This window comes from Anolis sagrei, chromosome X (assembly GCF_037176765.1).
Source record: "Anolis sagrei isolate rAnoSag1 chromosome X, rAnoSag1.mat, whole genome shotgun sequence".
In the NCBI taxonomy this organism is placed as follows: Eukaryota; Metazoa; Chordata; class Lepidosauria; order Squamata; family Dactyloidae; genus Anolis; species Anolis sagrei.
The window spans coordinates 68,076,629-68,220,807 of NC_090034.1; the positions used below are offsets into that span (position 1 = coordinate 68,076,629).

At 44.1% G+C, this 144,179-nt stretch overlaps 1 protein-coding gene across 1 annotated transcript; it reads left to right on the plus strand.

The window, feature by feature from the left end:
• The first annotated feature begins 21,781 nt into the window (after positions 1 to 21,781).
• On the plus strand, positions 21,782 to 87,854 carry CXH1orf94 (chromosome X C1orf94 homolog). The gene is made up of 6 exons (XM_060784596.2): positions 21,782 to 22,059; positions 47,503 to 48,170; positions 52,686 to 52,855; positions 60,888 to 60,962; positions 86,135 to 86,319; positions 87,797 to 87,854. The coding sequence occupies exons 1-6, from the start codon at positions 21,782 to 21,784 to the stop codon at positions 87,852 to 87,854; spliced, it is 1,434 nt and encodes a 477-aa protein (XP_060640579.2).
• Positions 87,855 to 144,179: the final 56,325 nt, after the last annotated feature.

Below are 144,179 nucleotides of genomic sequence, written 5' to 3' on the forward strand. Positions count from 1 at the left end.
CAGTTAACAACCTGGCTGCCGCCCGTTGGACCAGTTGGAATTTCTGAGCCGTTTTCAAGGGCAGCCCCACGTAGAGCACATTACAGTAGTCGAATCTGGAGGTGACCAAGGCATGGACCACCCCGGCCAGATCAGCCTTTATGAGGTACTGTTGCAGTTGGCGCACAAGTCTCAATTGTGCAAAAGCCCTCCCGGCCACCGCCGACGCCTGAGCCTCAAGCATAAGTAGGTTCCACTGGTTGGAATGGACTCAAGGCCCACAACAATGACAACAACAAATATATTCTACATAGCGTGCATGCGTGATATATGAATATGTTTACATGATAAATTATGGGTGCAATATATCAATTTACCGGTGCGGAATGGATCTGTTTTCAATTATAATGATCAATTATGGATATAATATATCAGTCATGTCCACCTGATACATCAATGCTCAATTGTTATGATAAATTATGGATGCAATGTATCAATCCTATGTAATATACCAATTATGAATAATAATTATGGATGCAATATATCAATTATATTCAGGTGTCCTTTTTTTCTCTCTTCCTGTCTTTTCCCCTCTTTTGCTTCTACTTTCCTGTTCTCCCCCCCCCCCCCCTTCTTGGTTAAAAGGTAGGAGGGGGGAAAGGAAATGCCTGTGTTTGTAAGCCATTTGCCAGGACTGACCTCGCAAAGTATTCCAAATTGGGTTGCTGTGAGTTTTCTGGGCTGTCTGGCCATGTTTCAGAAGGCCACCATGATTAGCTTTGAGTAGCCTTGCAGCTTCAATGCCTGGCTGCTTCCTGCCTGGGGGAATACACATTTACACAGATATATAAACCCCATTTGCCCAGTTTCCAACAGACCTCACAACCTCTGAGGATGCCTGCCATAGATGTGGGTGAAATATCAGGAGAGAATGCTTCTGGAGCATGGCCATACAGTCCAGAAAACTTGTAGCAACCCAATGATTCCAGCCATGACAGCCTTTGACAGTGCATCTTCCAAATTGGTATGTCAAATCTTGAAGTTGGGCGGGGGGAGAGAAACCAATAGAGCATTCTTATTGATTCATTGACTTTGATTGCTTTGGATTCTTTGCCTGTCTGGGATTTATAGTTCCGCAGCCCTGATCCACTGCCCAGTTAACTGTGTCTCCCCAGTAGATTACTGGCCAACAACCAATTGAGCAGATTTGTTTATATTCATTGCTTTGGGTGGGGGCTCTTCATATATGGGATTTATAGTTTTCCAGTCCTATTCCATTGCTCCACAGACCTCATGTCCCCAGGAGGGTGCTGTCTTGATTTTGTCAAGTAGTTGCTGCCATTTATAGTTAACCTATAATCAAAGAGCATTCTGAACCCCACCAACAATGGAATTGAACCAAAATTGGCACACAGATCTCCCATTACCAACAGAAAATACTGGAAGGGTTTGGTAGGCATTGACCTTGAGTTTTGGAGTTGTAGTTCATCTATATCCAGAGAGCACTGTGGACTCAAACAATGATAGATCTAGACCAAACTTGGCACGAATACCCAATATGCCCAAATGTGAACATTGGTGTAGTTTGGGGAAAATAGACCTTGACATTTGGGAGATGTAGTTGCTGGGATTTATAGTTCACCTACCATTAAAGAGCATTCTGAACTCAGTCCGCAATGGATCTGCACCAAACTTGGCACACTACATGGCCAACATTGCAAACTGTTGGGGTGGGGGGAGCTATTTTTGAATTCTGGAAGTTGTAGTTCACCAACATTCAGAGAGCACTCTGTACTAAACTGATGATGGAAGTAGTAAATTGTCCACATAGAACTTGTCTCAGAAACAGCCCTCCTCTCGGCTGAGAGGTCAACTGAGAGACCAGCCAATCACAGTGGAAGAGGGCTTTTGGTGGGAGGATTCACAGTGTGTTTCCAAAAAGGAAGAGAAGGTCAGGCGGAGAGGTCTTCAGCCTTCTTTGCCAAATACCTTTTCTGGTGGTCTTTGGCGATCTCTCTGAACCCTCTCCCCTTGCAAACCCCTCTGAGGTCCCCACTCACAGGTTGAGAAATGCTGCTCTAACATCCCTTGCCCTTTTCCAGGCTGCAACCCTGCCTTAAATAAAAGATGCTCAAGACCCCCTCCTTTGAGTTGACCCTTCCCCTCTTATTTTCCCTATATATTTTTTAACTCGAAAACAAAATTTGTCTATCGATTAATTAAGGGGGTTGCTTTGGCATGAAATCGGAGGGTAAATAAATAACCAGGCGAAGAAAGAGGGTGAGAAAGGAATGAATGAGAAAGAGAAGAAAGGAGGGTGGAGAGGCGAAGTACGTCGTCTGCTTATGAATGAGAAGAGGGAAAAGCAGAATGCAATGAAGAGGAAGGGAGGTTGGGGTATTCCGGGAGTGGCAGCCCAAAGAAGGAGATCAAAACAGGCCTGTAGTGAGGGGGTGGTTTTAGGGGTTCAACCCCCCCCCCCGAAATGTTTCAGATTTTTTTTTAAAACCTGGTTTACTCATGAATTTTAACTGGTTAACCCAATCCCCATGCTAAGTCTATGAGATGCAAAAAATCAAGAGTCCCTCCAGAACTGCAAGCACTATCTCAGGCAAATATTGACAATTTATTCACACTGTCATTACTTGCAGCAATAACTGATGTAGTGAAACAACCAAGTTGGGGGGGGGGGGGGTGTTGAATTCTCTTATTAAGGAGGCCAGACTTGGTGGAGGTGGTTGACAGGGGCGGAGCTGCAGGCTATTGAAGGCTGCTCTGCCCCCTGCTGTGCTCTTTGCTTCAGCGTGAGCTAGGAGGCAGGTTTCAACACCTCCCCCCAAAATTTCAACCCCCCCCCCCCCGAAAATTTCAACCCCTCCCGAAATTTTTTTCTGGCTACGGCCCTGGATCAAAATGTTATCCAGCCAAACTCCATCACTATCTGAAGGCATTTAACGTTTTTGAAAACACCCATACCCTTAATTCACCATTCTTATTTTTCTCCAGTAAATGGCAAGTGTGCACAGGATATGTTGTTGTTGTTCATTCGTTCAGTCGTTTCCAACTTCGTGGCCTCATGGACCAGCCCACACCAGAGCTTCCTGTCGGCCATCACCACCCCCAGCTCCTTCAAGGTCAATTCAGTCACTTCAAGGATTCCATCCATCCATCTTGCCCTTGGTCGGCCCCTCTTCCTTTTTCCTTCCATTCTCCCCAGCATAATTGTCTTCTCTAAGCTTTCCTTTCTTCTCATGATGTGGCCAAAGTACTTCACCTTGGCCTCTACTATTCTTCCCTCCAATGAGCAGTCGGGCTTTATTTCCTGAAGTATGGACTGGTTGGATCTTCTCGCTGTCCAAGGGGAAGTAATGCTACCCCTCTATTCTGCTTTGGTTAGACCACACCTGGAATATTTTGTCCAGTTCTGGGCACCACAATTCAAGAGAGATATTGACAAGCTGGGATGTGTCCAGAGGAGGGCGACTAAAAGGGTCTGGAGAACAAGCCCTATGAGGAGCGGCTTAAGGAGCTGGGCATGTTTAGCCTGAAGAAGAGAAGGCTGACAGGAGATATGATAGCCATGTATAAATATGTGAGAGGAAGCCACAGGGAGGAGGGAGCAAGCTTGTTTTCTGCTTCCTTGGAGACTAGGACGCGGAACAATGGCTTCAAACTACAAGAAAGGAGATTCCATCTGAACATTAGGAAGAACTTCCTGACTGTGAGAGCCGTTCAGCAGTGGAACTCTCTGCCCCAGAGTGTGATGGAGGCTCCTTCTTTGGTAGCTTTTAAACAGATGCTGGATGGCCATCTGTCAGGGGTGATTTGAATGCAATATTCCTGCTTCTTGGCAGGGGGTTGGACTGGATGGCCCATGAGGTCTCTTCCAACTCTTTGATTCTATGATTCTGTGATTCTAAGGCACTCTCAGAACTTTCCTCCAACACCACAGTTCAGCACAGGATATTGTCAGTATTTATTTATCATTTCAGAAGCGAACCGAAGGTACAGTTGTAATGTATTTTTTAATAACACAAAGTTTATAAAACTTGGCATTACACTAAATGTCTTTTGACATTGGAGTGCCTCTGGTGTTGCTATAAGAAGGTCCTCTATTGTGCATGTGGCAGGCCTCAGTCTGTATTGTAATAGGTGGTCTGAGGTTTGCTCTTCCCCAAATTCGCGTATCGTGGACTCCACTTTGTGACCCCGTTTCTTAAGGTTGGCTCTGCACCTCATGGTGCCAGAGCACAGTCTGTTCAGCATCTTCCAAGTCACCTAGTATTCTGTGTGCCCAGGAGGTAGTCTCTCATTCGAAATCAGCCATGGATTGAGGTTCCAGGTTTTAGCCTGCCACTTTTGGACTCTCGCTTGCTGATGCATTTCTGCAAGTATCTCTGTAGATCTTAGAAAGCTATTTCTTGATTTAAGGCATTGGCGTGCTGGTTGATATCCAAACAGGGGATGGGCCAGAGATGTCAATGTTGTGGTCCTTCATTATTGGCTGCTACTTTCCAGTGGATGTCAAGTGGTGCAGTATGAAAATATAATAATGATTTCACACACTCAAAATAGGCACATTGTTTTATTTTCAATATATGTTTTGTCTCCTCTTATGATTTCATAAAAGAAGAAGGCCTTTGAGAATGTATGGAGGCTGAAATGCACTGAGTTGTTTATTAATAAATCATTCATTCATTGAACACCTTGAGATGTGTTTCTAGTTTTCTTGTTGATTTTATTGAGTGCTCCCCTGTTTTCGTTCCTTTCTGAGCTTTTCTAAGCCAACTTTGAACTATGGAAAAAAAAGCTGGGATATACAATATGACCCCTGTATTTCACGGTACATGCAGTACATGCGTTGTTGTTGTTGTTATACAAAGCAGCCCATGCACATACACACACTGTCACTCTCACACAGCATATTCTAGGTCCTCTCAATTTCAGCAAATTTCATATGAGTTATTCATTCCAGTCAGGTTAGCTATTATCTTGGTTTGTGTTTCCACAATAAATCCAGGAATATATCTCCCCCATGGATATGGGAGTTATTTAGTATATATGAAAGAATAACAATAGCAACAAAACCGTAAGCCTTATACCTTCTACTCCAGCATTTCTCAAGCTGGGGGTTGGGATCTCGGGGACTGCCCTTGAAGACAGCCCAGAAACTGCAGTGTCAAAGGGGTTGCAAAAGACCATCAGGAAACACAGTACTTTTTGTCGGCCATGGGGGTTCTGTGTGGGAAGTTTGACGCAATTCCATTGTTGGTGAAGTTCAGAATGCTCTTTGATTGTAGGTGAACTATAAATCCCAGAAACGACAACTCCCAAATGTAAAAGTTTATTTGCACAAACTCCACATTTGGACGTATTGAGTGTCCGTGCCAAGTTTAGTCCAGATCCATCATTGTTTGAGTCCACAGTGCTCTCTGGATGTAGGTGAACTACAACTCCAAAACTCAAGATCAATGCCCACCAAGCCCTTCCAGTATTTTCGGTTGGCCATGGGAGTTCTGTGTGCCAAGTTTGGTTCAGTTCCATCATTGGTGAAGTTCAGAATGCTCTTTCATTGTAGGTAAGGTATAAATCCCAGTAACTACAACTCCCAAATGACAAACTCAATGCTCCCCACCCTACCAGTATTCAAATTTGGGTTTATTAAATACAACCCCCCTGTTGCGCCAACTCCACTGGCTACCGATCTGCTACCGGGCTCAATTCAAAGTGCTGGCGTTGGCCTTTAAAGCCCTAAACGGTTCCAGCCCAAGCTACATATCCGACCGCATCTCTGCCTATGAACCCACCAGGACTTTGAGATGTTCCTGGGAGGCCCTGCTCTCAATCCCGCCTGCTTCTCAAGCACAGCTGGCGGGGACGAGAGATAGGGCCTTCTCGGTGGTGGCTCCTTGGCTGTGGAATGCCCTTCCTACGGACATTAGGCTAGCACCATCTCTAATGGTATTCTGCAAAAAAGTGAAGACCTGGCTGTTTGAGCAGGTGTTCGAATAATTAGTGCAATGATTGGTTAATGAACACTGGAATGGAACAATGGATGACGAATCTGGAACATGTTTTTGATGATGAGACGACAGTGAATTGGTATTGTAGTAACTGTTTATTAATTGTGTAATGTGTTAGGTTGTTAACTGTTTTTATACTGTAGCACTGAATTTTTGCTGTTCGTATTTGTTGTGAACCGCTGTGAGTTGTCTTCGGGCTGAGAACAGCGGTATATAAGTAAGGTAAATAAATAAATAAATAAATAAATAAATAAATTTGTGCCAAATTTGGTCCAGTGAATGAAGATACATCCTGCATATCAGATATTTACATTACAATTCATAACAGTAGCAAAATTACAGTTATGAAATAGCAACAAAATATTTTTATGGTTGGGCATCACCACAACATGAGGAGCTGTGTTAAGGGGTCATGGCATTAGGAAGGTTGAGAAACAAACCTAGTGTGCTTTGCTGACCCTGAAGCCTTCTCTCTCTCTCTCTCTCTCTCTCTCTCGCCTCGTTTCCTTCCTAAAAAAGCTCTCTTTCACTCTCAGTGGGCATACCTCCCACTCCGAACCCAGCTCTGAAACCTTCATTTCGCAGTGTCTGTCACATCTCGGGAAGTGACAAAAGTAGAACAAATGTCTTGCAGGAAGCTGTTGTTTCCTGCGCGTGTTTCTGTTTAAGAGAAAAGCAATACAGTGCGATGAAGCCTATACCTTCAAACACCTTGAAGGGTTGTCATGCAGAAGATAGGGCAGAAGTGCTTTCTTGTCATTCAAGAAACCCAGGCTCAAATCAAAAGTGGACGTTGTAAGGAAAGAGATATTAGTAGCAGTGTCCGAACAGCGGAAGCCATTTGTCAGCGGACAAATATATCAGTAGGTGGTGGTTTGCCTTAAGTGGAGTTATTGAAGCAAGAACTTGGCAGCTGCCTATTAAAGATGGTACCGTTCGAGGCAGAGAGCCAGCATGGTGTTCAGCCATGGAAACCCAATGGCTGACCTTGGAGAAGTCTCTCATTCTCTGAGACTCAGGGGAAGGCAATAACAAACCTCCCTGAACAATTCTTACCAATAAACCCCCAAAATAGGTTTGCTTTAGGTTGCTGAAAATAACTTGAAGGCACACAAGATAATAGTGAGAGGGAAGTCCATCTACATCCTTGGGTGTGATTGCTGGCAGCCGGTGAGGGTCTTTCCCCAACTTTTGCCAAGGAATCCCCTAAGTAGGTTTGCTTAGGATTGCCATTAGTTAGAAAGGACTTGAAGGCACACAGCACAAGAATCCATCTTCACACAAAGAATTAGTTGATGGTAACTGGTGATTTTTATTTTCACAATACACTCCACACTTGAGAACAGTGTTTCTCAATTTGGAGGTCGGGACTCCAAGGGGGTTTCAGAGGGGTCACTAAAGACCATCAGAAATCATATTTCTGATGGTCTGAGGAACCCCTTTGGCAGAGAATACTGAAGATCGCCTGTCCTTCTCTTTCATTTTGGAAAGAGACAGTGATTCTTCCTACCAAAAGCCCTCCTCCACCGTGATTGGCTGGCCTCTCAGCCAAGGGAAGGGCTGTTTCTGAAACTCCAGGTAGGGAGAGGAGAGCAGTCATGGCACACATGTGGGCAGGGGCGGCTCAACCCCTGTAAGCATTTGCAGTATAGTTGATTTTGCCCAGGGGTGCTCTTGAGGCGCTTTTGGGGGAAAATAGACTTTGACATATGTGAGTTGTAGTTACTGGGATGTTTAGTTCACCTACAATCAAAGAGCATTCTGAACTCCACCAATGATGGAACTGAACCAAATATGACAGACAGAACTCCCATGACGAACAGAAAATATATATCAGTGATTGGTTGGGGGGGGGGGGGGGATAAAATACTGTTTGCTTACTGTTGAAAATTACCTAGGGCTGCCTCTGCATGTGGGCGAGAGAAAACGTGTAAGGCTGGAGGGAAACTTGCGCCAGAGAGTTCCTTCAAGGCAAGAAAGTTCAGTGTAGGAAGTTTGGCCCAATTCTGTCATTGGTGGAGTTAAGAATGATTGTAGGTGAACTATAAATACCAGTAACTACAACTCGCAAATGTCAAGGCTCACATTTGGGCATATTGAATATTTGTGCCAAGTTTGGTTCAGATCTACCATTGTTTGCATCCACAGTGATCTCTGGATGTAGGTGAACTACAACACCAAAACTCAAGGTCAATGCCCACCAAGCCCTTCCAGTATTTTCCGTTGGTCATCGGAGTTCTGTGTGCCAAGTTTGATTCAATTCCATCATTGGTGGAGTTCAAAATGCTCTTTGATTGTAGGTGAACTATAAATCCCAGCAGCTACTACTCCCAAATGACAAAATCAAGCCCCTCCCCCAACCCCACCAGTATTCAAATTTGGGTATATTGGGTATTTGTTTAATTAATTGTTATGCTACTGTTTTTAAATGTTCAGTGAGTTTGTACTGTGTATATTGGAACTGTTGTTGTCAACCGCTCTGAGTTGCCTAAGGGCTGAGAAGAGCGGTATACAAATGAAGTAAATAAATAAAATAAATAAATTTGTGCCCAATTTGGTCCAGTGAGTGAAAATACATTCTGCATATTATATATTTACATTACGATTCATAACAGTAGCAAAATTACAGTTATGGAGTAGCAATGAAAATAATGTTATGTTTGGGGGTCACCACAACATGAGGAACTGCATTAAGGGGTCGCAGCATTAGGGAGGTGGAGAAACACTGATTTAGTATCTATCTATCTAATCCATTTACCAATCCATCTCAATTCCCCCCTCTCTCTCATCTGTCTACGAGGGATATTTTTTAAGTAAGGTCCATTGGAACATAAGTACACAATGATTTATTTTCAGAAAGTACATATTTCACTCTATTTTTCGACATAGTTGCCAAGTTTGTTCAAACACTTATCATACCTCTGAACCAATTTTAAAATACCCTCTTCATAAATTCTTGCTTCAACTGAAGCCACCAAATCGTCTGTAATCATAGAATCATAGAATCATAGAATCAAAGAGTTGGAAGAGACCTCATGGGCCATCCAGGCCAACCCCCTGCCAAGAAGCAGGAATATTGCATTCAAATCACCCCTGACAGATGGCCATCCAGCCTCTGTTTAAAAGCTTTCAAAGAAGGGCGACCGGAGCCGTCCTCATCATGGACGTTGTCACAGCCATCTTTGAATTGTCGTACCCACTTACGGACTTTGCTTTCACTCATAACAGTATCACCGTACACTTCACAAATCTGTCGATGAATTTCTGTAGCAGGCAGGTTCCTTGCTGACAAAAACCGTATCACTGAGCGAACCTCACATGCGGCAGGTGAGTTGATAGTCTTAAACATTTTTAAAGCACTGAACAGAACCGTACAGGTTAGCTACAGAGTGGAAACTGAGCACAGTTGTTCCCGAGGCGTGCCGGTGCACGACGCACGCGCTAGTTGCGGTATGTGCGCGAACTACTAGTGTCTACAACAAAACGGACCTTACTTAAAAAATACCCCTCGTATTTGTTTGGATCCATCTAGTCTGAAAACTTTCCCCAGCTCTCCTGAACAAGACCATTGATTGCAGTAAACATGTGCTGTAGTCGCAAGTTAGAATGATATAAAAAGATATTTGCCAGGTCTCAGGCTTACAGGTCATAAAGAGGACTGCAACCATTTTACTGGCTCTTGTTCCTTTGAGTTTAACAGCAGCTCGATTCACAGACATTAGGACTTGGTCATGTTTATCTCCAGGTTGTAAAGAGTTTTCCCTACTGCTGCCTGACACCAAGTTGGTATTACAGACTGAAACTAAATGGGTTCCCGACATTCATTCAGTTGGCATCGCTAACTGGAAATAAAGTTGCCACTCCATGCCACCCTGTACCTCCTTTCTCTTGGCTCAAAATTAAAGTTAAATCTTTATAGATAAAGCTGTCATTCAAGTTATGACTGCAGAGGAAAAAAAATAAAGGTACTAACATTTCACAATTCCAGCGGCTGGTTGCTATTATTATTTAATGAGGGAATGTCACTCTGCACATGGGCCAAATCCAAATCCAAATCCACCTAACTATTATAATTGACTGTTTCACTGGCTCTTCAGCTGAGCCCCTGCTATGAAAAAGTAGTGCTTGGTTCTAACTGAAATGAGCCCAGAGTTGCTTCATTTCAATGTCTTTATGAAGTCTAACAATGCGTTCCCATGAAAGTGTTGGTTTCAATCCAAAATAATTCCATTTGGCAAGGAAAAAATTGTTAGCTCACTTTTATTAGATTTTTTTCTAGCTTACATGCTTTATTGATAGATGTATCACCCTATCTGCCCATTGTATGTCTATTTATTTATTCTGAGATTTAAAAATCTGGATATAGATACATTATGGAATCTTTAGGGAACTGGGCATGTTTAGCCTGAAGAAGAGAAGGCTAAGAGGAGATATGATAGCCATGTATAAATATGTGAGAGGAAGCCACAGGGAGGAGGGAGCAAGCTTGTTTTCTGCTTCCTTGGAGACTAGGACGCGGAACAATGGCTTCAAACTACAAGAGAGGAGATTCCATCTGAACATGAGGAAGAACTTCCTGACTGTGAGAGCTGTTCAGCAGTGGAACTCTCTGCCCCGGAGTGTGGTGGAGGCTCCTTCTTTGGAAGCTTTTAAGCAGAGGCTGGATGGCCATTTGTCAGGGGTGATTTGAATGCAATATTCCTGCTTCTTGGCAGGGGGTTGGACTGGATGGCCCATGAGGTCTCTTCCAACTCTTTGATTCTATGATTCTATGATTCTTTTGTTGTTTTATGGATGCACTAGTATATATACCTGGTGTTGCCCGAGTGTTGGAAGGGCCATTGGCCCCTTGCTTACATTACTTTTTCTCTTTTGTTCCTTCCTTCCCTCCATATCTTTTCCCCTTCTTTTCTCTTCCTTCCTTCCTTCCTTCCTTCCTTCCTTCCTTCCTTCCTTCCTTCCTTTTTTTCTTCTCCCTTCCTATCTTCCTTCCAGGAGCCCCCGGTGGCGCAGTGGGTTAAACCCCTTTGCTGGCAGGACTGAAGACCGACAGGTCGCAGGTTTGAATCTGGGGAGAGGCTGATGAGCTTCCTCTATCAGCTCCAGCTCCTCATGCGGGTACATGAGAGAAGCCTCCCACAAGGATGATAAAAACATCACATCATCCAGGCGTCCCCTGGGCAACGTCCTTGCAGACGGCCAATTCTCTCACACCAGAAGTGACTTGCAGTTTCTCAAGTCGCTCCTGACACGAAAAAAAAAATATTCCTTCCATTTTCCTTTCTTTTCCTAGCTCTCTTCCTCCCTCCCTTCCTCATTTAGACATGTCACCTTTCTTTTTCAGTGACGTCATAGAGGGCCACTTCACCTAGCAACAGCCTATGTGGTACAAATGGACACACACACACACACTGACTTTTACATATATATAACATAAATTCACTTAGAGAAGCAGTCTGTTGTACACCAGTTGCAGGAACATCTCTGCTCTTAAACACCACACCAACATGGTAAAATCAGTAAGCAGTTTATTGAAGAACATATGTAGGGAAAGCAGTAAAAATAGCAAAAACAGTAACGGTCCAATATAGAAAATAATACATAAGCTTCAAGGGAAAACAAGATCCATAGGTACATAAAATCCATGAAACTAGGCACTTGAATCCATGAAACAAGACAACAGGAAAAATCCCAAACACAAATCTGGGGCTTGGCAAAAACTTGGTACATGAAACTAGGAGCACTTGAAAGCAAGACCGTGATGAAATTCTAACATTGACCTGACTGAGGCAACTCTTTCTCATGAATCAATATAAGGCTTTTCCAGATCCCAAAACTGAAAAGAAAACATTTCTCTTGGCCTTACCACCAGATAAAGGTTTGTTATCTCTCTTTTCTTGTAAATGAACTGACTGTCTTAACCTCTGAAGACTCTGCCTCTGTTTACAAAAGCTTTGCTTTATATCTAAGCCAGTGGTTCCCCAGATGTTTTTGACTTACAACTCCCAGAAGTCCCATCCAGTTTACCAGCTGTTAGGATTTCTGGGAGTCGAAGGCCAAAAACATCTGGGGACCCCAGATTGAGAACCACTGATCTAAGCTCTCATTATCTTCTCTCTCAATAACTTGTGCACCTGGAAAATCATCTTCAGACAATCGCTCTAGGAAAAGCTTTGAAGGGCTTCTTCCAAGAATGTGGCCTTGTGAATCTTCCTGAGACAGCTTGGGCCTCTCATCTGAGCTTAACTTGGTCCCAAGCAAACCCTCATCTCCAATGCCAACAGACCCAGGGCCACCATCAGGAACATCATCTCCATTCCCAACATGTACATCAGCATCACATCAGATGCAATCACAGACTGAACATGCTGACATACAACACAGTTGGAGATTTTTGTACAATGTACAATGTTTGCATTTAGTTTTAGATATCAGAGGTGGCTCTGTGTATGGAGTATCATGCTGCATGCATATACCTGTAAACATGTCTGTTTGCCTATTTATTTACAGTATTTATATTCTACCCTTCTCACCTTGCAGGGGACATAGGGTGGATTACATTGCACATATACATGGCAAACATTCAATGCCATAGACACACAACATATATAGACAAACACAGAAACAATTTAAACTTAGAATCATAGAATCAAAGAGTTGGAAGAGACCTCATGGGCCATCCAGTCCAACCCCCTGCCAAGAAGCAGGAATATTGCATTCAAATCACCCCTGACAGATTGCCATCCAGCCTCTGTTTAAAAGCTTCCAAAGAAGGAGCCTCCACCACGCTCCGGGGCAGAGAGTTCCACTGCTGAACGGCTCTCACAGTCAGGAAGTTCTTCCATGTGTTCAGATGGAATCTCCTCTCTTGTAGTTTGAAGCCATTGTTCCGCGTCCTAGTCTCCGAGGAAGCAGAAAACAAGCTCGCTCCCTCCTCCCTGTGGCTTCCTCTCACATATTTATACATGGCTATCATATCCCCTCTCAGCCTTCTCTTCTTCAGGCTAAACATGCCCAGCTCCTTAAGCCTCATAGGGCTTGTTCTCCAGACCCTTGATCATTTTAGTCGCCCTCCTCTGGACACATTCCAGCTTGTCAATATCTCTCTTGAATTGTGGTGCCCAGAATTGGACACAATATTCCAGGTGTGGTCTAAACAGAGCGGAATAGAGGGGTAGCATTACTTCCCTAGATCTAGACACTATGCTCCTATTGATGCAGGCCAAAATCCCATTGGCTTTTTTTGCTGCCACATCACATTGTTGGCTCATGTTTAACTTGTTGTCCACGAGGACTCCAAGATGTTTTTCACAGGTACTGCTCTCGAGCCAGGCATCCCCCATTCTGTATCTTTGCATTTCGTTTTTCCTGCCAAAGTGAAGTATCTTGCATTTGTCCCTGTTGAACTTCATTTTGTTAGTTTTGGCCCATCTCTCTAATCTGTCAAGATCGTTTTGAATCCTGCTCCTGTCCTCTGGAGTATTGGCTATCCCTCCCAATTTGGTGTTGTCTTCAAACTTGAGGATCCTGCCTTCTAACCCTTCATCTAAGTCATTAATAAAGATGTTGAACAGGACTGGGCCCAGGACAGAACCCTGCGGCACTCCGCTCGTCACTTCTCTCCAGGATGAAGAGGAAGCATTAGTGAGCACTCTCTGTGTTCGTCCATTTAACCAATTACAGGTCCACCTCACCGTAGTTTTGCCTAGCCCACATTGGACTAGTTTCCTTGCCAGAAGGTCATGGGGGACCTTGTCGAAGGCCTTACTGAAATCCAGGTACGCTACATCCACGGCATTCCCCGCATCTACCCAGCATGTAACTTCACGAGGGTATGCTCGAATTCTGGCCACCGGGGGAGTTGTTGCTTCATGGTCCACTTGTGATATTGAGTCCTTGATGGAGTACTTCCACATTCTTTTGCCCGCTGCTGGAGATTTTTATGGTGTCGTAAATTAGTTAAATTAGTATTTAGTTACACATTTTAGTATGCGTTCAATTACACAACATTGCCATTCAGTTCAGGGATTGCATAGCACAGTGAATGCATAACTCCATCTGCAAAAATGTACGCTATGTGACTCTATCATCAGATCACATGTCATCCACACTTGCATATATAGATATAAATCTGGACGCTCTTAAGATTTTTCTTGCTCTGATCAGCTAATATTAAAGTGACAGTCTGGCAAACATTAATCAATTTGACTTCTTTGTTCAAGATTTTCCAAAATGCTTGCAATTCATAAACACTACTTTTGCAAAGCACCTGATTCCTGAAAGTAAGAATAAACTATTTTGCTCGAAGTGAATGTGAGGACCTTTGCTTTGGATGGCCCCGAGACACAAAATTCATATACTGTTATCTAGCTCTCACATTCAGCCAGGAAGCAGTAATTGCATTTACAAATTTTGGCTGTTTTGTCTAAATGCACTAAAGGCAACATCTGGCAATTTTACCTAAGGGAAATAAACCAAACCAATTTTGGCAAATCTTTCTTTTTCATAGCAAGAAGATTTTTTTTTCTTTGTTCCTTACAAACCACATTGATTGGGATTTCATACATATCTGTGCAAAACATTTTAGCCATTTTAATCAAAACTGTTGCAACATAAATTGATTGCTCTCTACTGCCACCTGCAGTCAAAATGCTCTGCATAAAAAAGTAAGTAGATAAGGATTTATTTTTTTTATTTTTTTTGCTCCTGCAGAGAATGATTTAACCTGTACATTTCAGTGGGAGGCTGAGTCTCAGATAGTGATGGGAAGAAATATCTAAAATGTTTGAAAATGACCACAAACTATTATTTTGACCCAGTTATACCACTTTGACATTTGCATGTTCAATGGAAAGACATTTTCAGCATCTGCAACATAAAGCTGAATACAAACATCATGCCAGGCCAAAAAAGTTCAACTGCAAATCATTAACATGATGAATGATGTCATATATCATTTGCTACACTGTTTAGAGTGTGTTTGTAGGTATGTATGTATGCAGAAGTGGGGGTGCACCATCTTCTCCTTTGGCTCAGGATATTAAATATGTTGGTTTCATAGAATCAAAGAATCATTGAGTTGGAAGAGATCTCATGGGCCATCCAGTCCCACCCGCACCAAGAAGCAGGAAAATTGCATTCAAAGCACCACTGACAGATGACCATCCAGCCTCTGCTCAAAAGCCTCCAAAGAAGGAACCTCCACCACACTCCAGGGCAGAGAGTTCCACTGCTGAACGGCTCTCACAGTCAGAAAGTTCTTCCTCATGTTCAGGTGGAATCTCCTTTCCTGTAGTTTGAAGCCATTGTTCCTTGTCTTTGACTCCAGGGCAGCAGAAAACAAGCTTGCCCCCCCCCCCCCCCCCCGATGACTTCCCCTCACATCTTTATCCATGGCCCTCATCATGTCTCATCTCATCCTTCTCTTCTGCAGGCTAAACATGCCCAGATCTTTCAACCGCTCCTCATAGGGCTTGTTCTCCAGGCCCTTGATCATTTGAGCCACCCTCCTCTGGACACATTCCAGCTTGTGAACATCTCCCTTCAATTACAGTGCCCAGAATTGGACACAGTGTGATTCCAGATGTAGTCTGACCAAGGCAGAATAGAGGAGTAGCATAACTTCCCTGGATTTAGACACTAGACTCCTATTTATGCAGGTCAAAATCGCATTAGCTTTTTTTGCCACGGCGTGACATTGTTGGTTCATGTTCACCTTCCTGTCCACGAGGACTCCAAGATCTTTTTCACACATACTGCTGTCAAGCCAGGCATCCCCCATTCTGTATCTTTGCATTTCATTCTTTTCTGTCTAAGTGGCGTATCTTGCATTTGTCTCTGTTGAACTTCATTGTGTTAGTTTTGGCCAATCATCTCTCTAATCAGTTAAGAACATTTTGAATTCTGCTTCTGGAGTATTGCGAGGGTTGAATGAAAAGTAATGCCTCCGCCTTCATTACTTGGGTTTGAATGGGAATATTTTAATAAATCAAGCGCAGAAATAATCCTTAGAATGTGCTTTTTAACTACCAGTATTCACTTTTCCACATAATCACCAGATACATTTCTGCCAACGATGAACAAGTTTTCTGAAGCCATCACAGAAGAAGTTGACACTCTGTTTCTGCAACCCATTGAATCAAACTGACAACCTTTTGCTTGTGAAACTCGGTGGTTGTTGTCACAGGATGTCCAACTCTTTGTTTGTCACTCAAGTCAGATGTTCCCACCTCAACTTCTTTAAACTTACTCACCGAATGACACACAGTACTCACATCAACACAGCTTGCATTCTCTGATGAATCTCCTTTGGGGTGACAACTTCTGCTGTCAAGAACTCAATGACTGCACATTGCTTAAGTTGCATTGACCAACCGTCTGGGCAGGGTTCCATACTTTGCACTTTAACAACACAACCATTAAATGCTAAGGCTTCCCGCCAAAATGGAACTGTAGAGGAGAGTCTACTGAACAAGCCAGTACCTGTCGCATACCAGTACTGCCATCTGTTGAGAAGTTACAAAGGTGGAGGCATTACTGTTCATTCAACCTTCATATTATCCCTCCCAATTTGGTGTTCTCTGCAAGCTTGATGATCATGCCTTCTAACCCTTCATCTAAGTCATTATCTTTTAAATATATATATATATATACTGAAAAGAAAATAGCATATTTGAACAGATAATATTTGTCTGTTGTAAGCATACATTATAATAACATATTTCTATATTATCTACTAGCTTGGGGACCTGGCACTGCCCGGGTTATTTGAGAAAGGAATTGTGTATCAAGGTTGATGTTTATCAGTTATTTATATGACTCGCAGTGGTCTCAGAAAGTTAGTGAAGGTACTGTGAGTCCCATCATCTGTGGTCCATCCTCCTCCAAACTGCACCAGGATGGAAAGTGGGTCATGGGGGCTCTGTGTGCCAAGTTTGGTCTTGATTGGTCATTAGATGAGTGTTGCGGAAGTCTTGGGAAGTGAGTGGAGGTACTTGAAGTCCCATCATCCATAGTCTGTTCTTCCCCAAACCTCACCAGAATATTGAGTTGGCCATGGGGGCTCTCTGTGCCAAGTTTGGTCTTTATTGGTATTTGGATGAGTGTCGCTGTGGTTTCAGGAAGTGAGTGAAAGTACTGCAAGTCCCATCATCCATAGTCCGTTCTCCCCCAGACCTCACCAGAATATTGAGTTGGTCATGGAGGCTCTCTGTGCCAAGTTTGGTCTTTATTGGTATTTGGATGAGTGTCGCTGTGGTTTCAGGAAGTGAGTGAAGGTACTGCAAGTCCCATCATCCATAGTCTGTTCTCCCCCAAACCTCACCAGAATATTGAGTTGGTCATGGGGGCTCTCTGTGCCAAGTTTGGTCTTTATTGGTATTTGGATGAGTGTCACTGTGGTTTCAGGAAGTGACTGAAGGTACTGCAAGTCCCATCATCCATCGTCTGTCCTCCTTCAAACAGCAAATGGGCAACATATATGAAATGGGTTGAAGAAGGCAAAGCCAGCACAGATATTGTGCAAAGATTTCAAAAGTTGCCTTCATCTAAGCCATTAAAAGAGATGTTTCCTCAATGGTTAAGGTAAGGCAGAAGTGATGGGCTTTATAGAGGAAGGTGAATGGGAGCTGCACATGAATCAAGCATCACTGTGTGACTGGAGACCCAGCAAGCAACTAAATGTTAACATCAGAAATTGTATGTTTGAACTCATTTCAAGCTGTGCCTTCTCTTCATGCTGGCTTGTGACCCCTGGAGCTAATTCAATCCTCAGGCAAAAAAAAAAAGACACCAAAGAAAGCGATACAAACAAACAAACAAACAAGCACCTCCCCTCTTTGCCGTTTCATCCACAAAAGCTGCTGCCTTGAGAGGGTTATTCGATCTTGGGGTTTACTCTCGTATTTTCGTATTTCTGCTGCCGCAGATTAACTAAACATCGTGATCCCCTCAGGAGGTTTTGTATTATTTAAGCACTCACACAACCTATTTAACCTGAGGCAACAGTAGAATGAAAGAAAACCAAGGGGCAAAAAGAGACAACTTTTTTTCTCCTCCCTCTCTATTTGCAGACTGTTTTCCAGTTATGCTCTGCTTTTAAAAATTGCCACACAGAGAAAGATACGCAAAGAAACCTCTTGTTACATCTGCAAATAAAAAAAAGGAAAAAGAGAAGGTTTCCAATAAAATGGGATCTCTGAGCTGGAGGGGGTCACAAGGACCATGTTATTCAGTGGTTCTCAACCTTCCTAATGCCGTGACCCCTTAATACAGTTCCTCATGTTGTGGTGATGCCCAACCATAACATTATTTTCGTTGCGACCAGGGACGGCTCAGCCATTACGCAAAGTAAGCATTCGCAGTATAGTTGATTTTGCCCGGGGGCGCTCTTGAGGCGCTCTTGGGAGAAAATAGACCTTGACATAAGGAAGTTTTACTTACTGGGATGTATAAAAAGGTAAAGATAAAGGTAGTCCCCTGACATTAAGTCCAGTCATGTCTGACTCTGGGGTGTGGTGCTCATCTCCATTTCTAAGCCAAAGAGCCAGCGTTGTCCGTAGACACCTCCAAGGTCATGTGGCAGGCATGACTGCATGGAGCGCCGTTACCTTCCCGCCAGAGCGGTATCTATTGATCTACTCACATTTGCATGTTTTCGATAGTTCACCTAAAACCAAAGAGCATTCTAAACTCCACCAATGATGGAATTGAACCAAATATGGCACACAGAACTCCCATGACGAACAGAAAATATATATCAATGATTGGCTGGGGGGAGAGCACCAAAATACTGTTTGCTTACTGTTGAAAATTACCTAGGGCCGCCTCTGGTTGCGACTTCATAACTATAATTTTGCTACTGTTATGAATCGCACTGTAAATATCTGATATGAGATGTTCATTCACTGGACCAAATTTGGAATAAATATCCAATACACCCAAATCTGAATACTGGTAGGATTGGAGTGGATTGATTTTGTCATTTGGGAGTTGTAATTGCTGGGATTTATAGTTCACCTACAATCAAAGAGCATTTGAACTCCACCAACAATGGAATTGAACTAACCTTGGCTCTCTGAACTCCCATGACCAGCAGAAAATACTGGAAGGGTTTGGCGGACAGTGACCTTGAGTTTGGGAGATGTAGTTCACCTATATCCAGAATGCACCATGGATTTGAAAATGATAGATCTGGACCAAATTTGGCATGGATACTCAATATGCCCAGATGTTAACACTGGTTGAGTTTGGGGAAAATAGATCTCAACATTTGGGAGTTGTAGTTGCTGGGATTTATAGTTCACCTACACTCAAAGAGCATTCTGAACTACATCCAGAGAGCACTGTGGACTCAAACAATGTTGGATCTGGACCAAAATTTGCACAGATACTCAATATGCCCAAATTGAACACTGGTGGATTTTGTGTAACTAGACTTTGACATTTGGGACTTGTAGTATTATTTATTTATTTATTCATTTACTTTGCTTATATACCGCTGTTCTCAGCCCGGGGGCGACTCACAGCGGTGTACAACATAGAAGAACAAAGTTCAAATTCAAGACATAATATAAAATCCACATCCAGCATTAAACAAGAACATCATCATCAAAAACATCATCATTACTACGAAAGCCATTCCGCGTCGTCTCATCGTCCAAACCACAATCCAGTATCATTTCCATTGTTCCAATCCTATAGTCATTACCAATCATTGCACTTCTTGTTCGAATGCCTTTTTGAACAACCAAGTCTTTAATTTCCTGCGGAATATCATCAGGGAAGGAGCCAGTCTGATGTCCACGGGAAGGGTGTTCCACAGTCGAGGAGCCACCACCGAGAAGGCCCTATCTCTCGTCCCCGCCAGCCGTGCCTGTGAAGCAGGCGGGATCGAGAGCAGGGCCTCCCCGGAAGATCTCAAAGTCCTGGTGGGCTCGTAGGTCAAGATGCGGTCGGATAGGTATCCTGGGCCGGAACCATTTAGGGCTTTATAGGCCAACGCCAGCACCTTGAATTGAGCCCGGTAGCAAATCGGCAGCCAGTGGAGCTGGTACAACAAGGGGGTTGTATGCTCCCTGCGTCCTGCTCCTGTTAGTATCATGGCTGCCGCACGTTGGACCAATTGAAGCTTCCGGGCCGTCTTCAATGGCAATCCCACGTAGAGAGCGTTGCAGTAGTCTAAACGGGATGTAACCAGAGCATGGACTACCGTGGCCAAGTCAGATTTCCCAAGGTACGGGCGCAGCTGGCCTAGTAGCTCAGATTTATAGTTCACCTTCAATCCAAGAACATTCTGAACCCCACCAATGATAGAACTGGGCCAAATTTCCCACACAGAATCTCCATGACTAACAGAAAATACTTTGTTTTCTGATGATCTTTAGTGACCCCTCTCACCCCCCACCCCCACGATCCCCCTCCCTGGTTCCCAAACCCCCAGGTTGAGAAACGTTGATGTAGTTCAACCCTTTGTGAGGTAGAAATGGACAACTATAGCATTCCTCAAAGATGCCCATTCCACCTCTGTATTAAGACCTCCAAAGATGGAGAGTCTACCACTGTCAAGAATGCTGAACAACAAAGACCTTGTCCTCCTTTTCTCAAGCTGATACATCTGGAACACATCACATTGCCATCAGAAACATTCTTTTCCTTTTTGCTAACTCTTGTGTGTATAAACATACAGAGTTGTGAGGCCAGAAACACCCCGTGTCCTAGGATCTCCACTATCAGACAGCTCTTCCAATCAAGACATTCTCAATGTTTCTCAACTTCCTTTCTTTTATTTTCAATGTATTGGTTCATGTTCTAGGCACCAAAGAGGCAGAAAAACAAGCTCACTCCATCTTCTACATGACATCCCATTGGATACTTAAAGATTGCTTTCCTATCATCTCTCCATTTTCTCTTGTCCAAGTGAAGCACACCCAACTCCCTATGTTGGAGGCACCACCCAACTTTCTCTTCTTCTAACCAGACCAGAGACGGTCCTTTGGTTTCAGGTTTTGATCATAGATTTTGGAGCATAGGATATTCTTGACTTAAAAACTCTGTATTTTTATATACACAAGAGCCAAGAAAGAAAGAAAGAAAGAAAGAAAGAAAGAAAGAAAGAAAGAAAGAAATGCTTCTGATGGCAACACCTTTCCATGTATAGGAGCCCTAGGTGGTACAGTGGGTTAAACCCCTGTGCTGGCAGGACTGAAGACCAACAGGCCGCAGGTTCGAATCCGGGGAGAGTGCGGATGAGCTCCCTCTGTCAACTCCAGCTCCTCATGTGGGGACATGAGAGAAGCCTCCCACAAGGATGGTAAAAAACATTAAAAAAATTCCAGGCATCACCTAGGCAACGTCCTTGCAGACAGCCAATTCTTTCACACCAGAAGTGACTTGCAGTTTCTCAAGTCGCTCCTGACATGACAAAAAAAATATCTTTCCAGGTGATGTGTTCCAGATATGCCAGTTGGAGGAAGGAGAGCAAGATCTTTCTCCCTCAGTGTCCTTCAGAGCAAGCAAAGTCTCCCCTTCCGTCTACTGCTGTTGAAGTTTGATGATCTATTACAGTTTTTATTCTTTATGTCAGTTAAGTTACCATGTCGCAAGGGTTCTATGGTTACTTAGCTACCAGAGTTTGTTTCCATATGCTCCATTCTGTACCATCTTTTTTTAAAAAAAGAAAGAAAATAAGGCAAGCAACATAAGTATCTCAGGAAGGTGTGTGGACACCCTTCCTGTTTGTTTATTCAATTTTCATTCTAGCCATTAGTGGGCAAGATACGATGCTGTCAAGTAGGAGCAGCCTTCAGTGTTCAACAACCAACCCCAAGGGCAGTTTTCCATTAGGCCCTTTCCCAAGACACATTTGGATCCATCACAATACGCCTCAGGACAGTTTGGATAAAGCTTGCCATGAGATCTGGAAAAGAGTCCAAGGTCTCCCGGAGGAACTCCAACCCAGGTCCTCATCACCACTTCTCCAAGTGAGCTGCCACCCCATTCCATCTTCTGAGGCCCTCCAAGAGGATAACAGTAGTACCAGCAGCAGCTCCCAAAAGGAGTGAGTGCAATGCTTTTAATCTTGTTTGTTTTTGAGTATTTTGAACATGCAAAAAGTATACCTGAATGGTTGGCAATGGAGAAGATGGATCCATAAGAAAGCAGAGGCTGTAGTTTCGTTACTTTAACCTTTATTTATTTATTTATTTATTTATTATTTAAACTTATATGTCGCCACTCCCCTGGGGCTCGGAGCGGCTTACAAGAATAGCTAAAATCTAACAAAGTTTAAAAGCAATTTAAAACAATTTAAAAACAACAGTATCAAACATTAAAAGCCTGTCGGAACAGGTATGTCTTACATGCCCTGCGGAAAGCTGGTAAGTCCCGCAGGGCACGAACTTCGGGTGGCAGAGCATTCCAGAGTGATGGTGCCACTGCTGTGAAGGCTCTGCGTCTGGTTGCCCTTAAACGCAAGGTCTTGACACTGGGGACTTCCAATAGATCTTGGTCCTCAGAACGGAGGGATCTCTGGGGTTGGTAGGGGGTGAGACGATCCTTCAGATACATTGGCCCCAGACCATGCAAGGCCTTAAAGGTGAGTACCATCACTTTGAAAGTGATCCAGTGCTCAATTGGTAACCAATGCAGCTGTAGTAAGATTGGTGTTATGTGGCATCTCATCGGAATTCCCGCAAGAAGCCGAGCAGCTGCGTTTTGTACCAACTTGAGCTTCCGAATCACCGACAGAGGGAGGCCAATGTAGAGGGCATTACAGTAGTCCAGTCTTGAGATGACTGTGGCCTGGATCACCGTAGCTAGGTCGTCCCTGGACAGGTAGGGGGCCAGCCGCCTAGCCTGCCACAGGTGAAAGAAGGCAGTTCTGCTCACGGCGGATACCTGGGCCTCCATTGTCAGCAGAGGGTCCAAAAGGACTCCCAGACTCTTTACCAATGATGACGGGCGTAACGCCTCGCCATCCAGGGTGGGCAGATGGATGTCCCCCCTGCCTGGTCCACCCAGCCATAGGATCTCCGTCTTTGCTGGATTCACCCTCAACCTGCTGGCACGCAGCCATCCAGTAACGGCCTCGAGGCACTGATGGAAATAATCAGGTACAGAGTTCGGTCGGCCTTCCATCTTCAGCACCAGCTGAGTGTCATCGGCATACTGATAACACTCAAGCCCAAAACCTCGAACCAGCTGAGCAAGTGGTCGCATATAGATGTTAAACAACAGAGGGGAGAGAATGCCCCCCTGAGGAACCCCACAAGATAGAGGGGACCTCTCAGAGACCAGGCCTCCCCTCTCCACTCGCTGTCCATGGTTGTGAAGAAAGGAGGACAGCCAGTTTAAAGCTGTCCCCCTGATTCCAGCAACAGCAAGGCGGTGGGTCAAGAGATTGTGGTCGACTGTGTCAAATGCTGCTGTGAGATCCAATAGCACAAGCAGCGCTGACCCGCCCTGGTCAAGCTGGCATCGAAGGTGATCCGTGATGGAGACCAGCATAGTCTCTGTCCCATGCCCCACACGGAAGCCGGATTGGAAGGGATCTAGTCCGGCTGTGTCGCCTAGGAATTGCTGCAACTGCTCCGCTGCTGCCCTCTCAATCACCTTGCCCAGGAATGAGAGATTTGAAACTGGGCGGTAACTGGAGGGAACTGAGGGATCTAAATCTGGTTTCTTCAGCAAAGGAGAGACCACTGCCTCTTTTTAGTGGTCCGGACTCCACATATTGGGAGATAGGTCAATCAATCAATCAATTAATCAAAAATATTTTCACCCTAAAGATAACTCATTCCTCTGGCTCCATCCCACTTAATTACTGTTGGAGAATGGTTGCCTTCAAGTCACTTCTGATCAAAAAAGATCATCTTCATCCATCTAGATTCCATGACAATATTAACTTGAAGGCTAGAATACTAAATACATCTATTTATTGATATATTGATACAAGATGTGTGCTGTTTTGCATTCTAGTTGAAAATGTAAGCCCTGAAAATGTAAATAATGGGTTTGAGTAGCATCAAGTATAGCACACAAATCTGTGTGTATTGTAGGATGTGTGTATGTGTGTCATGAATAACTTTTCAATAACTTTAAAGCTTTTTATTGTAATTTCCAGTATGAGAGAGGATATATCAGAACTTTTACAGAACTTTTATACTTTTACACAAAGAATGACATTGGACATACAGATTCTACGCAACTACATTGAATTCACAAACAACCTACAGTTATATTGGCTAACAAGCAAAGAAGAATTAAATTTTTACTCAACATTCACACCACATGTACATGCATCCATCCTCATGAATCCAAATATTATCACATCCTTTTCTCCCTCCTTGGAGAAGCAGCTGCTTAGGCCAGGACCTGCTTCCCTGCAGCCTGTCAACGCACAGTTCCAAAACCTTCATAATGTCAAAATTCTTGTTCAACAGCTACACAAATGACCATCCACTGCCAGAAGGGACAGAGTTTCATCTATGCTGATGATCGTGCCATCACCGCTCAAGCAACATTCACACCTAGTATTGTCGAAGGCTTTCATGGCCGGAATCACTGGGTTGTTGTAGGTTTTTCTGGACTATATGGCCATGTTCTGGAGGCAATCTTTCTCCTGACGTTTCGCCTGCATCTATGGCAAGCATCCTCAGAGGTAGTGAGGTCTGTTGGAAGTAGGAAAAATGGGTTTATATATCCGTGGAATGACCAGGGTGAGACAAAGGACTTTTGTCTGCTGGGGCTAGGTGTGAATGTTTCAGCTGATCACCTTGATTAGCATTCAATGGCTTGGAAGTGCCTGGGGGGAATCTTTTGTTGACAGGTGTTAAGATGTGCCTGTTTGTTTCCCCTCTGTTGTTTTGCTGTTGTAATTTTTGAGTTTTTTTAATACTGGTAGCGAGATTTTGTTCATTTTCATGGTTTCTTCCTTTCTGTTGAAATTGTCCAAATGCCTGTGGATTTCAATAGCTTCTCTGTGTAGTCTGACATGGTGGTTGTGAGAGTGGTCCAGCACTTCTGTGTTCTCGAATAATATGCTGTGTCCAGGTTGGTTCATCAGGTGCTCTGCTATGGCTCACTTCTCTGGTTGAAGTAGTCTGCAGAGCCTTTCCTGTTCCTTGATGCGTGTTTGGGCAATGCTGTGTTTGGTGGTCCTTATGTAGACTTGTCCACAGCTGCATGGTACATGGTAGACTCCTGCAGAGGTGAGAGGATCCCTCTTGTCCTTTGCTGAACGTAGCATTTGTTGGATTTTCTTGGTGGGTCTGTAAGTGGTTTGTATGTTGTGTTTCCTCATCAGCTTCCCTATGCGGTCAGTGGTTCCCTTGATGTATGGCAAGAACACTTTTCCTCTGGGTGGATCTTCATCTTTACTCTCGTGGCTTGTTCTCGGTGTTGCAGCTCTTCTGATGTCTGAGGTGGAGTATCCATTGGCCTGTAGAGCCCAGTTTAGGTGGTTCAGTTCATCTTGGAGGAGGTGGGGTTCGCAGATTCTTTTTGCACGGTCTGCCAAGGCTTTAATGCTTCTTTTTTGACTTGGGTGATGGTTGGAGTTTTTATGTAGATATCTATCCGTGTGTGTGGGTTTTCTGTAAACGGTGTGACCCAATTGTTGATCTGGTTTGCGGATGACCTTGACATCTAGAAAAGGACATCTAGAAAAATTACAACAGCAAAACAACAGAGGGGAAACAAACAGGCACATAAAATCACTGTCAACAAAAGATTCCCCCCAGGCACTTCCAAGCCATTGAATGCTAATCAAGGTGATCAGCTGAAACATTCACACCTAGCTTCAGCAGACAAAAGTCCTTTGTCTCACCCTGGTCATTCCACAGATATATAAACCCATTTTTCCTACTTCCAACAGACCTCACTACCTCTGAGGATGCTTGCCATAGATGCAGGCGAAACGTCAGGAGAAAAATTGCCTCCAGAACATGGCCGTATAGCCTGGAAAAACCTACAACTACCCATTCACACCTAGCTCCAGCAGACAAAAGTCCTTTGTCCCACCCTGGTCATTCCACAGATATATAAACCCATTTTCCTACTTCCAACAGACCTCACTACCTCTGAGGATGCTTGCCATAGATGCAGGTGAAACGTCAGGAGAAAATGCCTCTAGAGCATTGCCATATAGCCCGGAAAAACCTACAACAACCCAACTCAGCAATAGCTGGAGGGCTGTAGCAGGCATGTAGCCGGGGGGGGGGGGGGGGGGGAGGGGGGGCTCAAGGGGCTTCAGCCCCTTCCCCCCCCCCCCCCGAAATTCTGATGGTGGTTCGCGAAAAGGCCTCACTGGTGCATTATTTAAACTGTTTTGTTTATTCATATCATGATCTGATCACCATACTCAATATATCCCATATGCATGGGGGTATTGGGGTAACGATACAAAAGGTTTGCTAGGGCAGACCTTCTTTCACTCAGACTTAGCCCCCCCCCCCCGAAACAAACTCAGCCGCCCCCCCCCCCCCCAAATCGAAATCCTGGCTACAGGCCTGGGCTGTAGGATTCGTGGTCTAGTTAAATCATTGTTCCTTAATCTCACCTGGAAAGAGCCAAAGACAAAGAAAGGTGGAAAACAGCTTGACAATTAAATGACAGCCTCTTGCAACTTTAACATAGTGAAACATCAACACTGATACAAAAAACAAAAAACAAAAAACAAAAAACAAAACCAAAAACCAAAAAGGAACAGAAGCGCTCTAAATTCTCATCCTTTTGTGGTTGGGGGCAGAGAAAAAAAATAAAAGTCACACAAAATGCCCCAAGTTGAGAATAGCAAATCTTTGTTGTTTGTTCAAAAGATTCCAGTGCCATTTCAAATTGGACTCGGAGCAGCACATTTGCATAAGTCAATATGTTAAAATAATTAAAGGCCGCCAGATCAAGCTGAAAGGGCACAAGGTATAATCTTGGTCCCAAATGTTACCGGAGATGACAAATTGAAAAGACACCTTCCATCCTTTGGCAGGCAAGTGTGGGCTGAGATCTAAAATCTGTTTGTGTCGACAGAGGGATGAGGTGAGGAGGAGGGAAGCAACCCATGCCCTTTCTTGGAGGGCTGTAATGCACTGAAGGTGTCCGCAAGGAATGCATCAGCTTCTGAGGTCAAAAAAATATAAAATGACAAGATAACATCCTTGTCATTTTCTTTAATGGGATTTAATCTTATGCGTCAGTGGAAGCTGGCTAAGAATATTCTATCTCACCCTTTGTTTCACCCCCAAATTTGGGGTTGTGTCACACCCCATTTTCTCTCCATCATCAGGTAGGGTTCCTGACCAAATATTTCATTTTTTTTTCTTGACTGTTTCAATAAAAAATCTGTCTTGCAGAAACTATGCTAGGAGAGAGAATTAAACTAGGGTTGCATTTGAGACCACTTGACTGCAATGGCTCAATGCTATGGCATCTTGGGATTAGTAGTTTAGTGGAGCACCAGTACTCTTTGGCAGAAAGGGATAAAGACAGTATAAAACCACAACCCCCATGATTGCATAGCATTGAGCCATAGAATAGTGTCAAATTCCACAATGTAGATGCACCTGACATCCGCCGGGAAGTAGCAGCCAATAGTGAAAGGACCAAGGCAGAGACATCTCCAGCTCACCCCCTGTTTGGGTATCAGCCAGCACGTCAACGACTTAAATCTAGAAATAGTTTTCTAAGATCTACAGAGACACTCGCTGGAACACCTCAGCAAGTGAGAGTCCAAAAGTGGCAGGCTCAAACCCAGAACAATGGCTGATACCAAATGAGAGACTCCCCACACATTGGGGGACTTGGAAGGCACTGAACAGACTGCACTCTGGCACCACGAGATGCAGAGCCAACCTCAAGAAATGGGGCCACAAAGTGCGAGTGTGGAGAAGAGCAAACCACTGACCACCTGCTGCAATGCACCCTGAGCCCTGCCACATGCACAGTGGAGGACCTTCTTGCAGCAACACCAGAAGCACTCCAAGTGGCCAGATACTGGTCAAAGGACATTTAATCAACTACCAAACTTGCAAGTATTGTGTTTTGTCTGTTTGTTTGTTTGTTTTGTTCTGTTAGAAATGTAATACAATTGACTGGTTGCCCTGACATGACAAATAAATAAATACCCTGGTGTAAAGAACCTCCGACAATGCTAATTAAACTGCCACCAAAGTGTAAAGAGACTCTGGTATTTAAGTCTCTGTTTGTGTTGTGAAGTAATTTTGGTAGAGTGGATGCACCGAACGTAAAATTAATGGAGATGAGGCAGTTTTAAAAACCAAAGAGAACAAGTTTATTTTTAAACAAAGCGAATGGTTGCAATAATGAAGATGTTAAGCTTGGCATATACTTGATGGTTACAATATGAAGATGTTAAGCTTGGCATATACTTGATGGTTACAATATGACTTGGTTGCGATACAATTCAGACTTTTGATGTTACAACTTATAAACTCTTGCTGTAGTGAAGCGCTTTATTATTCAGTGTTCCCTGCTGTGAATATTCTCACTGTTTGATCTATACTGGATCAAATCACTGATCTCCAGTCTTCCACCGACTGGCGATCCTAAAAAGCCTCTGTTAGTTCTTTCTAACTAAAGAAATCTAACAAGGTTTTCCCTTCAGCTCCCTAGCTGAAGAAATATTCACGAACACTAAAAACTAACTCTACACTTCTTCACTCCTCAGAGTCTCTTCCCTGACTCTGCTACTCTCTCAGAGTCCCTATCTGACTCTGCTACTCTCTCAGGGTCTCTTCCTCCTGACTGAACTTAACTGTCACTTTCTAAACCTTTTTCTCTCTAAGCTCCTCCCACCTCCTCTTCTGCCTTGTTTCCATGGCAACACCTCTCTCACAGCTAGGCCGCTCCTGCCATAGGCAACCAATGTAAAACATAAATACCGTTTTAAGCATAATATCATAAACACTTCTGTACACCTGGATTTGTAGATTTTGGGCAAGATCAAGAAGAGAGAATGTAACTCAGTCCTTGCAGTTACTTGGTAGTTGCACAATACCACCTTGCTATGGAATTATAATGTGTGCCCAACCCAATGTGCAATTGAATGCACACGTGCACATTCACAGGCAATGCATGAAGTTTGTCCAATTGCAATGCATGTATGATGGCAACAACAACAACAACAACAACAACAACAACAACAGAACTTTATTTATATCCCACCACCATCTTCCCAAAGGGACTCGGGGCAGCTTACAAAGGCACTCCAGAGTGCATATATGGCATACATCAGGTTAAAATGTACATAAGTATAAAACAGGTCACATAAAATTATAACAACAATCCCTGCCAAATGCATATAGCATATAGCATAAAATCAAAATAATACAATTTTAAAAACAACAGTAGATAAAACTAACTGCTATCAATTCACAAAATGCCAAGTGTCAACTTCATATGGACCTACTTGAGGTCAAAAGCCCATTTGAACATCCATGTTTTCAGGTTGGAACAGAAGGATTGAAGGGTCGGGTCTGATTTAATCTTTTTTGGGAGGGGGGTATTCCAGAGCTGGGGGGGGGCATCACTAAGAAGGCCCTCTCTCTTGTCCACACCAAACACGCTTGGAGATGGTGGTGGGACTAAAAGGAGGCCCTCTCTTGTCAATCTCAGAGCCCACGCCCGTTCATAGAGAGAGATGTGGTCTCGAAGATAGGTTGGACCTGAAATGTATAGGGCTTTATAGGTAATAACCTGCACCTTGAATTGAGCCTGGAAACTTTTCGGAAGCCAGTGGAACTGTTTCCGCGAGGATGTGGTATGTTCCCTGTAGCTAGCTCCACTTAGTAATCTGGCAGCCGACCTTTGCACTTTGTAGTTTCTGAACCATCTTTAAAGGTAGTTAAAATGCATTACTGTAGTCCATTCTGCATGTAACTAAGACGTGGACTGCCGTGGCCAAGCAAGGCTTTTTGAGATACAATTGCAGCTGGTGCACAAGTTTTAACTGTGTGAAGGCCCTCCCAGGCACCACCAACACCTGAGCCTCAAGCGCCAGTGATGAGTCCAGGAGAAACCCCACATTGTGGACCTGTGTCCTTAAGGAGAGTGTAACCCCACTGAGGACAGGTTGCCACCCTATACCCCGATTAGCATCTCAACTCACCAGGAGGACCTCTGTCTTGTCTGGATTAAGTCTCATTTTGTTGGCCCTCATCCAGTCCATCACAGCTGTCAGACACTTATTCAGGATCCGGGGAGCTTCCTTGGAATGAGGTGGAAGAAGAGCAGTAGAGTTGCATGTCATCTGCATAGAGATCATCATCATCATCATCATCATCATCATCATCATCATCATCATCATTTAATAATAAAATTAATCGCCCTCCATCCGAGAATGCTCCAGGCGATTTACAGCTAAATTGCAAAAGATAAAATACATACATTCAAAAATTAAAAATCAACAGAGATCGAATGCTCTAGTAAAAAGCCAGGTCTTCAGTGCGAGAGTAAAAGGTCCTAAGTCACGCATGGCTCTCATGTAGGGTGGCAAGGAATTCCACAAGGCAGGGGCAGAAATAGGAAAAGCCCTGCGTCTGGTCCTTTCCAAGTGCACTTCTCTAGGACCCGGTATATGGAGTAAATCACGTTGGGCTGGTCGTTGCGACCTCCGATGATGGGAGAAGGAGAGGCGGTCCCTAAGGTACGATGGACCCTGGCCGTAAAGAGTTTTAAAGGTCAGAACTAGCATCTTATACAGGCCACGGTACTCAGTTGGAAGCCAATGTAAATGTTGCAGCACTGGCGTTATATGGCATTTCATGGGCGTTCTTGTGAGTAACCTGGCTGCCGCATTCTGAACAATACGAAGCTTTCGGGTTGTAGACATCGGAAGGCCCACATACAGGGCGTTACAATAGTCCAGCCTAGACGTGACCATGGCATGGATAACAGTTGCCAGAGCCTCATCAGATAGGTAGGGTGCCAGTTGCCTCGCTTGTCATAGATGGAAAAAGGCCTGTTTGCTGGCAGCAGCGACCTGAGCTTCCATTGTCAGCTGTGAATCCAGGATGACACCTAAGCTCTTAACAGTGGTCGATGGAGATAGGGTGGCACCATCGAAGGTGGGTAATGGAGGAGTCAGACCTGCCGGGCGGCCATGCCAGAGAACCTCAGTCTTCGCCGGGTTCACCTTCAGTCTGCTAGCACGTAGCCAGTTTGACAGAGCTTCCAGACATAGGGTGAAATTGTCTGGAATTGACGTTGCTCCAGGCTCCAGACGCAGAAGAAGTTGGGTATCATCTGCATATTGGTAGCAGTCCAGGCCGAAACTCCAAGCCAAACTAGCAAGGGGTCTAATGTAGATGTTGAAGAGAAGAGGAGAGAGAATTGCACCTTGGGGGACCCCACATAGGAGGGGGGATCTATCGGAAACTTGATCCATGTACTCCACGCATTGACTCCGGTTCCGGCGAAATTAGTTGAACCAATTGAGGGCCTGACCATGAACTCCAGACATGGCAAGACGGTGAATCATTAGATCGTAGTCGACTGTGTCGACTAAGGTCGAGAAGTACCAGTAGTGCGGATCCACCGTTGTCAGACTGGCGACGGAGTTCATCCGTAATGGCAACCAGGACTGTCTCCGTCCCATGACCCGGGCGAAAACCTGACTGGAAAGGGTCCAGGCCAGCTGTGTCATCCAGGAATTGCTGCAATTGTCCCAGTACAGCCCGCTCTATCACCTTGCCTAAGAATGGCAGATTAGAAACAGGACGGAGATGGCACCCAACTGCATAGAGATGGCTACCCTTGTGTCCTATGCCTTATCCAAGGCCAGATGCCTTGCCCTTCTGAAACATGGAGGCTTTCTTCGCAGCATGTAGCTATCACATCATGTTTTATACCTACAGCTTTGATTCCACCTGGCGTTTTCAAGCAAGAACTTCCCAATTCCATTTGCATTTTCTTTTCTGGAAGCTTTCTTATCATGCCTTCACCATTGGGTGGAGAGGTTGTAAAAACTTTTCTACAACTCCCAGATTCCCTGCACGGAAGAGAATTATAGTTATGCATTCTATTTTATGTTTCCAGAATTGAGATGTTCTAACAGAACATTTTTTGTAATGGCGATGTTAGTTGTGTGAGATGAGGCAAACAGCTTTATTTTAAATGTCTGGATCCAAGCCAGAGAAGATAAACTCTTTGGCAACTTCAGAATCCCTAGCAAAGGCACAAGGATTTTTACTGGGATCTGTGGTTAAAGGAAGTCCTTTTTTTGTACTACAGAAACCCAGGGTCCTGCAGTGGGCCTTCTGATAGAGGAATACTGGGAAACAAATGGAGCATCTATATTGTAGAATTAAGGCAGTTTGACACCACTTGAAGTAGCAAGGGAGTTGTCATTTACAAGGTCTTTAGCTTTCTCTACCAAAGAGAGATGGTAGCCCACCAAACTGCAACATCCAGGATTCCATAGCATTGAGCCATGGCTGTTAAAGTAGTGTCAAACTGCATTAATTCTACCAAGTCTTGCATCTTGTTAGTGTCTGATGTCCCCTATGAAATGTAAAGGTGTAATCTCAGCTCAGTAGATCCTGTCAGATCCCCAAAATCTGGAGGAAAGCAAGAGTCATCGCTATCTTGAAGCCAGGCAAAGACCGTAATGATCCAAAAAGCTATAGACCAATCTCCCTGTTGTGCCACCTCTACAAAGTTCTGGAGAGACTTATTTTGCATAGAATTATGGAAAAAATAGACCCATGTCTGATTCCAAAGCAAGCTGGCTTCAGGAAAGGCAAAAGCTGCACATCGCAAGTGCTGAACCTGACTCAGCACATAGAAGATGGCTTTGAAAGGCAGCAGATCACAGGAGCTGTCTTCATAGACCCGTCAGTGGCTTATGATACTGTGAACCACCGCCTCCTCCTGAGAAAAATGTATAATATCACAAAGGACTACCACCTCACCCCCCTCATAGGAAACCCGCTACAAAACAGGAGCTTTTTTGTTGAGTTCCAAGACCAGAGAAGCAGATGGCGGAAACAGAAGAACAGCCTACCTCAGAGGAGCGTTCTCACTCCATCAATGTTCAACATTTACACAAATGACCAGCCACTGCCAGAAGGGACAGAGAGTTTCATCTATGCTGATGATCGTGCCATTACTGCTTAAGCAGGGAGCTTTGAGATGGTTGAACAGAAGCTCTCCGAAGCTCTAGGTGCTCTTACTGCCTATTACAGGGAAAACCAGCTGATTCCTAATCCATCTAAAACACAGACATGTGCCTTTCACCTTAAGAACAGACAAGCATCCCGAGCTCTGAGGATCACCTGGGAAGGAATCCCACTGGAGCATTGCAGCACACCCAAATACCTGGGAGTCACTCTGGACCGTGCTCTGACCTACAAGAAGCACTGCCTGAACATGAAGCAAAAAGTGGGTGCTAGAAACAATATCATACGAAAGCTGACTGGCACAACCTGGTGATCACAACCAGACACAGTGAAGACATCTGCCCTTGCGCTATGCTACTCTGCTGCTGAGTATGTATGCCCGGTGTGGAACACATCTCACCACGCTAAAACAGTGGATGTGGCTCTTAATGAGACATGCCACATTATCACGGGGTGTCTGCACCCTACACCACTGGAGAAATTACACTGTCTAGCCGGTAACGCACCACCTGACATCCACCGGGAAGTAGCAGCCAATAGTGAAGGGACCAAGGCAGTGACATCTCCAGCCCATCCCTTGTTTGGGTATCAGCCAGCACGTCAATGACTTAAATCAAGAAATAGTTTTCTAAGATCTACAGAGACATTCGCTGGAACACGGCAGCAAGCGAGAGTCCAAAAGTGGCAGGCTCAAACCCAGAACCTCAATCAATGGCTGATACCAAATGAGAGACTCCCCCCTGGGCACACAGAAAACTGGGCAACTTGGAAGGCGCTGAACAGACTGCGCTCTGGCACCACCAGATGCAGAGCCATTCATAAGAAATGGGGCTACAAAGTGGAATCCACGACATGCGAGTGCGGAGAGGAGCAAACCACTGACCACCTGCTGCAATGCAACCTGAGCCCTGCTACATGCACAATGGAGGACCTCCTTGTGGCAACACCAGAGGCACTCCAAGTGGCCAGCTACTGGTCAAAGGACATTTAATCAACCACCAAGCTTGCAAATTCTGTGTTTTGTCTGTTTGTTTTTGTTAAAAATGTAATACAAATGTCTGGTTGCTGATGACACAATAAATAAAATAAACTCAGTAGAGCAGCGTTTCTCAACCTCGGTGTTGGGATCCCTGGGGGGATCTTGCGGGGGTGTCAGAGGGTTCGCCAAAGACCATCGGAAAACCCAGTATATTCCGTTGTCCATGGGGATTCTGTGTGGGAAGTTTGACCCATTTCTATTGTTGGTGGGGTTCAGAATGCTCTTTGATTATAGGTGAACTATAAATCCCAGCAAATGCAACTCCCAAACATCAAAGTTTATTTTCCCCAAACTCCACCAGTGTTCACATTTGAGCATATTGAGTATTTGTGTCAAGTTTGGTCCAGATCCATCACTGTTTGAGTCCACAGTGCTCTCTGGATGTAGGGTTTTTTTTTTTTGTCGTGTCAGGAGCGACTTGAGAAACTCAAGTCACTTCTGGTGTGAGAGAATTGGCCGCCTGCAAGGACGTTGCCCAGGGGACGCCCGGATGAATTGGTGCTTTTATCATCCTTGTGGGAGGCTTCTCACATGTCCCCGCATGAGGAGCTGGAGCTGATAGAGGGAGCTCATCCACCTCTCCCCGGATTTGAACCTGTGACCTGTCGGTCTTCAGTCCTGCTGGCACAGGGGTTTAACCCACTGTGCCACCGGGGGCTCCTGGATGTAGGTGAACTACAACTCCAAAACTGAAGGTCAATGCCAATCAAACCCTCCCAGTATTTTCTGTTGGTCATGGGAGTTTTGCTTGCCAAGTTTGGTTCAATTCCATCATTGGTGGAATTCAGAATACTCTTTGATTGTCGGTGAACTATAAATCCTAGCAACTCCAACTCTCAAGTGACAAAATCAATCACCCTCAACTCCACCAGTATTCAAATTTGGGAATATCGGGTATTTACGCCAAATTTGGTCCACTGAATGATAATACATCCTGCATATCAGATATTTACATTATAATTCATAACAGTAGCAAAATTACAGTTATGAAGTAGCAATGGAAATAATGTTATGATTGGGGGTCATCACAACATGAGGAACTGTATATAGGGGTTGCCGCATTAGGAAGGTTGAAAAACACTGCAGTAGAGAGATGTATTTTTTTTTTAAAAAAATGCTCTCACATGAAATAAATAACATTTGACATCCATGGTGCAGAGAGCAAAATAAGGGATGGAGGACTGTATCCTCCTGGAACTTTCAAAAACGGTTTTTCCTAAGCGGGCATCCTTCAGATGACATTGATTACAACTCCTATCACCCTTCTGAGTTGGCAAGAATTGCTGTAAAACCCATGTGTCAATCAAATGAATCTGGCCTGACATGTCATTTTATGTGACTCTCTAAAGATGCTGGACTCCAACCTTTGTATTCCTCATTACTAGACATCATGACTGGAGCTAATAGGAGTTAAACCCCTGTGTCGGCAGGACTGAAGACCGACAGGTCACAGGTTCGAATCCAGAGACAGCGCGGATGAGCTCACTATCAGCTCCAGCTCCTCATGTGGGGACATGAGAGAAGCCTCCCACAAGGATGATAAAACATCCAAACATCTGGTCGTCCCCTGGGCAACGTCCTTACAGATGGCCAATTCTCACACACCAGAAGCGACTTACAGTTTCTCAAGTTGCTCCTGACACAACCAATTTTTTTTTTTTTAAAAAAAAAAAACATCTGGAAGGGTGCAGTTTGTTCACTTTAGTCAGGAGAGTGAGGTTTGGATTTAGACACCACGCTTGTGGATATGATGCCTGGCATTAACCTTTCCCCAACCTCAAAACCAGAAATAGTGTTGGGTTACAATTCCCATTATACCCAGTCCACATAGTGGATCATCAAAAGTGATGGGAGTTGTCGTTCAATAACATTTGAGACCCCAAATTGGGTTTTAAAAATACCCAAAGAGCACTGAGCACTATGTAAAAAATTATAGTTTTTCAGGGGATTTTTCATCCACTGCTTCAATCGCCCTTTGGAGGTTACCATAAGATTGATGTGGCTCTCAATGAAAACAAATTTCAACCATTGCTCTAAAATAATAGTTCAATGGCCCACCACAAAAGGCAGGAATACATTTCCCCAGCAGAGTGAAGAAAGAGGGGGCCAGGATGAAGAGAGGGGGGGACAGGGGACAGTCCCATCTTGTCTCCTGCATATGCCATCAGCTGGGGACCCCTCCCCCCAGTACCAACTGCCGCTCTGGGCCAGAGTGAAGAGAGAGGGGGCCAGGGGACAGTTCCATCTTGTCTCCTGCATATGCCATCAGCTGGGGACCCCTCCCCCCAGTACCAACTGCCGCTCTGGGCCAGAGTGAAGATAGAGGGGGCCAGGGGACAGTTCCATCTTGTCTCCTGCATATGTCATCAGATGGGGACCCCTCCCCCCAGCACCAACTGCTGCTCTGGGCCAGAGTGAAGAGGGGGGGGGGCTGGGACAGTTCCATCTTGTCTCCTGCATATGCCATCAGCTGGGGACCCCTCTCCCCAGCACCAACTGCCGCTCTGGGCCAGAGTGAAGAGAGAGGGGGCCGGGGACAGTTCCATCTTGTCTCCTGCATATGCCATCAGCTGGGGACCCCTCCCCCCAGCACCAACTGCCGCTCTGGGCCAGAGTGAAGAGAGAGGGGGCCAGGGGACAGTTCCATCTTGTCTCCTGCATATGTCATCAGAGGGGGACCTCTCCCCCAGCACCAACTGCCTCTCTGGGCCAGAGTGAAGAGAGAGGGGGCCGGGGACAGTTCCCTCTTGTCTCCTGCATATGCCATCAGCTGGGGGCCCCTCCCCGCAGCACCAACTGCCGCTCTGGGCCAGAGTGAAGCGAGAGGGGGCCAGGCGACAGTTCCATCTTGTCTCCTGCATATGTCATCAGCTGGGGACCCCTCCCCCCAGCACCAACTGCAGCTCTGGGCCAGAGTGAAAAGAGAGGGGGCCAGGGGACAGTTCCATCTTGTCTCCTGCATATGTCATCAGCTGGGGACCCCTCCCCCCAGCACCAACTGCAGCTCTGGGCCAGAGTGAAAAGAGAGGGGGCCAGGGGACAGTTCCATCTTGTCACCTGCATATGCCATCAGCTGGGGACCCCTCCCCCCAGCACCAACTGCCGCCCTGGGCCAGAGTGAAGAGAGGGGGGGCCGGGGACAGTTCCATCTTGTCTCCTGCATATGCCATCAGCTGGGACCCCTCCCCCCAGCAACAACTGCTGCTCTGGGCCAAAGTGAAGGAGGTGGGGCAGAGGACAGGGACAATCTGCATATGTCATCAGTTTTGATTCACCACCTAGCCATGGACCTTTTGATTTACCACCTTGCCGTGGCTGGAAATAGGGAGATGGCCCTTAAATGGCTGTCCTCCTTCCTTCAAAAGTGGGGCCTACATGTGGAGAGGGAAGGGTCAGTCTCTAAGAGGGCTCCTCTTGAATGTGGGGTCCCTCAGGGGGCTATCCTTTCCCCCCTGTTGTTTAACATCTATATGTGACCACTTGCCCAGCTGGTGCGAGGCTTTGGGCTTGTGTGCTATCAGTATGCTGATGACACTCAACTCATTCTGAGGATGGAAGGCTGACCAGACTCCATACCCGATAATTTCCATCAATGCCTTGAGGCCGTTACTGGATGGTTGTGTGCCAGCAGGCTGAGGGTGAATCCAGCGAAGACGGAGATCCTTTGGTTGGGTTGCCCGGACAGAGGAGTGATCCGGTTGCCTACCCTGGATGGCGTGACATTATGCCCGTCCTCTTTGGTAAAGAGTCTGGGAGTCCTTTTAGACCCTCTGCTGATGATGGAGGCCCAGGCCTCCGCCGTGAGCAGAGTCGCATTTTTCCATCTGCGTCAGGCTAGGCGTCTGGCTCCCTATCTGTCCAGGGACGACCTGGCCATGGTGATCCAGGCTACGGTCATCTCAAGATTGGACTACTGTAATGCTCTCTACATAGGCCTGCCTTTATTGGTGATCCGGAAACTTAAACTAGTGCAAAATGCTGCTGCCCGGCTTCTCGCAGGGGTCCCAGCGAGGCATCATATAACTCCAATCTTGCAGCAACTGCACTGGTTGCCGATTGGGCACTGGATTACCGTCAAAGTGCTGATTCTTACCTTTAAGGCCTTATATGGCCTGGGACCGAAGTACCTGAGGGACCGCCTCACCCCCTATCAACCCCCGAGATCACTCTGTTCAGACGATCAGAATCTCCTTGAAGTTCCCAATTTTAGGACCTTTCACCTGATGTCTACTAGACGTAGAGCATTCACAATGGTGGCTCCTTACCTGTGGAATGCCTTGCCAGTGGAAACACGAGCTCTCCGAGACTTACTGTCTTTTTGTAGAGCTTGTAAAACTTATTTATTTAGGCTGGCATTTGAATCTTGCTGATTGAAATTTTTCTTTGATTTTAAATGTAATGTATCACATATGTATATTGTAAAGCGCTCCGAGCCTTCAGGGAGTGGTGGTACATAAAATTGATAAATAAATAAATAAATAAAAATAAAATAAATCAGTTGGGGACCCCTCCCCCCAGCACCAACTGTCGCTCTGGGCCAGAATGAAGAGAGAAGGGGGGCAGAAGACAGTTCCATCTTGTCTCCTGTGCTATTCTAATAATATAATATAATGTAATATAATATAATATAATATATTGTATATACATATAATATTTATAATATTATAATGTAATGCAATGTAATAGTAATAATAATAATATGATATTATAATTATATATTTATATTACATGTAATATTACTAATAATATTACAATATAATGGAATAGTATAATATAGTAATATCTAATATTGATATTGTACTATGCTAGTAGTAGAATATATTGTATGTAGATATATCTTGTAAGCCACTCTGAGTCCCCTTCAGGGTGAGAAGGGCGGCATATAAATGTCGTAAATAAATAAATAATAAATAAATCTGTAATATTTGTAGATTGGGTCAGAAACTAGTGACCCCACTTCAGTTAAATCTGCTAGGATTACCACAGAGAATCTCACTTGACAATCCCAGAAGTAGAAGAGGAGTAGTGATTATCTGCAATGTTGATAATCCCAGAAGTAGAAGAGGAGTATTGATGACCCACAACATTGACAACCACATCTGACGAACCATATGTGGGGAGGAAGTTCTCCTTTGCTTGTCGACCATACTCACTTTTGACAATTTTGCATCACTTCCAAGATCACTGCTTCCTACTTATGTAACTGAACAATTGCTTTGTCTCACGAATCAGCAAAAATTTTACCGAGCCTTTGAATGAAAGCAAATGGAAGATCTGTTCAATTTAACAAATAATAAAGACTGTTCTAATGACATAGTGATGCCATAATTAGAGATAATTAAGTAATATGCAGTTTACTCAGAAATCTGGCACGTTATTGATATGTATAGATATTAGATAAGGACGTATGTAGTGCCTGCTTCTAACACCATCTGTTCCATTCCTCAGAGCTTGTAAGAAAGTAAGTAAAGAAAAAGCAAACCGTATTTATGCTGTTAATGGTAATTGGCAATGAACGATAAAGCGGGATTGGCGTGCTGGAAAAGTTCTTGTTTGTGTTGCCAGATGGTGTAGTTTTCCAAACCCTGACTAGGGCTCCTTGGGTTTTTCTCAAAGAGTTTACAAGCAAAGGATCAATCTAGTTGGGAACACTTGGCTGTCCTTCTTTTGTAGCAGATAACTTTGATTCATTTGATAGAGCTATTGTTTTGGCAGTATTCGCACTCTGGGGGTTAGTTATTGCTTAGTATATGCCACAATAGTATGAAGCTTTACAGCAGTGGTTCTCAACCTTCCTAATGCTGCGGTCTCTTAATACAGTTCCGCATGCTGTAGTGACCCCCAACCATAAGATTATTTTTGTTGCTACTTCATAAATGCAATTTTGCTACTGTTATGAATTGTAAGATAAATATCTGATATGCAGGATGTATTTTCATTCACTGGAACAAATCCAACACAAATACCCGATACACTCACATTTGAATACTGGTGACCTCATGGAGTAGACCACGCTCGCTTCGACAGCACATGGACTAACAAAACTAACAAAATGAAGTTCAACAGTGACAAATGCAAGATACTCCACTTTGGCAGAAAAAATGAAATGCAAAGATACAGAATGGGGGACGCCTGGCTCGAGAGCAGTACGTGTGAAAAAGATCTTGGAGTCCTCGTGGACAACAAGTTAAACATGAGCCGACAATGTGATGTGGCGGCAAAAAAAGCCAATGGGATTTTGGCCTGCATCAATAGGAGCATAGTGTCTAGATCTAAGGAAGTAATGCTACCCCTCTATTCTGCTTTGGTTAGATCACATCTGGAATACTGTGTCCAATTCTGGGCACCACAATTCAAGAGAGATATTGACAAGCTGGAATGTGTCCAGAGGAGGGCGACTAAAATGATCAAGGGTCTGGAGAACAAGCCCTATGAGGAGCGGCTTAGGGAACTGGGCATGTTTAGCCTGAAGAAGAGAAGGCTGAGAGGAGATATGATAGCCATGTATAAATATGTGAGAGGAAGCCACAGGGAGGAGGGAGCAAGCTTGTTTTCTGCTTCCTTGGAGACTAGGACGCGGAACAATGGCTTCAAACTACAAGAAAGGAGATTCCATCTGAACATTAGGAAGAACGTCCTGACTGTGAGAGCCGTTCAGCAGTGGAACTCTCTGCCCCGGAGTGTGGTGGAGGCTCCTTCTTTGGAAGCTTTTAAGCAGAGGCTGGATGGCCATTTGTCAGGGGTGATTTGAATGCAATATTCCTGCTTCTTGGCAGGGGGTTGGACTGGATGGCCCATGAGGTCTCTTCCAACTCTTTGATTCTATGATTCTATGATTCTATGTACTAAAATTGGAATACTGGTGGGATTGGGGTGGATTGATTTTGTCATTTGGGAATTGTAGTTGCTGGGATTTATAGTTAACCTACAATCAAAGAGCATTCTGAACTCCACCAATGATGGAATTGAACCAAATTTGGCACACAGAATTCCCATGACGAACAGAAATACTGGAAGTGTTTGGTGGGCATTGACCTTGAGTTTTGGAGTTTGTTTGTTTATTTATTTATTTTACTTGTATACCGCAGTTTCTCGGCCCAACAGGCGACTCAACGCGGTTTACAAGGGTAAAAAGTCAATCAACGATATACAATTTATAACCATAAGAACATAGTATACAAATATTAACACAACAGTAACAACCTAATACATCTCATCACTAGAGTCATGATCCAATTCGTCATCCATATTTCCATTCCTGTAATCATCACATTCATTGCACTGTTTAACCGAATGCCCGTTCAAACATCCAAGTTTTTAATCTTCTTCGAAACACCATTAGCGAGGGGGCTGATCTCACCTCCATGGGAAGGGCGTTCCACAGCCGAGGGGCCACCACAGAAAAGGCCCTGTCTCTCGTCCCCGCCAGTCGCACCTGTGAAGCAGGCGGGATAGAGAGCAGGGCCTCCCCAGAAGATCTTAGGGTCCTGGCAGGCTGATAGGCAGAGATACGTTCGGATAGGTAGCTTGGGCCAGAACCGTTTAGGGCTTTATAGGCCAACGCCAGTTGTATTTCACCTATATCCAGAGTGCACCGTGGACTTGAAAATGATAGATCTGGACCAAACTTGGCATGGATACTCAATATGCCCAGATGTTAACACTGGTTGAGTTTGGGGAAAATAGATCTCAACATTTGGGAGTTGTAGTTGCTGGGATTTATATTTCACCTACACTCAAAGAGCATTCTGAACTCCACCAATGATAGAATTGGGCCAAACTTCCCCCATGGCCAACAAAAAAGACTGTCTTCGGTGGTCAGGGGAGCTTTTGCACAATTAAAACTTGAGCGCCAGCTGCGCCTGTACCTTGGGAAGTCTGACTTGGCCACGGTGGTCCATGCTCTGGTTACATCCCATATAGACTACTGCAACACTCTCTACGTGGGGTTGCCTCTGAAGACTGCCCGGAAGCTGCAATTAGTCCAACGAGCGGCAGCCGGATTACTAACAGGAGCGGGGTACAGGGAGCATACTACTCCTCTCTTGCGCCAGCTCCACTGGCTGCCAATTGGCTTCCGAGCACAATTCAAAATGCTGGTGTTGACTTATAAATCCCTAAACGACTCTGGCCCAGTTTACCTGTCTGAATGGATTCTCCCCTATGAACCATCAAGGTTGTTAAGATATTCTGGAGGGGCCCTGCTCTCGGTCCCACCACCCTCGCAATCGCGTCTGGTGGGGACGAGGGACAGGGCCTTCTCGGTGGTGGCCCCTCAGCTCTGGAATTCTCTCCCACTGGAGATTAGAACTGCCCCTTTCTCTCCTGACTTTTAGAAAGCTGGTGAAAACTTGGCTCTGGAATTTAGCATTTGATGAGTGAGCCAATAACTCCTGACCACACGGATGGATGGTGATGAATTGTGATTTCATTGTGACGACTTGGCCTTATGTAATTATATGACTGTATTTTAATGTGTTAGTGTATCATGGGATGCGATGTTTTAAACTACTGTTTATGAATCTTTTGTTGTGAACCGGACTGAATCCCTCTGCGGAGGTCGAGAAGACCGGTATATAAAAGTTCAAAATAATAAATAAATAAATATTCTCTGGTGGCCTTTGGCGGCCCTTCTGACAACCCCTCATGACACCCCCAGGGGTCCCGACCCCTATGTTGAGAAACGCTGTTTTACAGTAATACAGTCATTGTCTCTTCCTCTTCCTCCTTCTGGAATTTGTGAATAGCTGAATGCATGGTACATTTTGGGAAGATTAATATATTTCTGAGTTGTTATGTTCTGGTATTAAATTAAGGTAGGTAAAAGTAGTCCCCTGACATTAAGTCCAGTCATGTCTGACTCTGGGGTGTGGTGCTCATCTCCATTTCTAAGCCGAAGAGCCAGCGTTGTCCGTAGACACCTCCAAGGTCATGTGGCTGGCATGACTGCATGGAGCGCCGTTACCTTCCCGCTGGAGCGATACCTATTGATCTACTCACATTTGCATGTTTTCGAACTGCTAGGTTGGCAGAAGCTAGGGCTGACAGCGGAAGCTCACGCCGCTCCCCGGAATCGAACCTGCGACCTTTCAATCAACAAGCTCAGCAGCTCAGTGCCACCGGGGGCTCCGGTATTAAATTAACAAAGGCTTTATATTAGACCACACCAAACTGTACCATGAACAACTCATAAATCCCATTCAGTTTCCACTGGATCAGGCAATCTTGAGCCATTTAGCACTAATATTAATTAGGGTTGTGCATTCAGGGTAAACCTTGACCTGCTTTGTGTTTCAGCTTTTGCTGGGGGGTCCAATCCATTTTTGGAAGCCTCATGAAATCAGGAGCGCAGATATCTGTTTTCGCTCTCCAGTGAACCCACCCAGGTTCCCCCTCTCAGCACACAATTTAAGGAGGATTCTTCTTACCTGATGTTTCTACTCTAGAGGAGACACTCAACTGCAGGCATTGGCAGGTGCGGGTACTCCTTCATGCCATACATGCACTCTCCTTGGAAACAGATAGTGTGTGTAGTGTGCAGGAGTGCCTGTGCCTGCCAGTGTCTGCAGTCAAGTTCTCTTACTCTGCAATGCCAAAAAGCAGGCCAGGAACCAGGGCCCACTCCTGCCTGATTTTGTGTTGAGCTGATTTTCGTACTGTGAGCGGCCTTCCTGTTCTGTGCTCCCAAAGTACCAAAAGACATGAAAGAAATGAAGGAAACGGGAGAAATGAATTTCGTGCACAACTCTAATATGAATACCAACACCTTGAATTGGGTAGCCAAGACAGAGATTTCAGAACAACAGTGCTTTGGATAGGCTTGCTGATCTAGTAGTGCTCCCATTGCCATGACTTCGGCTGTCTTTTTATAGTGTGAGTGCAAAGGAGTGGAAGAACGGATAAGGAAATGCATCATCTGGAGAGGCCTTGCTCGCACTCCCACCTGCATCGCAGGCATGATTGGTGGGGACGAGAGAGAAGGCCTTTTCGATGGTGGCCCCTCGACTCTGGAACTCACTTCCTAAGGACATCAGGCAGGCCCCAACTCTGGCAGTCTTTAGAAGGAGCTTGAAGACGTGGTTGTTCCAGTGTGCCTTCCCAGAATAATGATCCCACAGCACTTTGTCCTCCAAAGCACTTTACAATGTTTTAGGTCTGCTTGTATGTTTTCCACAAACGCCCCATTACTTTTCTCACCCATGTCCAGCATTATTTTTAATTTTAATTTACATTTGGCCTTCCCATAGTTTTTAATAGTGTGTTGTCTTATTGTTAATGCTTACGTTATTGTTTTATTGTCTATGTTTGATTTTAATTGCTTGTATTGTTGTATTTGGGCTTGGTCTCATGTAAGCCGCACCGAGTCCCATGGGGAGATGGTAGCGGGGTATAAATAAAGTTATTATTATTATTATTATTATTATTATTATTATTATTATTATTATTATTATACCCTGTGAGTATTTTCTCAAATATTTGGAAGGAGTAGTTGCAAAATGCAAGTTGTTGCTCCTGCTTCATTAGTGGCCTAGACCCAACTGTCTATCCCAACCAAAGTAGATTTGTTGAGTCAATCACACTTACAAAAGTGTAGACTTATCAAATGCCCAAGCCAGGCATGTAGTCGGGGAGGGGGGGGGGGGGGCTGAAATTCTCATGGTGGTTCGCGAAAAGGTCTTACTGGTGCATTATTTAAACTGTTATGTTTATTCATATCATGATCTGATCACCATACTCAATATATCCCATATGCATGGGGGTATTGGGGTAATGATACAAAAGGTTTGCTAGGCTAGACCCTCTTTCACTCAGACTCAGCCCCCCCAAAACTCGCCCCCCCCCCCGAAACCCCCCTGAAAAAAATTACCCCCCCCCCCCCCCCGAAACGAAATACTGGCTACAGGCCTGGCCCAAGCAATGCAGTTGGTCTCTAGTTGGGAGAAATCATTGAATTACAAGAATAATACTGAAAATAATGCAACAAATTGCACATACTCAAGGTATTTAGATATTTCAGTCAAAATTTGACCCAAAAAATCTGGGTCAATTTATTTGTGGGTCACTGTGAGTACTGGAGCCCCTGATGGCGCAGTGGGTTTTTTTAATCGTGTCAGGAGCGACTTGAGAATCTGCAAGTCACTTCTGGTGTGAGAGAATTGGCCGTCTGCAAGGACGTTGCCCAGGGGATGCCCGGATGATTTGATGTTTTTATCATCCTTGTGGGAGGCTTCTCTCATATCCCCGCATAAGGAGCTGGAGTTGATAGAGGGAGCTCACCCGCCTCTCCCCGGATTCGAACCTGCGACCGGTCGGTCTTCAGTCCTCCCGGCACAGGGGTTTAACCCACTGCACCACCAGGGGCTCCACGGCGCAGTGGGTTAAACCCTTGTGACAGCAGGACTGCTGACCAACAGGTTGGCAGTTCGAATCCAAGGAGCAGCTAAGCTCCTGTCTGCCGATTACTAGCTTCTCATGCGGGGACATGAGAGAAGCCTCCCACAGGATGGTAAAACATCAAACATCCGGGCATCACCTGGGCAATGTCCTTGCAGACAGCCAATTCTCTCAAACCAAAAATGACTTACAGTTTCCGAATTCACTAATGAGATGGAAAAAAAACCTGTGTGTACTGTGTCTTCCTAACAAAAAAGAAGCCATTCCCTTTGCTGAGTAGAGTGGCAAAAAATGAGAGTTCAACGTATTGTCGAAGGCTTTCATGGCTGGAATCACTAGGTTCTTGTGGGTTTTTTCGAGCTATAGGGCCATGTTCTAGAGGCATTTCTCCTGACGTTTCGCCTGCATCTATGGCAAGCATCCTCAGAGGTAGTGAGGTCTGTTGGAATTAGGACAATGGGTTTATATATCTGTGGAATGGCTGGGGTGGGGCAAAGAGCTCTTCTCTGCTAGAGCTAGGTGTGAATGTTTCAACTGACCACCTTCATTAGCATTTGAAGGCCTGGCTGAGCCTGGGAAAATCTTTTGTTGAGAGGTGTTAAGATGTGCCTGGTTGTTTCCTCTCTGCTGTTTTGCTGTTGTAATTTTAGAGTTTTTTAATACTGGTAGCCAGATTTTGTTCATTTTCATGGTCTCTTCCTTTCTGTTGAAATTGTCCACATGCTTGTGGATTTCAATGGCTTCTCTGTGTAGTCTGACATGGTGGTTGCTGGTGTGGTCCAGCATTTCTGTGTTCTCAAATAATATGCTGTGTCCAGGCTGGTTCATCAGGTGCTCTGCTATGGCTGACTTCTCTGGTTGAAGTAGTCTGCAGTGCCTTTCATGTTCCTTGATTTGTGTTTGGGCAATGCTGCGTTTGGTGATCCCTATGTAGTAGGGCTGGGCGGTTTCGTTTCGTTAATTCGTAATTTGTTAATAATTCATTAATTTTGTTGATTACGAAGCAATAACGAACCATTCTGGAGCAATTTTTTAAAAAAACGAATTTTTAAAGACGTTTTGTAAATGCTTCGTATTTCGTTATTGTATTCGTTTCGTTATTGTTCCGAGGTCGTTTCGTTATTATTTCCGCATGTCTGGGCCAGTTTTATGGTTTAATTAGTGAAAAAAAATTATAATATCACACCAACAGTCAACAACAGAGGGAGAGGGAAGCTTCAGAAGTTTTTGGAGGTTTTTTAGCGTATTTCGCGGTCGCGTCCGCCATTAACAAATCGATTCGTTATTGTTTCGGAAATCGATTCGTTATTTTTTTACCATTTATGAAATTTCGTAAATATCGAACTTTTTAAAAGGAAAATTTTGTAATTATTTTAAATATCAAAACGCAAACCCCCCCAAAAAACGAATCGATTTTAGAAACAAATTTTTCCGTTGTTACCCAGGCCTACTATGTAGACGTGTCCACAGCTGCATGGTATACGGTAGACTCCTGCAGAGGTGAGAGGATCCCTCTTGTCCTTTGCTGAACGTAGCATTTGTTGGATGATGAGTTCAGTTAATTTCAGGAGAACCCGAAAGAAGCACCAACCTTTCTATTTTCTCCACGATAGTGCCACAAATGGCCTTTCTAAATGACTGGATGGGAAAATGGCAGCAGCAGAAAAGGCCTGGATAGCCCCTGAGGCAGCATTACTGCTTTCCCCTTTCTGGGGAATGACCCCTGATTTATCCACAGGTTCCATCAAAAGGCATGATTTTGGCCCTCAAACCTGCCCTCGACTTATACTTGAGGTTGACCTATACACAAGTATATGCAGTCATTATAATGAATCTGGAGACTCATCTATAGTAGAGATTTCAAAATGGTAGAGGTTGGATGAGTCCTTTTTGCCTATACAAATGGTCTCTCTTTTTCTCCCTCTCTTTCATGCAGATCTTTGGAAAGCGGCATTTGTAAAGATGAAATATCTCTGCTGGTTGAGCAAGAATATTTAAGCCTCACCCAGGAGAATGCAACTGACCTGGAGGCACAAAGATCTGATGAGGAGAAGGTGCCCTCAGCTGCTCCATGCAATGCTTCAAATAATAACCTTGCCATAGCTTCTGATGAAGACCAGGCATTAGAAGATAGGGATGCGATGGAAAATGTCTACAGAGCACTCACTGGAAGCAAAAGAGAGGTGAAACTGAGATCTATCTGTGATGCTCAACTCTCTACCAACTCCACCGTCACAGGCATCTTGCTCCCTGCGAAACTGATCTACAAGAATACCAAAAGTACAGAAAGTGGAAACAGTAACCCAGTGAGTTCCAACACTCAGATTGCCAAACTCTTAGCCCAGTTCCCTTTGAAACGTGTTGAGACTGTCAAAAGCATGGACAACAAGGGGTTGACTGAAGAAACCAAGTCAGCCAAAGATATCCTTCAGAATAATGCCTTTGGATCTGCACCTCACAAGGACAACATCATGAGACCACCATCCATCATGACAATGGTGGAAAGTCAGGGATCTGGGCCAAAAAAGCAACTCCCCGTATTTGCCAAGATCTGTTCAAAAAATGAGCATGAACTGGTTGCTGATAGTCTCTGCCTAAGTCATGGTAAGGGTTGTGGGCTAATTGGTGATATTGGTTTCACTCTGCTTCTGCGCCCATCAACTGAATGCAGACATCATGCCATGGATAAAGAAAGTGTAATCACTAGGGCTGGGCAACCACGGAAAAAATTGTTTCTAAACTCGATTCGTTTTTTGGGGGTTTTTGCGTTTCAATTTTTAAAAGAATTCTGAAATTTTTCTTTTAAAAAGTTCGATATTTACGAAATTTTGGAAATTATGAAACAATTACGAAACAATAACGAATCGATTTGTTAATGGCGGATGCGACTGCGCAATATGCTAAAAAACCTCCATATGGGACAGGGGGAACTTCTGAAGCTTCCCTCTCCCTCTGTTGTTGACTGTTGGTGTGATATTTATAATTTTTTTTCACTGATTAAACAAACAACAACTATGAAACTTGCCCCAGACATGCGGAAATGATAACGAAACGATTTCGAAATGATAACGAAACGAATACAAAACGAATCCGAAACAATTACGAAACAAATTGAAAAATTCGTTTTGATTTTTAGTTGCTCCTGAATGGTTCGTTATCGCTTAATGAATTACGAAATTAATGAACGAAACCGCCCAGCCCTAGTAATCACATTCATAGTAGAACTTAAATATGTATATGCCACACCACGATGAGCCACTAATGGTGCAGTGGGTTAAACTCCTGTACCGGCAGGACTGAAGACCAACAGGTCAAAGGTTCAAATCCGAGGAGAGCGCAGATGAGCTCCCTTTATCAGCTCCAGCTCGTCATGCGGGGAGAGAAGCCTTCCACAAGGATAGTAAAACATCAGGACATCAAAAAACATCCAGGTGTCCCCTGGGCAACGTCCTTGCAGATGGCCAGTTCTCTCACACCAGAAGCGACTTGCAGTTTCTCAAGTTGCTCCTGACATGACAAACAAACAAACACACAAACAAACTACCAGGATGCCATCCAATAGCGAACTATCTATTGGTGGAATTCTCCTTTTCCCAACCCTCTATCATATAGCCTAGAATGATTGGTCTCTTTTTATCCTGTTACATTGGATTTGCAGATAAGCTTGGACATCATTCCTTTGTTCTGGAAGTCCCTACCACCTACATTTCCTTCCTTCAGCAGATTTCAATATATACACCAAGGCCCCAGATCATGCTGGCAAAGCATAAAGGTCTTTCAGAAGTGGGATGCTAGAAGGTAGATAGGGATCTGCCAATTGTGCATAAGCAGATTGTGCATAGGGATGACATTTTCCTCCTAGATCCTTGGAGGACCCCAAGAGTGTTTAGGATGTTGACTTTGTCCTGTAATTGGTTGCTGGAGCACGGTCAAACATGCTCTGGTTGAGTCCCATTGGTCGCTGCCAACAAATGCTACCAAGGCACTAGTGGAGGTATGGTCAAGGTGCTGGTTTGGCATGTAGATGGCAGAGCTGAATTCTACTCTCCATGCTGCCTGCATATGTAAATGTATATTGGATTTACACCTGGATATGTCACCAATAGGACTCTGGAAAGTTCACATGCATGGATATAAGAGAGAAACAGTACCAGATTTGGTTAGTAGGCTTGGTTGATCAAGAAAAAAATTGGTTCTAAACTCGTTTCGTATATAGGGGGCGCCAGCGTTTCTAATCTGACAGGATTTCCGAAATTTCCGATTTCAAAATTTCAATATTTACAAAATTTCGTAAACATACGAATTGATTTGTTAATGGTGGACGCAATTGCGCAATGCGTGAAAAAAACCTCCAAATGGGACAGGGGGAACTTCTGAAGCTTCCCTCTCCCTCTGTTGTTGACTGTTGGTGATAAAACTAACAACAACTAACCCAAACCAAATTAAAATAAATTTAGGGTGAAATTAAAATACATTAAGTAAGTAAATAAATTAATTAAAATTAATAAAATTAATTAATTTATAAAATAAAACACATTAAATAAAATAAAATACATTAAAATACATTAAAATATATTATATAAAATAAAAATTAATTAATTTATAAAATAAAATACATTAAATAAAAGAAAAGAAATAAAAGAAAAAAATAAAAGACGGCCCGGAAGCTTCAATTAGTCCAACGTGCGGCAGCCATGTTACTTACAGGAGCGGGACGCAGGGAGCACACAACCCCCTTGTTGTACCAGCTCCACTGGCTGCCGGTTTGCTACCAGGTCCAATTCAAGGTGCTGGCGTTGGCCTATAAAGCCTTAAACGGTTCCGGCCCAAGATACCTATCCGACCGCATCTCGACCTACGAGCCCACCAGGACTTTGAGATCTTCCGGGGAGGCCCTGCTCTCGATCCCGCCTGCTTCACAAGCACGGCTGGCGGGGATGAGAGATAGGGCCTTCTCGGTGGTGGTCCCTCGGCTGTGGAACACCCTTCCCGTGGACATCAGACAGGCTCCTTCCCTGTTGATATTCCTCAGAAAATTAAAAACCTGGTTGTTCAAGAAGGCGTTCGAACAAGAAATGCAATGATTGGTAATGACTATAGGAATGGAATAACGGAAATGATATTGGATTGTGGTTTGGACGATGAGACGACGCTGAATGGTTTCGTAGTAATGACAATGTTTTGTATAATGCTGTTTGTATAATGTTTTTCGCGTAATGGTTCGAGAATTGTTTTTATACTGTGTTTTGTATTTTGTTCTTCCCATGTTGTACACCGCTGTGAGTCGCCCTTGGGCTGAGAACAGCGGTATAGAAGCAAAGTAAATAAATAAATAAATAAATAAATAAATAAATAAATTAGTAATAAAATAAAATTAAAATAAAATACAAATAAAATAATAATAAATGCGGCCAAAAAAAAAGACAAAAAAAATCTCCTTTTAAGAAAAAAGACCCCCAGACAGAGAAACAACCAGGGCTTCTCTTCACAACCCTCTGGTCTCTGTCTTTCCCTGTGGCAGCCACAGGCAGGCAGGCAAGCAGGCACCTCCCTGCACCCTGCACCCTGAAGAGCAGCAGCAGACCCTCCTTCCCCATCCCTTTCGCGGCTCACAATGGAGCCATGAGGCATGTGCGGCTCCTTTTAAAGGGCAATGGCTGCCCTGCAGAAACCACGCCCCAATACCTGGCTTCTCCTCATTGGCTGGAACCCCAGCATTCCCAGCATCCCAGCACCTGTGACATCACTTCCGAAACTGGCGGAAGTTGTTTTAAAGATGGCGGATGCGGCTTCGATATGGCAAAAACACTTCCGGGTTGCTAAAACGTGTCAATATCACTTCTAAAGGTATTTAATTAACGATTTAATAATGAGATAAGAAATTAACGAACTGGATCAACCAAGCCTATTGGTTAGAGCAGTGGTTCTTCTTAACCTTTTTTTGACCAGGAACCACTTGACCAGGGACCACTTTGACCAGGGACCACTCTCCAACGTTAGTACCAGAAGGGTTATGAATCAATTTTTGGTCAACTTTAGATTTGGATTGATTATTTGGGATGCTTGCATTGGATAAACTACATCAGCTCTAGTTTCTGATACAGAACATATGCCATCCAGTAGTTGCCATCTGCTCGTCCACAGAAAACTGTATTTATTAATCTAGAGCTGATGTAGTAGTAGTAATCTTTCATGGATAGTCAGCCTCCCCGCTTCCAACATCCCTGTTGTCTCGGTGCTATAAGAGGATTTTGCGAGACCAGTCGATTTCGTTGCTGCATGGTTTCAAGGCAAAGGTGTAGTAATAGTGAGGCTGTGGACTATATTTTCATTCTTGCGGACCACTGGTGGTCCACAGATCACAGGTTGGGAACCACTGGGTTAAAGGGTTGGACTTAGATCAGGAAGACTAGGGGTTCCAGTCTTTATTCAGTCCTAAAACCTTGAATGCTACCCATTCTAACTTCTATGAGAAAGTTGTTGTGCCAGCCAAAGTTATCTGCATCAATGGCAGGAAGAAAGCTACGTTCAGTAGGCTTGAGCGGTTTCGTTCGTTAATTTCGTAATTCGTTATTAATTCGCATTTAAATTAGCTTACGATCCAATATTGAGCCATGCAGGAATAGTGTGAGGAGTAAATTAGATTCGAAACAATTTTTTCAATTTATTTCGTAATTATTTCGTAATTGTTTCTTAATTGTTTCGTAATTATTTTGTAATTATTTTGGCATGTCTGGTGCAAGTTTTATAGTTGTTGTTTGTTTTATCACACCAACAGTCAACAACAGAGGGAGAGGGAAGCTTCAGAAGTTCCCCTTGTCCCATTTGGAGTTTTTTTTTAGCATATTGCGCAATCGCGTCCGCCATTAACGAATAGATTCGTAATTATACAAAATTTCGTAAATTTCAAAATTTTTAAAAGGAAAATTTCTGAATTCTTTTAAAAAACGAAACACGATGGACCTCTAAAAACGAAACGAGCTTAGAAACAAATTTTTCCGTTGTTACCCAGGCCTAACGTTCAGCTCTTTAGGGAAAAGCTAGGATAAACAAATGGAACAAGCAACCCTACTCAAACTCTTGCATTGTGTGGGTAATAATGCCTTGTATTTTTCTCAGGACCATCAGGAGCCTTTGATAAGAACAACATTAAGTATAGTGGCAATGTGTTCACCCCACGGTTTGCCACCACTTCGACCACCACCTCGCTAAAGCAGACCATGTGGCTCAGCCTGAACTACCCTCCGCCTCCGCTTTTTCCAAACCATTCCAATTTCCCTCAATATCAGGTAATGTTGTTTTGAGTACACACCAGGGAGATATGAAGTGACATGAAGTGATATGAAGTGAGGGACAGTGGAGAAAGAAGGGTGGTGGGATGGAGAAAGAGGACCTGACTTGGTAATCTTGACAGATTAGAGCAGGGGTCCTCAAACTAAGGGGCGGGGGCCAGATAGGGCCCTTGAAGGTCATTTACCCGGCCCTTGCTCAGGGTCAACCTAAGTCTGAAACTACTTGAAAGCATAGGAATTAATTCATGTGTTTTTCAAATTATAATCCGGCCATCCAACAGTTTGAGGGACTGTGACCTGGCCCTCTGTTTAAAAAGTTTGTGGACCCCTGGATTAGAGTGATGGGCCAAAATTAACAAAATGAAGTTCAACAGTGACAAATGTAAGATACTCCACTTAGGCAGAAAAAATGAAATGCAAAGATACAGAATAGGGGACAATGCCTGGCTCAAGAGCAGTACATGTGAAAAAGATAGAATCATAAAAACATAGAATCAAAGAGTTGGAAGAGACCTCATGGGCCATCTAGTCCAACCCCCTGCCAAGAAGCAGGAATATTGCATTCAAATCACCCCTGACAGATGACCATCCAACCTCTGTTTAAAAGCTTTAAAAACATTGTTGGCTCATGTTTAACTTGTTGTCCACGAGGACTCCAAGATCTTTTTCGCACGTACGACTTTCGAGCGAGGCATCCCCCATTTTGTATCTTTGCATTTCGTTTTTCCTGCCAAAGTGGAGTATCTCGCATTTGTCACTGTTGAACTTCATTTTGTTAATTTTGGCCCATCTTTCTAATCTGTCAAGATCGTTTTGAATTTTGCCTCTGTCCTCTGGAGTATTGGAGTCCTTGTGGACAACAAGTTAAACATGAGCCAACATTGTGATGTGGCAGCAAAAAAAGCCAATGGGATTTTGGTCTGCATCAATAGGAGTATAGTGTCTAGATGTAGGGAAGTAACGCTACCCCTCTATTCCGCCTTGGTTAGACCACACCTGGAATAGTGTGCCCAATTCTGGGCACCACAATTGAAGAGAGATATTGACAAGCTGGAATGTATCCAGAGGAGGGTGACTAAAATGATCAAGGGTCTGGAGAACAAGCCCTATGAAGAGCGGCTTAAAGAGCTGGGCATGTTTAGCCTGAAGAAGAGAAGGTTGAGAGGAGATATGATAGCCATGTATAAATATGTGAGAGGAAGTCACAGGGAGGAGGGAGCAAGCTTGTTTTCTGCTTCCTTGGAGATTAGGACACGGAACAATGGCTTCAAACAACAAGAAAGGAGATTCCATCTGAACATGAGGAAGAACTTCCTGCCTGTGAGAGTTTGATTTGGGGGGCTGGGGGGGGGGCTGAGTCTGAGTGACAGAGGGTCTACCCTAGCAAACCTTTTGTATCATTACCCCAATACCCCCATGCATATGGGATATATTGAGCATGGTGATCTGATCATGATATGAATAAACATAACGGTTTAAATAATGTACCAGTATGGCCTTAGAATCATAGAATCATAGAATCAAAGAGTTGGAAGAGACCTCATGGGCCATCCAGTCCAACCTTCTCGCGGACCACCATGAGAATTTGGGGGGGGGGGCTGAAGCCCCTCAAGCCCCCCCCCCCCCAGCTACATGCCTGGTGAGAGCCGTTCAGCAGTGGAACTCTCTGCCCCGGAGTGTGGTGGAGGCTCCTTCTTTGGAAGCTTTTAAACAGAGGCTGGATGGCCATCTGTCAGGGGTGATTTGAATCCAATATTCCTGCTTCTTGGCAGGGGGTTGGACTGGATGGCCCATGAGGTCTCTTCCAACTCTTTGATTCTGTGATTCTATGATTCCATAATCTATCATGGCCAAAATTCTGTTGATGTATCAATTGAGATTTATGCTAGGCAACAATGATGCAGGATTTCAGACTTTGTTTGCCACTTTTTCCTTGTCTTCTTCCTACTTCACCTTGTAAAGTTATATTCCATATCCAATTCAACTCTCCTGCATGAGGATAAGTCATTACGGACCTCCAGAGTGTGAGTTTGTTCTACGACATTGCCACTCGAAGAGCAGTAAACACTATCCCCAGATTTCTGTCATTTGTCACCGACAGTTTTTCTTACAGGGGAAAAAATGGCTAGGGGAAAAACTGTCCCAACCAATCTATTGCTTTTTTTAGTTTTGCCGCTGGAGTGCCTTTTATCAGAACCAATGTTCTGCGCTGAAGCATGATGCTGGGGAGCAGAAATAACATATTGCGGGTTTCAGCAAATTGATTCATTTGGGATGGGATGTTGGAAACAGTGGTGGATTCAGGGAATACAAAAGGTTTCTTTTTAACCCTATCACTAACATGGATATTAAATACAGTGCTAAATTTAGTCTTCCTCCCAAAACTTATTGCATTTTTGTGGGATCTGTACACGGCCAATGCAGTTCACTCCATACAGTACAACATGCCTCACAACTTCATATTAAAAGAAAAGGAAAGAAATCCTGATGTCTGAAAAGTTAAAATGATCTCTCTTGGCTATTTTTTGATACCAACAACAGTAGAGTCTCACTTATTTATTTGTTTGTTGTGTTGTTGTTCATTCGTCCAGTTGTTTCCGACTCTTCGTGACCTCATGGACCAGCCCACGCCAGAGCTCCCTGTCGGCCGTCACCACCCCCAGCTCCTTCAAGGTCAGTCCAGTCACTTCAAGGATGCCATCCATCCATCTTGCCCTTGGTCGGCCCCTCTTCCTTTTGCCTTCCACTTTCCCCAGCATCATTGTCTTCTCTAGGCTTTGCTCTCTCCTCATGATGTGGCCAAAGTACTTCAACTTTGTCTCTAGTATCCTTCCTTCCAGTGAGCAGCCGGGCTTTATTTCCTGGAGGGTGGACTGGCTGGATCTTCTCGCAGTCCAAGGCACTCTCAGAACTTTCCTCCAACACCACAGCTCAAAAGCATCGATCTTCCTTCGCTCAGCCTTCCCTAAGGTCCAGCTCTCACATCCGTAGGTTACTACAGGGAATACCATGGCTTTGACTAGGCGGATCTTTGTTGCCAGTCTGATGTCTCTACTCTTTATTATTTTATCGAGACTGGACATTGCTCTCCTCCCAAGAAGGAAGCGTCTTTTGATTTCCTGGCCACAGTCTGCATCTGCAGTAATCTTTATTTGTTTATTTATTTGTTTATTTATTATTTATTTACAGCTTTTATATTCTGCCCTTCTCACCCCGCAGGGGACTCAGGCCGGATTACAGTGTACACATATATGGCAAACATTCAATGCCAATTTTTGACATACAAACATATACAGACATCCACAGAGGCTATTTAACTTTTTCTGGCCGCCAGGGGAGCTGTCGCTTTCATCGTCCATCTGCAACGTTGATGAAGCACTTCCGCATTCCCCGCATGCTTCCCCGCTGAAATGCTTTGCTGGAATCTTCTTTATGGCCTCATAAATCAGTTAATTTAGCCTCCCCACACTTTAAGGTGGTACCTAATTTTCCTACTTGACAGATGCAACTCTCTTTCAGGTTGCAAAGGTCGACAACAGGCTACACACAATTGGTTGGAAACCCACTCCAACCTGGGCTGGCTTCGAACTCATGACCTTTTTTTCAGAGTGATCTTAATGCAGCTGATACTCAGCCGGCTGCGCCACAATCCCGGTGCTTATCCAACCTTTGCTCATCCAACGTTCTGTATTATCCAATGCAGTCTGCCTCCCGCCCAGAAATACAGATGTTTCAATACATTGCTATGTTTTGGTGCTAAATTTGTAAATTCAGTAACGTTACAGTGTATTAAACTGTTTTTTCTGTTGATTTGTTGTAAAACATGATGTTTTGGTGCTTAATTTGTAAAATCATAACATAATTTGACATTTAACAGGCTTTTCCTTAATCCCTCCTTATTATCCAACATTTTCGCTTATTCAACGTTCTGTTTCTGTTGGATGAGTGAGACTCTACTGTAGTATATAAATATCACTACTTTTACTAGAACTAGAATTGTTTAGTGTTTGAACCTTGGGCTAGCATCTGGAGTCCAAGAGTCAAATCCATGCCCAGTCCGGGCCCCCATTGGGTGAATTTGGGCAGGTCATACTCTCTCAGCCTCAGAAAAAGGCCACGGTGAACTCCCATTGAGTGAATTTTGCCAAGAAAAGTTTTCTATCACATTACCGTAAGTCTGAAACAACTGGAAAGCACACAATGCTAGCAACAGTAATAGTTCCAATCATGGGTGCATTCAATTTGTAAAGCAATTAAAGGCTGACTTGGATAATTAATCATTTTAAAGGACAGAATGGCAAATTAAGGATCCACTCTTCTCCTTTTTAGGATTCTGCGTTGCTCTGCCACAGTCCAAAATATTTTTTTTCTTACTGCGAATACCTTCTGGCCATGAAGCTGTGCTGTCTTATTTTCCACTCAGTGTCTTCTGAACCAGAACCTGGAAGTAATAAACTCTCTGCGTTTTGAAGAGTTGGTTTATTAGCGATTTTGCTGTATGCATGGTTTTGTTGTTATGGCTTCTGTTTTTACATTTACTTCCAATTTGAGGTTTTGGTTATGTGCACATCTGCTTAAATTTAATTTTTTTTAGCTAATTGAAAGGCACTTTTATGTCCACCAATATAACATTTCTTGCTTTAATGAATATCGGGCAAGATCTGTCCAAAACTTGACAGTATGGTCAGCCCTCCACATTTGCAAGCTTAACTTTTGTGGAATTGATTAATATGTTGCCTCTAGGTTCTCAAGTGTGACTTCTGCCAAACACTGACTATAAAGTCATATTGGGAGACCTAGATGGAACAGTTCTCTACTTCTTTAGTTAAGAAAGACCTAACTAAGGTAGGGGACGGGCTTAGCACAGCAGGCTGCAGAAAAATCCTGCAGATCGGAAGGCCAGCAGTTGGAGCCCGGATTGGGTGAGCACCCGTTGTTAGGCACAGCTCACCTGCCCACCTAGCAGGTCGAAAGCAGAAATGCGAGTAGATAAAATAGGTACCGCTTTTAGCAGGGAGGTAATAAAGGTGCCCTTAAGGAAATTGATTGGAGGAAAAGCTCCTTAGCATGGAAGATGGAGCAACAGTACCCTCCTGCCCCTGATGGCTGAAGTTGAGCACAGCCTCCAAGATGCCAGAAATAAGATGGGAAAAACTGTCTTTGTTTGTGTTGTCTGTCCTTGTTAATTGTAAAATTGGCATTGAATTTTTGTCATATGTGTGTCTGTAAAGTCGCTCTGAGTCCCCTTCAGGGTGAGAAGGGAGAGGTATAAATACTGTAAATAAAATAAATAATAAATAACTACATTACATTACAAAAATACCGTATATTCTGGTGTATAAGACTACTTTTTAACCCAAGAAAATATTCTCAAAAGTCAGGGGTCGTCTTATATGTGGGGTTGTCTTATACGCGGGAGTAGTCTTATACATGGGAGTAGTCTTATACATGGGGGTAGTCTTATACGCTGGAGTAGTCTTATACACAGGAGTAGTCTTATGCACGGGAATAGTCTTTTACGTGGAAGTAGTCTTATAGAGCGGGTGCTGAAAATTCCAATTGGATTGGAGAATCTGTGGTTGCCGCATATGGTGGGGGGGGGGGGAGCTTAAAAATGGCAATGGCCGTGTCCCTGCCATATGCAGTGACTGTATGAAAGCATTAAGGGCATCGCTGCACAAGTACGGTAGAAGAAAATCCATTCATCAGGATTCGTGGACTTAATGCGGTCCCAATGGTGAGGTGAAGGGGCGCCTCACCAGGAAGGTGTATGTGAAGAGCGGAGCAAGCTGCAGGCATCTGGCACACCCGGGGTATGGAAAAAAGAGATAGAGTGGCTCTGGGCCCAGATAAACGCACCTCGTTTACCTGTCTGACCTCCTCCTCTGCCTCTCAGATCTCACTCCTGAAGACTGCAGTGAAGCGGTGCAAGTGCACATGTGCGATATCTGAAAGACAGAGAAGGAGGTACAGTAATAGGAAAATTACCATATTGAAATCAAATCTGATGCTTTTAAAAAAATTGGTGTGCGTTGGAAGAGGGGTAGTCTTATATGGCGAATATATCCCAAACTCTATATTTTAACTGGAAAAGTTGGGGGTCGTCTTATACGCCCAGTCATCTTATATGCTGGAATATACGGTATATGTCATTTACACAGTAAAATTAATGCAGTTTGACTCCATTTTAACTGCTATTGCTCAATGCTGTGGAATCTTGGGATTTGTATTTCATCAGGCACCAGCACTCCTTGGCAAAGGAGGCTAAAGATATTGTAAAATGGCAACTCCTAGGATTCCTTAGCATTCAGCTAGGGCACTTAAAAGGGGTCAAACTGCATTAGTTTTATAGTGATGCATCCTGAATATATCCATCTACAATAGTGGTTCCCAACCTGTTTTGATCAGGAACCACTTTGTCCAGGGACCACTCTCCAACATTAGTACCAAAAGAGTTATGAATCAGTTTTCGGTCAACTTTAGATTTGGTTTGGTTATTTGGGGTGCGGATTCAGAAAATTGCATTGCATAGACCACATCATCTCTAGTTTCTGATACAGAACATATGCCATCCAGTAGTCACCATCTGCTCACCCACAGAAAACCATATATAATGATATAGAGCCGCGGATCTTATTTTAGGTCTCACGGCCTACCAGTGGGCCATGGCCCACAGGTAGGGAACCACTGATCTAGAAGATGGCCTCTCTCTTTTTGTACTGCATGTTACCTTCTTGGGCATTATTGTCTTTTCTAGTAAGTCATGTATTCTTGTGATATGTCCAGCCCTACTGTCTTATTTTTGCTGTCTAGACCTCTAGGATTAATTTTTCAGTGTACATGAATTCTTGATGAGGCATTACTTCACATCTTTTGTGGAATAACTGAAAATTTTAGTTATTTTCAAAGTTATGAGATGTAGTCACTTTATCGTAAAACATATTGCATGACGGAAGAGTTACTTATACATGCAGCAGAACATGAAACTTTCTGATGCAGACTGGAATCATGACGATTGCGTTCAATGAAAGTAGATCTAATCAATAAATTCTTGAATGATAAATTAACCCATAGGAAAATTTGACTGCAGTCAAGATGACAAATTAGATTTAAGGCAGTTTTCTTTCTCTCCAAGCACTCTGGGACCTTTGGGTTTGTGGGGTTTGGTGGTAGGACTCACCCACCGCAAATGGGGGAAAATGTGAATGGCCACACAAGATATTATTAAATGATGATGATATGTGTGCATGCCCACATACCCATTTTAGATAAGGACCATGATGATCTATGGTCCAATGAAACCAAAACTCAGGAAGGCCCCTTGTAAAAAAAAGTATTTATTTCATATACTCCTAAAAAAGGGAAAAATATATAGTTTGATTTATTTCTAGAAATTGCAGTTATTTAAAAATAGAACTTTATTTATATACCATTCTATCTCCCCTGGGGGACTCAGGGCAGTTTTCCAAATGGTAAAAAAAACAAAACCATACAGAGTAAGCATAAAAAAAACCTCTAGGGAGTGAGTTCCAGAGTCAGGGGGCCACTACAAAGAAGGCACTTTCTCTCGTCCCCACAAGTTGCACTTGTGATGAGGGCGGGAGCAAGAGAAGGGCCTCTCCGGAAGATTGAAGAGGTCATGTGGGTTCGTAGACGGAGATCTTAGATCTTAGAATTCGCGCTGGTTTGTAGAGGTAGATGCGATCACGAAGATAGGCGGGGCCTGAACTGTGTAGGGCTTTATAGGTCATCACCTGCACTTTGAATTTGGCTCGACAACTTATTGGCAGCCAATGCAGTTGTTTTAATAGGGGCATTGTATCGTCCTTATAATTTGCTCCAGTTAGGAGCCTGGCTGCCGTCCCATTGTACCAGTTGGAATTTCCAGGCCGTCTTCAAGGGCAGCCCCAAATAGAGTTCATTCTCCAAGTCGCTCTGCTACAGATAACTGAATGAGACTTAGTAAACAGGCCTAAAAGAAGATTAAAACCTCCAGGTCAAATTCTGATTTATATCTTTTTTTACACAGAGCTTGTATCAGCAAAGAGCACGGATCCCTTACCAGCAGACGCTACATCCTCAGCTGGGATGCTATTCCAGACAGGTACAGAGTAACATGGATTGGTGGAATAAGTATCAGTCTTAGTCGATAAAAATGCATTCAGGGGCTTTAACCAAGTCCCTCTCCCCAGTAATGGATATTGGGTCAAGTGTCCAGATTTTTGACCTTTAAAACAGCTACCCAAAGTATGAATCCTACTCTGCAATTGACCCAGCACTTCAGAGTTGATTCACTGAATTGGAAGAAAATCGAAGGACTATCTAGTCCAGTGGTTCTCAACCTTCCTAATGCCGTGACCCCTTATTACAGTTCCTCATGTTATGGTGACCCCCAACCATCAATTTATTTTCATTGCTACTTCATAATTGGAATTTTGCTACTGTTATGAATCGTAATGTAAATATCTGATCTGCAGGATGTATTTTCATTCACTGGACCAAATTTGGCACAAATACCCAATACGCCCAAATTTGAGTACTGGCGGGGTTGGAGAGGTTGATTTTATCATTTGGGAGTTGTAGTTGCTGGGATTTATAGTTCACCTACAATCAAAGAGCATTCTGAACTCCACCAATGATGGAATTGAACCAAACTTGGCACACAAAACTCCCATGAGCAACAAAAAATACTGGAAGGATGGCGAGAAAGCGAGGCAGGCGAGGCGGGCTTTGCGCAGGCCAGGCCTGCACGGAGGACGCCTCGCCCCCCACCAAACAGCGAGAGAGTGAGGCAGGCAAGATGGGCTTTGCGCGGGCCAGGCCCGCACGGAGGACGCGTCGCCTGCCTTGCCCCCCTGCCGAATAGTGGGAGAGTGAGGCAGGGGAGGTGGGCTTTGCAAGGGCCAGGCCCGCATGGAGGACGCCTCTCCTGCCTCACCTGCCTTGCCCGCCTCGCCCGCCTCCCTCCCCCCAGCCGAACAGCGGGAGAACGAGGCAGGTGAGGTGAGCTTTGCGCGGGCCAGGCCCACATGGAGTATGCCTCGCCTGCCTCGCCCCTTCGCCGAACGGTGGGAGAGTGAGGCAGGTGAGGCGGACTTTGCGTGGTGCCAGACCCAATACGCCCAAATTTGATTACTGGCGGGGTTGGAGAGGTTGATTTTAACATTTGCGAGTTGTAGTTGCTGGGATTTATAGTTCACCTACAATCAAAGAGCATTCTGAACTCCACCAATGAGGGAATTGAATCAAACTTGGCACACAGAACTCCCATGAGCAACAAAAAATACTGGAAAGATGGCGGGAGAGCGAGGGCTTTGCGCAGGCCAGGCCCACTTTGCGCGGGCCAGGCCCGCATGGAGGACGCATCGCCCCCCACCAAACAGCGGGAGAGCGAGGCGGGCTTTGCGCGGGGTCAGGCCTCGTGCGAGGGAGACCTTGCCTGGCCCGCGCCTTTGGGGCGGGGCCAATGGAGGTGGCCTTGCAACCCCTCCAAAATGGCCAGGCGACCCCCCTGGGGGTCGCGACCCCCAGGTTGAGAACAGCTGATCTAGTCCATTTGTATTCTGTTATCTAAGCCCTCCTGACAGAGAGCCATCCAGACTCTGTTTAAAAACCCCAAGAGAAGGAGACTCCGTTGGATTCCAAGGCAGCAGTATTTTCCACTTACCAGCAGGAAATTCTTTCTAATGTTTAGGTGGAATTTCTTCTCCCATCATTTGAATCCATTGACTACTTAGTATCTCGGGTGCAGTTTGACACTGCTTTAACTGCCGTGGCTCAATGCTATAGAATCATGCAAGTTGTAGCTTTTACAAATCCTTTCACCTTTTCTGCCCAAGAGTGTTGGTGCCTCACCAAACTACATCTCCCATAGCCTTGAGTTATGGCAGTTAAAGTGGTATCAAATTGCATTCATTCTACAGTGTATATCAGTGTTTCTCAACCTTCCTAATGCCGTGACCCCTTAATACAGTTCCTCATTTTGTGGTGACCCCCAACCATAACATTATTTTGTTGCTACTTCATAACTGTAATTTTGCTACTGTTATGAATCGTTACGTAAATATCTGAAAAGCAGGATGTATTTTCATTCATGGGACCAAATTTGGCACAAATACCTGATATGCCCAAATTTGAATACTGATGGGGTTCGAGGAGGAGTGAACTTCCCTGTTAGAGGAGCTTCATTGGCTGCCGTTTGTCTTCCGGTCCCAATTCAAGGTGCATATTATCACCTACAAAGCCCTAAATGGTTTGGGGCCCGTCTACCTTCATGACCGGATCTCTCTCCATGAACCAGCCCGAGCTCTTACATCCTCAGGGGAGGCTTTCCTTTCGCCCTTGCCATTATCACAGGCTCATCTTGTAAGCATAAGGAAGAGAGCCTTCTCCTCTGTGGCCCCCTGACTTTGGAACTCATTGCCTGGTGAGATTAGGAAGGCCCCCACCTTACACATTTTCAAGAGGGACCTCAAAACCTGGTTTTTCTGATGCACTTTTGAAGAGTAGCCATATTATCATACACAGTTGCTCCCCCTCAACGGTTTCTGTCCCCAAAGTATATTTTCCCACCTGTATGAAGGTCTATATATTAGGGCTGGGCGGTTTCGTTCATTAATTTCGTAATTCGTTATTAATTCGTTATTTTTTTTTATAACGAAGCGATATTGAACCATTCAGGAGCAACTAAAAATCAAAACGAATTTTTAAAATTTATTTCGTAATTGTTTCGGAATTGTTTTGAAATTGTTTCAAAATTGTTTCGAAATTGTTTTGTTATTATTTCCATATGACTGGTGCAAGTTTTATAGTTGTTGTTTGTTTTATCAGTGATAAAAAAATAAATTATCACACCAACAGTCAACAACAGAGGGAGAGGGAAGCTTCAGAAGTTCCCCCTGTCCCATTTGGAGGGGTTTTTAGCGTATTGCGCAATCGCGTCCGCCATTAACGAATCGATTCGTTATTGTTTCGTAATTGTTTCATAATTTCCGAAATTTCGTAAATATCGAACTTTTTAAAAGAAAACATTCGGAATTCTTTTAAAAAACGAAACGCAAAAACCCCCTAAAAACGAATCGAGTTTAGAAACAAATTTTTCCGTGGTTGCCCAGCCCTACTATATATATATGACCTCATTCCTTTATGAGTTTGTCCCCCCACAAACAATCTGCTCCATCCCTATCTCATCCTGATTTTAGTATTTTTAGTTTTTATCTTGCACATGCAGCCTGCCCATTAAATAAAGATTGATATTATTATTATTATTATTATTATTATTATTATTATTATTATTATTATTATTGTCCCCTGGGCAACGTCCTTGCAGATGGCCAATTCTCTCACAACAGGAGCGGTTGCTCCTGACACGACAAAAAAATATTATTATTGTTATTAAATGTGATTGACTCTTGCTAGGTGAAGGATTGGACGTTGCTAGGTGAAGTGGCCATTTGTGATGTATTTGTTATTTGGGAGTTGTAATTGCTGGGATTTATAGTTCACCTACAATCAAAGAGCACTCTGAACTCTACCAAAATTGGAATTGAACCAAAGTTGGCACACAGAACTCTCATGACCAACAGAAAATACTGGAAGGGTATGGTGGGCAGTGACCTTGAGTTTTGGAGTTGTAGTTCACCTACATCCAGAGAGCACTGTGGACTCAAATAATGCTAGATCTGGACCAAACTTGGCACAAATACTCAATATGCCCAAATGTGAATACTGGTGGAGTTTGGGGAAAACAGACTTGACATTTGGGAGTTGTCATTGGTGGGATTAATAGTTCATCTATGATCAAAGAGCATTCTGAATCCCACCAAAATTAAAATTGAGCTGAACTTCCCACACAGCACCCCTGTGACCAACAGAAAATATTTCCAAAAAGGATGAGAAGGACAGACAGAGAGATCTTCGGCCTTTTTTTGCCATTATATATTTCTGATGGCATTCCTAAGACCATCAGAAATATATTGGTTAAATGAACGAACCCAGAGGGTGATTCTCCCCAATGCTTCCTCTACATCTTGGAAAGAAGTGATGAGCGGAGTGCCAGAAGCAGGGTTCCGTCCTGGGCCTGGTTCTGTTCAACATCTTTATTAATAACTTAGATGAAGGGCTAGAAGGCAGGATCATCAAGTTTGCAGACGACACCAAATTGGGAGGGATAGCCAATACTCCAGAGGACAGGAGCAGGATTCAAAACAATCTTGACAGATTAGAGAGATGGGCCAAAACTAACAAAATAAAGTTCTACAGGGACAAATGCAAGATACTCCACTTAGGCAGGAAAAACGAAATGCAAAGATACAGAATGGGGACACTTGGCTCGAGACCAGTACATGTGAAAAAGATCTTGGAGTCCTTGTGGACAGCTAGTTAAACATGATCCAACAATGTGATGTGGCAGCAAAAAAAGCCAATGGGATTTTGGCCTGCATCAATAGGAGCATAGTGTCTAGATCTAGGGAAGTAATGCTACCCCTCTATTCTGCCTTGGTTAGTCCACACCTGGAATAGTGTCCAATTCTGGGCACCACAATTCAAGAGAGATGTTGACAAGCTGGAATGTGTCCAGAGGAGGGCGACTAAAATGATCAAGGGTCTGGAGAACAAGCCCTATGAAGAGCGGCTTAAGGAGCTGGACATGTTTAGCCTGAAGAAGAGAAGGCTGAGAGGAGATATGATAGCCATGTATAAATATGTGAGAGGAAGTCACAGGGAGGAGGGAGCAAGCTTGTTTTCTGCTTCCCTGGAGACTAGGATGCGGAACAATGGTTTCAAACTACAAGAGAGGAGATTCCATCTGAACATGAGGAAGAACTTCCTGCCTGTGAGAGCCATTCAGCAGTGGAACTCTCTGTCCCGGAGTGTGGTGGAGGCTCCTTCTTTGGAAGCTTTTAAACAGAGGCTGGATGGCCATCTGTCAGGGGTGCTTTGAATGCAATATTCCTGCTTCTTGGCAGGGGGTTGGACTGGATGGCCAATGAGGTCTCTTCCAACTCTATGATTCTATGATTTCTATGATTTCCTGATGGTCTTTGGCAACTCCTCTTACACCCCCTTGCGACACCCCCCCTCCGGGATCCCGACCCCCAGGTTTAGAAACACTGGTGGAGATGCATGTTAAGTCATCAGCTGGCTGACTTTTCAGAAAATACTGGAAAACCACAGAGATGACATAATCCACTCAAGTGGCTTTTCTTTTTGTGCACTCAGCTCCCTCCCCTGCTTCAATTCTTTCATCCTGAATAGGGATACATTTCAGATTTTATTCTACATATTTATTGGTAAATCTTCCCCAAATGGCATTCTCCTCCATCTGGACTGTGCAAATTGAGCAGGTTTGGCTATTCCAAGAAAGGAGGAGCCCTTTTTGCACCTGCTTGACAGGTGTCATATCCACACTAAAGCTGAGAAGCTGCTCAAGAAGAAATAAAAGAGAGAGGTGGAAACCTTAATTCAGTATTAATGCTGAAAACACAGGGATTTCAAAGCCAGACTTTTAATGCAAAGCACTTGTAGCCTGAGGGGCAATGAAGCTGACAGCTCTGCTTGCTTGCCAGCTTTGGATGGCATGTTCTTCCTCTCCTGAGTGTAAAGAAATGCAGGCATGTTGGGAAACTGATATCAAAAAGACGCTGAAAATAACCTCTTGCCCGTCCCAAGGAAAGCATCTCAGAGCAACAATCTCTCAAAAGATTACTAGAGATTTACTAATGCAATAGAATCTGAGACCACCCAGAAGGGGTTTGTAGGACATTTTTAGCTAGAAGAAAATTCTGCAGCAAAGATTGGTGGTTCCCTCTTGTCTCCTGCATATGTCATCAGTTGGGGACCCCTCCCCGCAGAACCAGCTGCCACTCTGGGCCAGAGTGAGGGGGGGGGGCAGGGTACAGTTCCCTCTTGTCTCCTGCATATGTCATGGTTGGGGACGACTCCCACTTCAGCACCAACTGCCACTCTGGGCCAGAGTGAAGAGAGAGGGGGCCAGGGGACAGTTCCCTCTTGTCTCCTGCATATGTCATCAGCTGGGGATCCCTCCCAACCAGCACCAGCTGCTACTCTGGGCCAGAGTGAAGAGAGAGGGGCCAGGGGACAGTTCCCTCTTGTCTCCTGCATATGTCATCAGTTGGGGACCCCTCCCCGCAGCACCAACCGCCACTCTGGGCCAGAGTGAAGAGAGGGGGGCCAGGGGACAGTTCCCTCTTGTCTCCTGCATATGTCATCAGTTGGGGACCCCTCCCCACCAGTACCAACTGCTACTCTGGGCCAGAGTGAAGAGAGAGGGGGCCAGGGGACAGTTCCCTCTTGTCTCCTGCATATGTCATCAGTTGGGGACCCCTCCCCACCAGTACCAACTGCTACTCTGGGCCAGAGTGAAGAGAGAAGGGGACAGGAGACAGTTCCCTCTTGTCTCTTGCATATGTCATCAGTTGGGGACCCCTCCCATCCAGCACCAACTGCCGCTCTGGGCCAGATTGAAGAGAGAAGGGGACAGGGGACAGTTCCCTCTTGTCTCTTGCATATGTCATCAGTTGGCAACCCCTCCCCCCCAGCACCAACTGCCACTCTGGGCCAGAGTGAAGAGAGAGGGGGCCAGGGGACAGTTCCACCTTGTCTCCTGCATATGTCATCAGTTGGGGACCCCTCCCCCACAGCACCAACTGCCACTCTGGGCCAGAGTGAAGAGAGAGGGGGCCAGGGGACAGTTCCCTCTTGTCTCCTGCATATGTCATCAGTTGGGGACCCCTCCCCCACAGCACCAACTGCCACTCTGGGCCAGAGTGAAGAGAGAGGGGGCTAGGGGACAGTTCCACCTTGTCTCCTGCATATGTCATCAGTTGGGGACCCCTCCCCCACAGCACCAACTGCCACTCTGGGCCAGAGTGAAGAGAGAGGGGGCCAGGGGCCAGTTCCCTCTTGTCTCCTGCATATGTCATCAGTTGGCAACCCCTCCCCCCCAGCACCAACTGCCACTCTGGGCCAGAGTGAAGAGAGAGGGGGCCAGGGGCCAGTTCCCTCTTGTCTCCTGCATATGTCATCAGTTGAGGACCCCTCCCCACAGCACCAACTGCCACTCTGGGCCAGAGTGAAGAGAGAGGGGGCTAGGGGACAGTTCCACCTTGTCTCCTGCATATGTCATCAGTTGGCAACCCCTCCCCCCCAGCACCAACTGCCACTCTGGGCCAGAGTGAAGAGAGAGGGGGCCAGGGGCCAGTTCCCTCTTGTCTCCTGCATATGTCATCAGTTGAGGACCCCTCCCCACAGCACCAACTGCCACTCTGGGCCAGAGTGAAGAGAGAGGGGGCTAGGGGACAGTTCCACCTTGTCTCCTGCATATGTCATCAGTTGGGGACCCCTCCCCCACAGCACCAACTGCCACTCTGGGCCAGAGTGAAGAGAGAGGGGGCCAGGGGCCAGTTCCCTCTTGTCTCCTGCATATGTCATCAGTTGAGGACCCCTCCCCACAGCACCAACTGCCACTCTGGGCCAGAGTGAAGAGAGAGGGGGCTAGGGGACAGTTCCACCTTGTCTCCTGCATATGTCATCAGTTGGCAACCCCTCCCCCCCAGCACCAACTGCCACTCTGGGCCAGAGTGAAGAGAGAAGGGGACAGGGGACAGTTCCCTCTTGTCTCTTGCATATGTCATCAGTTGGCAACCCCTCCCCCCCAGCACCAACTGCCACTCTGGGCCAGAGTGAAGAGAGAGGGGGCCAGGGGACAGTTCCACCTTGTCTCCTGCATATGTCATCAGTTGGGGACCCCTCCCCCACAGCACCAACTGCCACTCTGGGCCAGAGTGAAGAGAGAGGGGGCCAGGGGACAGTTCCCTCTTGTCTCCTGCATATGTCATCAGTTGGGGACCCCTCCCCCACAGCACCAACTGCCACTCTGGGCCAGAGTGAAGAGAGAGGGGGCTAGGGGACAGTTCCACCTTGTCTCCTGCATATGTCATCAGTTGGGGACCCCTCCCCCACAGCACCAACTGCCACTCTGGGCCAGAGTGAAGAGAGAGGGGGCCAGGGGCCAGTTCCCTCTTGTCTCCTGCATATGTCATCAGTTGGCAACCCCTCCCCCCCAGCACCAACTGCCACTCTGGGCCAGAGTGAAGAGAGAGGGGGCCAGGGGCCAGTTCCCTCTTGTCTCCTGCATATGTCATCAGTTGAGGACCCCTCCCCACAGCACCAACTGCCACTCTGGGCCAGAGTGAAGAGAGAGGGGGCTAGGGGACAGTTCCCTCTTGTCTCCTGCATATGTCATCAGTTGGCAACCCCTCCCCCCCAGCACCAACTGCCACTCTGGGCCAGAGTGAAGAGAGAGGGGGCCAGGGGCCAGTTCCCTCTTGTCTCCTGCATATGTCATCAGTTGAGGACCCCTCCCCACAGCACCAACTGCCACTCTGGGCCAGAGTGAAGAGAGAGGGGGCTAGGGGACAGTTCCACCTTGTCTCCTGCATATGTCATCAGTTGGGGACCCCTCCCCCACAGCACCAACTGCCACTCTGGGCCAGAGTGAAGAGAGAGGGGGCCAGGGGACAGTTCCCTCTTGTCTCCTGCATATGTCATCAGTTGAGGACCCCTCCCCACAGCACCAACTGCCACTCTGGGCCAGAGTGAAGAGAGAGGGGGCTAGGGGACAGTTCCACCTTGTCTCCTGCATATGTCATCAGTTGGCAACCCCTCCCCCCCAGCACCAACTGCCACTCTGGGCCAGAGTGAAGAGAGAGGGGGCCAGGGGCCAGTTCCCTCTTGTCTCCTGCATATGTCATCAGTTGAGGACCCCTCCCCCACAGCACCAACTGCCACTCTGGGCCAGAGTGAAGAGAGAGGGGGCCAGGGGCCAGTTCCCTCTTGTCTCCTGCATATGTCATCAGTTGGGGACCCCTCCCCCACAGCACCAACTGCCACTCTGGGCCAGAGTGAAGAGAGAGGGGGCCAGGGGCCAGTTCCCTCTTGTCTCCTGCATATGTCATCAGTTGGCAACCCCTCCCCCCCAGCACCAACTGCCACTCTGGGCCAGAGTGAAGAGAGAGGGGGCCAGGGGCCAGTTCCCTCTTGTCTCCTGCATATGTCATCAGTTGAGGACCCCTCCCCACAGCACCAACTGCCACTCTGGGCCAGAGTGAAGAGAGAGGGGGCTAGGGGACAGTTCCACCTTGTCTCCTGCATATGTCATCAGTTGGGGACCCCTCCCCCACAGCACCAACTGCCACTCTGGGCCAGAGTGAAGAGAGAGGGGGCCAGGGGCCAGTTCCCTCTTGTCTCCTGCATATGTCATCAGTTGAGGACCCCTCCCCACAGCACCAACTGCCACTCTGGGCCAGAGTGAAGAGAGAGGGGGCTAGGGGACAGTTCCACCTTGTCTCCTGCATATGTCATCAGTTGGCAACCCCTCCCCCCCAGCACCAACTGCCACTCTGGGCCAGAGTGAAGAGAGAGGGGGCCAGGGGCCAGTTCCCTCTTGTCTCCTGCATATGTCATCAGTTGAGGACCCCTCCCCCACAGCACCAACTGCCACTCTGGGCCAGAGTGAAGAGAGAGGGGGCCAGGGGCCAGTTCCCTCTTGTCTCCTGCATATGTCATCAGTTGGGGACCCCTCCCCCACAGCACCAACTGCCACTCTGGGCCAGAGTGAAGAGAGAGGGGGCTAGGGGACAGTTCCACCTTGTCTCCTGCATATGTCATCAGTTGGGGACCCCTCCCCCCCAGCACCAACTGCCACTCTGGGCCAGAGTGAAGAGAGAGGGGGCCAGGGGCCAGTTCCCTCTTGTCTCCTGCATATGTCATCAGTTGAGGACCCCTCCCCACAGCACCAACTGCCACTCTGGGCCAGAGTGAAGAGAGAGGGGGCTAGGGGACAGTTCCACCTTGTTTCCTGTGCTATGTTAATAATATAATATAATGTAATGTAATATAACATATTGTATACACATATAATATTTATAATATTAAAATGTAATGCAATATAATACTAATAATAATATGATATTATAATTATATATTTATATTACATGTAATATTACTAATAATATTACAATATAATGGTATAATACAGTATAGTAATAATTAATACTGATATAGTACTATGTTAATGATATAATGTATTGTATGTGTATATATATATATATATATATATCTATATCTTGTAAGCTGCTTTGAGTCCCCTTTGGGGTGAGAAGGGCAGCAAAGAAATGTCACAGATAAATAAATAAATATCCTGGTTGGTGGGCTATAGGGGCTATCATGGAATCATAGAGTTGGAAGGAATAGGGGATATACCCTGATTCTTGCTGGTCGCACAGGTATTCCATCACAACATCACTAATAGTGCTCATGGTAGTAGTAATTTTTTATTTATTATCCCTTAGGCCATATCACAATACCAAACCAAACAAAAAGGCTTGGTAAAACTTGAAGTGCTTGTGATTGCCAGAAGATTGAACAAGCAGTTGGGAGCTACTTTGATTTATGTCAATAGAGGGCAAGGAGAGGGTCCAGCAAGACCCCACCTTTCATTGGTTCCAGTGGACCTTTACCTTGTCCTATGCCACTGTAACATCTCCCTGAAGAAATGTGGCATTATAGCAAATGTATTGCTGAGGGCTTTCATGGCCAGAATCACTGGGTTGTTGTGAGTTTTCTGGGCTGTATGGCCATGTTCCAGAAGCATTATCTCCTGACATTTTACCTGCATCTATGGCAGGCATCCCAGAGGTTGTGAGGTCTGTTGGAAACTAGGAAAATGGGATTTACCAGTATTAAAAAAATCTAAAATCATAACAGTAAATAAAGAACAGTAAAAAACAGTAAAAACAGGCAAATTCAAGACACAAAACCAATCATGGCCAGCTAATCACCTCCCAACAAAGGTTTCCCCCAGATTTATTTCTCGTGTCAGGGCAGCCAGTCAATTATATTACATTTCTAACAGAACAAAGCAAACAAACAGAGAAAATACAAAATGTGTGAGTTTGGTATTTGATTAAATGTCCTTTGTCCAGTATCTGGCCACTTGGAGTGCTCCTGGTGTTGCTGCAAGAAGGTCCTCCATTGTGCATGTGGCAGGGCTCAGGGTGCATTGCAGCAGGTGGTCTGTGGTTTGGTCTTCTCCGCACTCGCATGTCGAGGATTCCACATTGTTGCCCCATTTCTGAAGGTTGGCTCTGCATCTCGTGATGCCAGAGCACAGTCTGTTCAGCACCTTCCAAGTCGCCCAGTCCTCTGTGTGCCCAGGGGGGAGTCCCTCATTTGTTATCAGCCATTGGTTGAGGTTCTGAGTTTGAGCCTGCCACTTTTGGACTCTCGCTTGCTGAGGCGTTCCAGCGAGTGTCTCTGTAGATCTTAGAAAACTATGTCTGGATTTAAGTAGTTGACGTGCTGGCTGATACCCAAACAGGGGATGAGCTGGAGATGTCTCTGCCTTGGTCCTTTCACTATTGGCTGCCACTTCCCGGTGGATGTCAGTTGGTGCAATTTCTCCAGTGGTGTAGGGAGCAGACACCCCGTGATAATGCGGCATGTCTCATTCAGAGCCACATCCACTGTTTTAGTGTGGTGAGATGTGTTCCACACTGGGCATGCATAGTCCGCAGCGGAGTAGCACAGCGCAAGGGCAGATGTCTTCACTGTATCTGGTTGTGATCCCCAGGTTGTGCCAGTCAGCTTTCGTATGATATTGTTTCTAGCACCCACTTTTTGCTTGCTGTTCAGGCAATGCTTCTTGTAGGTAAGAGCACGGTCCAGAGTGACTGTCAGGTATTTGGGCGCGCTGCAATGCTCCAGTGGGATTCCTTCCCAGGTGAGCTCGGGATGCTTCTCTGTTCTTGAGACAAAAGTCACATGTCTGTGTTTTAGATGGGTTGGGGATCCCCCAGATGGTAAGAAGCCAGACCTTGAAACTGCTAGGCCATCAAATTCTAATCAAGGCGACCAATTGAAACAATCACACCTACATAGGGACCACCAAACGCAGCATTGCCCAAACACGAATCAATGAACATGAAAGGCACTGCAGATTAATTCAACCAGAGAAGTCAGCCATAGCAGAGCACCTGATGAACCAGCCTGGACACAGCATTTTATTTGAGAACACAGAAATGCTGGACCACTCTCACAACCACCATGTCAGACTACACAGCCATTGAAATCCACAAGCATGTGGACAATTACAACAGAAAGGAAGAAACAATGAGAATGAACAAAATCAGTGGCTACCAGGATTTAAATACTCTAAAATCATAAAGACAGAGGAGCTCCAGACAAGAAACAATCAGGGACAGCTAATCACATCTCAACAAAGGATTCCCCCAGGCAGTAGGAAGCCAGACCTTGAGAACTGCTAGGCCATCAAATGCTAATCAAAGTGGCCAAGAGTTCTTTCTCACACCCTGGACATTCCACAGATGCATAAACCCAATTTTCCTAGTTTCCAACAGACCTCACAACCTCTGAGGATGCCTGCTATAGATGCAGGTGAAACATCAGGAGAGAATGCTTCTGGAACATACAGTCTGGAAAACTCACAACAACCCATTATAGCAAATGTTTGCTGGGTGCTCCAGCTTTAGTGGCCAATATAGACTTCCCAGTACTTGGTTGTGCAAATGGCAAATGGCCATCCAGCCTCTGCTTAAAAGCTTCTGAAGAAGGAGCCTCCACCACACTCCGGGGCAGAGAGTTCCACTGCTGAACGGCTCTCACAGTCAGGAAGTTCTTCCTCATGTTCAGATGGAATCTACAAGAGAGGAGATTCCATCTGAACATTAGGAAGAACTTCCTGACTGTGAGAGCCGTTCAGCAGTGGAACTCTCTGCCCCGGAGTGTGGTGGAGGCTCCTTCTTTGGAAGCTTTTAAACAGAGGCTGGATGGCCATTTGTCAGGGGTGATTTGAATGCAATATTCCTGCTTCTTGGCAGGGGGTTGGACTGGATGGCCCATGAGGTCTCTTCCAGCTCTTTGATTCTATGATTCTATGATTCTATGTACAACTAAGTAGAATGTTGACAATTCTTTCGTAAGTTGTCAGTTTGATTGGATTTTTCAATTTTTGAGACAAGCATGAATTTAAGCATGTTGATAACAATACCTGTGAGGCTAACACACTAGCCTAACAAACTAATTGGGCTAATTGTGAAGGGAGTGGGATTCAGGATTTTTGAAAATAAATTAAACACATAGAGGCTTAAAAAAACGAAAGAGAAGAGGAATGAAAGAATCAACATCCCAAACCCTTTATTAAACAAAGGGCCAGGAAAGTAAATAGCACAAATGACATTTGTCAACAATAAATAAAGAGAAGAAGAGATGCCTAAACTAATACGATGGAGGGAGGAGAACAAATCTAACAAAGCAAACTCATGCAGATCCACAAACTGTCAAATCAATGCCAACCAATAAAAAAGATGAAAGATTAAGAGAGAGAAAATAATTGAAAAGAAAAATGAAACTCCAAAATGTCACACAATTATCTAAAAAGGTAAGGCCAAAGTCCTAAATTATTAGTTTAGTGTTTCTTGAAATAGTTGACTGTAATGAAAAAAAGCATAAAGCAGCAGGGATGCAAAGACATATGCAATGACAATGGCGCGATACAATTCTGCCCCACAAACACTAGGAAGATAAAATAATATTTTAAAATATTCATAAATATTTGTTTGTTTGTGTGCCTCCTGGTGGCACAGCACTGAGCTGCTGGACTTGCTGACCAAAAGGTTGGTGGTTCGAATCTGGGGAACAGGGTGAACACCCGCTGTTAGCCCCAGCTTCTGCCAACCTAGCAGTTTGAAAATGTGCAAATGTGAGTAGATCAATAGGTACCTCTTCTGGGAGAAGGTAACGGCACTCCATGCAGTCGTGACCTTGGAGGTGTCTATGGACAACACCGGCACTTCGGCTTAGAAGTAGAAATGAGCACCACCCCCCAGAGTCGGACATGACTAGACTTAATGTCAGGGGAACCCTTTACCTTTTATTTATTATTTATTATTTATTTACAGCTTTTATATTCCGCCCTTCTCACCCCGCAGGGGACTCAGGGCGGATTACAGTGTATACATATATGGCACCGGGATTGTGGCGCAGCTGGCTGAGTGTCAGCTGCATTAAGATCACTCAGATCAAAAGGTCATGAGTTCGAAACCAGCACGGGCTGGAGTGGGTGTCCAGTCATTGTGTAGCCCATTGTCGACCTTTGCAACCCGAAAGACAGTTGCATCTGTCAAGTAGGAAAATAAGGTACCACCTTGTGTGGGAGGCTAAATTTAACTAATTTATGAGGCCATAAAGAAAAAAGACTCCGGGGAATGTGGAATGCGGAAGAACTTCATCGGTGTCGTTGATGGACGATGAAAAGCAGCAGCTCCCCTGGCGGCCAGAAAAAAAAGTTAAATAGCCTCGGTGTATTTGTCTATTAAACGTTGTTTGTCAAACTGGCATTGAATGTTTGCCATATATATGTTTACTGTAATCCGCCCTGAGTCCCCTGCGGGGTGAGAAGGGCGGAATATAAGAACTGTAAATAAATAAATAAATAAATAAATAAATAAATAAATAAACATTCAATGCCAATTTTTGAAATACAAACATATACAGACATACACAGAGGCTAACTTTTTTCTGGCTGCCAGGGGAGCTGTAGCTTTCCTCATCCATCTGCGACGCTGATGAAGCACTTCCGCATTCCCCGCATGCTTCCCCGCTGGAATGCTTTGCTGGAGTCTTCTTTATTGCTTCATAAATCAGTTAATTTAGCCTCCCCACACTTTTTAAGGTGGTACCTAATTTGAACTGTGGTGTTGGAGGAAAGTTCTGAGAGTGCCTTGGACTGCGAGAAGATCCAACCAGTCCATCCTCCAAGAAATAAAGCCCGACTGCTCATTGGAGGGAAGGATACTAGAGACAAAGTTGAAGTACTTTGGCCACATCTTGAGGAGACAGCAAAGCCTAGAGAAGACAATTATGCTGGGGAAAGTGGAAGGCAAAAGGAAGAGGGGGCGACCAAGGGCAAGATGGATGGATGGCATCCTTGAAGTGACTGGACTGACCTTGAAGGAGCTGGGAGTGTTGACGGCCGACAGGGAGCTCTGGCGTGGGCTGGTCCATGAGGTCACGAAGAGTCGGAGACGACTGAACGAATGAACAACAACAACAACCTAATTTTCCTACTTGACAGATGCAACTGTCTTTCGGGTTGCAAAGGTCGACAACAGGCTGCACACAATTGGTTGGAAACCCACTCCAACCCAGGCTGGCTTCGAACTCATGACCTTTTGGTCAGAGTGATCTTAATGCAGCTGATTTGCTTGTTTGTTTTAACTATTCAGACACCCTGAGGAGAAGAATTGAGGACCCCCTGAAGATAAGGACAGGACTGAAGAGAACCTTCACAGTTCAGAACTTATCCGGGGGGAAATTCACACATTATTGTTTTTTGTGTGTGCAGAAAACAGTTGCTTCCTGCTCAGAAAATGCTGCAATAAGGGACTTATTTTGCACAAAAAGTCTCACACAGTTGTTTGCAGATAAAGCATAGTTTTCTGTAGTTAGGTGGAATATGTTGAGTTTGGAGTGAGGAGACTATATCATTAGTAGCCTTCTCTGCCAAAGAGTGTGTCTTGTAACAGTTCCACCTGGATTCAGCAGTACATCCACCTAAGTTCTACGTATTAGAAGCATCTTGTTCATGACCTGTTCTTTAGTCATTAGTGCTCTTTTGCCTTTTAGCTCTCTAGTGCAGTGTTTCTCAACCTGGGAGTCGGGACCCCGGAGAGGGGGGGGGTCACAAGGGGGTTTCAGAGGGGTCACAAAAGACCATCAGAAAACACATATTTCTGATGGTTTTAGGAACTCCCTTGACAGACAAGGCTGTAGAGCTCTCCGCCTGTCCTTCTCTTCCTCCCACCAAAAGCCCTCCTTATGCGCTTTGGATGTAGGTGAACTACAACTCCAAAACTCAAATTCAATGCCTACCAAACCCTTCCAGTATTTTCTGTTGGTTGTAGGAGTTCTGTGTGCTAAGTTTGTTTCAATTCCATTGTTGGTGGAGTTCAGAATGCCCTTTGATTGTAGGTGAACTATAAATCCCACCAACTACAACTCCCAAATGTCAAGGCTATTTCCCCCAAACTTCACCAGTCTTCACATTTGGGCATATTGAGTATTTGTGCCAAGTTTGGTCCAGATCCATCATTGTTTGAGTTCACAGTGCTCTCTGGATATAGGTGAACCACAACTCCAAAACTCAAGGTCAATGCCTACCAAACCCTTCCACTATTTTCTGTTAGTCATGAGAGTTCTGTGTGCCAACTTTGGTTCAATTCCATTGTTGGTGGAGTTCCGAGTGCTCTTTGATTGTGGGTGAACTCTAAATTTATTCATTGGTTCATTTATTTACAACATTTCTACCCGCTCTTCTCAACCCCCCTGGGGGGAGGGGGATTCAGAGCAGCTTACACTGTCAACAATTCGATGCTGCAGATACATCAAATAACAGCAATATGAAACAATAAATAGAATAATATATTTCTTTATTACTTATATATTTACCATATATATTTACCGCCCATCTCAACCCGGAGGCGACTTGAGGCGGTTTACAGTCAGCAGTCAATGCCCCCAAATAACATAAATTACAGTTAAAAGCATTACATATAATATAAACCATATAAAAGCAATAAAACAAGAAAAACCATAAAACACAAGTCCTCAGCGTCTCATCACTAAAATCATTTTTCCGTATCATCGTCAAATCGTTCAGTGGATCTCAATTAGTCTGTTACACTGCGTCTGCAAATGCCTGCTCAAACAGCCAGGTTTTGACAAAATATTAGGAGGGAGGGGGCTGATCTAATATCCCTAGAGAGGGCATTCCATAGCCGAGGGGCCACTGCTGAGAAGGCCCTGTCTCTCGTTCCTGCCAATCGCATCTGCTATGGGAGTGGGACTGAGAGCAGGGGCTCACCAAATTATCTTAATAGGGAGATATGCATTCGGACAGGTAAACTGAGCTGGAACCGTTTAGATTAAAAACAACTAAACATTATTATCACAGTTATATAGTCATTTTCATTATTATCACAGTCATATAGTCCAGTTTGATGTCCAAAGTGCTATCATGCCTGCTGGCCAAAGGCCTGGTTCCAAAACCATGATTTCAGGTTTTTTTTCCTAAAGGAAAGGAGAAAAGAAACTGACCTGATCTTGCTGGGGAGTAAATTCCACAGACTGGGGGTCACTACCGAGAAGCCCCTGTCCCTCGTCCCCACTAGACACGCTTGTGAAGCTGGTGGGACCGAGAGCAGGGCCTCCCCAGTTGATCTTAAACTATGAGGTTGAACATAGAAGGACATACGTTCGGACAAGTAAGCTGGGCCAGAGCCATAGAGGGTTTTATAGGCCAAGACCAGCACTTTGAATTGTGCTCGGAAAGGGACTGGCAGCCAGTGTAGTTGACATAACAAGGGGGTGGTATGCTCCCTGTATGGTGCAACTACAGCTCCCAGCAACTACAACTCCCAAATGACAAAATCAATCCCCCTCCCCAAACCCCACCAGTATTCAAATGTGGGTATATTGGTTATTTCTGCCAAATTTGGTCCAGTGAATGAAAATACATCCTGCATATCAGATACTTACATTACAATTCATAACAGTAACCACAATACAGTTATGAAGTAGCAATAAAATAATGTTATGGTTGAGGGTCACGACAACATGAGGAACTGTTTTAAGTGGTCATGGCATTAGTAACTTTGAGAACCACTGCTCTAGTGGGATGGATTCGGGCACTGTGTCTCTGATATTGCAGTGGAGCTTCTCAGCCCTCAACTGGTGGGAGAAAGCCTTATGTCCTAATATATTCCTGCTCTAGAAGCCTCCCATTCCGGCCTAAGACAAATGAGTTTGGGAAGAAAATCCACCTGGTCTGCATCTTGTAGTGAAATAAGAGCTTCTATTTTAAGCTACTTTGAAAAGAAAGGTGAATGTGTTGGATGGGCTGCAAGAAGATGAACAGTGACAATGAAAGGCATAGGGCATAAGACGGAGTTGTGTTTGCTGTCCCCAAGAAAGATGCAATGTGGCCTGGATTCCTTACCTGTCAACACAGAAGATTAGTTTGGCCCTAACAAAGACCTGAGCGTGGAGGCTTCCATCATATGGTGAGCAGGGGGAAAAATAAAACATATTAATGAGATGAGGAGATATAGCATGGCCAGCTGGAGAAGATGTGGATTTTTTTTAAGAGCTAGAAACAATATGGGCTGCAGAATTGTGTGCTACAATAGGGCAAGGGAGCCTGATACAAAATATTCTCTTACTAGCTGTACCCGCTACACGTTTATGTGGCCAACCTTCCCTCCCTCTTTCTCTCCTTCCTTCCCTCTTTCCTTCCTTTCCTCTTTTTCTTTCCCTATTTGTCTTCTTTCTTCCATCTCTACCTGTTTCTTTCCTCCCTTTCTTTGCTCTTTGGTTACTATTGTTTTGTTACATCCTTCCTTCTCCCCTTCCTTCCTTCCTTCCTTCCTTCCTTCCTTCCTTCCTTCCTTCCTTCCCTATCTTTCGTTCCTTCTCTCCTTCCTTCTCTCTCTTTTTCCTATCACTTTTTTATTTCCTTCTCTCCTTCCTTGCTTCTCAACCTTCCTTTCCTTCCTTCCTTCCTTCCTTCCTTCCTTCCTTCCTTCCTTCCTTCCTTCCTTCCCTACCTTTCGTTCCTTCTCTTCTTCCTTCTCTCTCTTTTTCCTATCACTTTTTTATTTCCTTCTCTTTTTCCTTCCTTCCCTACCTTTCCTTCCTTCCTTCCTTCCTTCCTTCCTTCCTTCCTTCCCTATCTTTCGTTCCTTCTCTCCTTCCGTCTCTCTCTTTTTCCTATCACTTTTTTATTTCCTTCTCTCCTTCCTTGCTTCTCTACCTTTCCTTCCTTCCTTCCTTCCTTCCTTCCTTCCTTCCTTCCTTCCTTCCTTCCTTTTTCCCCTCCCCCCTTCTCTCCTTCCTTCCTTCTTTCCCTCCTTCATTCCTTCCCTCTTTCTCTCCTTCTCTTGTTACTTCTTGACTGTCCCTTCCATTTAATATTGTATTTATATCTTACATAGAAAGAAGGAAGGAAGGAGGGACAGGAAGGAAGGAAAAAGAAAGGGAGGGAAGGAGGGAAAGAAGGAAAGAAAGCATGACACTTTGGAAAATAATTGGTATTCAGTTTTACATTTACATTATTACATTTCTTTAGGTCTGTTCTTATGCCCTTCCACAAACACCAGTATCACCTTTCGTCCATGTCCCAGCATTATTTCCAATTTTAAATCTACATTTGGCCTTCCCACTGTTTTTAATTGTGTGTTGTCTTATTGATAATGTTGTGTATTTTATTGTCTATGTTTTTTAATTGCTTGTATTGTTGTTATTATTGCTTGTATTGTTGTGTTTGGGCTTGGACTCATGTAAGCCACACCAAGTCCCTTGGGGAGATGGTAGTGAGGTACAAATAAAGTGTTATTATTATTATTATTCACACCATTTGGAATAATCATAACCTTTTATAAAAATATGATCTTCCTGAGAAGCGCTAAAAAGTCATTTGAATTAATCTTCTCTCTAATAAATGTGTCCAGAGGGGAGCCGACTAAAATGATCAAGGGTCTGGAGAACAAGATCTATGAGGAGTGGCTTAAAGAGCTGGGCATGTTTAGCCTGTAGAAGGCTGAGAGGGGACATGATGAGGGCCATCTATAAAGATGTGAGGGTAGTCATAGGGAGGAGGGAGCAAGCTTCTTTTCTGCTGCCCTGCAGACTAAAACGCAGAACAATGGCTTCAAACTACAGGAAAGGAGATTCCACCTGAACATTAGGAAGAACTTCCTAACTGTGAGAGCTGTCCAGCACTGGAACTCTCTCTCTTTGCTCCAGAGTGTGGTGGAGGCTCTTTCTTTGGAGGCTTTTAAACAGAGGCTGGATGGCCATCTGCCATGAGTGTTTTGAATGCGATTTTCCTGCTTCTTGGCAGAATGGGGTTAGAATGGATGGCCTACGAGGTCTCTTCCAACTCAATTATTCTATGATTCTATGATTCTGTAGTGATAAATATCCACTAGTATTCATGCAAGGCAAATTAGGTTTCTCAGATGCTAGACTGATATACCTGGTTATCTTTTTTAACTGTTAGGAACAAAGATTATACCAATTCACAAAATATATAGCAGATCTTCAGAAGTGTAATTTCAGCTGCTCAAAAACATCTACTCTCGTCTAAAATATATTTGGTTTTAAATCTTGCTCTCAAGACACAAAAATAAGTAGTCTTCATTAAAAAAACTAACATAGTTGGTTTACTTACAGACTTCATGTATTCAGCATATAGGTACATTGCTTATCAGTTGAAAGTTTAAACAGTAACTTGTCTGTCATATGTCTAATGTGTACTCTTTTAATGCTAACTGAACACAACCTAAACACAACAGACTATATAATACCAACTTCTAAAAATGGAGTCTCAGTCTGAATAGTCCCAGATCTGATCAAGTGGTTTGCAGGCCCTCCCACAACCTTAAGCAAGATAGTTAAGGGGAAACTACTAGGGCTGGGCAACCATGGAAAAATTTGTTTCTAAACTCGATTCGTTTTTTGGGTTTTTTTGCATTTCGATATTTAAAAGAATTCCGAAATTTTTCTTTAAAAAAGTTTGATATTTACGAAGTTTCGTAAATTACGAAACGATTTCGAAACGATTTCGAAACGAATACGAATCGATTCGTTAATGGCGGACGCGACCGCGCAATACGCTAAAAAACCTCCATATGGGACAGGGGGAACTTTTGAAGCTTCCCTCTCCCTCTGTTGTTGACTGTTGGTGTGATATTTATAAATTTTTTTCACAGATTAAACAAACAACAGCTATAAAACTTGCCCCAGACATGCGGAAATAATAACGAAACGATTTCGAAACGATTTCGAAACGAATATGGAACGAATACGAATCAATTCGTTTTGTTTTTTAGATGCTCCTGAATGGTTCAAAATCGCTTCGTTATCAAAAAAAATAACGAATTTTTAACGAATTACGAAATTACGAAACGAAACCGCCCAGCCCTAGAAACTACATACAGCTATCTATCTATCTATCTATCTATCTATCTATCTATCTATCTCTATCTATCTATCTATCTCTATCCACATACAGCAACGGCTCCCAAAGTGACCCATTTAAAGTGGAATCGGGTGTCAAACAGGGATGTGTTATTGCCCCAACACTATTCTCCATCTTCATCGCTATGATACTTCACATTGTTGATGGGAAGCTTCCCACCGGAGTGGATATCATCTATCGGACAGATGGCAAGCAGTTTAACCTAAGCAGACTGAAAGCCAAAACCAAAGTTACAACAACATCTGTTATAGAACTCCAGTATGCCGATGACAATGTCGTCTGTGCGCATACAGAAGAAGATCTACAAGCCACTCTAAACACCTTCGCAGAAGCATACATGAAGCTTGGCCTGTCACTGAACATCGAGAAAACCAAAGTGCTGTTCCAGCAGTCACCAGCCATCCCCTCCCCAATGCCAGAGATACAGCTTAATGGTGTAACATTAGAAAATGTTGACCATTTCCGCTACCTTGGCAGCCACCTCTCCACCAAAGTCAACATCGACACCAAAATACAACACCGCCTGAGCTCTGCAAGTGCAGCATTTTCCTGAATGAAGCAGAGAGTGTTTGAGGACCGGGACATCCATAGGGATACCAAGGTGCTTGTCTATAAAGCTATTGTCCTCCCAACCCTGCTATATTCCTGTGAGACGTGGACTGTCTACAGACGTCACATGCAACTCCTGGAACGATTCCATCAGCGCTGTCTCCAGAAAATCCTCCAAATCTCTTGGGAAGACAAGCAGACAAACGTCAGTGTGCTGGAAGAAGCAAAGACCACCAGCATTGAAGCGATGGTCCTCCAACATCAACACCATGAACATGTAGCCCAAACTCTGCCAATGTCCTCACCAAACACTATGGCCCACCACCCAAGAAATGCTTTCATTTGGGGAGAATTTCATCCTAGATTTGATGTATTTCCTCTACCACATGCAGGCATCCCAGAGTTCCTTGTGTGGAATTTGCATGGCCCCACCCACTGCCTCTCCCTTAACCCTTTCCTATGGCACACAGCAAACAGAGATGAATTGATCAGCAACTGAATGGAGTGTAGAAATCTGACAATGGTCCGGGACCAAACTTGGCACAGAGAACCTGCTTGACCAACTGAATACACTGCAGGGGTTATAGGAAAATGACCTTGATTTTGGGAGGTGTGGTTCACCTGCATCCAGAGAGCACTCAACCCAGCTGACAACAGATCTGGACCACACTTGGCACGCAAACACAACATGGCTAACTGTAAATACTGTCAGGATTTGGGGGTGACTGGCATTGGCATATGGGAGTTGTCGTTCACCTTTATCCAGAGAGCACTGAACCCATCTGACGACAGATCTGGACCAAACTTGGTGCACACACTCAACATGGCAAACTGTGCATACAGGCCTGGTTTGGGGAGGATTGACCAATAATTCACTCACATCAATTATGTATTTTCTAATGGGAACATTCATAAAAATGAAATCAAAGACTGCCTTTTTCCTAATAAATAGTGTTACTATTTAACTAAATGATATTACCTAACATCCCAAAACAAACAATGCCTTTTTCAAATAACCCAGGCACCGCCGGGTACCCAAGCTAGTATATAATATAGTAAGCAATGGTATTCCCCATAGTCACCTACTGATGTGAGAGCTGGACCATAGGGAAGGCTGAGCGAAGGAAGATAGATGCTTTTGAACTGTGGTGTTGGAGGAAAGTTCTGAGAGTGCCTTGGACTGCGAGAAGATCCAACCAGTCCGTACTTCAGGAAATAAAGCCTGACTGCTCATTGGAGGAAAGGATAGTAGAAGCCAAGATGAAGCACTTTGGCCACATCATGAGAAGAAAGGAAAGCTTAGAGAAGACAATGATGCTGGGGAAAATGGAAGGAAAAAGGAAGAGGGGCCGACCAAGGGCAAGATGGATGGATGGGATCCTTGAAGTGACTGGATTGACCTTGAAGGAGCTGGGGGTGGTGACAACTGACAGGGAGCTCTGGCGTGGACTGGTCCATGAAGTTACGAAGAGTCAGAAACGACTGAACGAATGAGCAACAACAAAACAACAAGCAATCTGAATTATATAAATAAAAAATAATTAGTTTAGGAGGCTTGTAGAAGGTTGCACCTTTCTTCCTGGAGAAATAGTATCTCTTCTCCTTGTGCCTCCAACTCCTTTTGTTGCAGGCATTCCAAAAGCGAGAAGCTACATGGTTCAAATGTATCCAGAAATTGTAAATTCTGGTTGAGAACCTCTTCCTTCGCTCGAGAAAGGTGAAATGATAAGATATGCCCCTTGGCATACTTTTGAGTCCTTTCAATTCATGACTTCAAGAATGCAGTCCTTTCATAAAAAGAGGTCATAAAGAGGATTTGTGTTCCTAAGAAATGCCCCTTTTTGCGAAAAGGGGGAATAAGAGTGAGTTGAAAGGGAAGAGAGAAAAGGATAGATGGAAAAGCCTTTTATAAAACAGTTAAAAAGGTGAACAGATGAAGTGGAAATGGATTGAAAGAGTGAAGGGAAGTACTGGCTCTCCAAATGTGTTCAGATTCCAGCAACTTCCAGATTTCATTATTCCATTATAGGTAATGGGATTTGTAGTCTTGAAACACGAAGAAAGGTGAAATGAGATGATAAAATTATCAAATACTGATTTGTTTAATAACTAAGGAAGCTGGTGGGAGCAACTGCATTTTGCCAAGATAATTATTTTGTCCAATTGACACTCCTTGGCTAACTAATAAAGTGTCTCTGTGTTTATTCATTGTGGTTAATAGATTACCTTCATTAGCAATGTCACAAATACTCAGTTTTTATCGCCTCATCTCAGAAAGCATGCTTCGACTGTCTTGACTCATTGTCTTGACTTGGATTAAAATGTGTCCTGACTGTCAAGAAAATGGCCAGCCTCCATGAGCCGCCTGTACGTGTTTAGGGGCCTTTCTTGCAATAAAGAAATAAAAAACAAAGGAAAACTTCCATTTCTAGATGTCCTAGTCATCCGCAGACCAGATCAACAAGCTTGTTTTCTGCTTTCCTGGAGACTAGGATGCGGAACAATGGCGTCAAACTACAAGAAAGGAGATTCCATCTGAACATGAGGAAGAACTTCCTGACTGTGAGAGCCATTCAACAGTGGAGCTCTCTGCCCCGGAGTGTGGTGGAGGCTCCTTCTTTGGAGGTTTTTAAACAGAGGCTAGATGGCCATCTGTCAGGGGTGCTTTGAATGCAATATTTCTGCTTCTTGGCAGAATGGGGTTGGACTGGATGGCCCATGAGATCTCTTCCAACTCTATGATTCTATGATTCTATTCTGGCCACCAGGGGAGCTATTGCTTCACCTTCCATTTGTGACACGGATGAAATGCATCCTCATTCTTTGCATGCTTGCTGGAGATTTTTATGGTGTTGTAAATTAGCCTCCCCACATAAGCGGTACCTAAATTTCCTACTTGACAGATGCAACTGTCTTTTGAGTTGCAAAGGTCAACAGCAAGCTACATAAATTGTGTTTTTTTTGTCGTGTCAGGAGCATCCTGTTGTGAGAGAATTGGCCGTCTGCAAGGACGTTGCCCAGGGGACGCTCGGATGATTTTGATGTTTTATCATCCTTGTGGGAGGCTTCTCTCATGTCCCCACATGAGGAGCTGGAGCTGATAGTGGGAGCTCATCCACCTCTCCCTGGATTCGAACCTGCGACCTGTCGGTCTTCAGTCCTGCTGGCACAGGGCTTTAACCCACTGTGCCACCGGGGGCTCCTACATAAATTGGCTGGAAGCTCACTCTGACTTGGGCTGGCTATGAACTCATGACCTTTTGGTCAGTAGTGATCTTAATGCAGCTGATTCCCACTCAGCTGCACCACAGTCCTGTGTAAATATTTTCCATTGCATTTCCTTAGATGTTTTATTTTATTAATTGATTTTATCCAATTGTCTATTTCTCTCTCGCTGCAACTTAATTCCTCCTTCCAGAAGGTCATCATCTACTTGTGAGCTTCTGAAAGGTATTGATGTAACCATAGTTGGAAACTGGGACTTTTCACCAGAAAAAGCCTTTGGTTTGAATATTGAAGTGCATCCCATCCAGTTGAAAACCTTCCTCAAAACACCTTTAATGTCTCATCTCCTCCACATCCCATAGGTGACGCCATACAACCCTCAGCAAATCTTCCGCTCACCTTACACACCAGTGCTTAGTTACATCCCACTGGTTCAGCCTGGCTACTCCTATCAGCAGAGGAACCCAACCAAGCCATCAAATAATGTGCGGGATCCTCAAGCAATGGCAGGTGATGGGCCCCAGTACCCATTTTCTCCTTCTTATGGGTAAGTGCACTTAGTAGAGGTTCAGGCTAGTATTGATCTAGCGGTTAATCTCTACGAAGAATTCAAAGAGATAACCATGTTGGTCTGAAATATCCACATGCAAAGGGATCTTCTAGCACCTTGGAGAGCGAGAGAAAGTTATTGGTAGCATAAACTTTCATAGATCTAAACTGTGGAATCAATGGCATTTGAAACCACTTTACCTGCCATTGCACAGTGCTATGAAATCATGGGTGTTGTACTTTTTGCAAAGTGGTTAGCTTTGTAAAACTACAACCCCCATGCCCCAGGGGTGATTTGAATGCAATATTCCTGCTTCTTGGCAGGGGGTTGGACTGGATGGCCCATGAGGTCTCTTCCAACTCTTTGATTCTATGATTCTATGCCAAAGAGTGCAGGCATTCCACCAAATGATGCATCCCATGATTTCATAGCATTGCTCCATGGCAGTTAAAGTTCTGTCAAATTGCACTGATTCGACAGCACTGATATACCCATGGTCTACTTCCTCAGGTATACCAGTATCTGAGGCTTCACCTACTTGCATCTGCTAAATCTATCCTGTCTAGGAATTTTCTAGGTCCTCCAGGTCATTCTATGGTATATTATTGTAGTCTCACTGGAGGACCTAGCAAATTCCTAGTAAGGATACTACCCATAATTTCCTTCAACCAGACTACAAAATTGGGTTTGTACTGTATTCTAGAAAGCAGACAAAAAACCATGAAAGGATATGTGATGGAATAAGAGAGATGGAAATGTGTTAAGAATTGTACATAATACATGCTAAATAATGCTAGTATATAACTGAACAATTCCAAAAGATATGACTATTAGCATCAATAACATTTGGAGCCCTATTTTGATTGGGCAGTATTTTAAAAAGTGCCATGGGTTAAACCCTTGTGCCGGCTGAACTGCTGACTTGAAGACCTGAAGGTCGGGGGTTCAAATCCGTGAGATGGGGAGAGCTCCCATCTGTCGGCCCAAACTTCCCATGCAGAGACATGAGAGAAGCCTCCCACAGGATGGTAACACATCCGGGTGTCCCCTGAGCAACGTCCTTGCAGATGGCCAATTCTCTCACACCAGAAGTGACTTGCAGTATATTCTCAAGTCACTTCTGACATGATTTTCAAAAAACAAACATTTTTGTGATAGAGAAATCTAGGTAATCATTTCTAGAGACATAATAAAGTATTTTAGAAAGCACAACTTGAGAGACTGATTCAACTGCACTGAATTTATTGATAGTTTGTTTGATTTCTTGCCCACCTTGAGTGCAATGAACACAAGGCAGTGTACATGGTTTTTTCTCCTCACATTCTCACAACTATTCTATGGTAGGTCAAGCTCATAAATGTGTCCACGGTTTATTGAAATGGTTTGATAATTAGAGGAATATGAAATTTGCTTCTTGGATGATTTTCCAGCTTATTCAATAAGGTTCAGCTTAATCTGTTAGTTTTCCTTTCAGGTTCACATCTACCACGGCAGGACCTGTCAGGACCAATCCTTATTTCTCTTCGAATTGAGGTGGCAACAGTTTTTAAAATCTATCGCTTTTTGTCATTTACTTCAATATTTGAACATCACTGTGAAAACTATGAAATTATCTTCTAAACAATTTACTCTGAAGTCAAGCAAATCAGGTCTGCATTCCTGGGTGTAAATGTGCCATTAAGAGAAAAGTGAGTTAGCAGTTTATTCCCCCCCAAAAAGCAGAATTTTATTTAGTGGCAATGGATGGGACAACTAGAATACTTTTTGTAAAAAAAGGCATTTTTAAAATTCATGTGTGTGAGAGAGATAAAAAAGGAGAGTTTTATTTATGATGAATACCTGTTCTGCTTAAAATTGAATTTTGCTGTAATAAAGATGAGTGATATAGAAGAATTCCTGTTGGAAGTTTTGTTTATTTCTTTTGGAAGTGATAACTCTCTTCAGGACTGAAAAGCAAGATTAACTCGAAGTCTGGTGACATACCTCTGTCCCATCTTTGGCTCTCATATTTCTTATCAGAGGGGAAAATAGAGAAATATATGCACACAGAAGTGTTAGAGCAAGGGCAGAGAAATGATGCAGTATTTCAGTATATTTCTCTATGGTCTGGTAATGTCAGAACCTGCAAGCTCTTCGAACAGATGCTCGCTCACAAAGGGCAATCTTTGGATACAGCATTATTCCATTTTAGCACAGCCACAAGAAAGACAGTTCTAAAGGTTTCCCACCAGCCCCAAACAAACTCAACTTTGTTGAGTTCCAGGGCCAGAGAAGCAGATGGCGGAAACAGAAGAACAGCCTGCCTCAGGGAAGTGTGCTTGCCCCATCCATGTTCAACATCTACACAAATGACCAGCCACTGCCAGAAGGGACAGAGAGCTTCATCTATGCTGATGATCATGCCATTACTGCTCAAGCAGGGAGCTTTGAGATGGTTGAACAGAAGCTCTCCGAAGCTCTAGGTGGTCTTACTGCCTACTACAGGGAAAACCAGCTGATCCTCAACCCATCTAAAACACAGACATGTGCCTTTCACCTTAAGAACAGAGAAGCATCCCGAGCTCTGAGGATCACCTGGGAAGGAATCCCACTGGAGCACAGCCAAATACCTGGGAGTCACTCTGGACCGTGCTCTGACCTACAAGAAGCACTGCCTGAACATCAAGCAAAAATTGGGTGCTAGAAACAATATCATACAAAAGCTGACTGGCACAACCTGGGGATCACAACCAGACACAGTGAAGATATCTGCCCTTGCGCTATGCTACTCTGCTGTTGAGTATGCATGCCCGGTGTGGAACACATCTCACCATGCTAAAACAGTGGATGTGGCTCTTAATGGGACATGCCGCATTATCACGGGGTGTCTGTGCCCTACACCACTGGAGAAATTACACTGCTTAGCCTGTATTGCACCACCTGACATTCGCCGGGAAGTAGCAGCCAATAGTGAAAGGATCAAGGCAGAGACATTTCCAGCTGATCCCCTGTTTGGGTATCAGCCAGCACGTCAACGACTTAAATCTAGAAATAGTTTTCTAAGATCTACAGAGACACTCGCTGGAACACCCCAGCAAGCGAGAGTCCAAAAGTGGCAGGCTCAAACTCAGAACCTCAATCAATGGCTGATACCAAATGAGAGACTCCCTCCTGGGCACACAGAAAACTAGGCAACTTGGAAGGCGCTGAACAGACTGCACTCTGGCACCACGAGATGCAGAGCCATTCTTAAGAAATGGAGCTACAAAGTGGAATCGACGACATGCGATTGCGGAGAAGAGCAAACTACAGACCACCTGCTGCAATGCAACCTGAGCCCTGCTACATGCACAATGGAGGACCTTCTTGCGGCAACACCAGAGGCACAACCTTGGATGCCACAAAATATCTACATGTTACTCTTTAAATCATCAGACAGATTTATTTATTTATCGTGTCATCAGCAGCCATTGTATTACAATTCTAACAGAGCAAAACAAACACAGAGATTAAAAAGAAAAAGAGAAAAACACACAGATTTTGCAAATTTGGTAGTTGGTTAAATGTCCTTTGACCACTTGGAGTGCCTCTGGTGTTGCCGCAAGAAGGTCCTCCATCGTGCATGTCGCAGGGCTCAGGTTGCATTGCAGCAGGTGATCAGTGGTTTGTTCTTCTCCGCACTCGCATGCCGAGGATTCCACCCTGTAGCCCCATTTCTGAAGGTTGGCTCTGCATCTCGTGGTGCCAGAGCGCAGTCTGTTCAGCGCCTTCCAAGTCGCCCAGTCTTCTGATTGCCCAGGGGGGAGTCTCTCATCTGGTATTACCCATGAATTGAGGTGTTGGGTTTGGGCCTGCCACTTTTGGACTCTCGCTTGCTGGGGTGTTCCAGCGAGTGTCTCTGTAGATCTAAGAAAACTATGTCTTGATTTAAGTCGTTGACATGCTGGCTGATACCCAAACAGGGGATGAGCTGGAGATGTCTCTGCCTTGGTCCTTTCACTACTGGCTGCTACTTCCCGGCGAATGTCAGGTGGTGCAATACCAGCTAAGCAGTGTAATTTCTCCAGTGGTGTAGGGCGCAGACACCCTGTGATAATGCGGCATGTCTCATTTGGAGCCACATCCACTGTTTTAGTGTGGTGAGATGTGTTCCACACTGGGCATGCATACTCAGCAGCAGAGTAGCATAGCGCAAGAGCAGATGTCTTCACTGTGTCTGGTTGTGATCCCCAGGTTGTGCCAGTCAGCTTTCGTATGATGTTTTTTCTAGTGCCCACTTTTTGTTTGATGTTCAGGCAGTGCTTCTTGTAGGTCAGAGAACGGTCCAAAGTGACTCCCAGGTATTTGGGTGTGTTGCAATGCTCCAGTGGGATTCCTTCCCAGGTAATCCTCAGAGCTCGGGATGCTTGTCTGTTCTTAAGGTGAAAGGCGCATGTCTGTGTTTTAGATGGATTAGGGATCAGTTGGTTTTCCCTGTAATAGGCAGCAAGAGCACCTAGAGCTTCGGAGAGCTTCTGTTCTACCATCTCAAAGCTCCCTGCTTGAGCAGTAATGGCACGATCATCAGCATAGATGAAACTCTCTGTCCCTTCTGGCAGTGGCTGGTCATTTGTATAGATGTTGAACATGGATGGAGCAAGCACGCTCCCCTGAGGCAGGCCGTTCTTCTGTTTCCGCCATCTGCTTCTCTGGCCTTGGAACTCAACAAAAAAGCTCCTGTTTTGTAGCAGGTTTCCTATGAGGCGGGTGAGGTGGTAGTCCTTTGTGATATTATACATTTTTCTCAGGAGGAGCCGGTGGTTCACAGTATCATAGGCTGCTGACAAGTCTATGAAGACAGCTCCTGTGATCTGCTGCCTTTCAAAGCCATCAGACAAATGGGACTATTATGTTTATCTAAATGAATATGGACATTTACCCATGATTAAGAGAAGTTGTTCCTCTATATTGTGTTTATAAGTAATAAACCTGTCATATAACATCATATTTGGAGTTTCAACAACAATAACACAATACTTTGTGTAACAAAATAAATGTGGCCAAAAGTGACTAAAGTTGTAATGGGAAGGGATGCTGTGTTACTTGAGGTGTGTTAAACCAGGCTGGTGGGGCCTACAAGTTGGGAGACAAGAAATAAATTTGCGCCTGTCCCTTAGGTAGTTGTAAACATTTCTATCAGACTATAGATAAAGGTAAAGGTCCCTGACATTAGGTCCAGTCATGTCTGACTCTGGGGTGTGGTGCTCATCTCCATTTCTAAGCCGAAGAGCCAGCGTTGTCTGTAGACACCTCCAAGGTCATGTGGCCGGCATGACTGCATGGAGCGCCGTTACCTTCCCGCCGGAGCGGTACCTATTGATCTACTCACATTTGCATGTTTTCGAACTGCTAGGTTGGCAGAAGCTAGGGCTGACAGCGGAAGCTCACACTGCTCCGGGAATCGGACCTGCGACCTTTCGATCAACAAGCTCAGCAGCTCAGTGCTTTAACCCACTGCGCCACCGGGGGCTCCCCTATCAGACTATAGGTCATTTTAAATTTAGTTTATAAAGCCTCAGAAGATATAATTTCAAATCATTGAAGAACTCTTCCACGTTTATGGTGGTTGGGAGACAGGCTTCCACATTCATAGTTGTTGGGAGACAGAATTCCCACAAAAGTGGAAAAACTGTGAGTACCCAGCTCAGCACTTCTCTAGGCATTTATAGCCCTATCATTGCAAAAGTTGTCCATAAAACCATGCCGAAGGAGTGACAAAGCCCAAAGAGAAGATATTGTTTTGTTCACATGTACACCAGCAGTGGAGGTGGCAGCAAATACAACAATCCATCAATGAAAAATCTGCAAATGTTTAACCTAGAAATGTGGAGTGATTACTGCATAAACCTGAGAGACCTTCTACATGTATCTCACAAACCAGATTCAACCCTGTAATTATGATGTTTCTAAAATATAGAGGCTGAGGGAAGGGAAACCATGGTCTTTCCCATACTTGCAAAACCTGGCGCTGCTGCTAACCATGTTTCTCCAGGATTTTTAACATAATTAAAATAATGAGATCAAGCAATCATCGAGTCAAATCACATTTCTCTCGCTCTCTCTTCTCTTCCAACAAAAGGCTGATGACAAACTAGGAACCCAATCCGTTATTGAATTACTTTTACCACAAAGGAGTTCATTAAGTTAGAGGAGCCAATAAAAACTCTCATTTGTCAACCTGCAGGACAGAATGAAAACCACTTAGCAGGGGAAAAATGCACGGATCACCACTGCCTTAAGAGATCTTGGAATGGCAGGGGAGGATTGAAAGCTTTCAACAACATGTCAGAATTCTGTCGTTTCTGGGGTTGCAATTTTTCATGTTAAAGAATAAAAATGCTAATTACAACAATGCACACAATGAGATTTTAGTCCAAGTGCGTATTCTTTCATCTGAAAGGATGTAGATTTTTTTTGATAGGTGTGAAACTGTGGGTGCATCTACACTATAAAATAAATGCAGTTTGACACTGCGTTTATTTATTTATTTGACTTGTATACTGCTACTCCCAATTTGGCTCGGAGCAGTTTACAGCAGTATATTAAAACAATACAATTAACTTTAAAATACAATAAAAACAAGAACAGACATAGTCCCGAGTTATTCACCCATCAAAAGCTTGTCGGAAGAGAAAGGTTTTACAGGCTTTCCGAAAAGTAAGTAGGTTTCAACTGGCAAGGCATTCCATAAATAAGGGGCCACAATCGAGAAGGCTCTCTGCCTAGTAGAGGACAGATGATAAGTCCGGATGTTGGGGACTTCAAGCAAATTTTGGTCTTCGGACCGAAGTAATCTCTGGGGCTGGTAGGGGGATAAGCGGGCCCTCAGGTACACCGGCCCCAGACCATATAAGGCCTTAAAGGTTAGTACCAGCACCTTGAAAGTAATCCGGTACTCAGTCGGTAGCCAGTGCAGCTGTTGTTGAATTGGGGTGATACGACACCTCGCCGGCACCCCAGCGAGAAGACGAGCCACCGCATTTTGCACCAGCTTCAGTTTCCGGACTACTGACAAAGGAAGGCCAATGTAGAGGGCGTTACAGTAGTCAAGCCTCGAGATGACCGTCGCCTGGATCACCGTAGCCAGGTCGTTCCTAGATAGGAAGGGAGCCAGTCGCCTAGCCTGACGTAGATGGAAAAACGCAGATCTGCTCACAGCAGAGACCTGGGCCTCCATTGTGAGCAGAGGGTCCAATAAGACACCAAGGCTTTTTACAGAAGGTGACGGATGTAGTGTCTCGCCATCCAGGGTAGGCAGCTGGATCTACCTCCCACCCGGACGGTTCACCCTCAACCTGCTGGCACGCAACCATCCAGTAACGGCCTCAAGGCACTGATGGAAATTTTCGGGTACAGAGTCTGGCCAGCCCTCCATCCTCAGAATGAGCTGAGTGTCATCAGCGTACTGGTGGCACTCAAGCCCAAAGCTCCGCACCAGTCAGGCAAGCGGACGCATATAGATGTTAAATAATAGAGGAGAGAGAATAGCTCCCTGCGGGACCCCACAAGTTAGTGGAGATCTCTCGGAAACCATCCCTCCCCTCGCCACACACTGTCCCCGATTCTGGAGGAAGGAGGACACCCGTTTAAGGGTTATCCCCCTAACCCCAGTCATGGCTAGGCGGTGGGTCAATAGATTGTGATCAACCGTATCAAATGCTGCTGTGAGGTCCAATAACACGAGCAGCACTGATCTGCCTTGATCCATCTGGCGGCGAAGCTGATCTGTGATGGCAACTAGCACAGTCTCCGTCCTGTGCCCCCTATGGAAGCCGGACTGGAAGGGATCGAGCCCGGCTGTGTCATTTAGGAACTGCTGCAACTGCTCTGCTGCTGCCCTCTCAACCACCTTGTCCAGAAACAGAAGGTTCGAAACTGGGTGGTAGCTAGAAGGAACCAAATGATCTAAGTCTGGTTTTTTCAGCAGCGGAGATACCATCACCTCTTTTAAACCCTCTGGAAAAACTCCTTGCTCAAGGGAGCTATTTATTATATTCAACAGAGGTTCATGTAAGGCTTAATGTTCTGGAGTCTTGGGAGTTGTAGTTTGACAAGTTCTTGAGCCTTCTCTGCCAAAGTGTGGTTAGGGTCTCACCAAACCTTCATTCCCAGGATCCCATCACATGTATCCATGGAAGTGGTGCCAAAATGCATCAATCCTACAATGTAGACATACCCTGCAACAGCTTCCTGAATACACAGATGTTGATTAATAGCAATTTTATCAACATCCCACTGACTTCTCAAAGTACTGACATTTTTCATTCGTTGTAAGAGCTGGAAACATCTCTTTTTTCACAGTTCATTGAGAAACATTGTTGAGATGTGAAAGTAGAACAGAACCTTTCTTGAAGTCCTGATGGCATACATAGTCCTGATGGAAAACATATGTAGAATTAGTACATTTACATTTAGCCACAATTGTATTTCCCATCACAAAAATGAAAGACATCATGTTTATCTCCAAAAGTTTTTTTCCTACACAAGTCTTCCTTCCTTCCTTCCTTCCTTCCTTCCTTCCTTCCTTCCTTCCTTCCTTCCTTCCTTCCTTCCTTCCTGGCAATATTTTAATGCTCAAGGGAAACTGCATCTGGGCTAGCTATGATTTAGCAATGTTTCTATGAAATCCATTCATTTCAGGCTAATTCCAAGTTGAGAAAGTAGGAGAAAGGCGGTGGGGGTTGATTGAACCCCTATTAATCAACCACTGAGCTTATTACTCTTCTGACGGTCCTGCTGCTGAAACTTGAGCTGTTCATTAAATTACTGGGACTTCAAGAAAAATAGATAGCTTTAATAAGCCATTTCTGCCTATCTGTTACATGTCTTTACATAAAGCAGAGAGGATGGATGGATTTTTTTTTAAAAAAAAACTTTCCGATCGCATAACAAATTATATTTCTAAGGTAGAAGAAAATGGGATGCACTTTAGAGACAATGTACCTAACGCTTTTCAGCCCATCTTTCAATGACTTAACTCCTTATTACTTTTGAATCTCATTTGCCAGTACCGAAGACTTATTTAAACAATGGTGATCCAAGCGCTCTTATCACAAGGGGCAAGGAATGCATTTGAGTAAAGCAGCAATTTTCAATTATTCCATCTCCTTGGTAGGCCTTCAACAACTTGAATTTGTGTGGAAATGGACTTCTTGAATACACAACATACGGGAGAGAATTTGCAGGCATTGTCTAGGCAGCAAACTGAAAGACAGTGGAGTAGATGTGGTCAATAATAAAAAATAATAAACTTTATTTATATCCCACCACCATCTCCCCAAAGGGACTCAGGGTAGCTTACTAGGTAAAAATGGTACAAAAGTATAAAACAAGTCACATAAGATTACTAGCCATCCCCTGCCACGTGTTGCTGTGGCCCAGTCTGTTGATCTGGAAAATAAAGCAATGAGAAAGTGTTGGTTTCTAATCTATTTATTTATTTATTTATTTATTTACTTCGCTTATATACCGCAATTCTCAGCCCTTTAGGGCGACTCACTGCGGTGTACAACATAGAAAAAACAGGTGCAAAATACAAACATAGTGTAAAATAATCCACAATAAATCATTATCAAAAAACATCTCATCAAAACATCCAAATTCTACAAAGCCATTCCGTGTTGTCTCATCATCAATCCCACAATCCGGTATCATTTCCGTTGTTCCATTCCTATGGTCAAATTACCAATCATTGCACTTCTTGTTCAAATGCCTTTTTAAACAGCCAGGTCTTTAGCTTCCTGCAGAATATCAACAGGGAGGGAGCTAGCCTGATGTCCACGGGAAGGGTGTTCCACAGCCAAGGCGCCACCACTGAGAAGGCCCTATCTCTCGACCCCACCAGCCGTGCCTGTGACGCAGGCGGGATCGAGAGCAGGGCCTCCCCGGACGATCTCAAAGTCCTTGTGGGCTCATAGGCCGAGAGGCGGTCAGTTAGGTATCTTGGGTCGGAACCGTTTAGGGCTTTATAGGCCAATGCAGCCACCTTGAATTGGGCCCGGTAGCAGATCGGCAGCCAGTGGAGTTGGTACAACAGGGGGGTTGTATGCTCCCTGCGACCCGCTCCTGTTAGTATCATGGCTGCCGCACGTTGGACCAGTTGGAGCTTCCAGGCCGTCTTCAAAGGCAGCCCCACGTAGAGAGCATTGCAGTAGTCTAAATGGGATGTAACCAGAGCGTGGACTACCGTGGCCAAGTCAGACTTCCCGAGGTACGGGCACAGCTGGCGCACGAGCCTAAGCTGTGCAATTGCTCCCCTGGTCACCGCCGAGACCTGGGGCTCCAGGCTCAGCGATGAATCCAGGATCACACCCAAGCTGCGAACCTGCGCCTTCAAGGGGAGTGCGACCCCGTCCAGCACAGGCTGTAACCCTATACCCTGTTCGGCCTTGCGACTGACCAGGAGTACCTCTGTCTTGTCTGGATTCAGTTTCAATTTGTTCGCCCTCATCCAGACCATTACAGCGGCCAGGCACCGGTTCAGGACCTCGACAGCCTCCTTAGTAGCAGGTGGAAAGGAGTGACAGAGTTGGACATCATCTGCGTACAGGTGACACCGTACCCCAAAACTCCGGATGATCTCTCCCAGCGGCTTCATGTAGATATTAAACAGCATGGAGGACAGTATTGAGCCCTGAGGAACCCCACACGACAAGGGTTGTGGGGTTGAACAGGTGTCTCCCAATAATCTATGTAATTTCTTTATGCTTGTGGGTAAACAGTATTTCTTGTTGTTTCTTTGTCAGTGTTGATGTGGAGAATGCCTGGTTTGCCCACCCTGGAACTTGCAAGATATTAGGCTTGGTTGATCAAGAAAAAAAATGGTTCTAAACCCGTTTCACTGGGGGCGTGGCCTTCTGGAAGAGCTGGGCATAGCCACGCCCACCTCATTCCCCTGCCATCCATCGCCATTCAGTCACCCAGGGAAGGCAAACTGCGAGATTAGTTTTAAAATCTCGCAGTTTGCTTCCTTGGGTGACTGAATGGTGATGGATGACAGGGGAATGAGGTGGGTGTGGCTATGCCCAGCTCTTCTTGACGGCCACTGGGGGCGTAGCCACGCTCACCTCGCCCTTCCGCATCGCCGCTTGTCGCCAGGGAGGCCAGGGAAACTGCGAGATTGTAAAACTTGTACCAGACATCTGAAAATAATTACGAAAAATGGGGAAATTGTTTACATTTCGTAATTACTCCTCACACTATTCCTGCATGGCTCGATATTGGATCAAAGATAATTTTAATACGAATTCATTATGAGTTTAGAAACTTACGAACACGATCAACCAAGCCTACAAGATATCATTGTCCTTCTTTAAGGGACCCTTTCAAATCTATGATAATATATCTCTCTGTGTGTGAATCATATCTATCTATCTATCTATCTATCTATCTCTATCTATCTATGGCTGGGTGGCTCTTTGTCAGGAGGACTTTGATTATGTTTTCTTGCCCTGATGAAGGGAGTTGGATTGGATGGCCTTAAGAATTTTCTGTTGGTCATGGGGGTTCAGTGTGGGAAGTTTGCTCCGATTCTGTCGTTTGTGGGGTTCAGAACACTCTTTGATTGTAGGTGAACTGTGAATCCCAGTGACTACAACTCTCAAATGTCAAGGTCTATTTCCCCCAAACTCCATCTGTGTTCATATTTGGGCATATTGAGTGCTTGTGCCAAGTTTGGTCCAGATCCATCATTGTTTGAGTGCACAGTGCTCTCTGAATGTAGGTGAATTACAACTCCCAAACTCAAGGTCAATGCTCACCAAACTCTTCCAGTATTTTCTGTTGGTCATGGCAGTTCTGTGTGCCAAGTTTGGTTCAATTCCATCATTGATGGAGTTCAGAATGCTCTTTGATTGTAGGTGAACTATAAATCCCTGCAACAACTCCCAAATTAAAAAAATCATAAATTTTTGAGTGATGGTCACTCCTTGTGTTGTGAGACGTTTTGTTGCCAAATTTGGTGTGATTTCGTTCATTGGTTCTTTTGTTTTTAAGGTACTCATATGCACAGAGCATTTATATATATATAGATAGCAACAACCCCCGTCAACACAAGTAGCATAAAATCAAAATAATACAATTTTAAAACAATAGATAAATGTAACTACTGTCAATTCACAAGGTGCCAAGTGTCAGCTTCATATGAGCCCATTCAGCCTCCTCAAGGTCAAAGGCCTGTCTGAACACCAATGTTTCCAGGTTGGAATGAAAGGATTGAATGGCAGGGGCTAATGTAATCTCTTTTGGGAGAGGATTCCAGAGCTGGGGGGCCACCACAGAAAAGGTCCTCTCTCTCATTCCCACCAACCGTGCTTGAGACGGTGTTGGGACCAAGAGAAGGGGCTCGCCTGTTGATTTCAGAAGCCGCAGCAGTTTGTAGAAAGAGATGTGGTCTCAAAGATAGGTTGGACCCAAAGTGTATAGGGCATTATAGGTAATGTGCATGATACAGGATCTAAACAGGACTTCAACTTTTAAACAGTCCTTCAGCTTGTATTTTAACAGGTAGGGCTGGGCGGTTTCGTTCGTTAATTTAGTAATTCGTTATTAATTCGTTATTTTTGTTGATAACGAAGCGATATTGAACCATTCAGGAGCAACTAAAAATCGAAACGAATTTTTCAATTCGTTTCGTAATTGTTTCGTAATTGTTTCGAAATCGTTTCAAAATCGTTTCGAAATTGTTCCGTTATTATTTCCGCATGTCTGGTGCAAGTTTTATAGTTGTTGTTTGTTTTATCAGTGAAAAAAAATATATAATTATCACACCAACAGTCAACAACAGAGGGAGAGGGAAGCTTCAGAAGTCCCCCCGTCCCATTTGGAGGTTTTTTTAGCGTATTGCGCGGTCGCGTCCGCCATTAACGAATCGATTCGTAATTGTTTCGTAATTGTTTCGTAATTTCCGAAATTTCGTAAATTTCGAACTTTTTTAAAGAAAAATTTCGGAATTCTTTTAAAAATCGAAACGCAAAAACCCCCTAAAAACGAATCGAGTTTAGAAACAATTTTTTCCTTGGTTGCCCAGCCCTATTAACAGGCCTTCAGCTTTCAACTGCCTGGGGTAGTGCTATAGGTAGTGTATAATAGATTGCAACATTATTTCACTGTTCTGTAGTAATATGTTGTTGTTGTTGTTGTTGTTATGTTTATCATGTTTATGTATACCCAGCTTTTTCTCTCTGCAATAAGACTCAGATATGAGTGGATTGTTGCTCCAACTATTTTAATGTACTGTGGCGGCCAGTTTTGTCCCATATGGAGAAAAGGGGAATATCAATCAATCAAATAAATAAATACATTCTGAAGAAAATGTGCTGAAAAAACAATGAATGAGAGCCGTTCAGCAGTGGAACTCTCTGCCCCAGAGTGTGGTGGAGGCTCCTTCTTTGGAAGCTTTTAAGCAGAGGCTGGATGGCCATCTGTCAGCGGTGATTTGAATGCAATATTCCTGCTTCTTTGCAGGGGGTTGGACTGGATGGCCCTTGAGGTCTCTTCCAACTCTTTGATTCTATGATTCTATCAGAGAGGTGTATGTTAGGGCTGGGTAACCACGGAAAAACTTGTTTCTAAACTCGATTCGTTTTTAGGGGGTTTTTGCGTTTCGTTTCTTAAAAGAATTTCGAAATTTTCCTTTAGAAAGGTTCGAAATATACAAAATTTCGTAAAATTACGAAACAATTACGAAACGATTTCGAAACAATTACGAATCGATTCTTTAATGGCGGACGCGATTGCACAATATGCTAAAAAACCCTCCAAATGGGACAGAGGGAACTTCTGAAGCTTCCCTCTCCCTCTGTTGTAGACTGTTGGTGTGATAATTTATATTTTATCACTGATAAAACAAACAACAACCCTAAAACTTGCACCAGACATACGGAAATAATTACGAAACAATTTCGAAACGATTTTGAACCAATTACGAAACAATTACGAAACAATTACGAAACAATTACGAAACAATTACGAAACAATTACGAAGCAATTACGAAGCAATTACGAAGCAATTACAAAATAAATTGAAAAAAATTGAAATTAACGAACGAAACCGCCCAGTGTGTGTATTTGGGGGAAACCATTTCACCAAATTGTCCCCCAAAATAGTATATTGGAACAATGACACCTGCTATGAGTCACATTTTTCTGGTGATCTTACAATTTCTCCAGTTTTAGCCACACTTTGGGGGTTTTTCTAGTCAACCCCGTATGTTTTAGGGAGCAAAACTACCACATTTGTTTGTCTGTTGATAAATCTGAAGCTAGATTCCATGGCTTTAATTCATTCTGACTCGTAGCAGTACATTGCAGATTAACCTCTTAACATTTGATAAGGCCATGATAGACACAGATAATAAGCATATTGTACTGCTAGTGGGCCTTTGGGACTGAAACCTTGTACACACCGAGGAAGCATTTATCAATCTCCGTGTGTAATTACTCTTCTCGGGGAGGGGGAGTGTAGAAGGGCCTGTCAATGGGACTGAGCAGGTAAATCCATCTTGGTGACACAAACACAGGAGAAAAGCGCTCCTTAGGGAACTGCAATGGTTAGAGGCAAGCAAAGGATGCTCTGGAATGACATCGACATCTTGATATGAAAATCTAATTCTATTTGTTTAGTTGTTTGTTGTGAGTTTCCCCCCTACTTTTTAATGAACATGCCTGTGAGTTCATTTTCCAAGATACTTATGCAAAGACATTGATCAGAAATTAAGTGTCTCCTTGAATTGGTCTCAACCCTCACCTCCTGAGTACAGACTTTCCCTCTCGGGAGGCTGAGGCTTCCAGCAGAGATGAACAAGCGGCAAGTCTGTAGCCATTTTTCAACAGATTGCACACAGAATAGAAAGTTACCTCTGCATTTGTTGATATTTGGCTCAAGTTGGCAGGACAGATTTGATTCTCAATCGGGTCTCACACCTCATCCTTTTGTAAATCATCTCATCTTGGTTCCTCAATCTAATTAGTAAGTTATGAAAATGTCCCCCAATACAAAACGTAGACATGAAATAGGGAAATGGCTTTTGTGTTGGGTAAATGAATATTAGAAGTGCCACTGAGAATCAAAGCAATTGAAATTGCAAGGTTTTGTTTTCCAAGAAAAAGAGTAGCTTGAATTCAGCAAGAAAACCAAATTCACAATATGTAACATTCTTCATGCTGGTGGTGATAGAAAATTCTCTCTATAGTAAAACTATTTTTTTTAGTGATCTCTAAAGACGTTGACATTCCCTATTCAGTGCTGTTGTGCATCAGTCCCAATACACATTGGTCTCAATATGCCTCAGTTCCAATACACATTTGTCACTTTGATAGTTTTCCTAGATAATAATGCAGCAGCAGCCCTTTACTGGATATGGACATTAGAGAGCTATCAAGTTCAAATCCCTACAGATATACGTCCATTTACAAATATACAAGTCCCTTACTTACTTACTTAGATGATCCCCCAATGTCTGAGTATGATGGCCTTCCAAGTGTAAGGTCCTGGCAGCGGATTCGTTGGTGACTGTAGAACCCTATTATTGACCCACATATTCTTCCATAGTGAAGACATTGGTTTCCAGGTGGAAAGTGGTTCCAGTCAGGGTTGGCTTGATGTGCCTTTCTCTTGGCCAGCCATGTAGCCGGAGGGGGGGGGGGGCTTGAGGGGCTTCAGCCCCCCCCCCCCCCCCAAATTCTCATGGTGGTTCACGAAAAGGCCTTACTGGTGCATTATTTAAACTGTTATGTTTATTCATATCATGATCTGATCACCATACTCAATATATCCCATATGCATGGGGGTATTGGGGTAATGATACAAAAGGTTTGCTAGGCTAGACCCTCTTTCACTCAGACTCAGCCCCCCCCCCCCAAACTCAGCCCTCCCCAAAACCCCCCCTGAAAAAAATTCAGCCCCCCCCCCCCCGAAACGAAATCCTGGCTACGGGCCTGCTCTTGGCACATTTCTCCCTTTTGTCCTCCATTCGTGCCTCTTCAAATTCCAGAGCACTGCTGGTCACAGCTAACCTCTAGCTAGAATGCTCAAGGGCCAGAGCTTCCCAGTTCTCAGTGTCTATGTCACAATTTTTCAGATTAGCTTTAAGCTCATCTTTAAATCTCTTTTCCTGTCCACCAACATTCCATTTTCCGTTCTTGAGTTGGGAGTAAAGCAACCAACAGGATTCTGGCCAGTAAAAATATACTTTGACCCTTCCTCTTTCTAATGGACATGAAAGGTAATTTTACCACCCTTTCTTCCATGAACCATTGTAGATTCGGGATATGTCTTATATTTTTACAACTGGAAGTGATTCAGAAGTTATCTTCTGGGCCAGTTTTTATTGGGGAAAAAAACCTCTGTCCCAGCCCCAAAATAGCTTGGGTGGAACAAGGGAAAATTGATCTTGCATCTTTTAGATTAGCGGTTGACAACCTGTTGGTCCACAGATGTTTTGGCCTTTAACTCTCAGAAATCATAACAGCTGGTAAACTGGCTGGGATTTCTGGGAGTTGTAGGCCAAAACACCTGGGGACCCACAGGTTGAGAACCACTGAACTGGATGGTTCTTCCAATTCTATGAATCAACTTTGAAGTGCTGGGTCAATTGTAGGGTAGAATTCATACTTTGGATAGCTAAGTTTAAGGGCAAAAACCTGGACACTTAACTCAATATCCATTACTGGAGAGAGGTTAAAGCCACTGAGTGTATATGTCAGGTTTTACAGTGTATTGTAATGTAATATAGCTGAGTCATGCACTGCTAATGGGCTTCTATTGGAAATGCTGAGTCATGCATTAACTGTATATAGGGAATCATTTGGGGAATGTGTTCTGGCCTAGTCCAGGTGATTGTGAATGATGCAATCCTGAGTCTGAGTTAAGTTAATGAGTTGGGAACCAATCAGTGATTGCTATGTGTAAATGAATTGTATATAAGGAAGTCATGTACAGTGTATATTTCTCCTTGTGCTGTGATGTTGTTCGTTGAAGGCTATATGTAATTAAAAGAACCTGTCTGCTAAGACAAGATATAACTGTGTGCTGTGGTAAGTCTGTAATATCATCTAGACTGAGGGGAAAGACAATGGTAAAACTGACAATGGCCGGGCATGTGCTCAAGTGTCTGTAAAAGGTTCCAGCGTGGCTGCAGGCTGTGGGAGCAGTTGACTGAAAATACTGTGCAGGAAGAAGCTACTGGAAAGCGCTGAAGTTGTGCAACTGATCTGCTGCTGAATTGTGAAGTTAATCTCAACAGTATATTTATTGACTAAGACTGATACTTGTTCCACCAATTCACGTTGCTCTGTACCTGTCAGGAATAGCATCCCAATTGAAGATGTAGGATCACTCTAGCACTTAAACAAAATACATTGGATGCTGATGTTTTCTTGTGGCCCATGTTCAGCACTTTCTTCACCCCTGAGCTACTGTGTCCTGTGCTACCTGGTTTGTTGAGACTCCAGAATATGGGGTCCACATCATATCCTGAAGCATCAGGAAGAGAAGAGATAAGAGAAAAATGTTTGATCACAGAAAAGGGGATGGCAGTGATGTGACTGCCACCAATTTTATGATAGTCAAGCCTAATACCATGATCATCACTAGCTACTGAATTCAATTTGCAGGAAAGAACTTCCTGATGGTAGGAGCTATTCAATAGTGGGATACACTGCCTCAGAGAATGGTGGCATCTTCTTCTCTGGGGGTTTTAAACAGAGGCTGGATGACTGTCAGCAGTGCTCTAATTATGTCTTCCTGCATGACAGTATGGGTTTGAACTAGTGGTCCTTGGGGTTTCTTCCAACTTCATGATTCAATTGCCTGTCCCTGTTTGGTGGCTTCAATGTTAGTGGAGAAGCTCTGAGTTTTAATCTGAAAGAGCTCTCCAGTGAGCTGAAACGACTCCTCTCCTCCTTTGGAAGAGACTGAGGAAGGAGCCTTCAAGTTTAACCATATAGCTCAAGGAAATTATTTGCAGGTGAGTCTCCTTAACAAGGAAAGAAAAAGGTTCCTAACCCTCTCACTCCGCCTTCAGCTTGATTAGTAATAGCTGCAAGTTGGCTCTTGTCTCTCCATCAATGCCTCCATCCATCAATGTCACAGACAGATAGGAGTCTGAACAGCAATCATTCAGACCCATCAGCATTCTCCTGGTCTGGAAGAGATGAACGCCAGTGATTTGCTGTCAAGGTCTTCACGATTTTTGTGGCTGGAAAGAAGAGGCATGGGCTGATAAGCAAGGAAGATCCAGCTCAGGGAGACAGAAGGATAAGGCTTCTGGCCACTTTAGAGTGCTTATGTATTTCTTGGCAATTTCAACAAATCTTTTATAACAGGGAAGCAGAGCAGGAAAAAAAAGGCTGAAGGATGGGAAGAAGATCTACAAATGACAGGGGAAAGGGAGAATGGAACAAATTGCCATGAATTTGGGCTTCAAGGAAGATGTCTTCACGACATTTCTTCTTCCAAGAACCCTTTCCAGATTTCGAAGCAGCTGTCTTAAGTATTATTTATATCAAACTCCATTTGACACAAAATGGAATTTGAAACTTTCACGCGCCTTCCAGACTCTTTGAAGGAATATCAACTGGTTAAAAAAATGTAAGCCCTGAAATAGTGTTGTAAACAACAGTACATAACACAACAGTTAAGTAAAGCAATTTAACTGCTTTGTGTTTCGGTGTTAAGAAAAGCACAGGATCAGAACAATAAATGGAAAAACTTCTGCTTTGGATTTAGGCTGAAATTAGATTGTTGTAGCTTTTCTTATGCTGTTGTATTGCAATTTCCTGTAGGCCTAACCTGATAGCCAATATTTTGATATGATCAGAAATGCAGTCCAAAAGTATTCAGAGACTCAACATCATCTGATCATGATATAGAGAAAGGCTTTGAAAGATGTTCACAAAATGTCTTACTTTCAGGGTAAAGAAATTTCTAGATTTCATGCTCATTCATGTCTGCAAAGCAATAACAAATGTTTTTGTGTGTCTTCAAGTCATTTCCAACTTGTGGTGAAGCTAAGGCAAAACTATTATGGTTTCTATCTTGGCAACATTTGTTCAGAGGAGTATGCCTTATCCTTCTTCTCAGTGGGTTTCCAACAGGATCCTGATAAGCAAAGTCACAGAAGAGCATATTTGTGCTTTTCTTCTTGACCCAATGGTTAAGCAACCAGGAAGCAATTGGTAACATTAAGTAACATTGTATGATAGACAGAGGAGACACATGATCAACTGAATATCGTTGAATCCAGACTCCCTTCGATGAAAATATCTCTTACACACACACAAACATATGCTGAGGTACATAGCAATGCTTGGGCTAGATCTTTTGTAATGCTAATTGTGCAAAATAGTCATTGTTTGGTTTTGTTTTCATGAATGTTCCCATTTGAAAATGCATAAGGAAGTGGGTGAACTACAGCTCCAGAGATCTTGGGTCAATTTCCTTCAAACTCCTCCAGTATTCAAAAATGGACATGTTGGATATGCATACCAAGTTTGGTCCAGATTCATCATCAGTTGGGTTCACAGTGCTCTTTGAATGTGGGTGAACTATAACTCCCAAAATTCAAGGTCGGTTCCCTCTAAACCCAACCAGTATTTAAAGTTGGGGATGTTGGGTATGTGTGCAAGTTTGGTCCAGATTCATCACCCGTTGGGTTCACAGTGCTCTTTGAATGTGGGTGAACTATAACTCCCAAAATTCAAGGTCGGTTCCCTCTAAACCCCACCAGTATTTAAAGTTGGGGATGTTGGGTATGTGTGCAAGTTTGGTCAAGATCCATTGTAGGTACAGGTCACAGTGGTCTCTGGATGTGGGTGAACTGCATCTCCCATAATCTTGAGTCCATTTTCCCCCAACCCCACCAGTATTTTCAATTGATCAGAGGGTCCAGTTCCATCATCAGTAAGGGTCACAGTGATGTGTGGAAGTGAGCACCATCTTGGAATACACCCACAAACATACATACCCACATACATACACATGTCGGCTTTGCTTATACATAGATATAGAGATATATATTTGATTCTAGAGTCATTTTTTTAATAGATGTTCATGCTGCTAACTGCTATCCTTGCTGAGAAATTTTACAATTCTGCTACATGTAGATCCAGTATGATATATTCAACACAGTGTTTTGATAATCTCAGATTGGTTTTTGACTTGATTTATTGGAATGTTGAAAGATACTTTTGCCAGATGCTTAAAAAACCTTTCAAAAATAGATATTGGCAATTTATATTTTCTCCATTGGCTAATTGATGACATTTGCTTATTCCATGACTGTGAAAATACTGGGTCAGTGTGGACTTTCCATTCACAGATGGATTGGAGTTTTTGCTAGCTGGGTCTATCAAATTGATTTAGGCCAACAAGTTATTATATGTCAACAATAACTCAATTAAAGACAATTTCAGGATGTGACGGGATCGCTCCCTTGTTTTTGCCCATCTATCCAGCTTGCTCATTCCATGTTGGCGGCCATTGCTTGGTTGACATCTGTTTCCCCCTGCACTTGCTCCTCCTGAAATATATAACCCACTTCATTTTCATTCTAATGTGCTTATTCCTCTCGCTTGTAACATATGTTAGGTGATTAAAGAACACTGCTGAGGAGCACACTTCCGCAAATGAAAAGATTGAAGGATAACCTGGTGCTGGAATATTATACTTTCTAATAAGATTAATTTGGTGGCTGTTGAATGGCGAGGCGCTGCGGTGACGAGGGGGCGTCTGTCAGTGACTTATTGAAAGATGCAGGAGCGATCATTTAAAGCAGCAGATGGCATGACATAGTTAACTTGGGTAGCATTAGGTGGAAATGTGAATTTCAAGGACGCCTCGGCAGGACATAGCCCTGGAGCCAAAGGTCAGACCTAGATGGAAACCCACATATTGCAATGTTCTGCAGAGACAGGACTAGGATAACTATCTCTCACTAATCCCACATTTTAGCTACATGCCCATCCATTCGCTGACTAGTGGAGAGGAAAAGAGAGGGAAAAATCCAACTGTGTGTCTGCTGGGGGTGCATTTTTACTATGCCTCTCCTCAAAGGTACCAATGAATAATTTTAGCGATTTTCTTCCTGTTGCAAGAAATCAATGCTTCTATGATTTCATAAAAATCTTCATGAACCATGCATTTTTTGTAGACTATTCACAATTTAGGATGCATTCTGCGCAAACTTCGCATAATAATAATAATAATAATAATAATAATAATAATAATAATAATAACAACACTTTATTTGGCCACAGTAGTACACGCTCTGGTCACATCCCGCCTTGACTACTGCAACGCTCTCTACGTGGGGCTGCCCTTGAAAACGGCCCGGAAGCTTCAGCTAGTCCAGCGCGCGGCAGCCATGTTACTAACAGGAGCGGGACGCAGGGAGCACACAATGCCCTTGTTGTTCCAGCTCCACTGGCTGCCGATCTGCTACCGGGCCCAATTCAAGGTGCTGGTGTTGGCCTACAAAGCCCTAAACGGTTCCGGCCCAAAATACCTTTCTGACCGCATCTCGGCCTATGAGCCCACGAGGACCTTGAGATCGTCTGGGGAGGCCCTTCTCTCGATCCCGCTTGCCTCACAGGCACATCTGGCGGGGACGAGAGATAGGGCCTTCTCGGTGGTGGCCCCCCGGCTGTGGAACGCCCTCCCTGTAGATATCAGACAGGCGCCCTCCCTTATGGCATTCCGCAGGAGTCTAAAGACATGGTTATTTGAGAAGGCGTTTGACTAAGTGCTACAACTACTGGTAATGACGATCGGAACGGAATATGGATAACAAGTTTGGTTTATGATTCTACAATAAGACAGCGCGGATGATTTAGTGTAATGGTATTATTGATTGTTATGTGGATTTTGTTGTGATATTGTCTATTGTAAACTGTTTTTATATGTTGTACACCGCCGTGAGTCGCCCTAGGGCTGAGAACGGCGGTCAACAAATACAGTAAATAAATAAATAAATAAATACAGTAAATATCCTGCTACCATCTCCCCAAGGGGCTCGGTGCGGCTTACATGAGGCCGAGCCAAAACACAGCAATACAAGCAATAATAACAACAATACAAGCAATTAAAAAAACATAGACAATAAAATATACCACATTATCAATAAGACAGCACACAACTAAAAACAGTGGGAAGGCCAAATGTAGAGTTAAAATTAGAAATAATCCTGGGACATGGATGAAAGGTGATAGCGGTGTTTGTGGAAGGGCATACGAGCAGACCTAAAGAAATGAAAGTGCTTTGTAGGTAAGAACCTGCACCTTGAATTGGTTCTGGTAGATGAATGGCATGGGGACGTGTTGCAAAGGAAACAGTATTTTCTGTTCAGGGAACAGCATTTTCTGAATGAAAAGTCTTATTTGGACACCCAGGTACAAATCCGTGCACATAAAATGCTATTTTCTGCACAGAAAATATTGTTTTAATTGCAAATCCATCATGTGTAAATAGTATGCAAAGCAAATTTTCACTTACAACTATCTGGCACAGAAAAACCAAGAATTAATATTTCTACAGTGAAATATTACTTTCTATACAGGAAGTGCTTGTGTTCTGAAGAAAATAATGATGTGTGATTTTTGTGCAGAATTAGTCTCAGACTGCAAAAGTTCTTATTAGTACAGGATTGTCCTTATCAGGTTTTTCTGGCACTTAATAACAAGTTTTTCTACCATACTTGAATATTCTTTCCAGCCCCAGTTCCTGTAGCTAAATGTAAAGTGATAGATGTCCTCTACAACAGTGATCGTGAGGCTTTTAGAGATGGTGCCCAAATCGGGGGGGGGGGGGGGGGGGCTCAGGTGTGGCAAGTGGGAGCAGGTGAGCAAATAGAGGGTGGCCAATGGAGTGCATGCCGTAGATTCAACACCACTGCTCTAGGACCTCCTTAAAAACTCCTAGAAGCTGATGGGCTTGTCTACAGTACATATAATGCAGTTTGAAACTTATAATGCAGTTCCAAACTGCATTATCTGACAGTATACATGAGGCTGATGTCATCAATGCACATCCAGCTACAATAAACTTTTGTGACACAGCCACTACTTTGCCAATAGATCTGTGGAAGGCTACAGAAGTTAAAAGGTGGGTTTTGTGGGACAGTTTGGTCAGTATGTGATTAATAGAGGATGGTGATCACTGCTATGACTAAAAATCACAGATATCAGCTATACATTGGACTTTCCCTATCTTAAATGTGTGCATTCAAGTCATTCCTGACTTACGATGACCCGAAGGTCAATACTATCAATTGACCCAAGATAAGACCCAAGAAAGTCATCTTCAAACTCAGCAAGATGAAGTAGATGAGGGATTAGAGGACATCCAACCCCAAATTGGGAAACAAGTCGTCCAGGAATACCTGGCTGCTCTAAATGGGTTCAAGTCCCCAGGGCCAGATCAACTACTCCCAAGAGTATTCAAGGAAATAGCGGAAGTCATTTCAGAACCATTGGCAATCATCTTTGAGAGTCCTTGGAGAACGGGAGAAGTTCCAGCACATTGGAGGAGGGCCAATGTGGTCCCAATCTTCAAGAAGGGAAAAAAGGATGACCCAAACTATTACCGTCCAGTCAGCCTCACGTCGATACCAGGCAAGATTCTGGAAAAGATTGTTAAGGAAGTGGTCTGCAAACAGAAACAAATGCGGTCATCGCTAATAGTCAACATGGATTTATCAAAAACAAGTCATGCCAGACTCATCTGATCTCTTTTTTCGATAGAGTTACAAGCTGGATAGATGCGGGGAATGCCGTGGATGTAGCGTACCTGGATTTCAGTAAGGCCTTCGACAAGGTCCCCCATGACCTTCTGGCAAACAAAGTAGTCCAATGTGGGCTAGGCAAAACTACGGTGAGGTGGATCAGTAATTGGTTAAATGGACGAACCCAGAGGGTGCTCACCAATGCTTCCTCTTCATCCTGGAAATAAGCGATGTGTGGAGTGCCGCAGGGTTCTGTTCTGGGCCCGGTCCTATTCAACATCTTTATTAATGACTTAGATGAAGGGCTAGAAGGCATGATAATCAAGTTTGCAGACGGCACCAAATTGGGAGGGATAGCCAATACTCCAGAGGACAGGAGCAGAATTCAAAACGATCTTGACAGACTAGAGAGATGGGCCAAAACTAACAAAATGAAGTTCAACAGTGACAAATGCAAGATACTCCACCTTGGCAGGAAAAATAAAATGCAAAGATACAGAATGGGGGACAATGCCTGGCTCGAGAGCAGTACGTGTGAAAAAAATCTTGGAGTCCTCGTGGATAACAAGTTAAAACATGAGCCAACAATGTGATGTAACGGCAAAAAAAGCCAGTGGGATTTTGGCCTGCATCAATAGGAACATAGTGTCTAGATCTAGGGAGGTAATGCTACCCCTCTATTCTGCTTTGGTTAGACCACACCTGGAATATTGTGTCCAATTCTGGGCACCACAATTGAAGAGACACATTGACAAGCTGGAATGTGTCCAGAGGAGGGCAACTAAAATGATCAAGGGTCTGGAGGACAAGCCTATGAGGAGTGGCTTAAGGAGCTGGGCATGTTTAGCCTGAAGAAGAGAAGGCTGAGAGGGGATATGATAGCCATGTATAAATATGTGAGAGGAAGCCACAGGGAGGAGGGAGCAAGCTTGTTTTCTGCTTCCCTGGAGACTAGGACGCGAAACAATGGCTTCAAACTACAAGAAAGGAGATTCCATCTGAACATGAGGAAGAACTTCCTGACTGTGAGAGCCATTCAGCAGTGGAAATCTCTGCCCCGGAGTATGGTGGAGGCTCCTTCTTTGGAAGCTTTTAAACAGAGGCTGGATGGCCATCTGTCAGGGGTGATTTGAATGCAATATTCCTGCTTCTTGGCAGGGGGTTGGACTGGATGGCCCATGAGGTCTCTTCCTACTCTTTGATTCTATGATTCTGGGGCGGGGGGGGGGGGGAGAGATCTAACATTGCTGGGGAGGGAGTTCCACAGCCTATGGGCCACCACTGAGAAAGCCCTGACTCTCGTTCCCACCAATCGCGCCTGAGAAGGAGGTGGGACTGAGAGCAGGACCTCCCTGGATGATCTTAATCTTTGAGATGGTTCATAGGGAGAGATCCGTTTGGACAGGTGAGCTGATCCGTTCAGACAGGTAAGGGTATTACTCTTACCACAGAGTAAGGGCAGAAAGAATATTTGAAAATATGTGGGACATGGTTGAAAAACAGGTTTCTTACGTCATTAGGACAATCCTAGACTGCTGATATTTTTCATAAGTTCAGGACTTTATCTGTATGAAAAATGAATACTTTTTTGCACAGAAAGTGGCTTTTTTCATGTGGAAAATAACATTTCTATGTGTAAAATGCTACTGCCTGCACAGGAAAACATCACTTTCTGCATAGGGGATTTGTTTGCTGTCCTGAAAATTCCATTGTTACTATGTAACAAATGTCTCATCTTTTTTTTTTGTTGCTTTGTTTCATATAATAAGTCCTGAAGTGGAAATAACATTCCGAAAGTGTACAGTTTTGGATGACTTTCTCAGTGAGAGGAGAAAAATGGTAAAATTATTCATTCTTGCCTGCAAGAGCAGAATTTATGAGATTTACATCCCCAGAACGGAGCTGCTTGCTTTATGCATTGTTCAAGGCAAGTCAAACATGTACTGCAATATTTACTATGGCACGGGAAGAGGGAAAGAAAGGAGAGCTGTATGAACTCCATAACTGTGCTTTTAAGAGGATTTTCAGGGATAGAAGGACAGAAATCTTTAAGTTAATGAGGGGAAGACCTTCATCTCCCGACCTTTATAAATCAAGCTTGGGGGGGGGGGGGGGGGCAGAGGCATAATAATAATAATAATAATAATAATAATAATAATCCTTTATTTATACCCCGCTAACATCTCTTGAAGGACTCGGTGCGGCTTACAAGAGGCCAAGGCCCAACACATCAATAAAACAACAGCATAACAAATACAACAATAAAACTCATAAAACAAGCAATAAACATTAAAACAATAGCAATAAACATTGTTGTTGTTGTTCATTCGTTCAGTCGTCTCCGACTCTTCATGACCTCATGGACCAGCCCACGCCAGAGCTCCCTGTCGGCCGTCACCACCCCCAGCTCCTTCAGTCAGTCCAGTCACTTCAAGGATGCCATCCATCCATCTTGCCCTTGGTCGGCCCCTCTTCCTTTTGCCTTCCACAATAAGCCGCTGGGAGAGATCATACGGAGTTTCGGAGTGCGATGTCATCTGTACGCGGATGATGTCCAACTCTGTCACTCCTTTCCACCTGCTACTAAGGAGGCTGTCGAGGTCCTGAACCGGTGCTTGGCCGCTGTGATGGTCTGGATGAGGGCGAACAAATTGAAATTGAATCCAGACAAGACAGAGGTACTCCTGGTTAGTCGTAAGGCCGAACAGGGTATAGGGTTACAGCCTGTGTTGGATGGGGTCGCACTCCCCCTGAAAACACAGGTTCGCAGTTTGGATGTGATCCTGGACTCATCGCTGAGCCTGTAATCTCAGGTTTCGGCGGTGACCAGGGGAGCATTTGCACAGTTAAAACTTGTGCGCCAACTGCGCCCGTACCTTGGGAAGTCTGACTTGGCCACGGTAGTCCACGCTCTGGTTACATCCCGTCTAGACTACTGCAACGCCCTCTACGTGGGGTTGCCTTTGAAGACGGCTCGGAAGCTCCAGCTAGTCCAACGCTCGGCAGCCATGATACTAACAGGAGCAGAGCGCAGGGAGCATACAACTCCTCTGCTGCACCAGCTCCACTGGCTGCCGATTTGCTACCTGGCTCAATTCAAAGTGCTGGCGTTGGCCTATAAAGCCCTAAACGGTTCTGGCCCAAGTTACCTATCCGAACGTATCTCTGCCTATCAGCCCGCTAGGACCCTAAGATCTTCTGGGGAGGCCCTGCTCTCTATCCCGCCTGCTTTACAGGTGCGGCTGGCAGGGACGAGAGACAGGGCCTTTTCTGTGGTGGCCCCCCGGCTGTGGAGCGCCCTTCCTATGGAGGTAAGATCAGCCCCCTCGCTAATGGTGTTCCGAAGAAGATTAAAAACTTGGATGTTTGAACGGGCATTCGATTAAACAGTGCAATGAATGTGATGATTACAGGAATGGAACTTTGGACGACGGATTGGATCACGACTCTAGTTATGAGATGCATTGTGTTGTCTATTGTTGTGTCAACATTGTATATTATGCTTTTATGGTTTTAAATTGTATATCGTTGATTGATTCTTATCCTTGTTGTAAACCGCGTTGAGTCGCCTGTTGGGCTGAGAAACTGCGGTATACAAGTAAAGTAAAGTAAATAAATAAATAAATAAACATTAGACAATAACATTATCCCTTGTCAATTGGCAACCTTAAGGGAAAATGAATGCACTTCTGTCTATGTCTATGTCTATATCTATGTCCACACCTATACCTATATAAAAAGCATGTATGTTTGTCTGTGCCACAAAGGCTGTTGCCAGGTGAACTGGCCCTCTGTTGATATCATGTGATTGACTCTTGCTAGGTGAGGAATTGGCTGTTGCTAGGTGAAGTGGCCATCTTTGATGTCACTGAGAAAGAAAGGCGTCATGTTATGAGGGGAAGGGAAGGGAGGAGAAAAGAAGGAAATACATTTTTTCTATTCCTATCTCATCCAGGGTTTTATCATTTTATCTTGTGTTCGACTTTCATTATGTTATTTTGCACTGATTATTTTATTTGGTTACTTTATGTATTTTGTTGTGATTTAACTTTTCTGTTGTTTTGTATTTTATTTCGCTGCATTGTATGTTTCGGGCTTGGCCTCATGTTAGCCGCCCCGAGTCCCCTTTGGGGAGATGGTGGCAGGGTATAAATAAAGATTATTATTATTATTATTATTATTATTATTATTATTATTATATGTGATTGACTCTTGCTAGGTGAAGGATTGGCTGTTACTAGGTGAAGTGGCCATTTGTGATGTACCACAAAGGCGTGGTGAAGACTCCTTCTATGGACAGGGGCGGCTCAACCCATTATGCAAAGTAAGCATTCGCAGTACAGTTGATTTTGCCCAGTGGCGCTCTTGAGGCGCTGTTGGGGAAAAATAGACCTTGACATATGCGAGTTTTAGTTACTGGGATGTATAGGTCACCTACAATCAAAGAGCATACTGAACTCCAATGATGGAATTGAACCAAATATGGCACACATGACAAACAGAAAATATATATCAATGATTGGTTGGGGGCGGGCGCCAAAATATTGTTTACTTACCATTGAAAATTACCTAGGGCCGCCTCTGTCTATGGAGGCTGGATGGCCATCTGTTGGGGGTGCTTGGAATGTGATTGTTCTGCTTCTTGGCAGGGGGTTGGACTGGATGGCCCACAAGGTCTCTTCCAACTCTATGATTCTATGATGTCACTGAGAAAGAAAGGTGACATGTTATGAAGGGAAGGAAGGAGAAAGGAAGGAAATGTGATTGACTCTTGCTAGATGAGGGATTGGCTGTTGCTAGGTGAAGTGGCCATTTGTGATGTCACTGAGAAAGAAAGGTGTCATATTATGAGCGGCAGGGAAGGAAGGAGAAAGGAAGGAAATGTGATTGACTCTTGCTAGGTGAGGGATTGGCTGTTGCTAGGTAAAGTGGCCATCTGTGTTGTCACTGAAAAAGAAAGATGACATGTTATGAGGGTAAGGGAAGGAAGGAGAAAGGATGGAAAGTTCAAGAGAGTCTGCCTACCATTGTCATAGCATTGCCAGTGACACACGGTGAGTTAGGCCTTCTGTCAGGTTTTACAATGTATTGTAATGTAATATAGCTGAGTCATGCACTAATGGGCTTCTATTGGAAATGCTGAGTCATGCATTAACTGTATATATAGGACTTCATTTGGGTAATGTGTTCTGGCCTAGTCCAGGTGATTGTGAATGATGTAATCCTGGGTCTGAGTTAAGTTAATGAGTTGCTATGTGTAAAGGTACAGAATTGTATATAAGGAAGTCGTGTACAGTGTATATTTCTCCTTGTGCTGTGATGTTGTTTGTCGAAGGTTATATGTAATTAAAAGAACCTGTCTGCTAAGACAAGATATAACTGTATGCTGTGGTAAGTTTGTAACATCATCTAGACTGGGGGAAAGACAATGGTAAAACTGACGATGGCCGGGCATGTGCTCAAGTGTCTGTAAAAGGTTACAGAGTGACTGCAGGCTGTGGGAACAGTTGACTGAAAATACTGTAGGGAACTGGGCATGTTTAGCCTGAAGAAGAGAAGGCTGAGAGGAGATATGACAGCCGTGTATAAATATGTGAGCGGAAGCCACAGGGAGGAGGGAGCAAGCTTGTTTTCTGCTTCCTTGGAGACTAGGATGCGGAACAATGGCTTCAAACTACAAGAGAGGAGATTCCATCTGAACATTAGGAAGAACTTCCTGACTGTGAGAGCTGTTCAGCAGTGGAACTCTCTGCCCCGGAGTGTGGTGGAGGCTCCTTCTTTGGAAGCTTTTAAGCAGAGGCTGGATGGCCATTTGTCAGGGGTGGTTTGAATGCAATATTCCTGCTTCTTGGCAGGGGGTTGGACTGGATGGCCCATGAGGTCTCTTCCAACTCTTTGATTCTATGATTCTATGAATACTGTGCAGGAAGAAGCTACTGGAAAGCGCTGAAGTTGTGCAACTGATCTGCTGCTGAATTGTGAATTTAATCTCAACACCTTCTCTGAGCTGAAAAAAGGGAGAAAGTAGGTGAGCAAAAGTACCAACGACACCTAGGAAATGCTGGGTATATACACTACTATATATATAAAAGTCAAAGCATGTATGTTTGTCTGTCTGCTTGTACCACAAAGGTTGTTGCTAGGTGCAGTGCCCACTGGGAATGAAAGGTGACATGTATAAGGGGAAGGGAGAGAGGAATGAAGAAAACAAGCCACAAAGAAAACCTTCCCATTGTTATCATAATATTGCCATGGAGACATTGTGAGCTAAGCTTCATCAGAGCTGGAGAAAGGAGAAAGCAAGTGGCTGGCAGCCCCTCTGTCGTCTGGGCAATGCAGGGAAGATATGACAGTTTGGAAAAAAGAATTTCACCCCTAAAGGTGTGTTTTTAAGTTGTCTGCCAACATATGATGGCTCTATTAATTTTGTAGGGTTTCCTTTTACAAGGAATACTCAGAGGTGGTGGTTTGCTAGATGCTTCCTCTGAAGGATCTAGCAGAGGAAGGATCTTTGCTAGATCCTTCCTCTCGGAACACCAGATATTTGTCCCTCATCCAAGGACTAGCCTGGCCCAGTCCTGCTTATTGTCTATTCCAAGCCTGGCATCCCCGGAAAGTGTCAAAGCAGATATCTGCTGTGTCTAAGAATATCTTTGGGTATGAATTTGGATTGGCTGCATCTTGTTTGGGTCCCTTCGTAAACTGTGCATAAATAGAAATGACGCTCCAAATATTCCCAAGCATATTTGGAGATGCCACTTTCGGCGTTGTTCTGACACCAACGGATATAAAAGCGGATTTTTGTTGCCTCGTTTTGTGAATGGTTCTATTAACGCCAGGAGAGGGGGGACTAAAAATAGCAACCTCTTATATGCAAGCTGATGCAGTCTTCCTGTGCTAAGCTTTTACTACGGCGTGCCTTCCCCTTGAGAGCTAGCCGTTCGAGTAGCATATTGCTGATTGAGAAGAGACGTAAACCTGTTTACCTTCATTCCTTCCCCATTCATTTTGAGTCAGCCTCTCCTTTGCTGCTGCTGCTGCTTCTTCTAGCTTCCCTTTTCAAGCAACACCAGATGGAAGTGGTTTGCCAATGGACCAGAAATAAACACTGCCCTGTTTCCATGGCTTAGTTTAAAAAGCTTCAAGGAATGACACTAAATTTTTACAAAGATTTCGTAATGCCTTTCCAATTTGAACTCTGTTTAGCTGGAAGGGTTTTTTAAACAGTATCTGCACTGCAAAAATGCAGAGCTGAGGAAGCACAAAGGGTCAAGAAAGATAACCAAATATCTTTGTAGATCAGTGTTTCTCAAACTTCCTAATGCTGCGACCCCTAAACACAGTTCCTCATGTTGTGGTGACCCCAAATCATAACATTATTTTTGTTGTTATTTCATAACTGTAATTTTGCCACTGCTATGAATCGTAATGTAAATATCTGATATGCAGAATGTATTTTCATCCACTGGACCAAATTTGGCACAAATACCCAATATGCCCAAATTTGAATACTGGTGAAGTTGTGCGGAGGGATTGATTTTGTCATTTGGGAGTTGTAGTTGCTGGGATTTATAGTTCAGCTATAATCAAAGAGCATTCTGAACTCCACTACGATAGAATTGAACCAAACTTGGCACTCAGAACTCCCATGACCAACAGAAACTACTGGAAGGGTTTGGTGGGCATTGACCTTGAATTTCAGAGTAGCGGTTCACCTACATCCAGAGAGCACTGTGGACTCACACAATGATAGATCTGGACCAAACTTGGCACAAATACTCAATATGGCCAAATGTGAACACTGGTGGAGTTTGGAGGAAATAGACCTTGACATGTGAGGGTTGTTGTTGCCGGGATTTATAGTTCACCTACGATCCAAGACCATTCTGAACTTCACCAATGATGGAATTGAGCCAAACTTCCCATGACCAACAGAAAATACTGTGTTTTCCAATGGTCTTTGGTGATCCCTCTGGCGCCCCCTCGTGACCCCCCCCCCAGGGGTCCCAACCCCTAGATTGAGAAATGCTCTTGTAGATCAAGGTTGTTTTGAAAACATAAAAACCCAGGTGTATAAAAATGTGGGAATGTGGTGAAAAAAACAGGCTACTATATGCCTCGTTATTATGATTTCAGCATCGGCTGGAAAATGCCGTCTCATATTTATGGTGTAGCCCAGTGGTTCTCAACCTGGGGTCCCCAGATGTTTTTGGCCTACAGTTCCCAGAAATCCCTGCCAGTTTACCAGGTGTTAGGATTTCTGGGAGTTGAAGGCCAAATGTGGCGGCAAAAAAAGCCAATGGGATTTTGGCCTGCATCAATAGGAGCATAGTGTCTAGATCTAAGGAAGTAATGCTACCCCTCTATTCTGCTTTGGTTAGACCACACCTGGAATATTGTGTCCAATTCTGGGCACCACAATTCAAGAGAGATATTGACAAGCTGGAATGTGTCCAGAGGAGGGCGACTAAAATGATCAAGGGTCTGGAGAACAAGCCCTATGAGGAGCGGCTTGGGGAGCTGGGCATGTTTAGCCTGAAGAAGAGAAGGCTGAGAGGAGATATGATAGCCATGTATAAATATGTGAGAGGAAGCCACAGGGAGGAGGGAGCAAGCTTGTTTTCTGCTTCCTTGGAGACTAGGACGCGGAACAATGGCTTCAAACTACAAGAGAAGAGATTCCATCTGAACATTAGGAAGAACTTCCTGACTGTGAGAGCCGTTCAGCAGTGGAACTCTCTGCCCCGGAGTGTGGTGGAGGCTCCTTCTTTGGAAGCTTTTAAGCAGAGGCTGGATGGCCATTTGTCAGGGGTGATTTGAATGCGATTGTTCTGCTTCTTGGCAGGGGGTTGGACTGGATGGCCCATGAGGTCTCTTCCAACTCTTTGATTCTATGATTCTATGATTCTATGATTCTAAGACATCTGGGGACCCCAGGTTGAGAACCACTGGTTTAGCCCATGCATGGGCAAACTTCAGCCCTTCAGGTGTTTTGGACATCAACTCCCACAATTCCTAACAGCCTTGTGGGCGTGTTTGTCTTGGGGAAGAAAAGGTTGAGAGGAAACATGAGATCCATATTTAAATACTTGAATGGTTGTCATATAGACATCTTTAGGTTGCCTGGGCTATATAGAGATTTATAGGAGCAGTATGCTCTGCTCACTTAGGTATAAGATCTTAGGCATTTTCCACTAGTAAAGTCTTGCACCTTTCCAAGATTCTCTTTCTGAAGACCAGGTTGAAGTTTGCTAGTTTAAACAGCAGAACTCTTGGATAGCTGCATGAAACTATCATGAATGTATGCCGGTTTAACATCAGGCCCGGGCAATGGTTGGCTGGTTATGATTGCTGGTAAGTTTGCTCTAGCAAATCCCTTATGATATTTCAGCCAGTGAATCAGGATGTACTCATCCAAGGAATGGGATGGAGGTTGCTGTAGCATGAGAAAACATGCATTGCATGGAAATCAAGAAACCAAGGAGAAAGGCAAACAAAATGACATGCTATTTATTCACTCGGCCCAGCCTCGGCATAAGCACTGTTTGTTTACTTTGGCATCATACAAATCCCTTGCAGGAAAAAATAATATGCGAGGGTTTGTGTACACATCAGAAATGACACCTTTTAGAAACATGGTTTGTGCACAGAAACATTGACAGGCAGACAACAACAAAAAGTTTTGCCTACATGATCATTGTCTTTGTTTCTTTGTTTCTTTGTTTGTTCAGAGAGGGAAAAACAAAATGGGAGGATAGTTGTCTCTCTAATGAAATCAACACTTTAGGATGAGATCTGTCAAAGCAAATGTCCCTCTTTAGAAGGCTGAATTCTCAAATGGTTATTGATGGAAAGCTGACAATGGAGTACTTGGCCTGCAGCTGGCATCTCGGTGTAGATATAAGAAAATGGCCATATGGGGTCATTTATGAGACCTGGAATAATGACCCATGGGGTGATGTTGCAGGTATCTGTATTAAGATGCGGATATAAGAAAGCCAGCATGGTATGGTAGCTTGAGCATTGGACTATGACTCTGGAGACCAGGATTCCTCACGCAGCCAAGAAACTCAGTGGTTGACCTTATAAACCCTATACGGCTCTGGCCCAGCGTACCTGTCCAAACGTATCTCCTTCTATGTCCCCCCTCGGAGTTTAAGATCTTCTGGGGAGGCCCTGCTCTCGGCCCCGCCTCTATCACAAGTGAGGTTGGTGGGGACAAGGGATAGGGCCTTCTCAGTGGTGGCCCCTCGCCTGTGGAATTCACTCCCCGGGGAAATTAGGTCATCAACATCCCTCCTTCCTTCAGAAGGAAGCTGAAAACATGGATATGGGACCAGGCTTTTGGGTAATCTGGCAGACTGACAAGGTAATGACGACCAGAATTTGGAAAGGACTACGGTAATGCTGAATGGACTTATGGATTTTAGAACTCGGTGAACGTTGGCCACTAGATTGGCTTTTTAGTTGTTATTGTATTAATTGAATGTTTTAATTATTGTGGTTATTGCTGTCATGTATTTTATCTGATGAATTGTTGGCATCGAATTGTGCCGGTTGTAAGCTTCCCTGAGTCCCCCTTAGGGGGTTGAGAAGGGCGGGGTAGAAGTGCCCGAAATAAATAAATAAATAAATAAATTGACCTTGGGCAAGTCACACACCCTCAGCCCTAGAAACCCCCACAATAGATTTGCCTTAGCGTAGCTGTAAATCTAAAATCACTTGAAGGAAGACAACATTAACATAGCATAATGCAGGTATTCTATTACTCAGATTCTTGCCCAGATCTGGAGTAAATGATAACATTTTAGAATGGAATACAGCAGAAGGAAGATAGAAAAATAAGACAGGTTGCAGGCTGACTAATGCACAGGTTTCATATTACCTGACAGTTACAAAAGTGCCATTTGAAAACTCAAAGGTGGCATTTTCTGCCAACACATCTGGTGATAAAGAATTATAAGGAAATCTAATCCAAAACGTCTGGAATGACAAAGCTCTCAAAGTTTTGGTTTGGAATGCATCTTGCTGAGACTCAGACACACCTAGCATTGCTTGTTGACTAGCTTGGGGGTTATGTGCCCTTAGGGCACATAACCCCCAAATCCGTAAGTCCATTCAGCGTTATCATAGTCCTTTCCAAATTCTGGTTGTCATTACCTTGTCAGTCTGCCAGATTACCCAAAAGCCTGGTCCCATATCCATGTTTTCAGCTTCCTTCTGAAGGAGAGGAGGGATGTTGATGACCTAATTTCCCCGGGGAGTGAATTCCACAGATGAGGGGCCACCACTGAGAAGGCCCTGACCCTCGTCCCTACCAGCCTCACTTGTGATAGAGGCGGGGCCGAGAGCAGGGCCTCCCCAGAAGATCTTAAACTCCGAGGTGGGACATAGAAGGAGATACATTCGGACAGGTACGCTGGGCCAGAGCCATATAGGGTTTATAAAGTCAACCACTGAGTGTCTTGGCTGCGTGAGGAATCCTGGTCTCCAGAGTCATAGTCCAATGCTCAAGCTACCATACCATGCTGGCTTTCTTATATCTGCATCTTAATACAGATACCTGCAACGTCACCCCATGGGTCATTATTCCAGGTCTCATAAATGACCCCATATGGCCATTTTCTTATATCTACACCGAGATGCCAGCTGCAGGCCAAGTACTCCATTGTCAGCTTTCTATCAACAACCATTTGAGAATTCTCATGGTTGTCCACGAGAAGGCCTTACTGGTGCATTATTTAAACTGTTATGTTTATTTATATCATGATCAGATCACCATGCTCAATATATCCCATATGCATGGGGGCATTGGGGTAACAATACAAAAGGTTTGCTAGGGTAGACCCTCTTTCACTCAGACTCAGCTCTCCCCCCCCCCGAATCAAACTCAACCCCCCCCCCCCCCCAATCAAAATCCTGGCTATGGGCCTGGTGTTCTAAAATAGTGTTGGCTGGGTCTTCTGGGAATGAACATCTGAAATATTTGAAGTACTGAAAATAGAAATCTACAGCTTTAGATCTTTCCAACATAGAGCTCTAACTATTCTACAAGACTATTAATCATGGTTGGGACAATGGGTGTATCTATCCTATACACTGTAGAATTAAAGCAGTTTGACACCACTTTAATTGCCATAGCTAAATGCTATGGAATCCATTTGGTGAGGCAGCACCACTCTTTCGCAGAGAAAGCAAAGGTCAAGGTAAAGGTTTTCCCTTGACATTAAGTCCAGTTGTGTCTGACTCTGGAGGTTGTTGCTCATCTCCATTTCTAAGCCAAAGAGCTGGCGTTGTCCATAGGCACCTCCAAGGTCATGTGGCCAGCATGACTGCATGGAGCGCCATTACCTTCCCACCAGAGTGGTACCTATTGATCTACTCACATTTGCATGTTTTCGAACGGCTAGGTTGGCAGAAACTGGGACTGACAACGGAAGCTCACGCTGTTCCCCACATTTGAACCTGCAACCTTTCGGTCAACAAGCTCAACAGTTCAGCAGTTTAACCCACTGCGCCACTGGGGGCTCCTAGAGAAAGCTAAAGACCTTGTAAAACTACAACCCAGGATTTCATAGCATTGAGCCATAATAGTTAAAGTGATGTCAAACTGAAATACTTGTATATGGTAGTTACGCCCAAGGTTCAAGATTCTATACTATTCCTGTGTATCATAAGTATCCAATGGTGGAGTTATGTTAAACGAACACTGTGCAATCCCTACATTGAGTACCAGTATAGTGTGGGTATTGTTTACAAGACACAATGAATGGGCATAACTGTCAATTTGTTTCAAAGTGCAAATTGCATAGGGGTCCCATGTGTCATGAATATGACACATTACTCTAGGGGCATTTTTGTGCTTCTGCGACAGTCCTGCATGCAAAACCCAGCTGCTCCCACCATCAACTCGATGTATTCATTCCACATTATCCCAAAATAGTTTGCATACAGAATACAACTGAAACTTGCATATGTTACCAACAGGTTTCAAACTCAGGAGTCGGATCTCTGCCACCTCTGCTCAAACCTATGAATTTCAAAGTGAAGTAGAAGAACAATAAAACATAAATACCACACAATGAGAAAAGAATATGATAATTATTAATATTGTTGACATTTAAAACATATTTGAATACAATGAATAGGTTAGGTCCACACAATTCCAGATAATGTTTTGGATGCAAGTGTGGCAGAAGCAGTGAAACATTAGAAGGAGAGGGAGGAAGAGGAGGAGACAGAAGGAGGAGGAGGAGGATCTTGGAGTCCTCGTGGACAACAAGTTAAACATGAGCCAACAATGTGATGTGACGGCAAAAAAAGCCAATGGGATTTTGGCCTGCATCAATAGGAGCCTAGTGTCTAGATCTAGGGAAGTCATGCTAAACCTCTATTCTGCTCTGGTTAGACCACACCTGGAATATTGTGTCCAATTCTTGGCACCACAATTGAAGAGAGATATTGACAAGTTGGAATGTGTCCAGAGGAGGGCGACTAAAATGGTAAAGGGTCTGGAGAAAAAGCCCTACGAGGAGCGGCTTAAGGAGCTGGGCATGTCTAGCCTGAAGAAGGGAAGGCTGAGAGGAGATATGATAGCTATGTATAAATATTTGAGAGGAAGCCACAAGGAGGAGGGAGCAAGCTTGTTTTCTGCTTCCCTGGAGACTAGGGCACGAAACAATGGCTTCAAACTACAAGCCCCTCGAGTGCTGGACGAGTGCTTGGCCGCTGTGGCTGTCTGGATGAGGAGGAACAAGCTGAAGATCAATCCCGACAAGACAGAGGTCCTCCTGGTCGATCGTAAACCTGACCGGGGTATAGGGTGGCAACCTGTGCTGGACGGGGTTACACTTCCCCTGAAGTCACAGGTCTGCAGTTTGGGAGTCCTCTTGGATTCATCACTTATGCTTGAGGCTCAGCCTTCGGCGGTGTCCGGGAGGGCTTTTGCACAACTGAGACTCGTGCGCCAACTGCGACCGTACCTCGTAAAGGCTGATCTGGCCGGGGTGGTCCATGCCTTGGTCACCTCTAGATTGGACTACTCTAATGCGCTCTACGTGGGGCTGCCCTTGAAAACAGCTCGGAAATTTCAGCTGGTCCAACGGGCGGCGGCCAGGATGTTAACTGGTGCTCCTTACAGAGAGAGGTCAACCCTCCTGTTCAAGGAGCTCCACTGGCTGCCGTTCATTTTCCGGTCCCAATTCATGGTGCAGGTGCTCACCTACAAAGCCCTAAACCGTTTGGGACCTGCCTACCTGCGTGACCGCATCTCCGTCTATGAACCCGCACGCTCTCTTCGTTCATCCGGAGAGACCCTGCTCAGGATCCCACCTGCGTCACAAGCGCGGCTGGTGGGGACGAGGGACAGGGCCTACTCTGTGGTAGCCCCCCCCCCCCCCCACTCTGGAACTCCCTCTCCAAGGACATCAGACAAGCCCCTAAGTTGGCAGTCTTTAGGAAGAGCTTGAAGACCTGGCTATTCCGGTGTGCCTTTCCAGAATAGGAAACCCCAGCAACATGTCCCAAAAGCACTTTATTAGAGATTAAGATTGGACATTGCACCTATCAAAAAATCCTTATATCTCACTCAGCATACTCAGCACTTTTAATCTGTACCCATTACATTTGCCCAGCCCAGTTTTTATTGTGTCACGGTGTGCTGTTTTTACTGTTTACGGTTATTGCTTTAATGTTTTTGATTTGCTTTTGGTTTATATGTAATTGTTATATTGTTGTTTTATTGTGACCTTGGCCTTTGTAAGCCACATCGAGTTTTTCGGGAGATGCTAGCGGGGTTAATAATAAAGTTAATAATAATTAATAATAATAAGAAAGGAGATTCCATCTGAACATGAGGAAGAACTTCCTGACTGTGAGAGCCGTTCAGCAGTGGAACTCTCTGCCCCAGAGTGTGGTGGAGGCTCCTTCTTTGGAAGCTTTTAAACAGAGGCTAGATGGCCATCTGTCAGGTGTGATTTGAATGCAATATTCCTGCTTCTGGGCAGGGGGTTGGACTGGATGGCCCATGAGGTCTGTTCCAACTCTTTGATTCTATGATTCTATGAGGAGGAGGAAGGAGCAACAGCAACAACAACAATGATAAACAGGCCTGTTATATTGAGGGCAGTTTGTTTTCAAGTATACTGGTTTGATTTAGAGCAGTGGTTCTCAACCTTCCTAATGCCGCAATGCCTTAATATAGTTCCTCATGTTGTGGTGATCCCCAACCATAAAATTATTTTCTTTGCTGTTTCATAATTAATTATTGTTATTATTTGTAATGTAGATATCTGATATGCAGAATGTATTTTCATTCACTGGTCCAAATTTGACTACTGGTGTGATTGGAGGGGATGGATATTGTCATTTGGGAGTTGTAGTTGCTGGGATTTATAGTTAACCTACAATCAAAGAGCATTCTGAATTCCAACAACAATGGAACTGAACCAAAGTTGGCACACAAAGCTCCCATGATCAACAGAAAATACTGGAGGGGGTTGGTGGGCATTGACCTTGAGTTTTGGAGTTGTAGTTCACCTACCTCCAGAGAGTACTGTGGACTCAAACAATGATGGATCTGGACCAAACTTGCCAAGAATACTCAATATGCCAAATGTGCACACTAGTGGAATTTGGGGGAAATAGAACTTGACAGTTGGGAGTTGTAGTTGCTGGAATTTATAGTTCACCTACAATCATAGAGCATTCTGAACCCACCAATGATAGAATTGAGCCAAACTTCCTACACAGAAACCCACATGACCAGCAGAAAATACTGTGTTTTCTGATGGTCTTTGGTGACTCCTCTAACACCGCCTCATGACACCCCCGATTTAGAGGGATTCATGATTGTAAATCCAAAAACGATCTCCATCGTAAGCAATTTTTATCAATCACTTCAATGATTTAATTTTGCCATATGTGACTATGATTCCATGGGGGTGTGAAGAGTAAACACTAAGAAGAGGATCAAAGCAGGGGTCCTTAAACTAAGGCCCTCCAAGGTCATTTAGCCAGCCCCTGCCCTAAACTTTAGACTTAGAGTTGCCCTAAATCTGAAACGACTTGAAAGCACACAACAGCAATCCTAATTAAGTTGACTCTCGTCAACCAAAAGCAGCCCTACACTTCCCATTGAAGTTTATGTTGGTTAAATTGTTCTACATTTCAAACATTGTATTGTTCTGTCATGCTTTTTGCAATACAAATAATATAAGTTCTTGTGGGAGTTTTCAGGCTATATGGCCATGTTCTAGAGGCATTTCTCCTGACGTTTCGCCTGCATCTATGGCAAGCATCCTCAGAGGTGAGGTCTGTTTGGTAACTGGGAAAAGGGTTTATATATCTGTGGAATGAGACAAAGGGTGAGACAAAGGACTTTTGTCAGTTGGGCTAGGTGTGAATGTTTCAACTGACCACCTTGATTAGCATACAATGGGCTGACTGTGCCTGGAGCAAACTCTTCTTGAAAGGTAATTAGATGTCCCTGCCTATTTCCTCTCTGCTGTTTTTGCTGTTGCAATTTTAGAATTTTTTAATACTGGTAGCCAGATCTTGTTCATTTTCATGGTTTCCTCCTTTCTGTTGAAATTGTACACATGCTTGTGGATTTCAATGGCTTCTCTGTGTAGTCTGACATGGTGGTTGTTGGTGTGGTGCAGCATTTCTGTGTTCTCAAATAATATGCTGTATCCAGGTTGGTTCATCAGGTGCTCTGCTATGGCTGACTTCTCTGGTTGAAGTAGTCTGCAGTGCCTTTCATGTTCCTTGATCCGTGTTTGGGTGCTGCATTTGGTGGTCCCTATGTAGACTTGTCCACAGCTGCATGGTACACAGTAGACTCCTGCAGAAGTGAGAGGATCCCTCTTGTCCTTTGCTGAACGTAGCATTTGTTGGATTTTCTTGGTGGGTCTGTAGATAGTTTGTATGTTGTGTTTCCTCATCAGCTTCCCTATGCAGTCAGTGGTTCCCTTGATGTATGGCAAGAACACTTTTCCTCTGGGTGGATCTTCATCGTTACTCTCGTGGCTTGTTCTCGGTCTTGCAGCTCTTCTGATGTCTGAGGTGGAGTATCCATTGACCCGTAGAGCCCAGTTTAGGTGGTTCAATTCACCTCACAACTACCATGTCAGACTACGCAGAGAAGCCATTGAAATCCACAAGCATGTGTACAATTTCAACAGAAAGGAGGAAACCATGAAAATGAACAAGATCTGGCTACCAGTATTAAAAAATTCTAAAATTGCAACAGCAAAAACAGCAGAGAGGAAACAGGCAGGGACATCTAATTACCTTTCAAGAAGAGTTTGCTCCAGGCAGTCAGCCCATTGTATGCTAATCAAGGTGGTCAGTTGAAATATTCACACCTAGTCCAACTGACAAAAGTCCTTTGTCTCACCCTGGTCATTCCATAGATATATAAACCCTTTTCCCAGTTACCAAACAGACCTCACCTCTGAGGATGCTTGCCATATATGCAGGCGAAACGTCAGGAGAAATGCCTCTAGAACATGGCCACAAGAACTTAGTGATTCCAGCCATGAAAGCCTTCGACAATACACAAATAATATATGTTCAGTCTGCATAGGAATTCATTCATGTAGTTTTTCAAACTATAGTCCACCCCCGCCCCCCAACGGTCCGTGAACCAGCTTAAAAGATTTGAGGATCCTTGGGTTAAAGTCTTTCAATATACTATGGAAACAACTTTAATTCACCAATATGAAACACAAAAATCTATTCAAAAGCACTCAAAGAAATCACACTGGAACACCTGCATCTGCACTTAATCAAAATTGAGCAACAATAGAAATGGATAAGAATATTGAATTTGTGAAAGTACTGTGTGTGTGTGATATGGCATTTGCAATAAAAAATACATGAAAAATAGCTATAATATTGAAAAAAATCATTGTAGGTCTAAACCTTACGTATATTCTACTTTTTTCCCATTTGAGATTTGAGGTGATATATTTGTGGGGGATACATTCCAAGATACTGCTGTTGAAACCTGAAACAGTAGATAATAGCAAACTATATATTCTGACAATACTTGGAAACATACCATTGAAGTACACTGGAAGACCTAGGGTGCATTTACAATGTAGAATGAATGTGGTTTGACACCACTTCAGTGAGGCATCAATGCTTTATGGTAGAGAAGTTGAAAACATAGAAAAGGCAACTCCTGTTCCATAGCATTGAGTCATGGTAGTTAAAGTGGTGCCAAACTGCAGTCATTCTATAGTGTAGATTAGACTTGGGCCCAAATAAGTTTGAACGAAAACAATTTGTAACATTGGGTTGTTGTAGGTTTTTTCGGGCTATATGGCCATGGTCTAGAGGCATTCTCTCCTGATGTTTTGCCTGCATCTATGGCAAGCATCCTCAAAGGTAGTGAGGCCTGCTGGAACTAGGAAAAGGGTTTATATATCTGTGGAATGACCAGGGTGAGACAAAGGACTCTTCTCTGCTGGAGCTAGGTGTGAATGTTTCAACTGACCAGCTTGATTAGCATATAATGGCCTGACAGCGCCTAGAGCAAACTTTTGTTGAGACATTCACAGCTAGCTCCAGCAGACAAGAGTCCTTTGGTGGTAGTTATGGAGATACATTGTTGCTTCTCCCCTTTGAGAAATTACCTATTCTTGGGTCATAATTTTGACCCAAGAATAGGGTCATGTTTAAAATAAAACTTCCTTCATTTTAAACATGAGATTTTATACATGAGTATACAGTAAAAAAAGCAATCAAAAAACAAATTAAAATAAGAGCAACAAAACAAAAACATGGTCTATAATAAACTTATACAATGCTTGTTTCCAGCTTTCAAGGTCATGCGGGAAAGAAAAGAGGTTCAGCTGCTTATGGAAAAACAGTAAGACCTCTCTGGGGTGGAAGTTGTACTCTGAAACAACAACCTTCCTACAGGCTTAGGCTATGTTTTCATGCTTTTCCTTCACTGGAAGCCAAGTCCATATTCAGACCACACAGCCATCATGTTAAACCCATAAATCAATATTTGTAAATGCCTGCACAATTGATCCTTTAGTCAACATGACAACATTTTACCCTAGAAAACTGAATTTTTGTGCAGACTGTATGTCATTTTCCTTTTAAATAATGTCAGATTCATTATTTAGGACAGCTGCATTTTTCATCCCATATTTAGGTGACGTTTCCCCCCCTCCTTTTGCACACATTAAATGGGTCTCCAGGGAGAGAGAGAGAAAGAGAACCAAGGAACTTTTTTAATGGATGGAGGAAAGAGAAAGTATGTATAAGGTAGAAAAAATGGTTTGCCCATTAAGCCTTTACCAAGTCTGACTTGTTTTATCTATAATGAAGTAAAAGGCCTTTCTTACCCCTCCCTTCTTTAATTATTCAGTATTGATGGCATTGGAGCTCTTTAAATATTAAATGCCAGGAGAAGAGCTAAAAGGTAGGAATATTTCACCAACATTTAATTTCTCCAAAAGGACCTCTTCCATTTTAACACCTTCGGTGTCAATAGTGAAGACAGATAAAAAAATCTTTCCAGTACCAACTGAGGTCCCTACCCTTGCTCTGTACTGGCTTCCCAACAGCATGACATTGCCAAATCCAATTTTTTGGATGCTATCTTTGGGCACGTCTACATGGGCCATTAAAGCATTGCCGCTTCCAACCAGTCCTGGATTTTACCATAATGTTTACACCACTTTGCTACTGAACTGCAGCCAAGTCTTTACTATCCAGTGGGCCCAAACAATCCTGGTTTTTGTCATTTTTCATAACTTTAGAGGCAACCACAGAGCTCCAAGCCATCACTTGGCACCACTGTCAATGCAAGCAAAGATGCCCCACCTGACTTTAAGAGGGGAGGGAAGAAATGACTCCTGTTCAAGTCTCATGAGCAACTTTGTTAACATCAGCAAAGGCACAGAGTGATGGCTACGAGCAGAGGCGGCTCTAGGTAATTTTCAACGGTAAGCAAACAGTATTTTGCCGCCCACCCGAACCAATCACTGATATATATTTTCTGTTCGTCGTGGGAGTTTTGTGTGCCATATTTGGTTCAATTCCATCATTGGTGGAGTTCAGAATGCTCTTTGATTTTAGGTGAACTATACATCCCAGTAACTACAACTCGCATATGTCAGGGTCTATTTTTCTCCAAGAGTGCCTCAAGAGCACCCCTGGGCAAAATCAACTATACTGCAAATGCTTACTTTGCGTAATGGGTTGAGCCACCCCTGGCTACGAGCTCTCTGGAGCTCCATGGCACAGGGTGCTGAGATTCTACAAGACTGAAGCTGGGCTGTTGATAATAGGAAGACTTGGCAGTCTCTTATTCATAGGGCCATCATAAGTTGCAGTCCACCCGATGGCAGTTAACAACTAGAAACATAAAATTACATGTGCTGTGTAGTGTGGGGAAAGCAGGATCGTGGCACTGTCTTGTGTGAACAGAGAGGTCAGTTCTAGATCAGAGTTGGCTCTACTATTCATACACCCCTCCTCAAAATGCAGGGCTTCTCTGAAGCTCTGGAGTATTTCCCTACTTTAGTTAACATGTGCTAAAAATGCATTAGGAAACTGTGCTTCACATTGAGGTGAGATTGTGAGATTTCAGCTAGGAGCAGAGATAAAGAGTTCCCTGCCCAGTGAGCTTCTGCTAAACCAGAGCGGTCAGGACAGAGAAAAAACACTCCAGGTTGAAGTCAACGCTACAAAGGTTTATTCAGCTTGGTAAAATGGCATGCAAGTACTGCAAGTGCTTCAAAATGTATAAGAATAAATTACCAGAAAAATATAAATTTTATGCAGTTCTAGCAGCTATTCAGAGTTCCTGTGCCTCCCCCTAATTGGCTGGGAAACTATGTTGGCTAGGATTCATGCAGGGATTGGCCAAGGGTTTCCTTGATGTCACTGACAAGAGGAGGAAATCCCCATGGTGAGAAGAAGAACAGTTGATGGTTCATAGAATCATAGAATCATAGAATCAAAGAGTTGGAAGAGACCTCATGGGCCATCCAGTCCAACCCCCTGCCAAGAAGCAGGATTATTGCATTCAAATCACCCCTGACAAATGGCCATCCAGCCTCTGCTTAAAAGCTTCCAAAGAAGGAGCCTCCACCACATTCCGAGGCAGAGAGTTCCACTGCTGAACGGCTCTCACAGTCAGGAAGTTCTTCCTCATGTTCAGATGGAATCTCCTCTCTTGTAGTTTGAAGCCATTGTTCCGCGTCCTAGTCTCCAAGGAAGCAGAAAACAAGCTTGCTCCCTCCTCCCTGTGGCTTCCTCTCACATATTTATACATGGCTATCATATCTCCTCTCAGCCTTCTCTTCTTCAGGCTAAACATGCCCAGTTCCCTAAGCCGCTCCTCATAGGGCTTGTTCTCCAGACCCTTGATAATTTTAGTCGCCCTCCTCTGGACACACACCAGCTTGTCAATATCTCTCTTGAATTGTGGTGCCCAGAATTGGACACAATATTCCAGATGTGGTCTAACCAAAGCAGAATAGAGGGGTAGCATTACTTCCTTAGATCTAGACACTATGCTCCTATTGATGCAGGCCAAAATCCCATTGGCTTTTTTGGTCAGTTTAAAGGTTCAGTCTGTTGCAGAGATACCCACTTGGGGGGAGGGTGCAAAACAGAGGAAGTGATGATGTGGGTATGCAGATGATTCCTTGATTGACTTAAGTGTCCAGTTCCATTGAGACAAAGGTGCAAGACCCAGGGGACAAAGGGTGACATCCCAAAAAACCAGTGGCTATGAATATTCAGAAGGCTAATATATTCATATTTGTTTAGCCTTCTCTTCCATGAGAATGGCAGCCTCCTGCTATAGTTGAACAGGAAAATATCTTAAGCTCATCTTGGTGAGAAAAAGATCATCTGTATTACATATATATACAAAAGATTTGATTTTATTTGGCTTGGGAGATCACTAGAAGGACCCTTTGTTAAGTATATAACAATTTCAATTGTTATATGCAAACTGGGGCCACGGGGACAGCAGATGCCTTCAAGATACATTTGATACAAGTTTATACATTTAGAAATTAATACAGTAATACACAAGCAATACAAGTTACACAAATAGTATCATTTTATACATTTATTAAAAGTTTTAGCTTTGATAGAGTTCAGGGTACAGTTTCTGCTAAGTTCTTCTGGAGCCTCTGGCATTTTTGATTTTGTGTTTTAAAAATAAATTGTTGTTGTTGTTCAGTCGTTCAGTCGTTTCCGACTCTTCGTGACTTCATGGACCAGTCCACGCCAGAGCTCCCTGTCAGCCATCACCACCCCCAGCTCCCTCAAGATCAATCCAGTCACTTCAAGGATACCATCCTTCCATCTTGCAGGTGGTCAGCCCCTCTTCCTTTTTCCTTACATTTTCCCCAGCATCACTGTCCTCTCCAAGCTCTCCCCTCTTCTCATGATGTGGCCAAAGTACTTCAGCTTGGCCTCTACTATTCTTCCCTCCAATGAGCAGTCAGGCTTTATTTCTTGAAGTATGGACTGGTTGGATCTTCTCACTGTCCAAGGCACTCTCTGAACTTTCCTCCAGCACCACAGTTCAAAGATGCTTCCTTCGCTCAGCCTTCCCTATGGTCCAGCTCTCACATCCGTAGGTGACTATGGGGAATACCATTGCTTTAACTATGCAGGATCTTTGTTGCCAGGGTGATGTCTCTACTCTTCACTATTTTATCAAGATTGGTCATTGCTCTCCTCCCAAGAAGTAAGCGTCTCCTGATTTCCTGGCTGCAGTCTGCGTCTGCAGTAATCTTTGCACCTAGAAATACAAAGTCTGTCATGGCCTCCACATTTTCTCCCTCTATTTCCCAGTTGTCAATCATTCTTGTTGCCATAATCTTGGTTTTTTTTTAATGTGATGTTTAACTGCAACCCAGCTTTTGCACTTTCTTCTTTCACCTTGATTAGAAGGGTCCCTGGCTCCTCCTCGCTTTCGGCCATCAGAGTGGTGTCATCTGCATATCTAAGGTTGTTAATGTTTCTTCCAGCAATTTTCACGCCAGCTTTGCATTCATCAAGCCTCGCACATTGCATGATGTGTTCTGCATACAAGTTGAATAGGTTGGGTGAGAGTATACAACTCTGCCATACGCCTTTCCCAATCTTGAACCAGTCTGTTGTTCCATGATCAATTCTGACTGTTGCTACTTGGTCCTTATACAGATACCTCAGGAGAAAGACAAGGTGGCTTGGTATCCCCATCCCACCAAGAACTTGCCACAGTTTATTATGATCCACACAGTCAAAGACTTTGGAATAGTCAATGAAACAGAAATAGATGTTTTTCTGAAACTCCCTGCCTTTCTCCATTATCCAGCGGATATTGGCAATTTGGTCTCTTGTTCCTCTGCCTTTTCTAAACCCAGCTTGAACATCTGGCAACTCTCTCTCCATGTATTGCTGGAGTCTTCCTTTCAGGATCTTGAGCATTATCTTACTGGCATGAGAAATAAGGGCCACTGTACAGAAGTTTGAGCAGTCTTTAGCATTTCCCTTTTTTGCAATGGGGATATAAGTTGATTTTTTCCAGGCTGATGGCCATTCTTGTGTTTTCCATATTTGCTTGCATATGGCATGCATCACCTTGACAGCATCCTCTTTCAAGATTTTAAACAGTTCAGCTGGGATCCCGTCATCTCCTGCTGGCTTTGTTGTTAGCAATGCTTCTTAAAACCCAATCAACCTCACTCCTCAGGATGTCTGGTTCTAATTCATTCACCACACCGTCAAAACTACCTTCGATATTATTATCCTTCCTATAAAGATCTTCTGTATAGTCTCACCATTTTCTCTTGATCTCTTCAGCTTCTGTTAGGTCCCTGCCATCTTTGCTTCTTATCATGCCAATTTTTGCCTGAAATTTACCTCCAATGTTTCTAATTTTCTGGAAGAGGTCTCTGGTCCTTCCTGTTCTGTTGTCTTCTTCCACTTCCATGCATTGCTTGTTTAAAAAATAGTTCTTTATCTCTTCTATCTTGCTTGAAGTCTCCTTATTGTCCAAAAATGTTTGTGTAGAGGGTTGCCATGGCTTGACAACATAGATGGAAGTTCTTGCTCACTTTGGCCCAAGTAAATGGGGCTTTTGTGTCATTGTGGTTTGTTAGGCAAAGACTGATTGCTTGGAATTCTTGTAGTGAAATTATGATAATGAAGATTTACACCAGTGGTAATCAAGCTGTGGGTCCCCAGATGTTTTGGCCTTCAACTCCCAGAAATCCAACAGTTGGTAAACTGGCTGGGATTTCTGGAAGTTGTAGGCCTAAACACCTGGGGACCCACAGCTTGAGAACCACTGCTCTACATAGAAACTGAATGCTTTGAGGAAATAGTGGTAGGAAAGGGAAGGAGAGAAAATGGTATGATGGATGGAACTATTCTGAGTGTTAATGCAGTTTGATACCACTCCTATGGCCCAATGGTATGGAAAATCTTTAGCTTTCTCTGCCAAAGAGTGTTACTGACTCCCAAAAGTACATTTCCAAGATTCCATAGCATTCAACCATGGCAGTTAAAGGGGTGTCAAACTGCATCAATTCCACAGTGTAGAGCCTTTCTAAGACTCTCAACACTCTTTTGTTCTCCCAAGAAAGACTTCTGTTCACCTTATCTCCAGAAAGAGTTAAATAAATATCATGGAACAGCCTGGAAATGGGCAGGAAATAAATGGGATTTATGCATGTCAAAAATGTGCAGCTCTATGGAAACATGCCGTTTTTCTCTTTATTCATTTTCCTGGATTCATTTGATTTATATGTTATTAAAATGTTGTTAGGACCATTATATACTATCGTTCATAAATATTTATTCCAGAGTACTTTACAATCCAATTTGAAATTCAAAGAGCACAAAATAAACAAATGAGAAAAATCGATATAACAAGAACATGGTTAAACAAGCTATAGGATAAATCAGCAGAGTTGGAAAGAAGGCAGACAGGTTGGAGAGGGCCTGGCACAGACTGACCCTCTCTAATTCTAGATCTAGGGAAGTAATGCTACCCCTCTATTCCGCTTTGGTTAGACCACACCTGGAATACTGTGTCCAATTCTGGGTACCACAATTCAAGAGAGATATTGACAAGCTGGAATGTGTCCAGAGGAGGGCGACTAAAATGATCAAGGGTCTGGAGAACATGCCCTATGAGGAGCGGCTTAAGGAGCTGGGCATGTTTAGCCTGGAGAAGGCTGAGAGGAGATATGATAGCCATGTATAAATATGTGAGAGGAAGCCACAGGGAGGAGGGAGCAAGCTTGTTTTCTGCTTCCTTGGAGACTAGGACACGGAACAATGGCTTCAAACTACAAGAGAGGAGATTCCATCTGAACACGAGGAAGAACCTCCTGACTGTGAGAACCGTTCAGCAATGGAACTCTCTGCCCCGGAGTGTGGTGGAGGCTCCTTCTTTGAAAGCTTTTAAACAAAGGCAGGATGGCCATCTGTCAGGGGTGATTTGAATGCAATATTCCTGCTTCTTGGCAGGGGGTTGGACTGGATGGCCCATGAGGTCTCTTCCAACTCTTTGATTCTATACAATTGAGCATATGTTTGCCCCAAAATTTATTATTCTATACAATTGAGCATATCAGTTGGCTCCTTGGAGAAATTGTGATAAAATGTGGATGATGGACAAAAAAAACATCCGGATGAAAATTGGAAAGAAAAACAGCTGAATTGAGATATATTTGCAAATTCCATTCCATTAGTAGAGGTATGAACAGACACACTGTCTTATGGCTAGCTACATATATTGATACTTATGTCCTGACAACCAGGCATGTAATGAAAGAATTCTCTGCAACAAAGGGAACCGATTCTCCATAAGCAGCTTTATTACTTTCACATCTCAGAACTATAGACCAGTCTGGCAGACTTGTGTAATCTTTCAGAATTGCTTCACTGATTCTGGAGTCACAAATTGTATCTTTCTACATCCTATTATGCTCTGATTCCACCCTTACAGCTGTATAACTGCTAATATATCTGTGATTTGATACGAACCCCACCAGCGCATATGAAAGAATGAATTGAAACCCACGAGGGCTCATGATAAAGTAAATCAATTAGTCTTAAAAGTGCTGCTAGATTCCCTCCTCCTTATTCCTCATTAAATGAATCATTTTTGTCAAGGGGAGTTCTTGCAACACGTTGAAACAAATTGTTGAGAGTTAATTATTCAACACAATATTTCTCACCTGCAGATAAAGCAGCACAGACATTTTTTCAGAATTCCCACAAAAGTGTTTCTCTGGGAAGCTGGTGTTGGGGACACAGTGAAAGAAAGCATGGAAGGACCATGGCTGCTGATCCAATTTCGAGCACAATTCAAAGTGCTGGTTTTAACCTACAAAACCCTATACGGTTCCGGCCCAGTGTATTTGTCCGAACGGATCTCCCTCTACATCCCATCTCGAAATTTAAGATCGTCTGGGGAGGCCCTGCTCTCGACTCCTCCACTATCACAAGTGAGGTTGGTGGGGACGAGGAGCAGGGCCTTCTCAGTGGTGGCCCCTCACCTGTGGAACTTACTCCCCAGGGAGATTAGATCAGCGACCTCCCTTTTGGCGTTCAGGAAAAAACTGAAGACCTGGATATGGGACCAAGCTTTTGGACATTCTGGCAGCTAAGGGAAGATCTGACGATAAACATGGGCGAATGGAATGGAATGGATATACGGAACTCTGAACACTGAGCATGAGATTGTTTTGCTATTTTATTATGTACTAATGTTTTTAACTTGTTAACTGTTTAAATCGTTTTTAGGTATTGTTTGTTTATTGATTCAGGCATCGAATTGTGTGGTTGTTTGTAAGCCGCCCTGAGTCCCCCCTCGGGGGTGAAAAGGGCGGGGTATAAGTAATTGAAATAAATAAATAATAATTAAATAAGGACCACATATGGCTGTGAAAACTGTACAGTGAAGAAAGCGAACAGGAGGAGAATCCACTCATCTGAGATGTGGTTCTGGAGAAGGGTTCTGTGGATATCATGAGATGCTGAAAAAAGAAATAAATAAGTCTTAGGGGAAATGATGACTAAAATGGGATAGTTGCACTTTATTTATTTTATTATTTATTTCACGCATTTCTACCCTGCCCTTCTCAACCCCCGAGGGGGGACTCAGGGCAGCTTACAAAAGGCACAATTTGATGCCAACAACAAACAATAAGATAAATATATATATCAGCAGCAATTATAAAACAATTAAAACAATCAATTATACATCACAATCCATAAAACCAGTCTAATGCTCAATGTTCACCAACTCAGAGTCCGTAAATTCATTCCACATTGTCAAATCCTATCAATTCTAGTCGTCATTGTCCTTGGTCTATCTGCCAGATTACCCAAAGGCCTGGTCCCATATCCATGTTTTTAGTTTCCTTCTATAAGAGAGGAGGGATGTTGATGATCTAATTTCCCCGGGAAGTGAATTCTACAGGTGATGGGCCACCACCGAGAAGGCCCTGCTCCTTGTCCCCAACAATCTCACTTGTGATAGAGGTTGGGCCGAGAGCAAGGCCTCCCCAGAAGATCTTAAACTCCAAGGCGGGATGTAGAAGGAGATGCATTCGGACAGATACGCTGAGCCGGAACCGTATAGGGTTTTTGGCCCCATCATGAGAATAGTTGGCTCACTAGAAAAGACAATGCCCAGTAAGGTAGAAGGCAGTAGGGAAAGAAGAAGACCATTTTTCAGGTGGAGAGACTCAATCAAAGAAGTCACTGACTCTGCAAGGCCTGAACACAGAGTAACTTGGAGGTCTCTTATTCAAGGGGGTCACCATAAGTCAAAGTCAACTTGATGGTAGTTAACAGCTGGCTGAAGATTCAAAATAATAATAATAACAACACTTTATTTATATTCTATCCTATCTCCCCATGGGGACTCAACATGCATGGCAAACATTCAATGCCATTTTGGACAGACAGGACAGAGACAGACAGAACAGAAAGGAGGTATTTATTTATTTATTATTTAGGGCTTTTATATCCCGTCCTTTCTCAACCTCCGCAGAGGGACTCAGGACGGCTAACAAAGTGGCACCCCATGGCGGCCACATCAAAACATAAATATACAATTAACAGTAATGTAATAATAACAATATAAAACAGTATAAACAGTATAAAACTATATAAGCAATATAAAAACAGACAACAAATAGTCAGTGGTTACCGATTTAAATCATTATCCAAGGGCAGTGCATCAGTTCTAAATAAGTCAACACGTTAGTAGGTCAGCCTATTCTCCAAAGGCCTGATCCCATAGCCAGGATTTTACTTGTTTCCGGAAGGTCAAGAGGGATGCAGCAGATATAATTTCACTTGGGAGGGAGTTCCACAGCCGGGGGGCCACCACAGAAAAGGCCCTGTCCCTTGTCCCCGCCAGACGCGATTGTGACAATGGGGGAACAATGAGCAGGGTCTCCTGAGATGATCTTAGGGCCCTAGGTGGATCGTAGCAGGAGATACATTCAGACAAGTAACCTGGGCCAGAACCATTAAGGGCTTATTAGGCCAAGGCCAGCACTTTGAATTGTGCTCAGAAGCTTATAGGCAGCCAGTGGAGCTGGCGTAACAAGGGCGTTGTACGCTTCCTGTACCCAGCCCCAGTGAGCAGCCTGGCTGCCGAACATTGGACTAGTTGAAGCTTCCGGGCAGTCTTCAGAACCAACCTCACATAGAGTGCGTTGCAGTAGTCTATTCGGGATGTAACAAGAGCATGGACCACCATGGCAAAGACAGGCTTCCCAAGGTATGGGCGCAGCTGGCGCATAAGTTTTAACTGTGGAAAAGCTCTCCTGGCCACTGCCGAGACCTGGGGTTCCAGGCTCAGCGAGGAGTCCAGGATCACTCCCAAGCTGCAAACCTGCGTCTTCAGGGGGAGTGTAACCCCATCCAACACAGGCTGTAACCCTATGCCCTGTTCGGCCTTCCGACTGACCAGGAGGACCTCTGTCTTGTCTGGATTCAATTTCAATTTGTTACCCCTCATCCAGTCCATTACAGCGGCCAAGCACCAGTTCAGGACATGAACAGCCTCCTTAGTAGCAGGTGGACATCCAGCTTCTTGGCATCTTGGACATCCAGCTTTTTGGCATCTTGGAGGTTGTGCTTGAATCCAGCCACATGGGGTACTGTTGCTTCATCCCCTGTCGACATCCAGCTTTTTGGCGTCTTGGAGGTTGTGCTCGAATCCAGCCACAGGGGGGTGCTGTTGCTTCATCCCCTATGACAGAGAGCCATCAGGATTTTCTCCTTACTTTTGGTCTCTGGTTATTTTCTGATCTTTTTCTTTATGGTGTCATAAAATACCTACCTCACTTCTTTTGTGGTACCTAATTTCTCTACTTACAGCTCTAAGCTGTTCCCGAACTGCTTAGGTAAACAGTGAGCTGGGCTGACAGTCACGCCGACTCAGGGCTTTGAACTGGCAACCTTTCAGTTGGTAGATCTTATCATTGCTGGTGATTTACCAGCTGTGCTAAATCCCAGCCCATATGATGCTTCTGATTTCTAAAAGTCCATGCAACAAGTCAGCACAGGTTGGCTACAATCCTGTGGGTGATCTATGCCTGTGTGAATTTGCTTCCAGAAATGGTTGGGCATGCATTTCAAAGTTGTGGAGGTAGAGGTGCTTGCAATTTTGTTATGCATGTGGATAAGCAGGTGAATTTCCATTCTGTTGTGCATTCCTTTTGCACATTCAGTTGCAAATTGGTTTATGTGAGTTAGATGCACCTTCTTTGCCATCCAGTATAAAGTTTGCACAACATGTACCCCATAGAAACATTTCTGTAATACAATCCCGGTTGAGCTAGGCTCAACAATGCAGTTGAGTTTGGCTTCACATCACCTATTCTTAAAAATGCAGAAAATAAACCCTCTCTCAAAATTTGAGAGAGTGAAATAAAGTAGATGTCATGGCCATTTTTACAACCCAGACCCTTTAGGGAACCACATGGATTACTAAAAATAAAAAGAGAGTGGCAGAAGACCAATTCTGGTCCTCAAAAATGGCTATTTTATTAAAAATATTAAACACTACAGAATAGACTAGCAACCTATTGGAAGAATGAATTGTTACCTTTGGAGGCTTCCAGGAGCAGTAGTTCACTCTTATTTTGGGACAGAAATCCATCTATCTGGGGATTTGGGAGTTGCGGAAGACCAAAACAACATCCTTAGAAGCCCTCATGTGACTCTCGGAATCATAGAATCATAGAATCAAAGAGTTGGAAGAGACCTCATGGGCCATCCAGTCCAACCACCTGCCAAGAAGCAGGAATATTGCATTCAAATCACCCCTGACAGATGGCCATCCAGCCTCTGCTTAAAAGCTTCCAAAGAAGGAGCCTCCACCACACTCCGGGGCAGAGAGTTCCACTGCTGAACGGCTCTCACAGTCAGGAAGTTCTTCCTAATGTTCAGATGGAATCTCCTCTCTTGTAGTTTGAAGCCATTGCTCCGCGTCCTAGTCTCCAAGGAAGCAGAAAACAAGCTTGCTCCCTCCTCCCTGTGGCTTCCTCTCACATATTTATACATGGCTATCATATCTCCTCTCAGCCTTCTCTTCTTCAGGCTAAACATGTCCAGCTCCTTAAGCCGCTTCTCATAGGGCTTGTTCTCCAGACCCTTGATCATTTTAGTCGCCCTCCTCTGGACACATTCCAGCTTGTCAATATCTCTCTTGAATTGTGGTGCCCAGAATTGGACACAATATTCCAGGTGTGGTCTAACCAAAGCAGAATAGAGGGGTAGCATGACTTCCCTAGATCTAGACACTATGCTCCTACTGAAGCAGGCCAAAATCCCATTGGCTTTTTTTGCCGCCACATCACATTGTTGGCTCATGTTTAACTTGTTGTCCACAAGGACTCCAAGATCTTTTTCACACGTACTGCTCTCGAGCCAGGCGTCACCCATACATGTTAACCACCTTGCACAAGACCTAAAGAAAATATCTTCCCAGAAATGAGAAAAACCTTCATGAATAAGATCAACTAGAACTTGTTTCCATGGAGCAAAGAAAGTATAGAGCCTACAGTATCTTTTGGCCACTTAAGATCTTAAGGTCCATCAAAGGCTTTGTCAGATTGATACCATATCTCTCAATCTATAATATAGAGAACTCAAAGTGGGGCAGCATGTTCTGATGCTAGTTATTAAAATTATGGATTTTCACAGAAGATTTATCAGAGTTAAATCCTGAACAGATGAGCAAGAGAGACACAGAATTGCTCAGCAAAAGCCACATTGTTCCCACTACATCTTGTTCTAGCTTCAAACATCACTTAATCCAAGAGGAAAGATGCATATTAAACCATTCATCATTCAAGAAGGGGAGGGAGAAAGCACAAAGCCTTTAGTACCTTGAAAACTTTAAATCTTGTTTTTGATTACTTTTTATGTGTCTCAAATTTCCTCCAACATGTTTAAAGCAATGGGCATGTTTTGCTCCACCTCCAGAGCCCCCGGTAGCACAATGGATTAAACCCTTGTGCCGGAAGGATTGCTGACTGATAGGCCAGTGATTCAAATCCAGGGAGTATGGGTTGAGCTCCCTCTGTTAGCTCCAGCTCCTCATGCGGAGACATGAGACAAGCCTCTCTCAAGGATGGTAAAACATCAAAACATCCAGGCATCCCCTGGGAAACGTCCTTGCAGACAGCCAATTCTCTTACATTAGAAGCGACTTGCTGTTTCTCAAGTAGCTCCTGACAGGAAAAAACAAAGCCCGACCTCCAAAATATTATCCCACAACAACGTTTTGAAGTACATTGGTTTGAAAAGTATGGATTTAAATTCTACACCGGGATTGTGGCACAGCTGGCTGAGTGTCAGCTGCATTAAGATCACTCTGACCAAAAGGTCATGAGTTCGAAGCCATCCCGGGTTGGAGTGGGTTTCCAACCAATTGTGTAGCCTGTTGTCGACCTTTGCAACCTGAAAGACAGTTGCATCTGTCAAGTAGGAAAATTAGGTATCACCTTAAAGTGTGGGGAAGCTAAATTAACAAATTTATGAAGCCATAAAAAAGACTCCAGTAAAGCACTCCAGCAAAAAAGCATGCGGGGAATGCGGAAGTGCTTCATCAGGGTCGCAGGTGGACGATGAAAGCGACAGCTCCCCTGGCGGCCAGAAAAAGTTAAATAGCCTTTATGTGTGTGTATATGTTGTATGTTAAAATTGGCATTGAATGTTTGCCATATATGTGTACACTGTAATCCGCCCCGAGTCCCCTGCGGGGTGAGAAGAGCGGAATATAAAAGCTGTAAATAAATAAATAAATAAACAAAGTTTGCTTATCCAAACTTCTGAATCAACTGGATTTTTGATCCCCATTTGAAATTGACTCAATTGATTTCTCTAATTGAGACTCTGTAACAGGTCCCCGGTCACTGACTCTTGCAGGTGGCTTCATGAAATCTCATTTCCACAATCTCAGGCCAATTTGTTTCAAGGCTTTCAACAGTTCGGGCTAAAACCCAAAGCAGATCCATCATCCACCATTACTGATATGGGAGACTAGTTATTTCTTTACCATAATTCACTGCATCCTTTAAAAAAAAAAAAGACAACTTTAGATGTTACTTAAAGATACCACTTTAGATTTTACACTTCTCATTTCTATTACATTCTGTTCCTACATTTGAACAACACAAATCTTAAGAATGATATGTGACTGACCTAAAACTTGAACAACTCCCGTTAAAAAGACTCTTCAAAATGTCCTTCAAATGTAACTCATTATACGCACAAAGTGACTTCATCCTTGCTTTTGTTATATTACTTATGAAATGTGGCTTCATTGCAGCTTTTGCTATACCAAATATAGTCACAAGTGGTTGCTTTATATTGGATGGTGAAACTTTTCTGGGTTCTTGTCTGAACTTTAAAGGAGGCAGCCAAGGTGCTGAACCCTTAACATGCCAAAAGAATCAGTACCTTGGATAGCCAAGGAGGGCTAGAAGAACATCTTAGTACCACCTGATACCTCCCCTGGAAATGCACATTGAAAAGACTTTGTGCTTTGTTCTAGACCAGTGGTTCTCAACCTGTGGGTCCCCAGGTGTTTTGGCCTACAACTCCCAGAAATCCCAGCCAGTTTACCAGCTGTTAGGATTTCTGCGAGCTGTAGGCCAAAAACATCTGGGGACCCCAGGTTGAGAACCACTGTCTAGACTTTAAGGAACTATCTGAGGTGCTGAACATATTTGTAGGATATGGTTCAGTGCCTTGAATAGATCCTTTGACGTTCACACTAAAACCCAGGGCATTTAGCATCTTCACTGACATAGGGATCACTTGTTCCCACTGCCCACATGTAACTAGTTCCAGTGAACTACACTACTTAGAGAAATTGATTTCCAATCTGCAATGATTGTACAGACTTTTCCTGACTTCTTCCCCCCTATCTGGGGTCTATTTGCTTCTGTTCTGTTTCAGAGGGATCACCAAAGACCATCAGGAAACATATATTTCTGATGGTCTTAGGAATCCCTTTGGCAGAGAAGGCTGAAGATCTCTCTGCCTTTCTTTCTCTTCCTTTTTGGAAACAGATGATGAATCCTCTCACCAAAAGTCTTCTTCTGCTGTGATTGGCCAGCCCCTCAGCCAGCCTCTCAGCCAAGAGGAGGGTTGTTTCTGAGACTCCAAGTGGTGAGGGGAGAGCAGAGGGGTTCCGTACATGGCAGCGTGGTGTGCATTGGCGGGCAATAGAGAGTGTGCAAGGCTGGAGGGAGGCTTGCGCCAGTGAGTCCCTTCAAGGCATGGGACTTATGTGTGGGAAGTTTGGCCCAGTTTTCTTCTTGGTGAGGTTCAGAATGCAATTTGATTGTAGGTGAACTATAAATCCCAGCAACTATAACTTCAAATGTCAAGGTCTATTTTCGTCAAACTCCACTAGTGTTCACTAGGCTTGGGTAACAACGGAAAAATTTGGTTCTAAACTTGTTTCGTTTTTAGGGGGGCCCTTGCATTTCGTTTTTTTAAAGAATTCCGAAATTTTCCTTTAAAAAAGTTCGAAATATACTAAATTTCGTAAAATTACGAATCGATTCGTTAATGGCGGACGCGATTGCTCAATATGCT

What these genes read in the sequence shown, in the direction of transcription:
- CXH1orf94 (XM_060784596.2), top strand. Translation starts at nt 21,782, where the DNA reads ATGCTGTCAAGTAGGAGCAGCCTTCAGTGTTCAACAACCAACCCCAAG. An exon ending in AGCAGCAGCTCCCAAAAGGA is followed by an intron (nt 22,060 to 47,502) that starts GTGAGTGCAATG and finishes TCTTTCATGCAG; the next exon opens with ATCTTTGGAAAGCGGCATTT. An exon ending in TGGGATGCTATTCCAGACAG is followed by an intron (nt 60,963 to 86,134) that starts GTACAGAGTAAC and finishes CACATCCCATAG; the next exon opens with GTGACGCCATACAACCCTCA.